Source organism: Varanus komodoensis, unplaced genomic scaffold (assembly GCF_004798865.1).
Source record: "Varanus komodoensis strain SLA01 unplaced genomic scaffold, ASM479886v1 scaffold55, whole genome shotgun sequence".
Lineage (NCBI taxonomy): Eukaryota > Metazoa > Chordata > Lepidosauria > Squamata > Varanidae > Varanus > Varanus komodoensis.
This window is the reverse complement of record NW_025336157.1, coordinates 3,479,315-3,615,611: the sequence shown is the minus strand read 5'-3', so window position 1 is coordinate 3,615,611 and position 136,297 is coordinate 3,479,315. Positions and strand designations below refer to the sequence as shown.

Sequence of the window (136,297 nt, the reverse complement as noted above, 5' to 3'; positions counted from 1 at the left end):
TGGCTTTTCTAACGCAGTCGCTTGACAGCTGTGCAGCCTCGCGTGGAAAAACCCTGCACAAGGATCAGCAGGTCACTATTCCAGCAGCGCTATATAGCACCGCTCTTGCGTCGCCTTCCAGAGGTTGGGCTTCAGCCCAAATGGCCAAAAGCAACTCGCCTAGAAGGAAAGCTTAGAACGCCTGGGACTGTTCAGGTTGAACGAGAGGCCAGCTGGGGGGCGGGGGGGTGCCCACACGGTCTGGACAAAGTGAGGAAGGAAATGTCGCTTCCCGCAGCATGTAGTTAGACCATGGAGTTGACTTCCGTGAGATGCATGGGAGCGACCAAATGAGAAACACAGAAACAGAGCGAGCCAGAAGAGTCTCCTGGGCCATCTAGTCTGACCCCTGGCTCTAGCTGGCTCCGCTCACAATTCGGATGTCTTTAGATTTGTGGAGGAGAAGTTGCCCGTGGCCACTGGTCCCAGTGGCTCTATCCTGGCTCGCCAATCAGAGGCGCTCTGCCTACATGCAGAAGTTGCTGGGGAAGATGGGTGGGAGGCGCTGCTGCGGTTGGCCTGTGCATGAACAGGATGCTGGGAGCAGATGGAGCTCGGTCCGACCCAGAGAGCGCTTCTGTTCACATCATGACCGGTTGTGGGAGCCATATCCCAATCGCCACAGCACACATAACATGGCCCGGGTGACCCCTCCAGGGAAGCAATTTGTTCTTGGACGGATTCTTTGTTCGTGCAGAAAAATCCGAAGGGAAAACAGTCGGCCGATGGGACAATCCCACGTCCCAGACCCACCTTCAGCTCCATGCTGGTTTCTCCAACCTGCTCCTCTGTTGCTCTCCAGGCTTCAGGTGCCCCCTTCAGGTGCCCCCTTCTCCCGTCACCTTGCTCTGGTTTGCTGTCGCTGGTGTCCTGGTGGTGCCACCACGCCGTCTTGCATGAGCTGGCACCTTCAAGGTGAACCGGGCGACGGTTCCCATCAGCCCCAGCCAGTGGTAGTCCAGGTCAGAGCGTACCTGCTCTCCAGCTGTGGTGTTATCGATCTGATTGATCTAATGCTGTTGATAAATTGGCATTTTCTAGGATCGTATCAGCCCATAACAAAGGCGGTCCCCAGCCCCATGGGTTGGCAATCTTGAGGTCTGGTGGCATGAACTAGCGGCAAGAGGGCAGGGAAGAGGAGGATGGGGGTAACGAGGGGTGAACAAAACGGGTGGCTCGTTCCACCAGCCTCACCCAGGGAACCGTTCGGCTCCCTGGAAGGGCGTCTCGTTAAGAAATTTGGCGAGGACAGGACATCCGTTGCCATGGCAACTGCTCTGCCTTCCTCTGCAGGGAAAAACGAGTTTCATTCTTCACCTTGCGCACAGACAGAAACGGAGAGAAACCCAAGTGGCAAGGTCGGCATTCACGCCGCCGGCTACTTCCACGGCTGCCGCGGCGTTGAAAAGGCGGCTTTTAAGTCCCGCGAGGGGGTGCCAAGGGCCTCCAGGTGGACTGTGGCTGCCCCTGCAGGAAGGGCACGGCCTGCTTCGATCTGGCGGGGGGGCACTGAGGGCCGAGGGGGGCTGTCCCAGAGCCCCCGGCTCAGCCTGAGGCCGCACCCTTGCTTCTGCACCTCGCAGGGTCCGCCTGGCCGGCATGAAGATCTTGCGCCCTCCCGTCTCCGTCGGCCACTACAAGATGGTGCGTCACAAGGGCGACAAGGGCAACGAGGAGAACCCACACAGGTACGCGTCTGCCGGTGCCGTCGGAGGGACGCCCCATCGTCCGGGGAAGGATGGGGGGCGCCGAACACCGGCCCCTGGCTTCCGAAACTCGCAGCCGTCCGTGCTGAAAGGGATCTGAGAGTCGGGGGCTCAGGCCAGGCCTCCCCAGCTCGGTGCCCTCCAGAAGTGTTGGCGGAGCAGGGAATGCTGGGAGAAATTACCCAGCATGCCAAAGAGCCCGAGGTTAGGGGAGGCCGTGGGGGTAGAAAGATGGGCTGTCGTGCCCTGCGATGGCTGCTTTGCAGCACCGGATCTCCTTTTGCAGGTTCGACCTGCTGATTCGGACTCACCGGGCCTGGACGCAGGACGGCATGAACTCCCTCGAGTACACGCTCCTCTCCAAGGAACTGCTGCCCCTTTACACGAACATCACGGTGGACATCGGCACCAACCCGCGAGCCACCAAGGGCAGGAAGGGCTCCCTGCCCAGCCTCGGAGGGAGGAATTACCCCAGCGGCAGCAACCACGACTTCCGCCAGGAGATGCTGCGCAAGACGTCCTTCGCCAAGCTCTCCCGGGCGATGGGCTGGGGCGAAGTGCCGTTCGCGACGATCCAGGCGCTGCTGGACTCCGCACAGAAGGAGCAGCCGGCCCGGAGGCCCGGCACAAGCCCTGCGGCCCGGAAGGAGAGGGACGGCTCCCTCGTCCCGGCCGGCAACGGCACCGGACACACGCTCCGGGTCGCCCCCAGCCCGGAGATGCCCAGGCGGGCAGCAGAGGATGCTGGGAGAGAGAAGCGGCCACCCCGAGCTGGGTGGGGAAGGGAAGGCACTGCCAGCACCGTGGTGGGGAGGACGGCCCCCACCCTGGCGCCCCAGGAGCAGGCGAGCAATCACACACGGTCGGAGGTGGAGGACTAACGAGGACGGCTGCGAGCTGCGGGCCCCAGCACCCGAAGCGAGCGCCAGGCCCCCGTGTCTGCACGCTGCTGCGCTGTCGCCGTGGCCCAGAATCCTTTGGGACTGCCACGTGGGCAGCCCGGGCGATCGGCCTGTGGTGGTGGGGGGGGGGGGCGGGTAGGGAAAGGGGGAATACACGTTCCCCTCGTCAGGAAAACGCTCACTCCTTGTCTCCTTGGCCACCGTCGGGCACAAGGGCATCCCTCATGAGCGCTGGGGTCGCGTGGCGCCGCCGAGCCCTCGTGGGGCCGGGCACGAGCTCCTCGGCGGGATCGCGTTGCCGTGAAGCTCGGGTGTTGCGGGGCAGGAACCCAAGCCGGGCAAAGGCCAAGCGATGTGAATGAATGCTGCCAGTGGGGGCTGCCCCCTCCCACAGCAAAGGCAGGCTCCACACGGGCAACGGGATGCGATCCCTGCGCTTCCGGAGCACTCCTGGCCTCGGGGCAGGAGTGGGGGTCCCAAAGCGGCCCGTGTGGCCTGGTGCCAGGAAGGGAGGAAGCACGGCCCGCCGCCTCCCGCCCCCTGCGAAGCTACCTGCTCGGGCCTTTCTCGACAGTGGAGCACGATGTACTTCTGGCGTCCGGCTCCCCAGCACCCCCTTCTTGCAAGCCACCTGGTCGAAGCGGAGCGTCTTCGCTGGGAGAAAAGGGGGGCAGGCATCGTCCCGAGCCTACACGATCAAAGCACGCCGCAGTGCCCGTGCCGGCGTCTCACACCGCAAATTCGCCCAGAGCGGGGGCCCGGGATGGCCTGTGCCCCCCTCCGGGGCGCTTCCGACCAGACGCCCGACACCCCTCTCTCTCCGGGGGCTGAGCAAAGGGCCTCCGCCACGGACCCAGCCACGCTGAGCGAAGCGGGCCCCCGAGGCCGCTCGCCCCGCTCTGCAGCAATAACCTCCGGCAACCGTCACCCTCCACTTCCGTCTCATCTCATCCCCACCACCAAAGGGAGGCGCGTCGTGCTCTTGCCACCGAGCCGGCCTCGCCGGACAGCTCCGAGGGGTGTGGGGGGCTGGCCGTGGCACCTTCTTTAGCTGCCGAGCGACAAGTTTTTGTAAAAGCTCTCCCGTGCGCCCTCCAGAACCATCCAGGGCCAGGAATCCAGGTGTTGGAAACACCGTGCGTACACTTTAGCCCCCTCCCATTCATGGCCCCCCTTCACCCCACGCTCCTCTTCTCCCAGGGCTGGTCCCAGCCTGCAGTCGACCCCTGCACCCCAAGCCCTTCCTTCCCCCACATCCCTCGGTCCCTTTCCATGTGCGTCTCACAATCTCTAGTTATTTCCAGTGGTGTGTAGTGAGTTATTTATTCTATTTATGGAGTTCTCTCTCGCCGTAGATGCGTTGCCTTCTCCACCCAAACAACTCCCCTTCCCGACTGTTTTTGATATACCATTTTTAAAAAAATAATAATAAAAAAGATGATCCATGGATTAAAGAATGAGCGGTCCCTTTTTGGCTTTTGCTGCTTGTCTAGCAGGGCGGAGAGAAAATCGTCCCACTTGGCTTTTATTTCAGGAAAGGTGAATAGTAAAAAAAAAAAAAAAACCCAACTAGTGTCAAAAAGTAAATAGTAAAAAAAATCGTGTCAAAAAAACTTGGGACCCCTCCCTGAGAAGCCCTGGAGGGCTGATGTTCAGGCTTTGGTATCTCAGCTCCAAGTTCATAGGATTTGGGAGCTGGGACCCCAAAGCGCCCTGCTGCTGGTTGTGCATCATTCTAGGATGCCGAAAAGCCGCTCGTGAGGTTTGCTCGCTGGCGGAAAGACCCTTCAAGTGGAAATACGCTGCCATTTGCCCTTCTATCACTGAAATGTCTCCCCAGGACTCCTCCACAAGGGAATTCAGTCCTTCGACTGCAACCGGCACTAAAAGACCCTTGCAGTAAAATGAGGGATGGAGAAAGTTCCTTGTTAGTCTTGCAAAGGTGTAGCTTGGCACCGCTCTTTCCCACCCCTCGCACGACGGAGGGAGGGGAAAGCCGCCCTTCGTGGAGTGACGCCTGGCTCAGCAGGACAAGCCACGGTTTCTCGAGTTCGGACGACACGGGAAACGGTGGCTTTGCTCTCCAGGTCAGAGATGGAAGCTTTGAAACCTCTCCCACGTGCTGTGGGGAGGGAGGGCCTGCGGGGGGCCGAGGCTTGCCCCTGCTCACCCCTCTGCCTAAGTTCAAAAGCCCCCCCGTGGGCTCCCAGTCCCTCCCCTGACAGTCCTGGGAGAAGAAAGGGACGTGGGGCAAGAGAGGGAGAAGAAAGGTGGATAGTGAGGCGGAGGGAGGGAGAGAGAGAGACGAGGGACAGAGGAAGATCCCACCCTTGCTGTGTAGCTCTTGGCAGATGATCCCTGAAAAACGTGGCCGCTGAGAAACGTTCCCCATTCCACCCCCCACACACACCGCGGCTGGTTTTATACCCAATTCAAGCCCAAGCCCTCAACCCGCACGCCCTGCTTTGCTGAGGAACAGCACCAGCTGGTCCAAAAGTCCTCCCAGCACCCCCAGCAACGGGGCTGGGCTGCCTTTATTTATCCCAGTATACCAGGGGAGCGGCCTGCAGACCTTAATGGGGAGAGCGAGCAGAAGCGGGGCTCCTCCAACCCAGATCTCCCCCGGGGGGGTTTCTGGGGAGCTGCCACTGATGGAAGGACAGAGGCCCCTCGTGCCAGGCTAGCCCCCCTTGGCAGCCCGGGGGGCAAGTGCCAAGCCTTCGGGGGCGTCCCAAGGGGAGCTGAGGCCTTCTTTCGGGACGGGGCGCCGTCGATCCGCTCCACCCATCACACTGTCACTCTAAGCACGGGCCAGAAAAGCGGGCCCTGCGGTTCCGGGCTGGTTCAAGGCAGCCGGGCTTCTCCGGAACGCGATCGGTCCTGGCCTCGTTGCTCTGGGAAGTCATCACGTGCCCCACTGGGGTGCCGGCGCTGGTGGGGTGCGCACCGAGCCCCCGGGGCCGGAGGAGAGGAGTGCTTTGGTGCACAGACCCCAAGGGGCAGAGGAGAGAGGCCCTCTCAGGAGACGCGGCCGAGGAGCTTGGTCACGGCTACCTGGCTGCTGGAGATGCAGTCGTTGACGGAGACGCCCCTGTAGGACGCCCCGACCAGGCTCAGGGGCAGCTGCTCTCGCTCCAGGAATGCCTCTGCGTTCTCTGGGGGGGGAGAGAGGAGGTCAGGGGGCCGCTAACAACGAAAGACCGCCAAGGCGACACACTGCAGCAAAGGCCGGCTCGTCTTCCCAAATACGAGCCTTCCCAACCTGGATCTGTCTCTTACAGCCGTTGATTGTGGCCAAAACACTCTGCACATGCACTGGCACTTTGCATCCCCTCCTGGCGGACTGAAGGGGGGCAGGCAGGACCCGAAGGGACTTACCCACGTGTTTCCAGTGGCCGAGGGTATACTGCGGGATGCAAGCCTGCGGACACAGAAAGGAACAACAGATCAGCCGCTCTCGAAGTCTTCCAATTTGCTCGCCGTGTGTGTGAAAACCCAGAATTAAAAGCCAAGCAGCAAAGGGTGGGGCTCTCTGTGGACTATCTGTAGGCACACGAGTTTCGTGACGCGCCTCTAAGCCCAGCCCTAAGTCTAAAACTAAAGCTAGGTGGGCCGTCCCTATGTTTATTTATTTAAAACATGTTTATGCCGCCCCCATCGCAACAAAGCCTCGGGGCGGCTCACAAACAAAACCGAAGTTATACAATAAAAATATTAAAACTCAGTGCATCTCGGCTTAAAATGTTTAAAATCCTACACAATGAATTAACACTTAAAATAAGTTTTAAATAAAAAGGTCTTGGCCTGGTGCCGAAAAACAAATGACGGCGGCGCCAGGCGGACCTCTCTGGGGAGCGCATTCCATAGCCTGGGCGCCACCACAGAGAAGGCCCTCCTCCGGGTGCTCACCCTCACCTTAGTGCCTTCTGGGTGTTTTGCACTACAAATCGCAGCATTCCTGGGTCATGGGCCATCCTGGCTGGGGCTGATGGGAGTGGAAGTCCAAAAAAGGGACCCAGCAGGCATGTTCCATGTTTTTTAAGCCATCAAATATTTTAAAATTACAGTTCTATTATATTTGGGATCAGTATGGTCTGGGTCTTGGGGTTTCATGCCACCCTCTTCAGGCTTCTTTTATCTTCAGATTTGGGGTCCTTCCACAAGGCTTGGGGCTACCCTGATATCTCCCCAGCTGTGCATGGCAGGTGCAATTCTGGCTGTCTAATCAGCACAGGGAGAATTGGGTTTGCAATTAGTTTATAGGATACAAGTTGGAAAGGGAGGATTGAAACTGCACACATACAGCCAACCCAACCTGCAAAAATCCAAATAAAAGAGGTATTTTTTAAGGTAGACAGTAGAAGCGTATTGGCGCAGCCACCAAGAAATTCCTATTATTTCGTGCCATGGTCTTCCTGTCTGTATAATGAGCACAGCGGCAGCCCACTTTGGCACAGATGCTGAGAAGGCAGCATAAAAGCACCTGGGAATCCAAAGCTATCCAGAGCTCTGGCCGCTTTTGTTTCGTTTATTTTTATACCACTCAACAGCCGAGGCTCTCTGGGTGGTCAGCACAGGTTACAATTCAACAAAAGTTTACAAGACATGAGCCCAAAATTGAAAGAACAAAACCATAATAGCAACAGCAATTGCAACTGAATCGGAGTAGAAGCATAGCAGCGGTACAGAATAAAATAGGATATTAAAACCAAGTTTAAAGTTCCACTATTAAAATACTGGGAAAATAAAAAGCACTTCGCCTTGCATGGAAAAGCATCTTTCAATGCTTTTCTGTGCAAGGCTGGGAACCCTTTCTGAGGAGCCTGGGAACCCTTTCTGAGGAGCTCTTTCCAAAACATGCTCCTTGCAAAGAAGTGAACTTCTCCTCTACACTTTGGGACCCCCCCAAGAACCTTCAGGCTGCTCTTGCCAGGGCAGAACGGGCTGTTGCGGCTGCTCCCCACCTCCCCCCCCCTTTCTTGGATGGAAATCTGTCTGACTAGGAAGGCCTAAACCACAGGAGTCCATTTCTCTCTTTCCATCCCACGGCTCACAAATACATACCTTCTGCACCTTGACGATGGTGTGAGAGGGCTGGGCCACGATCCCCAGGTGCTCCCGGACAGCGGTCTGGGCTCGGCTCAGCAAGGCTGCATGGGAGACTTCGTCTGGATCCCCGAAACCTGGCGTGAACCATGCACCCCCTAGCATCACCTGCAACATAGGAAGGAGGCGGTATTCCCAAGAGAAAAGGGTAGCGAGAGACAGGATGCCACACGCTCGGAGCAGGGGACGGACGCTCCCCAGTCCAGCCCCTTTTCCTTCACTGGGTCATTTTTCAGTGTACATTTTGCCTGTTTTTAATCCGTTAATGTGTCTCTTGGTAAGATCTTACGGCATTATATTCTCATATAACCCCAGTCCTCTACCAGCTCCATTGGCTTCCCATCAAAGTCCGGGTCCAATTCAAGGTGCTGCTTATTACCTATAAAGCCCTAAACGGCTTGGGACCAGGATACCTAAAGGAAGGCCTTTTTCCCTACATGCCCTCCCATCCCCTGAGATCGGCAACAGAGGCCCTCCTCCGGGAATCTTCTGTGAAAGACATTAGGAGACAGAGTACCCGGAGGAGGGCCTTCTTTGTGGTGGCGCCCCGTCTGTGGAATGCGCTCCCCAGAGAGGTCTGCCTGGCGCCGTCATTATATGTTTTTCAGTGCCAGGTCAAGACCTTTTTATTTAATCAATATTTTAATATGTATCAATAGTAACTGGATTTTATTGTTTGTATTTTATTAACTACAGCCAGCGTGGAATAGTCAATTCATTTATTTTATTTTGATTTATGTTGCAAGCCATCCAGAGACGCTAGTAATGGACAGCATACAAATTTTATAAATAAATGAATAAATGAATAAATGAATGAATGAATTGTATTGTATCATAGGCTTGAGTTGTTTTATATACTGTTGTAAACCTCCAGCTTTGAGGCAGTACAGAAGTGAAATTAATAGTAATGATCATATTCTCAACTGACCATTCACACCCTCTTTGTGGCTGAGCCCACACCACGGTCTGAAAATTCAAAGTGCATTCATGGAGTCAGCATTAAACCCTCTTCGGGACACAGAATTACAGTGCAGGACAAAGAAATCGACTGTCCCAGCATCCGCTGCATTCTTACCGTCAGGCGAGTGGCCATCCTGTTGCGTCCGTTCTGTTCAGGAAAGGCGACCGAGTCGTAAACGATACCAAGGAGCGAACGGTCTTCAAAAGAAGGCACCAAGTGCCCAAATCCCTGGAGCCAAGGAAAATCAGAGTTTGGAGGTATTTTACTTCTCTTTTGCTGTATTCTAAAGATTCTGAGAACTATAGAAAACCCAATGAGAACAAAACTTTTAATTTTAAAAAATTTAAAAATTCTTTAAATTCTATGGCAACATTTACTGGCAAGGTTTAGTGCCCAGATCCCCAAACAAGCCCATCTTAACGGGCTCCAGATTCCTCCGTAGAGCTAAATATATTGTCCAAACACGAGTATCTTGGCTTTCGGACTGGGGAAAGCATGTATATTTAATGGCACACCTGTTTCTTAATTGAAATATGTTTCTTGTTGAAAGTGTGCATTTTTCCGCAACTGAAAAATGTGCATTTGCAGCGAGGGTGAAAATGCAGCCCGGGTGGTGGCTGTGGGGAGTGAAATACTTGCAAGAGCATTTATCAAGGAAAACAAAAGATGTTTGCATGAAACGATCGCCTTGACTCCAGAGAGACACTCTCTTCATTGCACTCTCTCTCTCCTGGCAGCTCTGTTTGGAGAGCATCTTCTTACCGTGACGGGAAGCGTCACATTTTCGTATTGCAGGTTCACCACCCCGACAGAAACCGCCGTGATGGCCTGCAGCTCCCGGGCCAGCGGTTCGGCCCAGCTGGGAAGCGCCGCGGCGAGAACTGCGAGCAGAGCAGAGAAGATGCCGGTGAGGCTGGGAGTTTTGGGTCCTGCGAGATAGTGCTTTTTCTTGGTGCTTCTCTCAGTTTCATACGTAACGACCCCAGCGGGGAACCGTGCGACGGCCTTCTGTGCAGAGCCTCCATCACCACAGCTGTTGGAACTTGAAGTCGTTTCCAAGTTATGGGGACCCTAGGAACGAACCTCCCCCCAAAACTTCCTCTCCCTGACAGCTTGCCCAGCTCCTATCACCCACGCCCTTTTCCAAGCACTCCACTCCGTTCCTTTCCCCGTTTGCCCAGTTTCCTTCCCCCAATCCACAGCTCCTGCCAGGCCTGGGTTCAGTCCTCATTTGGCTATTTGGCGCTGTATTCCTTGAGGCTTCTTTCAGCTAAAGATTTTGGGTCGTTCCCCAAAACCTGGGCTCTGCCCGAGCTGACTGAAATCTTCCCTGTTGCATGCAGAAGGTGCAGGTTTAGCTTCTTAAAGCCACCCTAGTTTGCAGGACTGGATTACGTGAATTTTTCGGGGCCCAGCAGAAGAAATAATTTGTTTTTCTTTTTGCTGTCGTCTGTCCTCAAGGTATTCCTAACCCATTTCATGTGCTAAATCCCCCAACCCCAAGTTTTGGAATGAGACCACAAAATTAAGAGATATAACCCTGAGCAGGTAAGATGGAACATGGAAAGATGCTTGTCTCAGAAGCGGACAAGGGGGTCGCATTTCCTAGTGGTGTGAGCACTCCCTTGGCCCAACTGGTTACGCCCTTCTTGATACCCCAAAGGGGAGAGGTTGTCTGCCTCCTACCTTTGGCTGGCAGAGCGCTGATGATATGATCTGCCTTCACACTGCCATCTGCTAGCACTATCTAAAGAGAGAAAAGTACAATCAGGGTTAGCTTTGCTTCTCTCGGGCTCGAGCACGGGGGGGGCACGACCTCAGGGCTGGGGGGGTCAGATGCGGCCCTTCTGAGGTCCCGATCCAGGAGCAGCACTTTTGGGGCTGTTTGTCTTCCCTTCATCCCAAAGGCTTCCTGACTAAAGGCCTTTCGTAGGTTCTTTGGCAGTAAAAATAAGGGAGTTGCAGAACCCATAATACAAAAAAGCAATGCCAGAATACGGGCTGTGAGGGAAACGCGGCTTAATGCCAAGCAGGCGATTCCAAACAGAAGACCCTCCTCTGCCCAGATTGGAAAGAGCAAACCAGGCCAGCCAGTCCTACAACTTAGCAGCCACCCACTGAAGGGCATGACATTTGTCAACCACTTTGCCTGACGCCGTATCCTTGAATTCAGGATGCCAAGGCCTGCTCCTCCCCACACGAGCTAAATAACGGAAGTGCCTACAGAATTCGGAAGTGACTCCCAGCAACTACCTGGCTTATCTCCAGACCATCAGCCTTGGTATGTCATCTGCTGATTCTAGTCTCTCCTCTTCCCCCAGGTCAGAAGCTGTATCTACAACCTCCTTACGAATCCCTTGCCTCGGATCACCAACAGTTTTTTGGTGCATTCCCTCTGCTCCGGTCTAAAAGGCGGAAATGCCACCTCCTCACTAGGGTGTACGCATTAGTACTGAACTTCTGGCTGTGCTATACTATGTCGGAGCTCTTACATGGGTGAATGCTCTTCTCTACAAAAGATTCCCCGCACTTAGAAAGGCAGCACATCCCCAGCCCAACCACCCTGACTAGCTAGATGTCTATTTGCAAGGTTGGCATTGTTGTGAGTGCTTTGAGGAGACACGATGCAGAACTTGCCCAGGTGGATACAAAACCTATCATCCTCGGCCATGCATGGCTGGAACTGGAAATGGCACAGCTCAGAGGCTGCCCATTGCTTGGGATAAAGGACATTGCGAAGGCTCTGTCAGACGGAACATTTACCTCCCACAAACTCAAAGCTCCACCTTGCACACAGAATCCGCCTTCCTTTCTGCTTTTCCATAGCACAGCGACAAACGACTTGCGCCCCCGAGATAGTCTGGCCTACAACTCCCGTCAGCCCCTGCCAGCACAGCCCACACCGAAGGATGGTGGGAGGCGTAGGCCAAAACACCTGGCGGCCCACAGGTCGCCCCCCTCAGCCGCCCTTCTCAGAGGCCTGCCTTGCTCACCTCCCAGGAGCCGGAAGCCGTTCTCTGCAGCCGCCTCACGGGGGAGTTGAGGCGGATCTCCACTCCGCGCCGCTTCAGGAAGTCCGCCAAGGCTTCGGGGAGGGACTGCATGCCATCGCGCAGGGACCACTGGCTCCACCGCTCCTGCCGGGCCCGGCGGACCAGCGGAGAACTCACAGGGTCACTCTTCCCTACCAGAAAAGACAGGTTGGAAGCCAACAGGAGAAGCACAACATGAGCGGGGACAGACTAGATGGCCCGGGAGACCCCTTCAGCCTCGCTCAGTTTCTGTGTTTCCTCTTTTTCCTAGCCGTGGGCATTTGAGGCACAGCAGCCCTGCCAGCAAATGGCAGCAGGCAGAAATCCAACAGGTGCCACCTCCTTGCCTCTCTACCATGTGCTTTTAACATGATCTTGGATCCCATTTTTCTTATTTTTGTATGCTCCTTTGGGAGTTACTTTCCTCTTGGGAATAAAAGAGGAGAGGCTAAAAGAAGCGTGGATTTTGCCCAATTTGGATCACTCACCGAGGCAGCAAAATTCAGCTCTCCTCTGTGTACCATTTGGATGTGGTGGGAGGAAGATGGGACAGAGTGTCCTAATTATGCTTACTGGCAAGGGAGAAAACGAACTAGTCCTCAGTAAGGAGGGGTTGTCAGCTCTTTCTGGGTCGTGCCACTTCAGACTTAAGATAGGGAAAACTATGATGGAAAAGTCCTACACACACACACACACACATACATTTGTGTGTTGAAATCCAGCACAAGAAGGGACCCTGATATGCCAGATTTTTATGTGCAGGGGTTTTTTTTGAGACCATTATAGTAAGTCATGTGTAACAACATGTGCCCATTATCACAGGTCATATTTAGAGCAGATCCACTAAGACCTAAGCCGGGCCTTTCTACCTTAAGCTCCATCCATTTCAATGGGTCCGGTCTAAGCTTGGCCAAGCCTGGATCCAACTCACTATTTTAAACACCTGAGGAGGGGTTCAAATGCCAACACTGTTCTAGAAAGTTCCAAAATTTGATTAGCTTTCTGTAAAGTCACGTTCCCTCCCTTCCCCTAAGGTCTGTTGGGGGTCAGTTTTCCCTATCTCTACATTTCCACCAACAAGAAACTCCCTAAAAGAATCTCAAATGAATTTAAATTCCACTACCTAAAAGAACAAAGAACAAGTTTCTAGTCCTCAAGGTTACCTTTGGAAGGGCACAGATGATTTTAATTGTTGGGAGTGTGCTCTTGCAGAAGACCATCCAAGATCCGTCTAATATGAGCACCCTGAGGTGGAAGGGGCCAGGGACTGAGGAGGAAGGCCCTGCAAAAGATCTGGCCCCCATCCTTTCCTGCCACTTTACCCCCTCGTCTCCCTTCCGGGCCTCACCTCCACCCAAGACCATGCCCAAGATGACTGAACGGTGCGTCCGCTCAGCCTGGAACAGCGCTGGGAAGCAGGAGCGGATGCTCAGTGCCCGGCAGTCTCCGGCAAACACCCCCCGGCACAGGCTGTCGACGGCAACGTCGGCCAGCTGCGGGGAAGAAAAACAAGCCAGTCAGGACGGCAACAGGGAGATCCAGCCCAGGACGCTCGGGATAACAAAATGGGAGCTCCATTTGTGTCCAGGGATGGAAACTCGGCTTCTTGGGGACGTTTTATTCTGGGAATGGCTTGTCCTGATGGTTGGGTTGGGGTGGGGTGAGAGATCAGGGAGGGCCCTCCCTTCTCTCAGGCTGTGTGCGGAGCTGATAAGGGGCAGGCAACAGCCCGGCCGGTGGTCCCACCCTCCCTTCCCCCCCCCCAGAGAATATACACTCCCTGCTTTTGGGCTGAGCCCTTCTCCAGCCTCACCCGCCCCATTACGACCTGCCACCTTTCCCACGCTCTTGACAACCACCCTGCGTGGGGGAATGAAGCTGCCAAAACTGGGCATGGCGGGCATGTGTGAGCGGAGCCGGCTGGAATCGGGGGTCAGACTAGATGGCTCAGGAGGCCCCTGCTGACTCACTCTGTTTCTATGTTTCTGAGCTTGCCAGGACAATAACATCCAGCCAAATTGCTGCCTCTTGGACTGCTCTTAAAGGCAGGGGGCCGGGGCTGGGAAAAAAGCTCGGATCTTGGGGCAGAAGAAGTCAACACCTTTGAAAGGGCCTCTTCTTCTCATCTGCCCTCTCCCGCCTTGGGAAAATGGGGAGTATTTGTTCCACCGATATCCTTCCTTTTCTCAAAAAGCTCCCCACTGCAGTGTACATGGTCTGCCACCTCTTTCTATCCTGACAACAACCCTGCAAGGTAGGCTAGGCTGAGCGTCGATGATTGGCCCAGAGTCCCCCAGTGAGCTCCATGACTGGATAGGAACTAGAACCTGGACCTTCTAAGCCCTACTCTAACGCTCTAACCACTATACCATGCTGCCTCTCCCTGATGGAAGGAAGGGAGCCTGTGGGGTACCCCAAAAGCACCAACAAGACAGAACATTCCTTGTGAGATTAAACAGGCTAGACATGCACATGGTGGGCATGTCATGAGCGGAGCCGGCTGGAGTTGGGGATCAGACTAGATGGCCCAGGAGACCCCTTCTAACTTGCTCTAGAAACACAGAAACAGAGCAAGTTAGAAGGGGTCTCCTGGGCCAACATGACCCAACACTTTATTTTTGGACGCCTGTTGAAGACATCAGTTCATTGCGGGACTTTCCTGGACAGTTCAACCCACAGGGTGGGTAGGCCTTCCCAAAGCTGAACTGCAAGACCGTCAGTCCCCAGAGACTGATGATCAGGGATGATGGGAGTTATAATCCTCCAAGTCCTTCTGGAAGGCACCAAGTTCTAGATCCTGTGTACTGGTTATTAATATTTTTTTACGGGGATTGTAGAACACCGGATGGCTAGGAATGGGAGGCCACGGGAGTTACGAAGGAGCTTTCCCCGCAGTCTCGCAACCCCTCTGGCTTGCTTGTGCAACTCCTGCTCAGATTCCCAACCAGTCCACACCCTGCTGACACATTCCTCCCACCCTCATTGCCCACGCCTTTTTCTGTGCTCTTAAGAGTCACCTGCTGTGTACAAAGGTAAAAATGTTCCTGGCAGAGACCAAAAATGTTTCAGTACTGCATGATTTCAGCATGGCCAGGCAATGGAACGACAACATGCAGGGCCGGGAACGTGGCCAGGCTGTCCCGCAAGGCGGGAGAAGAGGATGCATCTGCCTTTTGGCAAGGGGATGCCACGATCTGCCACGTACGGAGCACGTACCTCTTGGCCAAAGCGGCGGCTCACGAAGGCGTGGATGGTCTCGTCCGCCCCAGAGCCCCGTGGGGCTGTGAGTTCTTTCAGCCCGCTCCAGAGCAGAGGACGGGTGAACGGAGACACCGTCCGGAGGATGCTGCTGGAAACCCAACAGAAAGGGAGGCACAGAAGTCCGAAGAGCCCTGCTGGATGGGCCACCATCTTGTTCCCACAGGGCCAGCCAGTTGCCCAGGGCGAATCCCCCAGCGGGACAGGAATGGGTCCCCCCAGCCACCTCCCCTGCACCGGCCTCTGTTTCCAGTATTGGCACCCAGGACAGAAGCATCTTTTCCTAGTGCTAATTAAGAATGGCGGCTGAACTCTCCATGCACCAGGATTTCTGGAAAATCAACCTACCCGATACCTGAAGGGAGTTTGTGTAGCATCCCACCAACATAGAGGTAGCGATTCTTGGAGGCCGGATGGTCACCCGGTACGGGAAGGATGCTGCCTTCCAGCCCAAGGTCAGATATCTAGAGAGGAATTGTGTACTCTCAACCTGCTTCTCCTTACCTTCAAAGCCTGCCTTTCCCCCCCTCACAAGGAATCACAGCCCTTTCCCTATTTCCCATCATTATGAATATTGTCTATTGCTTCATCCAGTGCACGTTCAGGTAACGGGGAAGATCCCTCCCTGCCCCGAGTCATAACCCGTGATTCCCACCTTCGGCACATCCGCTCTTCCCCCTTCCCAACGTACCATAAGAAGCGTGTTCCTTCCCACGGCCCCGGCAGGCCGGATCCCTCTGGGCCCATGTTCAAAAGTTGCCCCATTCTCTGTGCGTGTGGAACGGATCCAGCCGCCCAGGTGGTTGCCACCTTCTAAAAGGATTACCTGGATGGAGGAAGGAGGTCGGGGAGAGAGAGATGGACAAAGGTGGCGACCCAATGAAATCCATTTGGCCCTGTTTTTAACATGATTGCGAGCTGGTTCATCACATTACCTCCATTCCCAGTTTTCCACTAAGCTTGCTGTTTGAGCGCTGGAGCTCCGACAGGCAGGAAGAAAGTGCCCAGGGCATGAGAAGGGACACACTGGTTTTTTGCATGGGGATGCTTCTAGGTTGACAGACACCGAAGGGAGTAACAGAACACCGGGGTGGGAGGAGAACAGAACTGAATATCCCGAGAAGGAATAATCCGGACGGCAATATTTTGTTGTAGTTGCTTGTTTCATTTAGACCAGGTGTGGCTTTTTAAAAAAGGATTTCTCAGACAGTCATGTTATCCCAAAGTCACACCAGTTACAATTTGGAAACCTGCACAGGTTTCAAGGGGCTTGGGCTGGTTCAGGTGGGGACGGCCTGGGCTGTTTAACGTTGCTTTGATAAGAAACTTTGCTTTTGAGAGACGGGTGTTCAAAATCTCACAATGGTTTGGGTCATCACTGCCTGCACACGGACACACACCAAATACGGCCAGGGTAGAGGGAAAGTGCACTCGGTTTTGGTCTGCCTTTGCAAGCGGCCCACGGACAGGCCGGCTCTCACCTTGGGCACCTGTGAGCTCCGGGCCAGGTAGAAGCAGGCTGCCAGGCCGCTCACCCCTCCGCCGAGGACAGCCACCGCCCGCTGCATCGGAAACCTGGATAGCAGAAGAGGGAGAAAGTGAGCCTGCCCTTCCTCGATGTTGCACTCCAAAAGATAAGGAAAATAAAAGATGCCCCCCCATAGCACTCGGTGGAGGGAGTGCCCAGCAAGGGCTTAGCAACTGCCACGGGGGGCGGGGGGCATCCAGCCTGCAGGGCTTCCAAGGGGGCCATGCCTCCTTCCTCTCATCCCACCCCTCTCCCCACATTATTTGGGGCTTTCCTGATTTGGGGTAGGCTTTCCCCCATTCGAAAAGGCAGGAATGCTTCCCCGAAGGCTGAGTTCCCCCAGTTGTAACAGCAGCGTGACCCTGGCAACTCTATTTAACAACGCTTCCCCTGCTCATACCCCACGGGGCATTTGCCCTTTTCACGCGGCGTGGGCAACCCCAGGATGGCCTTCCCGGCCAGGCCCTGCCGGCTCCGGCTCCGGCCCCGTCCGCACGGGGAAGGCGATCCCGCCTCCGCTCAACGGAGCCCGCGCTGCCTCGTCCACAAGCCCACGAACACCCCCATGTCCCACCGCGCGGCACATGCTCCCTCCAGCTGTGCCAGGGCTGACTCCTCCGACACCAGACCTCTCCCACCTGCTTTGCCCGCATTCACACGAACACGCGTCAGCGCGAAGGGCCCCCGAGCCTCGCTCGGATATCCCGCATCGACGCCCCCTCTGCCACCACAGCTGCGTCAAGGCTCCGCCCCCTCCACTCGGGATTGGCTGAGAGAGACCGCGACGTCGAGTTCAAAGGGCTGGGCTAGTCCCCTCCAATCGAGCGCCGCGTAGGTGGGGGCGGGGCCAAAAGTACGGGGGAGGCGGAGCGAGTGGAACGTTGGGTATACACATGGCTTTGGCAACTCTAGTGGGCGGAGCTTTGCACTGGCTCCGCCCAGCGGAGCGCTTTGTGTTCAATTTTTAGTCTTTATCGGCTTCGGAATTAAAAGTTAAAAGTTTCGAAACAAATCAAAGCGAGCCCTGCTTTTAAAGAGCTACCCTTCCGGACAAAACTTCTCCGCCTTTAACGGGCTCATGGCAGGCAGCAGTTCGACAGGTTAAGGAGCTTCACCCAACTCGACCGCATTGCTGCGAGTCGCAGCTGCGTTTTGGGAAATACGACAAGCTGCTGTTGCTGGAAGAAAATAGAGCTGCGACCGTGTGGTGGCTAAGAAACGCTGCCGAGATCTGGAAGTTCCAGTTCAGATCTCAAGAGCTTCTGCAATATGGGGGTGGGGGGAATCATCCCCCCGCAATCCATACAGGGGTTGTAAGGAGGTAACACACGTGAAGCACTTCAAACCTGGAGCAGCACTGTACGAACGCTGCGCGTCGACACGTGCACCTCTCCTTTCCCGTCTCCCTAATGAAACCCGAAGGCTGCTTTCCTTCAGGAGTCTCCCAACAAGCATGGGATACACACTGCAGGGATAGTCTCTCTTGATGAGCACGCCCAGGGGTTTGAGCCATCAGAAAAGAAATCCAGAGAGAGACACAAACACACCCCATCCCTGGCGCCTCTTCATCCCAAGCGAGCAGGGACACTAATTGGACCCTGGGGAGATGAACAGGGCAACCAGCATCCACCCGTTTCTCAACACGGAGCTGCCTGGGAGAAGAGCAGACTCCATTCTGCGGTGGAAAAGCCCTAAAGGTGTTGATGCCAACCAGGACAGGGCTGTCTTAACACATGGGAGGAGGGCCTTCTCTGCGGTGGCGCCCCATTTATGGAATGCGCTCCCCAGAGAGGTCCGCCTGGCGCCGTCGTCGTTTTCCAGCGCCAGGCCAAGAGCTTTTTATTTAAACGTTATTTTAATGAACTGTTTATTTATTGGTTTTATTTATTGCTGGATGTGTCCGGTTTTTATATTTTTGTATTGTTATTTATTTCTTGGAAGCCGCCCCGAGGCTTATGCGAATGGGGCGGCATACAAGAACCCCAAATAAATAAATAAATGGGCACTTGCCCGTGGGCCCCTTACTAACCTGTGTATGTTAACCCTTGGAAAATTGGAAAACTTCCAAAATTAACAGTAGTTGTAGTTGTTGTAGAGGCCTCAGTACACTGCTTTGCCTGGGCGCATCATGCCATTAAGACGGCCCTGAACTAGGACTGGGAACAGAAATTATACTGTCTGGGACTCTAGGGGATGATGGATGTTGCTTTGACGCCCCCTGCTGGACAACAGGCTGAGGTGCAGCTGGTCGCAAAGGCTGCCTTCAAAAGCTTGGGGTGTGGGGGCAGATTAAAATCCCGGTGCTGCAGGGGCTTGTGGAAAGGGCAGAAAGCGGGGATGAGGGAAACTGGCTTCAGAACAGGTCCCCGAACTTTTTAATTATTTTAAAAAGCCACCGCAAGCGGGAAACGGCTCCATATCGCACTGGCAGCAGCTGAGGGATCCTTGATGCTAAGTTGCTGGCTGCGGGGTCTTTAGCCATGGGGGGATTGGTCCTCCGGGTTCAAGATGACACACGCCACCGTGGAGAATACAAACTCCACAGCAGGCCACCAATTTTCATTGTGGGCCGCTTAAGAAACGCGACCCATTCTGGGCACCCACATCACAACCAGACACTGGCTGTATTGTGGGTGATCTGATTGTCTGAACAGTCTGGTTTTTTTGTGGCATGGCTACTTACCTCAGCTCTTTGCTGCTGCTTTTCGAACAATGCTTCTTAAACGTGCTTTCTTGCTGCTTTTCCTGCTTTGGTTTTTAATGTGCTTATCGCTATGAACGTTTCAGCTGTAGGGAGACCCTTAAAATGAAAGATATGTATATTCACAGAAACATTTCTGTACATATGTACATGCGTGCATGCTCCCTCCCACACATAATTCATATACGGATGAATCACGGTAGTGGCCTCAAGGATACCCGTCCCCGGGGAACATGTGGCTGAAGGCCCCTGGCCTTAGCTCAAAGGGCTTGCTTGGCTACTCTGGCAACAATTAGATCAGTGCCTTCCAAAAAGCCGCTGGTTGTGCTCCTGAGGAATTGGCCTCCCATCACACCAGTCCCCCAGATCATCAATGCCAACATTGTGAGTTTTGGCCCTCCGGCTGTTTGGCTTACAACCCCCATCAGCCCCGCCAGAAGAGCCAGCGACGGGAGCTATAGGCCAACACACCTGCAGGAGCTCACCGAAATGTATACTTACAGAGCTTTGATTCTTAGACCATAAATAACTGCTCTCCCAGCCAGCTGAGAACAGGCACGGGCTTGGATGCTGCCAGTATTTGTCTCAAAGCGAGTGCCTGCTTTTTTAAAAGACGGACAAATTGTTCAAAAAGACCTCCCTGTGAGGCATCACACCAGGCCCTGCTCCTCCAGTAAGTGGCAAGACAAAACCATTTTTTAGTAAATTTATTCACAAAAAAAGTTTCAGCCTCTTCATTTTTCTCTTGTCATCTATGTACAAAGCCATCGTTATGTACAAAGTCACATGGTCATTAAAATCAGTAGTGGTGAGCAGACATTAATTCCCTTGAGGGCTAGGAGGATGGAAGGACGGGCGGACGGACGGACGGACGAGGGAGGCCCCGCTGCTTTTCCCTGCATGTACATCACTGCTCATGTACGCCCTCCCCACCACTCAGGCCTCGTCCCGCAACCCCAAACCTCCCCATGGGGTCTCTCCCTATCCTGCTTTAAGACCTGGTAAAATTTTTAAAAAAGAAAAACACAGAGCAAAAATAAAAAGAAAGAAAAAACGGGTGTGTATGTAGCAGGCGGATGACCCGGATCACTCTCAGAAACAAACCCTACACAGTGTCCTTTGTTTTATCGGACTTTTTTTTTGTTTTGTTTTGCCGTCTTTTCCTCCGTTTTATTTTAAAAGACCCAAGCACCAGTCTGAGGTAAGAGAGCAGCAGGCCAAAGCGCTGGATCCAATACTCTCACTGTTTCTTCCAGTGCACGTCGTCCGACTCGTAGAAAAGGACGTAGCCCTCGCTTGACGGGACCTGGTTCTCGCTGATGGGAGAGACCCTGTCGGAGGGGGGGAGGGAGGAAGGAAGGACGGACGCGTCAGAAGGACTTGCTCATTCACCTCCGGCACAAGGCCAGTCCTTTCCTGTATACAAAGATCTGCCACATCGAGCGAAGGTCAGGCTGGGGGGGAAGCACCTGCTTTGCACTACTCCTCCTCCAAGCCTGCAGGCCTTTTCCTTCCATGCTGGGGACGCCCGTCCCCGCTCTTCTGTAGGAAAAGCCCAGCGCGCATCCCGACACATCCACGGAGAAAGCATCGATGCGAGCATGGACAGAACCCGCACCTCCAGAGCCAAAAGGTGGCGTCACAAAAGCGATTCGAAAACGCCAGGCAGCAGCCGTCCGAACTCAAGGGCTGCTGAGCGCAGGGAAGGGCAAAATGCCCGCCTGTATGCCCGACGAGCAGAGTCGTGGCAGGGCCTTCCCGTGCAGTCAGAGCCTGCGAGAGAACAGGCCTCGGCTCTCCCGCTTACACCAAGGGCCTCAGGCCTCCCAGCAGCCACGACAGGGGAAAGGCAGCCGTGGCGTACGCTGGTCGTAAGCCACGAAGGGCCGTGCTGGTTTTGAACTGAGCCTAAAAGCCACCTAAGGATGCCGGCTCCACCAAGCAGAGACAGGCCTCTCCAACCAGCTGCCCCCAGCCAGTCAGGCTTGCCAGTGGAGGTGGAGAGTTGCAGGCCAAAATATCTGGAGGGCGGTGGGATATTGCAGGCTGGCACCTTTCAGGAGTATGGAGTCTGGGTGAGCAAGGTGACGTAGGAAGGTGCAGACAGCCAGTTCCAGGCGGGGGGTCAAGAGAGTGAGCCAGAAATAGAGCGCTTGTCCTGTTCCCCCACCTTCTCACTGGGAGCAGGACCGCATACAGAAAAAAGCAAACGGCTCCACTCCTGTGCCTCCCGCCCCCAGTTCCCTTCCCTGCCAGCTCCATCCTCCTTTGCGTTTACTTATAGATTGTATGCTGTCTGGGGCAGAGACCTGTGCTCTTGCACTCTGTGAAGCACCATACCTTTAGATACTATCGCATCACAGTGACAGTAGGGACAATAATACTGTTTGTGTGCAGAAGGAAGCAGAAGACACGGAGCGTGGAATTGCTCTGAGAAAGTTCCTTCCTAAGACACCCAAGCGTTGTTCCCCATCCCTCCGAGTAAGTTTTGCCCTCTTACGGTTGCAAAGATACGCTCACTGAGATCTTACAGAAGGGATTGTAATGGACAGAGACGATTTCTGGGGGCCCAAAGTAGGGGAATGGGCCTCTGTGAAGGAAAGGGACAGAATGGGATCAGGCAGCGTTTCAGAGAAAGCGAGACTTTGGCTTTTGTTTATGTGAGAGTCGCGGAACTTCACTGCCGTTGCCACGGAGCTGGGATTATCTAGGCAATTTAAGTCAGATGCATTTTTAGCACCACCAGCTCTGAGTATGGATAAGCCAACACCTTTGTGGTTTATTATGAGCCTGGATGAAGGGTATTTGTAGCACGTAGGGCTGTTTTCAACACTCCAACCCCTGCCAAGGAGGCCAAGAACTAGAAATAGGCACCTTAAGCCACTTAGCCAGTGCGCTGACCTTCCAGGGCTCTGGGCAAACAATATTAGCCTCCTCACACAGTAGAGACTCTACGACTGAGGAAAAGAGGTCAGAGCGGAAAAGCTTCCGCATTCCAACCCGGATGCAGCTTCGGTTCTATAATAAGAATGGCCCGTGTGTGCAGCACAACCAGCAAAGGACCGCAGAGCGACCAGATGCAGGATTCAGGTTTCCAGACCACCTTGGCCTAATTTACAACCTAAGATGAAGCTTCTAGTTCATACGATTTTGGAAAAGGTATGGGGGAAAGTGTGCGTGGCATCGCCAAAGTATCCAAGGTAGTTTCCTGCCCATGCCTGCTGAGTCACTGAATGAGGCAAGATTAAAGAATTAATTCAGATTGTCCTCAGGACCAATCTCAAAGTACCTTGTGAACTGGGACAGGCACTGGGCTGACCGCTTGTCCAAAACACACACACACACACACACACCCTCTTCTTTGTACCCATGTGACTTGAAGCTTTGCTGGAGTTGTGAGCAACCAACAAATTGTGTGGAGTGTGGAATTCAGGGTTTACACTAAGTTAATTCAGTTTCGGTCCCACTGAGATGAATACAAGTTTGTTCTGACTTTGGGGGAGGCTGAGGCTACAACGGCTTAAAGTTTGTTGATCCAGGAAATGTGTAAACTTCATTTTGGAGTTGTTGGTCCTGCACAGCGGCCCTGAAACTCCAGGCACTGGAGCAGCTCAGCACATCAGGACTTGTGCACACACCTCCAAGCTCATCTTCTCCATCTCGGGGACCTTTGAAAGAAACCTGAAAATTCCCAGGACATGGAAGTTTGTACCCAGAACCAGGGATCCACCTTTTTGTAGAACCATGGAATACACAGTCCAGCAAGCCGGGTTCAAGTTGCCTGGGCCTGTTTCTGCAACTTTGATGGGTTCCCCTGGCGTTTTAACATCACTGATATTGTCTTTGATCTCTTAGCTGGCTCCCTACAACCTTTGCTGCTGAGGCTGCTAAGCATAGCGTTACAGCCATGATTCCAATGCTATTTTAAGGCTGTTTTTGTCAGTTGCCCTGAGCTTTTTCAAAGTGGAAGTCAAAACGTCTTTTACAAGAAGGAAAGATGGAGGAGGGAAGGTCAGAGCAGGCTCTGCTTACCTGGAATCATTGTAAACCCGCCATCCGGACTGATCTTTGCAGAAGGCTGTATAATGGCCGTAATGGACACTGCCGGAATGATTACAGAGGGCGTAAAGGTTGTACACAGGTGTGCCTGTGAAAAAGTGGGAGAACGGGACATTTGAGAACTGAAATAATGTATTCCTCCCCACCCCCGCTCCCAGTTTTGAAAATGGCGAGTCGACAACATAAGGCTCGGAGCTTCCACAGTGCAAGACTGAGAGAGACCCCCGAAACAGAAGGGAAAAGCCATCAGCAAGACTTAACATAGCTGCAGTTTGCAGCCATGGTAAGAGCGGCTGGCAGACAGGTAACATGGGCGCTGCCCGGAAGCACCGGCTGCCCAATGCCGGAACGGAACTCACCGGCCTTTTCACTGGCAAACTCCTTCAGGTTAAGTTGTTGGAGGGGGAAATCCACGAACACGGAGCATTTCTTAATGGAGTAGCGGGTTGTGGAGAACCGATTCAGGTCTTGGGGAGGGTGAGTTAAGGAAAGGCTAGCTGGAGTCGCCAAATCACTCCAAGGGACAGAGGGGAAAATCACGGTCAAGGCGGAAGCCTAGCAGTTTGCCTCTTATTCTGTGGTTTGGCAAGCCTGCGTCAAAGCAAGCCAAGCAGCGATTCAGCTGAGAGGCACGCTTACTTCTCCTGAAACAGCTGCCTATTTGCCTCCATGCTTCTTAAAAATACAGAGCTGGGGGGACAGGGCAGGGTCTGTGTTGGGCTGCGTGCTCAAAAGATCGGTTCTGTTCTTCCAAGATTAGATTCCTCTTCGCCCCTGAACTCAGCAGGAATGGAAAGGAGTGGGCTGCCATCTGGCCTCGGGGGCCGGTGAATCGATCCTTGTCAATACGTGACCAGACGCTGCTGCTGTGATAGGCCGCCCAGCCAAAATGCCCCGGGGGTTGGGTTTGCAGCAAAAGAAAGGGGGGGGGGGGAACCAGTGGAAGCTATCCCAGAAAACAATGCATGTTTCCATCACTTTTTCACAAAGGGGGAAATTTTATTTATTTATTTATTTAGGAGACTTCTATGCCGTCCCATTCGCCAACGCCTCGGGGCGGCTCACATCCATAAATAAACTTCCATAAAATAAATTAACAGTATAAATTAAGCCGCCCTGGAGTGTTCCACAAAATAAAGCCCTGAGAACTCAGCCCATGTTATGATATCAGCTGAGAGCTGTTTCACATGGGACTTGTGTGGGTTATTAGCCCTCCACAGTCTCCCACGGGGCCCGTCCCGAGCGGCTCCGGCCTCGAGCAGCTCCAATATGCTCCCTTTTTTTGCTCCAAATGGGGGACTGGGAAGGATACGTAGCACGAGGATGCGGGGAAAGCGTTGGATAGTCAGCTTCTTGGTGCTTCGGGTCCTCTGCCGGCATTTGTCGCACACCTGCTCCGACAGACGCACACACACAGCGAGAGAGAGAGAGAACAAAGAGGAGGTCGGCTCGCTGTAAGAGACTGTTCTGGAGAAACTGCAGCTGAGAGTTGGCTCTCTCTCTCTCCCCTGCGCTTTGCAAGCTCTAGTTTGTGTCCCCGCGTGCCACCCGCCTCTCACGTCTGCTGTCCCCGTTTTCGGCAGCCGGACTGGCGGACGGAAATGGAGACTGGCTTCGGAGCCCCTTGGGGTTTGAGCCCAGGTTAGACTTGGTGGACTGCTCGGCTCTCCCTGGTTCGCCTCGGCCTGCACCATCTGGCCCAGACTCACCGGTGCGTTCTCAGAATCCAGCTCCTCCTCCTTGGCGAAGAGGCTGAAGCAGTCGAGCAGAGAGACCTTCCCGCCGGTGAAGCCTTTCTGTGGAAGCAGAGCAAGGACCTGCTCGAAGAAATGTGCCACCCTGTTCTGTCCCCGTCACGCTGGTCCTCCAGGGGCCTTACGAAAGGTAGCTTGCCAGTCTGGCTTGTCTCGCTCACGCCTGTGCCCCACTTCCCCCCGGCCTGCAAGACGCTCAAGGCGACGTTCCGTTCCTTCCCCGCTCCATTTGCTCTCACGACCACCCTGTGAGGTGGGTCAGGCTGAGAAAGAGGGACTCGCCCAAGGCTGCCCACTGAGCTTTTGGGCCTGGGTGAGGATTTGAACCCAGGGTTTGCCAGGCCTAGCCTATGTGGCCTTCCCCCACGTGGCACCCTCTGCCTTTGCTGGACCAAAAGTCCCAGGATGGCTCAGGAAGATGGGAGCTGCGGTCCAACACATCTGAAGGGCACAACAGGGGGAAGGCCGCTTTGAGAACAGAACAGCTGCCGGGCGAGTGCGCCCCAGAGGTTATAGACCTCAACTCCCATCAGCCCCAGCCAGCACGACCTGTCCCCAGGAATGCTCGGTGCGGCACTGCGAAAGAGCAGGAGCACCCCAGGTTGGGGAAGCCTGGGCTAGAAGGGCCGACGGTGTGGCTTCCCCGGAGCAGCTTCGTAAAAAGCCTCTCAGCTCCCCCACCAAGCTTGCCAAGACACTGTTTAAACCCACCTTTGGGATAGGCAGGGATAAGTCACAGAAGACTTCAAAAGTGGTCGACCGATAGCCACACGCTTGACACTTGAGGCAGCTCTTCAGCTGGCCGACGAAGAGGTCTGGCAGAGGGAAAGAGCCAGAGGACGTGTGAGAGGCCAGCGACGGGCCGCGAGTGGGCAAACCGGGCCAGTTCTGGCGACGGAGTTCGGCTTTTGCGTCTGGGACTTCTGCAAACGGCGGCAAGCTGGACTCAAGGAACTGGGCTTTCTTTTAATGAACAGGCCAGGATCCAGCCAAGGTTTCAGATTCAGGCTGGTTTAAGCTAATGTTCATCAGCACAGACCACGGTTCCCAAAGTCTGAATGTAACACAGAACCACGGTTTGCCCTTAAGAGAAAAGGGAAACTCCTTTTGCGTACCAAGGTAAAAGAAGCTGTGTCTGAATTAAACCGTGTCCAAACAAGGCCAAAGTACACCAAAGGTTTTCTAGTCTCTTTCACTGATTTTCACACGGCCTGCAAAGGCCTGCCTTGCACCCCATACCAAATGGGGGTCTCACAAGAACGGAAAGGGAGCTCACCCACTATTTTGCTGTCTTCTCTTTCCAGGTAGCGCTTCCACATTTGGTTGGCTTGTTCATCATCACTGGAGAAAGAAATCCAAATAAAGAACTGTAGGAGATGCTGGATTTTATTTGCCTGGGCTCCAGGATCATTGCAGATGGGGACTGCAGCCGAGAAATTAAAAGGCGCTTGCTCCTGGGGAGGAGAGCTATGGGAAATCTAGGCAGCATACTAAAAAGCAGAGACATCACCCTGCCAAGAAAAGTGCGTATAGTCAAGGCTGTGGTTTTCCCAGTTGCAATGTGTGGCTGTGAAAGCTGGACCATAAGGAAGGCTGAGCGCCAAAGGATTGAGGCCTTTGAACTGTGGTGCTGGAGGAGACGCCTGCGAGTCCCTTGGACCGCAAGGCGATCCAACCGGTCAGTCCTAGAGGAGATCAACCCTGGCTGCTCTTTAGAAGGCCAGATGCTGAAGATGAAACTCAAATACTTTGGCCATCTAATGAGAAGGAGAGACTCCCTGGAGAAGAGCCTGATGCTGGGAACAATAGATGGCAAAAGAAGAAGGGGACGGCAGAGGATGAGGGGGCTGGATGGGGTCACTGAAGCAGCTGGTGTGAGCTTGGGTGGACTCTGGGGATGCTGGAGGACGGAAGAGCCTGGAGGAAGGTTGTCCATGGGGTTGCGACGAGTCGGGCACGACTTTGCAACTAACTAAAAACAAAACTGGGAGGACAGCCAGGAGGAAGAAGAGGGGCTTGCCAGAAGAACCGCGTACATTGTCAGGAGCGCTTCAAGGAATAATAGAAGGCAAATGGGCCCGTCCTGAGCAGCTCAGAAGAGGGAGAAAAGGAAGGGAACCAACGGCGTGTTCGACGCCATGCTGAGGCAGGGCTACCTGTGCAGCCGAGTGACAAGGTTGAGAACTGCGGCATCTTGCCCCAGAAGCATCCTCACTGGTGCTGGTCTGGAGCTCAGCCCTTCTAGCCTGCCATGCAAGAGAAGGCAGCACCAAGCTCCCCTGTAGGGCTGTTGTTCAGATGAGCCACTGAATGGCCGTGAGGGGCTTTGGACACCTGGGCGTTGGGTAAATGTTTGATCTCATCAGCTGGTGCCCACAGGCGCGACCATGTCTGACAGCTCCTCAGCTTTGCGAGCGAGGAAATGTGTCCACCCAAGCTCTGGGCTGAGAAAGGGAGAGGAGAGCCCATCCGTGAGCCAAGAAGCAGGCTCCGTCGCTCGGAAGGGGCTACCGGCCCAAGGCAGGTGAGCATCTTGGGAATAAGAGCCGGGCTTGTGTCGAGTCACGAGTGGTGTGAGGGAAGGGGCCACAATGCAGTGACTCGGAGCTGCAGGAGAGCTCGGCGGAAATCAGCAGCAAAGGAAGCAGGCGGTGTTCACTTTCTGTGGGAGCTGTTCACGAATGCAAACTGACCCAAGCTGTGCGTGGATTTCAGACTCGCCAACGCCCCGCCCCTTCCCAGTAACCAAACCCCCCAAAACCAGACCCTTGTGGGGCTCCTGATGGCTCAGAGGAAGCCCCCAGAGCGGCTTCCTCCTTGGAGTCGGCCCTTCCCCTTCAGTGGCCCTCGGGCTTGCCACACCTACTCCAGGCTGGCCACTGGGCGGGCCAGAAGGCAGGACGAGATGGGCCTTTGGGAAGGTTTTTTTTTTTATTCTAATGTATATATTTTAATTTTTATTTATGGGGATCTAATTTATTGTTGTAAGCCGCCCCGAGGCTTCGGCGAATGGGGCGGCATAAAAATGTTTTAATTAATAAATAAATAAATAATAAGGTTCCGCTGGCCACGTCAGAAGTACAAAGGACTGACTTTGCAGCTCCTTCGGCCTGTGCAGGCGCTGCTCACCTCAAAGCGTCAGCGTCTTCCAGTACCGAGGGCCGCTTGGCGTCAGAGAGGATGCTGGGAGTCCTGCGCCCTTTGCGATTGATCTCCACGTGCAACCGATCCATGAGAAACTTCAAAAACTCCTGAGCGTCCTGTTGGCTGCCAGGGAAAGAGAGAAAAGGCGTCAGCTGCCTTATATTCTCAAGACATTGACGGGAGAAAAAACAGCAGAAGAAAAAAACCTATTTCCTTTCATCTGGAGGATCCCAGAAACATTCACGGCTACAGATGCAGCTTCTGACGACTTTTAAGAGCAAAAGCAAGCTGTGGATCACAAGATGGAGAGGTACAATATCCCCCACAAAACACCACTGACTTTCCCCTCATTTCTCCTCTCGGATCTTTGAACAGAAACCCCCACGTCACTGCCAAACAACTGCCTTGCAATGAATAGGCGCTATTTATACCAAACCAACAGTATATGCGACCCTTTACAGTTACAGAAGCGCCTTAGACAGGTCTCTGCTTGCAAGGAGCTTACAATCCAACACAACTGAAGCTCCACTCGATTTAGCCCCAAGGGAGCTCTTCTTGGGTACTCAGGTTTTGACTCCGCTTGAGGGGAAAAGGGGAATTTGGTCACGGGTATTTTGTGACCGCAGGGACGAGCGGGGTGCCGAGGAGCAAAGCACGGACAGAGGAGGAGCGAGGGGCCAACAGAAGCCTGGCTCACCTGTATCCCGTAAACGATGGCACGTATTTCTGAAAGACAGCTTTGAAGCGGCTGGGATTGGCGGCCTCCGTGGAATCGGGGTGCCACAACGTGGCGATGACGTCTGCGAAGGCTGGTGGGGGTCGCCAGAGATCGGGAAGGGGGGAACACAAGAGCAGCTCCGGTTAGGTTTCCGCCTGCGCCACTGCACCGGCGGCTCGCGGGCGAAAGGGCTCGGCCGCCTTTGCCCTCCTTGTTGCAAGGAGAGGCCCCAGCCGCTGCGCCCTGTGCGGGGCTGAAGGAGAAGCCCCGAAGCTGGGCGAGCGCGACAGAGAGGGCACGGCAGAGCATGGCTCCTGAGCCGAAGGCCTGCCCGGCTGCAGGGAGCCCCTGACGGGCCTGGGTGACCGCAGCAGGGCGGAGAGTGGCAGGATCCGGACCACCCTGCTGGTTTCATGTATTAGTTCATTCTTTCCATCCTGCAAGGCCCGCACAGCCCTCTTTCCCACCTCTCCTGGCAACAGCAACCCTGTGGGGTAGGCCAGAGAGAGTCAGGGAATGACCCAAGGTAAGCCAGGGAGCTTCGCAGGGGGCCTGGAACCCAGCCCTCCCGAGTCCCCAGTCTGGTGCTCTAACCACTACACCACATACCAGGGCTCTCCACAATTCAGCAGGCTGCATAATATTCTGCAACATTTAAAGGGGCACTGTGAGAGTGCTGGGAACGCCCCCCCCCCCCCGCAATAGGTATCCCAGAGAATGGCTGCAGTGGGAATTCTCTCCCAGGAAACCTGCTCCCGCCTTTCAGGCTACGGGGTGACGGACATGCAGCTGGCACATCCTGTTATGATGAAGCCAGCTCAGCCGCTTGTAAGGCCCAGGGTACATGTTTCTGTTGGCATTATGTATGTTGGCGTTTATTATTCTTATGTATCGCTTTGTCTATCGTTTCAATTCTTGTAAGCCATCCTGGGACAATTTTCGTATAGGAAACGGGCAGAAATATTTTCAATGAATGCACGAATGAATGAACGGTGTGTGTGGAAAGTCTTGTGCACCCTGGCAGTGTTGGCCCAAGGGTGGCCCAAGGGGCCCTTGCACAAGCCCACTCACGACGGGCCCGGACGGTTTGCTCCACTGAACTCAAGCGCTTCCGAAGGGCACGGAAGGAGTCTGTGAGCTTCAGGCTGGCAACGCACACCTGTCACAGGTAGGAGAGGGCGAGGCCAAGCGCAGGAACTAGGTGCCTCAATCAGCAGCCAAGGCCAAGGGGCTTATGTAAGTGTGGCCACCCAGGCTGGGATTAAGGCCTGCTGGAGACCAATTTAGATCGCTGCAATGGCCCAGGTGACAATCTGGTTATGTAACCCCTCAGGCAGAGAAACTAAGGCATGGCCAGGAAAGATTCCCTCCCCCAATCCACACACACACACACACACACACACACACACACACACCCCGCCAGCACCCCGCTCACCTTCAGTCAGCTCCTGCTGTGTCCGGAGCGTGCCGGGCTGCTCCTGCCGGAATTCCCGACGGAGGCAGTAATCCCGCAGGGGCTTGGTGCTGCTCAGACACTGCAGCACAGCGTTCATGAAACACTGGCGGAGAACAAAGGCAAGCAGAGCAGGGCGTCACGGTGGCCCGCGGGAGCCCGTTCCCCCCCGCAAGCCCGCCAGGGAGCGCCTCCAGGGACCGCCGGCCAGCGTGGCTCGGGGGGTGCATGCAGGAGATCCATGCGATGCCGATGTGAGCGCCTGGCCAGCTCCCCAGCAAAATTCCTCTCCTGGCAGGGAATGAGCTGCGCTGGAAGGAGGAAGGGAGCTGGGGGCAGCTGCCGAGAGACCACGACCGAGCAACGGCAGGGCTGATCCTCGTGCTAGGCCGGCGGGTCCCCCAGGGGCTGGGCACCCACAAGAAATCCGGTTGCACCGGGGCTGCATGTGGTGGGTGGGGCACACGGGCAAGGAGAGGACCTGGTGGGGCACATTGCTGGGATCTTGCCGCCTTCCCAACACCCTGGGGCAGGGCTGAGCAGCTTCCCCAGGAGCCAAAACCACCCCTAAATCCGCCACCCCGGCAGGGGGGAAATGTGGTGCTTTTGCCAATAGGCAGGGCATGGATGTCTCCCCTGCAGATGCCCACGAGCGGGACCCCCTCCCAGGCATGTCCTCCAGGAACTGATACAGAGAGGCCTTGGATCCAGAAGGAACTCTTTCTCCACCGTGACAAGTATCTATCGATAGCCTTATTCTCCAGCAGGGCCAGCTAATCTCAGAACAGTTGGCACCCCAGAGTTTGGAACCCGGCCTGCAGCCACACTGCGAGGCGCGGGGGGCAGCGGGGCCAGGGAAAGGAGCTAAGCTCCGGCTCCTGGGCAGCCTGGGGCAGTGAGACGACGACTGCTAGATCTTCCAGGGCATGTTGCATTGTGTGCCTGCTTCCTGCGCTTGGCACGGGGCGATTGAAGGAAAGCCCTCCAGCTCCGCCTGGCCTGATGCAACCAAGCAGCCAACGCCTTCCGGCACTCTAAGGGAGGCGGGAGTGTCTCTTCCCAGTGCGGATTGGTTTCTCTGCACTGAATGAGAGAAACTGACTGGCCAAAAAGCCGGGAAGGCAATCACTCCCGGCAACTCCAGCTTGCCCAGCCAAAGGAAGGAGGATGGGGGTTGAAGGCCAAAACATGTGGCAGACCCCAAGCCGTCTACCCCCGCCGTAACACAAACGCACCGCTGTTTTGCTGCCAAAATGTGAGGGGTCCAGAAGCCCTCTTTTGCTGGCCGGACACTGAATTTCGGCAGCATCGCCGGCAGGGCCGTGGCTGCATGTGCGGGATTCCTGGAAAGGTGGGCGATTGGCCCCTGGACCTCCAGAGGTTGCCCACCCTTGCTCGAGAGGCCCTGCTTCTGTTGCCCTTTCTGGAAGGCTGGCTGAGCCGGGAAACAAAACCGCCTCCTGCAAGAGGATCTTTCCGGCCCAGCCTGCTTTCAGACGCCTCGTGAAAAGGAGATGAAAACGGTGCCCTACGGGGACACTTGAGGAAGCTTTGTGAAAATTCCTGTGCCGGGAAAAGGCCTCTCTACCTGGGGCAGGGAGGGAAGTGCGGTGCTGGCTTCTTACCGTGTTGCCAAGGTTACGGAGTCCAATGTGCCCAGAGCCCAGCAGGAGCGTGTGATGCGTCTGAAAGAGAAAGAGGGAGGAGCGGGTGACTTGCTGGTGGCGACGGCGTGTGGCTCTGGAGGGTAACGGCGTGCGCTCGTCTCGTGGCTCCACATGTGGGCCGCATTTCCACACTGAAGCACAACACACCGGCTGCACAGCCCCCTTTCCCGCCCTGCGCTCTGTCCCCGAGGCAGGCACATCTCGCCAGCCCAGCACTTGCCCGGCACCTTTTCTGGCCCGGTGGGCATTCAGACATTCTGAAATACATGCACCTCTGCTCCAGGTGTGGAAGTGGCCCAACTCGCTACTCCGCTATCTCTCTATCTAGTGACACCCTCAAGGTTTTTACCGCTCAGGCTCCCCCTTCTTCAGATCAGTTCATCAGGCTAGCTTGAGCAATTAAAGCCTTAGGGTTTTCAGAGGCGCTGATTATATGCCAATCATGCAGATATTATATTTTCTCAGCCAGTGAGCCATGTTCAGGAAACAGAGGCTGCAATTCCCAAAAGTATTTCTTCCCCTGGGATATTTTCAGTGGCAGCCTTTCTTTTAGTCCTGGGGTAGGCCATGCGCAGCCCCTCCGGATGTAGACGGAGTCAAATGCCAATGACCGGGAATGATGGGAATGGCTGTCCAAAGGCATCCGGCTCCCTGCCCCTGCATCACTTGGGAAAGAAGAGGTGGAGGAGATCAGAGGAGGCCAGCTGCCAAAGGGGACGGTGCTCCTGCAGAACGGAAGAGGGGCGTTCGGTCCTTGCAGCTGCTCCCACAAGCCCAGCTGCCCGGGGAAAGCTCTCTTTGGTGCGGGTAACAAGGGACTCCGCTCCCCTCCTTTGCAGCCAGGCATTCTGGAAAGCAGCAGTGAAAGTACGAAAATGAGCCAGGAGAAGTGGCCCCCCGTCGCCGGCCGGGGCAAGAGTGGACAGTGGCCCCCAGAGCACTGAAGAGCACTGCTTGTGGCAGATGGTTTTCGGGCAGTTTGTGGCCCAGAGGGAAGGAGGGCACCCTAGAAGCTGTGGGGAGCAGCTGTGGAAACCCACTTTAGCACTACGCACAGGTGAGCTCAGGAGGCAGACAGTGGCCATGGGGCACAGCTATGGGGAGAAGCCGGGGGTGCGAAAGGAAGAGCTGCGGGAAGAGCCGATTGCTGATGGTCGGGCCGGGCCGGGCCCATGTGCCGCCACCTACCACGGAATTGAAGCAGCTTCCCAGCAGCCGCATGGAGGGGCATCCAAACGGACCCTCCCCGCCAACAGCCCACCCCCACCGGGCAAGAAGCAGGGCTCTCGGGCAGGGCGGGGACCACGCGGCGCTCCGGCCGGTTACCTCGCTGGTCATCAGCAGCAGCCCCATCACCGCCGTGTGCACCACCGACTCGGAGATGTCCGCCACGCGGCCCTGGAGCTCACGCCTGGTGGCCAGCGTGCGGTGCAGCTTCTGGGGCAGCTCCACGAGGGTGGCCCCCTGCAGCCCCGGCATGGCTCCCCGTCTGTCCGGGCCGGGAGGGAAGGAGGGAGAGCAACAGCCAGGCGAGGCACGCGGTGCAGCGCCAAACGGGAAAGGGCCTCCAGGCCCTCCCGGCTCACTCTATAAGCCATCAGCTCAGTGGCTGATCCGATTTCCCCCGGCTATTCTTGGCTCTCCTCGGAGCTCATCTCTGTGGGATTAATTAGCAGGGAGAGCCACTTTGGGGAGCAGGGGCTGTTTCGGGAGCCATGGTGCCAGAAGGAAGGCGAGAAACAAAAATAAACCAACACAAACACGGCGCGCAGGGCGCCTGGGTTACCACCGTCTCGGGGGAGCGCTCGCCTCCCTGAAGCAAGGAAGGGCTGGCGAGTGCCCCCCCCCACTGCTCCCAGGCACTGCCTGCCACACCACGATGGTGCACCCCAAGAGTGTGCACGCGACCCCTGCACCCCAAGAGCGAGACAGACTGACACGAAGCGTTGGCCAGAGGTGGGGTGGAGGGAGCGTGTGCCACGTCTGGGGAGGGGTCCTGCCCTGGCCCCTCCGCCCCCCGCCCAGGAAGTCCCCCCCCCACTCCCGGGGGACCCGGCTGCTGACTCGGCACGTGCTGCTCCACGCACCCGTTTCTATGGCAACGCCGTTTTGGCTAGGCCAGCCACCAAAGCTGCCTTCCCCCTGGCTTCCGCCTCCCCACTCCCGATCCGCCTTGTGCTTCTGAGCGTCGGAGGAGCGCGCGCAGCCAGCTCAGCCCCACGGCCGGCACAAGGCTGCTGGCACAGCCGGGCCGCCACGGCTTCTGGGGGCCGGCCTTCCCCGCAAGCACCTCTGCTTAGCCTCCCCGGGCGGGCGCAATACATCAGGGCACAGGCCACGAACTCTCGGCAGGGTGGGCACGGTTGGGATAGAGGGGCTGTCATGGGCACGCTCACAAAATGGCTGCCCCCGGGGCTTGCCCATTCCCCAAAGGGCTGCCCATGTGGAACGTTCGTTTCCCAGAAGACCAGCAAGACTAAAAGAAAAGCAGCTCCACTGAGAAAGGCGGCAGAAGGGCAGCGAGAGGCACAAGACGCTGGGAGGACCCATTTTGCTTCTCGTGCTGCATTTAAGCCCAGCTTTTCTTCCTCCTGCACAGAAATCGAGGCAGCTTCCGAGGTTCTCATCCTCTGCATTTCCTCCTCACAACCACCACCCTGCCAGGCAGGTTAGGCTGAGAGTCTGTGACCGGGCCAAAGCCATCCGGTGAAACGAGAACCTGCCCACTTTTTGCCTGAGACTTCTTTTCAAAGACCACAGGAAATCTGCACAAGCTAAAATTTGTGTGCCTCTCGAAGTCAGGAATCTTTCTTGGGGCCAGCCCGATTTGCCCCACAAGAACCTACTTTTCTCCTACAAGAAGCTCCCAAATACCCACCGCATAATCATAAACAAGCACAGGTAATAAGTCACTCTTGTCAGGGCTGATTCATTTCTAAAATAAATCAGATTTTGTATGCTTAATGATGGTGGGATGAAGACAGGCAGGGGGAAGAGACTAAAAAAACCAAAGGCCCATTTTCAGAACTCCCTGTGAGCTAAAAAAAGAACTGAAAACAATAATCAAATGTGTCTATTTGATGTGCACAAATCTTGTAAGCTTAGCAGAAAACCGCAGTGCTGAACTAGATGAAATACGGCAAGCTAATGGAAAAGCAGTGAGAGAACAAAACTGACAAGGTTATTTGCCAAGGGAATATGCTGCACCTGGTTAGATAACAGACTTGCAAAGACCATAAAATACTAAACCAGAGCAAAGGCACACAAAGGCTCAGACCCCATCAGTGGAAAGCACCTATTGAGCACATGCGCAGACCTTGGCTCCCGATGAGCACAGCCAAAAAGGCCCTCAGCTCCAGATCTGGACTGGAAACTCTGCACAAGTCCACTGGACTGAAGGGAAGGGGGTTTCCCAGCCTCAGACCACTTCACTTTCCCTGCCCGGTTGTGCTTTCCGGGAGCAGACACGGTGCACCGAGCAGGAGGCTCAAGCAAGGAACGCGACCGGTACGGGCCACCCTCCCACACGGACGCGGCTGCACGCGCTCCGGACGAAAGCCTCGAGGTGGCCTTCAAGGAGGAACGAGATGCCTGGGCAGCTCCTGGTGCAGGTGTGTGTCAGGCACGTGGTTTTTCAAAAGCACCTGCACGGCAGGCTGCTCGACAAGAAAGACCCCCCCACACCCCGTGCTGACTGCAGGAATGTTCTCTCTGCACAAGACCAAGGCTGGAGAGGTGCGGCTCCTGAGGACAGCTCCCAGGAGAAGCTGGGACCCGGTCAGGACGACGATCTGCTTGTCCCACTGGGCCACAGCCTGGCCCCCGGTCGAGCGGCCCCACGGGGAGCGCAGGCCGAAATGCCCCGAGGCTTTCCCTTGCACTGCGTTTAGAGCTGAGCTTGCCCGACAGGCGACGTTCCACGCTGTCTATTACAGGGGGCAAAACCTGCCGTCTGGGGGTGACACCTGAGACTCCACCGCCAGCCACAAAATGTGTGCTCCTTGCCCGTGTCCCCACGGCCTATATGGATGAACCTGGCACAGCCAAGGAGGCTCAGACCAGAACTCCATCTAGGCCAGCCAGTGGCCAACCAGCTGCCCAGGGCATCACACGCAGGACGGGCCGGGAGGGCAGCAGCCCAGGTTCCCAGCCTGGTGCAAACAGCCAGACTGCCTCTGGCGCTGGAGGGGACTGGCAGGAGGGGCCCCCTCCCCTCCAGGAATGTATCTCTGGAACTCTCCGCTTGTGTGCTCGTGTGGATGTGCACACACCTGGCCCCGGGCCAGCATCACGTGCAAGCCTGAGAGCTGAGGGGGCGGACTCCTGATCTCAAGGGAGCCCAAAGACACGTGCCGAGTGTCACCAGTACCCTTGCTGTGGTCCACCGAGAAAGAGCCGGTGCCCAGGAGCCGGGCAGCCAACAGAAAGCTGGAGAGGCAACCCCTCTTGCTTGGGCAAAAAGCAGGCTGGCACAGGCCCCACCGGAGACACGCTGAAACTACGACCCCCTCCCACACAAGCGGCTTCAGACGGGCTCCACAGCAGACAGGGGAGTCACCCCACACTGGAGGGGCTGCTGCGGGGAACTCCCCGCAGGCTTGCCCCAAGGCATGCTGGGAACGGGCGTGCCGGAAGGGTCTGTGGCCATCACCAGGCCCGCTTCCACCACCGGAGCCCCGAGGAGTCTGTTACACGCGCATGTGCGGATTGGGATCCAAGCCAGTTGGACGAAGGTGAAGCGGCTGCGCAGAGCGTTCGCCAACACGCTCTGCCACCACTTCCTAGGGACTGAACAACGTAAGCAGGGCCCTGCTGGAAGAGGCCAAGAGTGCCCGCTGCCACCTCCCGCTCAGTCGTAGCCAGGACTGCCAGTGGCAAGGGATGATGGGAGTTGCTGGCAGAGAAAACCTGGACAGTGGTAAGTTGCCCCCCATGCCGCAGAGAAGCCCTCTCCTGTCGCCTGTCCCAATTCGCTGTGGGGGGCAAAGGAGCTCGGATCGCGGGGAGGACCGGCAGACTGCCCCAACCAAGCCCCTTCTCTGTGCTCTCTGGGACATGGAAGCCCGTGCCTTGCCCAGCACAGAGAAGGGCGGAAGGGTGGGGCAGGGCCCTCGCTGGGCCCCGCCAGGCCCTCTGGCGCTGCAGGAACCCAAATACGGCTCTGCGCCCCTGCTCTAAGGGGCCACTCGGGTCGCCGGGGCCGCGCCGCCCCTTACGGTGCTCGCCTTCTCCTCCAGCCTGCTCGGCACGGGGGTCTTGCTGGGGGGCGGGCTCGTCGATCCCAGGATGTCGGGGGAGCAGGCATACTCCATGGCCTGGGGGTCCGAGGCCCGAGTCCTCAGGCAGGCCTCCGTGCGGACGGACAGCAGCGTGGTGGGGGGCCTCCCGTCCAGCCCCGCGGCCACGTTGACCCTCCGGAGGGAGGAGCTCCTCTTCAGGGCCAGGGCGCCCAGGCCCAGCTTGTGGCCGCACGAGGGGCTGCGGTCCTGCAGGGCCAGCCGGCTCAGCACGGCGCCCAGCTGCTCCTCCCCGCGGCTGCTGGCCTGGCTCAGGTCGCCGATGCTGATCGATTTGGAGCGGAGCAGGTTGCTGCGCAGGCACCCCGAGTCCGGCCCACCCAGCAGGGCCCCGGCCGGCATGGTGAAGGAGGCGCTGCCGGAGATGGTGATGGACGGGGCGCAGCCGGGCACCTTGAGCGCGTGGTCTGCCTTGACCGGGCCCCGGCGGGAGGCCGAGGCCCGCATGTCGCTGCGCTTGGAGGCCCGGCCTCGGTCCAGCTCCAGCTTCTTGCACCGGTCATCCAGCGGGCTCGGCCGGGGGGGCAGAGGCCGGAGCTTGGAGGTGGCAGAGAATCCGTTCGCTGTGGCGGAGGAGGAGGAGGAGGAGGAGGAACAGCTGCGGTGCTCTTGGCTTGGGGCCCGGTGTCCGTTCAGGAGCTTGCTGGTGGCTTTTGGCTGAGAGGTGATGACTCCCTGCTCTCGTGCCCGGCTCATGCGGTGCTCGGAAGCTTGGGGCATTGTGGAGAGAAGGGAGAAGAACGCCCTGAGAGAAAGGCACAAGGTTACGCAGGTTAGAGACGTTAGCCTCGGAGTGCCTCTTGCACAGCTCCGAGGCACGCAAGTTTCTAGTCCCTGAACAGCAGGCACGCAAGTTTCTAGTCCCTGAACAGCTGGTGCGGAAGAGAGCTCAGCAGATCTGCCAAGCTGCACGAGGCACCCTCCCTCACCGGTACGTACCTCTCATACGCCGAGAGACACTTGCCCCCCGGTCGGCCCCCGGCTCACACCTCACAGAGGTGGCTGACCACGAGAGGGCCCCCGTCGGCTGTTGCCCTGCAAAACAAAAAGACTGAGGAGGAGCTGGGAGGGGCTCTTGCCGTCACCCAGACACACTCTCACTTTCCCCGGGCCCAGAGAGAGCCTGGGGTGCTTCACCAAAGGAATGGGCGGCGCCTTCCCGTGCTTCCATACCTCCGTCCAACAACAGGTAAGTTTATGCTCCCCATCGGCTCCCAGGGACAGATCCGGAAGCAGACAGATCTTTAAACCCTTAAGGGGATCTAACAGATGAGCACCTCCCATGATGGGGATCGGCCTCTGCGGAACAGGCTGAGACTATGGGAATGGCACAAAACCAGGCAGGAACGGGGCTGCTGCCCAAATACCTGCACCACACCCATCGCCCATGACACATTTCAGCAGAGCTGCCGCCGCCGCTGCAGCTCCAAGCTGCAAGGGGTTCGGAACGCCCGTCCTTCGTTACCATTCGCACAGCGCTGGCGGCGTACACAGTGTCTTGGAAGTTGCCTCACTTTAAGCAACAGGTGGCCACAGGTGAGGGGAAACTGCATGCAGGTGGGTGAGTGGCCTCCTCTGAAGGAGATGGCGAAGCACCCACCACACCCAGCATGGACATGTCACGGGCTACTGCAGAAAGGTTGGAGGACTGCACCCCGATCCTTAATAATACCATATATATTTGAATCTTGCTTTGTAAGCAAACTCCTACTGGGACACCCGCCTATGAAGTATTTGTGATATGGAAGTCAACAGGGGAAAACTCTGCTTTCTTCCTGTTAGAAGGACTGCCAAGACTCCAAGGCAATGCATGAGAAGATCCTTCCAAGTGACACATCCAAAAACTGCTGTTTTACGCAAACTCTAAGAAGCAAATTCCAAAGGCCCTGTGAAGCAGAACTATGGTCAATGCAGAGACTACAGAAACTTAAAGAATGCAAGAAGCTCGTGCTGGGCTCAGCCCTGGCTAGCCTAACGCTCCAGTTCTAGCAATGGGCAGTCCCTTCTTTTCAAAGCAGAAGGCCACAAAGAACAGCCTCTGTTTCCCCACAGTGTCCAGCTGCTACAGATAGACTGCCACGGTATGTGCAGGTTCTATTTTTAGAGGTCACGGATGTCAACTGTTGGCAGATTTTTCTTCCACAAATGAAATATGAAGAGGTCTCCAGCGACAGTGGTCAGTGGGCACACAGATGCAGCACAAGATACCGAAGAGTTACAGCCACTTAGAAAATTCACTGCCATAGCATATAGTGAGGGGGAATCACATGAAGACTGACAGAACTGAAAGCAAATGGGTAAGAGAACTCACAGGGAATTGAGCAGGTGTTCCATCTGCCACACTTCAATTTCGCATGTAAATAAGGCTGCATATAGGATAGACACAGTAACAATAGATCCCACAGGGATATCTTGTTTTCCATATTGTCCATAATTAAAGAGCCAGTGGACTAAAGAGGCAGGAAAGGGTGGTTAGGTGGTTCATGTGAAGGTATTAATAAAATTAATACTGAGATTCCACTGCATAGAAGCAAGTTTTCTTCTTTTCTTGTATTCCCCACTGAGCCCTGTTTTTCATTTTCCTGTTGTTGAAGTATGTGACAACCCTTCTTTACGTCCGCCTCCATCGCTCCCATCCATTTGTTTCCCTGTACCTACTTTAGATTGTAGGCTCCTTGGGACAGGGACCTGTCAGACTTGTTCTTTATAAAAGTAACATGTACACACATCAAATGAGGATGACTAAATCATTTCAGGATGCTGCCAACAAAGCCAAAACCCATTCCAAGGAAAGTAAAAGCCTGCAACTTAAGAGAAACCGTGCAAATATCAATACAACACATTTTTAGTTCTCCCGGCTTCTCCCACTTTCCCTAATCCGGGGCCAGACAACAAGCAGCCCTCCAGATGTTTTGACCCACAACTTCCATCAGCCCTAGCCAGCACAGCCCCTGGTGAAAGATCATGGGAACTGTAGTCCGAACATTCTGCAAATGACAACCTTGCCTCGGATGTTAATATCAATGCTTCATTAAATCATGGAGATACCCAGACCACAAATCTAGTCCTCACAGATCCATCTGATCCAAGAAATAGGGACAGTCACATACTTAGCAGTTCCTACTCCCCTCATATGCCATTTTCAACCCCTCTGACGAATGCAAAGATGGGGGCCTCGCTCCTACGTCCAGCTCCCACGACGAGGGCCCGTTTACTCCATCGGGGGAGGTCTCCCCCCGTTGCCAAGAGCCCACCCCACCGCAAGCCCCACACAGTACAGCCCGGCCTCATCTGTCGCCCTCCAGCCCCTTCCCTTACTGGACAGAAAATCACATCGGAAGCCCCCCAGCCCTCATCCCACCCCCCAAACGGAAAGAACAGGGAGAGGGCATCCCCCCCTCAGGCTGAGACTCACCCACATATTATTATGCACTGAGCTTACATAACAATGTACGGCAGCAGCCCCTTCCCTCAGCCCCCTCCCCTCGTGTCATACACAGATCGATGTTTGGGGGTCGCCAGGGAAGCAGGAGGGGCCCCCACAGCCTGCCAATACGCCCCCCATCCCATTAGGCACCAAGAAATAAAAAGACATTCAATTAAAAAATGGACCTCTACCGCCTTTTCTCCCGCTCCTCCACTGGAATCCCCATCTTTCTAAGCGGCCGTTGCTGCCTACCCCGGACCAACAACCAGGACGCTCCCCGTCCCGGCCCCGCAAAGGAGTTCAGGTGTGCGGGCCTCACCTCCTGCACGACGCCATGGCAACAACTCCTGCAGCAGCGGCCGCCATCTTTGTTCCTCCCCCTCCCTCCGCGGGCTGCCCGGACAAGGCCAGCTTCGCGCCGCCTCACCGCGCACGCGCCGACGCCCTTTCCGGGCCTGGCGCGCCCGGCGCGTGCGCGTATCAGCTTTCTCCCGCTGTTCTGAACGTCACGGGTCGCGCTCTCCTCCGGTCGCCATGGAAGCAGAAAAAAGCGTCCCGGAGAATTTAAAGGCGCAGGAGCATTTTAAAAAAAAAAATGAGGCTGGCTGGCTGGCTGGCAGTGCAACTTAATAGCAGATCTGCAGAGCTCGTGCAACGGCACCGATCCGCGAGGGAGCACGCGTGGCATCGCTGCGCAGCAACTCGATCCTGGGCATGCTTGCCCTAGAGTCATTCTCTCAGCTCTTACCTGCGGAGGGTCAGCGCAGCGGTGTAGCCACCGCGAATTTCAGCCTGAGCTTTGGAGGAGCTGTCCGTGGTGCTGAAATGGCTGGGCGCTGCACGGTGCGAAGCTCCTTAAAAGATCAGGCTCCAGCTCGAGCTTCTGTAACGAGGCACGAACTTTGGGACCATCAATCTCAACTAATAGGGTGCCAAATTTGCAGCAGCCATAGGGGGCTTCCTCATCCGTCAGGCCCAAAGCAAAGCTCCACCAGAAGATCACACATCTCTGCTTCCCTGAAAGAACAGCAGCAATGGGGAAATGAACCAGACCCCATGCCTCAGGCAGGGGGCAGCTTCCCCCACCAGCAAATACTCTTTTAAGAACCTCGAAACTTTGCAGGAGACCTTCACGGACCCCATGCAGCCTCTTGAGGCAGGAATATGATGTGAATATTGAGCTGAGTGGCTTGACTTGGTGCAAAGCAGCACCTTCCGTTCCTACAATGGCTGGCTTAATTCACAACCCTGCACAGGGCTGGAGACATGCCTAGATTGCACCCCCCGCCCCCCGCAAAATTTAAACCATGACTGACTCCCCAGGAAAGATAGACATCCTCCATAAAACATTTACCAAAACAAAGACACACACTGACCAAGCAACCTGTTCCTTGAGTCATATTATCCAGAGGCATATAAAAATTAAACAGGCCTACCTAAACCTGCTTCATGTGGGGTTGTTATCACACATTAAGCCCAGCACAATCGTGCGAGGTAGGCGAGTTGGAGGCGAGACCCCTAAGATCACCCAATGGGCTTAGTGGCTGAAGCGTGATCCTTTGTTGGCACCTCCAGACGAGACCGAGCGGCAGTTTTGCTGTTCTTCCTCTGGTCCTGCTATGGCAGAGTTCCGCTGCTGCTGCTGCCCTCCTCCATGGAGGAAGAAGCCGGCCTCTGCAGGAGGTAAACTGACCCCCGATATCAGCTTGCAGAAATCCAGCTTTCTTAGTGCTCGCTCGCTTGGCATCAGCTTACCGGGAAGAGAACTGGGCCAGGTCTGCAGCCCCGCTGGAACCCTTACAGTTCAAGGATGTTGACGCAGTTCAGCCTCCAGCTGTGGTCAGACACAAGCACCCATCATCCCTGGTACACACAGCCAATAGGCAAGAAAGGCAGAAGCCCCCCCAAAATACGGAGGGCTGCAGGCCTCCCTAACCTCTGTATCAGGTGAGGGAGACTGAGCTAGAAATCAGAATTTAGGGGGTTAGATCTCACCTAATTTGAACATCGGACTAATGGGCTTAAGTACCGCTCTGAAGGCTTTTTGCTCATGGAATCTGGCCCGCTATTGTTTCCTCAGAACTGAATTCAAGAGGTTTTCCTGTGCTGCCCCACTCCCTTATACATCTTCCTCAGTCCTGGTCTCAGGCCTTCTCATACAATCGACCGTGCCGAGGGTTACAAAGAACAGGGACTTCTTGGGAGTGGCCTCCTACTTGGGGAACCCTCTTCCCCAAGAGGCCTGTGAGCAATCTTCACTCATGGCCTTTGAAGGCGTCCCTAAAGCTTTTATTACTGTTCATAGTTTGTACTGATTTGATCTCTTCCCCACCCCCTCCAAATATAACTTTATTGGATGCTTTTCCTTATTATGCGGGGATAAACAGCATTACCACTAGCTGCTCAGGAACAGCAGGCTAGAAATAAGGAATTAACGCCGAACAGAATGCCTGGCTGCTAACAGCTCGCACATGATGCCAAACTGAACCAAAAGGGGTAGAACGATCAGAAGGTTTAACTGTACTTGCATCCATAGAAAGAAATGAATTAATTAAAAAAAAAAAACTCCTGCTGGATCAGATCACCTTGATGCCTTTGCCATGGAGCAGTACACTGCCTCTAAACAGGAAGGTTCTGCTCCAAAAAAACCCCCAAAGACAAAATGTTTAGAGAAAGAAAAGTTCCACGACTCCCAGGATCCCTCCAGCTAGATTCTGTGACCTGCAAAACTTGTTATCCTGTCTACATGTGCACAGGAAAATATCCAAAGAGTTCTTTTGGATCACACCAGAGAGTTCAGCGTAGGAGTTCCCCAGGGTAGTCGGTTCGATGCCTCCGGAAAGACAAGGAACCCGTCTGCCTGTGCCTTCGCTGAAAAGGACTTTCCAGCATTAAAGAACCTGGCTTGGCAGGTCTTCTTGGGTTCCCCCTGGCCCAATGCGACAATCCTGAGGCCGACTAATCAGCACTAGGGGAAAAATCGTCGTGGGACTGGAGTGTGGGCAGAAGAAAACCAAATTAAGGAACGCGGTGCCACCGAGTTGCTGCCCCACGAAGAAATTCACTTACGTATTAGAAAACGAGGATGTGTATCAATGCTTATATTAAAGAAAAGTCGCAGTGATGTGAAGAGGGTCAGAACTCCTTCCCAGGAAAAGGAAGAGAAAAACAAATCCTGCTGGAAAAGAAATCTCAAGCAGCAAAACCCCAGACTGTGCCCGATTCGTAACAATGGGAAATTCTGAGAGATTTTTCTGTGAAAATTTCGCCTGTTTCCCAGCCCACCTGCACCTGTTTTTGCTGTTTCAGCAGCCTGACCTCTTGTAGCCACAGGCTTATATACCAACTCTCTTTCTGTGGGGTTTGTTTTATTCTACGGATGTATTGTAAGCCGTCCCAAGGCATAGGGGATGGGGGAGAAAAGCTTTTAATAAATAAAATAAACAGTCGCTATAAAATACTTTGCAATGGTTAAAACAACAGGGGGTCCCAAACTCTTGACACTCTACTGAAAGCAACCTGCAAGGAGATTGCAAAGAAGCGCCAACTGCCTTTGCTCAGGTCCCCTTGAAAGGAGCATTTTGCAAGGAAGCCACCTCAGGAAAAAGATGTGTGGAAGGGCAGTTTCTTCTTTTTATTGGAAAGCCGCTTTTCCCGACAGGTTGGAAACCTGCAGTCCCACAGGTGCAGACATGCAAGACACATTCCTGGCTGACGTCTAGGGCTGCCGGCATCAGCAGGCAAAGCCAGGAGGTCGGCCCGAGGCCCAGCCTCCACACGCAGTCACACCTGCCTCATTTCTCCTTGTGCTCGATCAGGCCCTTCGAAATCAGATCCGGGATCTCCACGGCCAACCAAGGTCCCAGCTGGAAGACAAAGAACGGCAGGCAGTCACCGGCGCTGCTGCCAACCCCCTCCTCCGAGTCCCAGTGCAGCAACTGGAAGTTGGGACTCATCGTTGGTCAGACGGTCCCTTATCTGTAGCCCTTGCGCCTCTCTCAGTCCCAGAGAAAAGGAAGCAGGAACCTGGAGTCCATCAACAACATCCGGGGGCCAAAATGGGCCTGGCCCAACGCCCACCAAAACCTGATTAGAGTGTCTTTTCGTGTGGGCATTTTACTGCAAGGCAATTTTGGCTGGCAAGTCATGGATGCATGCGTACACAACCCTAAAAGAAGAACCAGAGTGGCCTAGTGGTTGGAGCGTTGGATGGGGCAGAGAACTGGGCCTTACTTGGCCATGAAGCTCCCTGGGCAATCTTGGGACCGGCCTCTTTAGCTAGCCTACCTCACAGAGCTGTCCTGAAGCTAAACCCAGAGGGGGGTGTGAAGGCACAAAGGGGATCCAACCCTGTTGAAGCTAAGCAGATCTGAGGCTGGCCTGAGCTTGGAGGGGAGACCCCTTGGGAAGCACAGTAGCCACCCTGACTTCCACCAAGGGAGAAAGGTGGGGGATGAAAATAATAAAGAATAAACACAGAGGGGAAAGTGGCAGAAGCCATCTTGGGCTGCATCCAACCTCCTTCCCCACCACAGGCAGCTCCAAAGCACGCCAATGACTTACCCCCAAGGCCATGAGGTGAGCCAGCCCAAATTTGGGCACATTCCTGGCCCAGAGGGGCTTGAAGTGGTCCGTCAGACAGATTTTACCACCTCTGCAAGGAGAAAAAGAGTGAGAGAGCGAGAGATCCAGGCTTGAAAAGAGGACGTTAGCATAGATATGGAAAATTGAGTTCAGCATACAAGGAAACTAAGTCAGAGGTGCAGGATCTCAGGCTCGGGGGCCGCAGGGGGCCCTGCCCCCTCCATTGATGGATTACTTGGTAGCTTCCTGGCTTCGGGACAGTTCCCCCCATTCTAAAAGGCTGGGTTGACTCTCCCAGGACTCTGCTCCTGCTACGGCTGCTTTGGGGCCCCACCTACCCCTCAAATCTGGCCCACAGGACCCCCCCTCCAACGTGAGGGGGGGCTGAAACAGACTGTCCACCCCAGGTTAAATTTGAGAGGAGGACAAGAGCCGACCTGTACATTTTCGCCGTTTTTCCGTCGAGTTCTGGAATGGCAATTTCCGGCGCCGTGGATGGATATGTAACTGGAATCTGCAGTAGAAGGAAGATGGGAAACAAGAGCATAAAATCTACAAAGAAGAAACGTGGGAACCACGGACGTGGTGGGTGAGACCCTGGATCAGGGCCAGCTGCCCAAGGAAACCCGCAAGGAGGCCATGAGTGCAACCCTCCCACCCATGTTCCCCAGCTAGCCTGGAATTGGTCTTGATACCGTACGACTGGCTTAATTTCTGCAACTGGTAGAACTGAGCTATCCAGGGCGCAGAATTTCGATTCGGCTTAGCGCAGGCGGTAAACCTTGTCTTGCTTCTGGCTCTGCTCAAAGGCAGGTTCCACACAGGGCAGAACCAAGAGAGGATGAAAAGGGGTGGCGGGAAGCCCCAGAGGAACATGGGGCAGAGACTCACATCAAACTCAACCGCAAACTCGTACTTTAGGAGACTGTGGATGTACCAGCACTTCCCAAACCACCTGGCCAGAGAAATACGAAAGGAGAGATAAGAAAAAGTTAGGCATATTTAAGAAAGGGAAATAAACCCTTATTTATTTCTTTAAAATATCTGTACCCCGTCCTATACGCAAAGCATCTCAGGACAGCTTATAGAAATCAAAACAAACAATCCATGATCAAAAACAACAATTGTGTTATTGTGTTTCTCTTCCTCCTATTTATATGGTCATATTTATAACGTATTTCATTTTTACTACATTTTATGGTTTTGTTTCTTATTGTTATTCATTGTTATCTGTATTTTAAATATATTTATATTGTACATCGTGAGCCACTGAGAACCTTTGGCAATGGGATGGCATACAAATGTGATAAATACATAAATAAAATAAACTATCGGCCTCATAATGCTTCACATTTGTAGAGCGTTCCCAGAAATTCACATGATTATCTGCACTCTTTGACAACAACCCTGCAAGGTAAGCTGGTGTCCTGTCACCTCTATCAAGGGCTCTAACCTGAAAGGACAATTAAAGCAGGTGTTCCTTCAGGTATCCAGGTCCCAAGCCGTTCAGGGCTTTATAGGTGTTACCCAGCACCCCATGAGCTGTTGACCCCGTGAGCTTTAAGCCCCCCAGATCTGGTGCTTCCACCCTCACCTGGTTCCTTCCTTGTTGGATTCGAGCCTGAACCAATCGTTATCAGCATTCTTGTTGTTCTCCACATACTGCGGGGAAGAGAAAGACCCATAATTGCCAAGGTAAAGTCTGGGCCAATATTTCCCTACAGTTTTTATTTCAAATCCAACAGTAACTACTTCAAGGTGATTCCCACAATCAAAGAACAAAGTCTTCCCTGGGATGGAATGACTTTGGAATGCCTTTCCGGATGTCAAACCGTTTGAATGGTAACAATTAAACGGTAAAGCTAATGCCATTATCTTTTAAATGTAATCGGATTGCTGTGTTTTTGTTTGCTCTGGTGTTTGCTGCTGTTGCAAGGAATCCAAAATGGCTTACCGGTTATCATCCGCCTCTCTATTTTTATCAACACAACAACCTTGTGAGGTAGGCTAGACAGAAGGTTAGTGACTGGCCCAACCTTGAGGGCTGAGAGGGGATTCTAGCCTGCATCTCCTGAATTCCCTCTGCGCCCAAGCACTGCATCACACTGCTTCTCCTGTGGATTAAGTTTATCTGCTATTTTTACTGCTGTGCACCCTACCTTCAGATTCCTCGTGGGCAGAAGGATGGATTGGAACATGTGAAATGAGTAAATATTACCCCACAACAAAGAAGTGAAGAAACAACTTCCAGTTGACAAAAAAGGAAAGAAACAGACAGAGGGATGGATAAGTGAATTCCAACGAAACCTCAAGTCTGGGCAATATTTACCCAGAAATAAGCCCCACTAAGCATAATGGGATTTCATAGAATCATAGAATAGTAGAGTTGGAAGGGGCCATGAAGGCCATCAAGTCCAACCCCCTGCTGGTGCAGGACACCACGTTACACCATCCCACTCAGGTGGCTGTCCAGTTTCGCCTTGAATGTCTCTAGTGTGGGAGAGCCCACCACCTCTCCAGGCAACTGTTTTATTGCTCTCACTGGAAGCTTTTCCTGATGTCCAGCCTGAATCTGGGTTGCAGCAGCTTGATTATTCCGTCTGGCATCAGCAAGAAGAGATCTTGACCTTTCTCTTTGTGGCAGCCTTAGAGGTACTTATAGAAGGATATCACGTCCCCCCTCAGTCTTTTCTTCTCAAGGCTGAACGTGCCCGGTTCTCTCAGTCTCTCCTCACAGGGCAGTGTCTCCGAACCCCGGATCCTTTTTGTTGCCCTTCTCTGGACACTTCCTAATTTTTCTGCATCTTTCTTAAATCTTGGTGCCCAGAACTGGACACATTAGCCCAGGTGAGGTCTGACTAGTGAGGAGCATTCCATCCCTGGAGGGTACCTTGAGCTGGTCTCACAGTGACCTACCAACCGTCTGTGCTTAGTCAGGAAGCATCTGTGTCTCTTCTCACATCATCGTACCATAAAACTGCGGTCAGCAGAATGCAAAGCTCCAGATTTCTGGCCTCGGACTTTCAAAATGCCTGGCCATGTTGGCTGGATCCCCCGGGAGTCAGCATCGCCACCATTCTGAATGGCTGCCCTGAGAGATTGAAAAGTGGCTAGACAGAGCGCGTAACCGGCTGACCTGGGGTGCCGTGGTTAGGGCAGCTGGCCGGGTGCCCTCTAGATGCTGGCTGGGGCTGAGAAGTGTCGGAGCCATGAGACTTCAAGAAAGAATGGTTTGGGGAAGGCAGGCCTAAACCACCCATAAGAAAGTTGACACCATCAGTACTGCTGGATGCAGATTTGGAGGGTTTTCACAGCCAAGGGCCTCCTCACCGTTTGCAGAATGCAAACCGAATTAACTAATACAGGGATTAATCCTGTGCAGGTTTAGCCAAAAGGAAGACTGCTCTAGCCGGCCCATAGATATGAAAATGCAGCTTTCTGTCAATGTGGAGCATCTGACAGGAGTTTCCGCCTAGGAAAGCTCACTTCACAATTCGCTGCACAATTAAGACCAAACATGAGTGCACAGAAATCGTTTCAAATTCTCCAGAACTCTCCATTAGGTTTAAATAATAAAAATAAGAATCCACAAGCGCAGTCTTTCGTGAACTTCAAGCCCATGATGCAACCAAATAAGTAAACTAGAGAAACAAGGGATTCCTCAGACAGCCACAGTCTAAGTTAGGCAGAAACAACCTGACGCTCTTTCAGATACGTCGATCAACAACGCACAGCATATCCAATGCTCAGCGATAATGGGAGTTGTAGTCCAAAGCATCTGGAAGAGCACCAGCGCGCATATCAGACACAGCCAGCGTGTACAACAAGCAGGAGCAACGGGCGTTGGTGCAAAGCATCTGGAAAAGCATTCCATCAGCCGCAGCCAACATGGCCAGACGGCAGGGATAATAGGAGCTGTAGTCCGCGCGACACCTGGAAAGCACCAGGCTGCCGAACCCCCGTCAAGATTCTAGGAACAGAAGGCCGGGAAGAGCAAGAAGCCTGCCTCAAATTGGCCCTCCGGAGCCACCGTAGGCAGGCAAAGCCAATGGGAAAGCGACCCCTCGGGAGCTCGGGCTCCGCTTCCCGGAGGGGACGCGGCACAGACCTTAATGAGCGCCTGGTATTCCTCCTTCAGCCGCTGGATCCACAGCTCCTGGTCCCGCGGGCCCGCGTTGGTCTTCAGGAGCGGCAGCTCCGCCACTACCCGGCGGGTTGCCTCGTCCGCCATCTTTGTTGAGGGGGGAAAGAGGCGGCACCCGGAAGTGCCTTTCCCGTGTGGGAACCACGTGGGATGCAGGCGCCATCATTGTGAAGGGCGCGGGTGGCCGACAGGAAATGGGGGAAGCGGATGCCGCCATGATTGTTGAAGGCGGGAAGTTAGGCTTGGGCGGAGGAGAAATGGAAGGGATGCAGCGCCGCCCTGGTGGTCGGTGGCGGAAGCGCGCCTTCGCGTAACTTGCTTTATGACGGGGCTGGCTTGCTTGTTTTAAGCGCTACTGTTTCGTTTTTATTTCATTTCAGTCTTGCCCAACAGCTCAAGGCTCACCGCCATGCGTAATCCTGCAGATGCTCTGAGTTACAGGATTTTTTCTGTCGAAACACGAACAGAGCTACCTGCAAATGGAAAAAATGAATGGGAATCCCCTGCTAAGAATCCTTCCGGAGGTGTTCCTTGCCATCCTAAGCTTATAGAAGCCCTTGTATTAAAAAAATCAGATTTATCCCCTGCCCCATGAATCTGAGCCATATTTGTAGTGTATGCAAAATATTGTATTTCCTGGATCTAAGCCTCTGTGTATTTAAGCATGGTTCGCACCTGAGTTCTTCTCGCCATTAATTTTACCCCAGTGTCAGGACAAAATGGATGCTGTCGGAGCTGTGCCCATGTGCCTGCAAAGGCAGCCCATGCCGTCCTTCCTAGCTGCCTCCGTTCTTTCCCAGCTGTGATGATGTGGCACTTGGGCACACTTGGGCTGGGGGCGTTCTCAGCCTCACTGAGCTGGAGGTCCGCATTGGACCCCTCTGCTGGCTGCTTGGCTGCAGCACCTGGCAAGAGAGGCAGGAAGGGTTGCACCCTTGGTTGCGTAGCCAGAAGCGCGGCTTCTAGATCGAGAGAGCTGTTACTGCCACTCTGTACGACTCTGGTGCTCCCGCAACTGGAGTCTTGTGCTCAGTTCTGGACCCCTCATTACAGGAAGGATATAGCCAGGTTCAAGTCAGTGTAGCGCAGGGCCACAAGGTTGGTGACTGGTTTGCAGGGGATGGGGCATGAGGCGAGACTGAGGGAACTGGGTCTCTTCAGCCTGGAGAAGAGGAGACTCAGAGGGGATCTGTTGGCGACATGCAGGTATGTGAGGGGGTGTCACACGGAGGTGGGGAGAGACCTCTTCTCCCCTGCAGAGGAAGGCAGGACGCGCCCCAACGAAGCAAAGCTCAGGGAACCAAGGTTCAGTTTGTTTGTTTGTTTGTTTGTTTGTTTATTTATTTAGGGAACGTCTATGCTGCCCCATTCGCCGAAGCCTCGGGTCAGCTCACAATCAGTTTGGATGCCAGGAAGCACTTCCTGACAGTCAGGACCCTGTGGGTGTGGAATGGGCTTCCACGGGAGGTGGGTGAGGCCCCACCGGTGAGGGTGTTCAAGGACAGGCTGGACATGCGCATGGTGGGCATGTGGTGAGTGGAGCCGGCTGGAGCCGGGGGTCAGACTAGATGGCCCCGGAGGCCCCTTCTGACTCGCTCTGTTTCTGTTTCTATGAAGACTTGTGTCAATGTGTGTCTTTTGAAGACTCGAGTGTATCAGCAGGGCAACCCTTTCATCTCTTGCGGCAGATGCACGGAAGGCTCCACACTCCAAGTCTTAAATGCGTCCTGTGTCTGGACCGAGGGACAGGAGTGCCTAGCTTTAGGGCCAAAGGCTGGGGCCCAGTCTGGCATCTGCAGACGTTTCCAGCTTCAGCTTCCTAGCCTTATTGTCCCCGACATGCTTCCACCCCCCCCCCCCCCCCCCCCCCCCCCCCCGCATAGGCCCAGTTTTGATCTTGGAGGAGCAAGAGGGCAGCTGAGCTTAGAGGACCTCCGTGCTTGGTCTCTGAAAAGCGAGGGCCACCCGGACAACACTGGAAGGCCCAAATCAACATTCTGTGATCATTAAAACAAAAACCACAACCCCAAACTCACCACAAGGATGGTGTGTACGTGTATCAGATATCTCGGAACATTGGAAAGTTGACTTTTTCATTGAGTTCAACGAAAAGGGGGAAATCCTTTTTTTCCAAAATGCATCAGGTAGAATTAACCGTTTCCTTGGGCACCCGGGAATTTTCTCTCCTTTGTGTGCACAAATGCCTTCCCCCTTTGATGGTTTGTGTGTGTGTGTGTGTGTGTGTGTAAGACTGGCGTGGAAAATTAGGGTCTCCAACTTGCCTTTTCTCAAGCCCTGTCTGTCTGTGTTGCGAGTGCGTTTTTACATCCCTGGAGAGCATACTCAGAAAAGCAGTTCTCACCATCCCACCCCACTGCCCTGCCATAAGCACATCAAAAGATGCCTCAGGTGGGGAAGACCAGATGACCCCTCTCCCTTAGTGCGTAACCGTCAGAGTGTAACCTCTGTGTTTTATAGGCTTGCTAAAGTGCCTTCCTAACCCAGAAAGTTCACCCATGTAACCTTTTTGTTTGTTTACTCAGGGTAACTTCCGTTCAGAAGGCCTGTCAAAGGCATCTAATTAGAGTGAAATGTACCTTTTCTTTATGGTGCTGTGACGTGTATCCAATCACTTTCCTATCCATATCAAGTATGGATATCCATATCAATCCATATCAAATATCCAGTCACCTTCCAGTGTATTGTATTCACTCCCCCTTTTGTGTATTCTATATAACCCTGAGGAAATGAACATGGGGTGTTCCTACTTAGGCACCCATGGATCCATGCATTCGATTGTAAATAATGCATTTGCCCTGACAAGAAACTGATTCCGAGCCTCTGAATTGTGGGTCGGTGTGACAACAGTCTTACATGCTGGTACATACAGATTGGCGTCTACTCTGCATTGAGCAGTCCTCATCATTTCATGAATAAAGGAGGGAAACCACTGTTCCCAAAACATATCCCCTCCTCCCCCTTCTTCGGGAGCCCTCCTTGAAGGAGATTCGGCAGAAGAGTACCCGGAGCAGGGCCTTCTCTGTGGTGGCTCCCGACTCTGGAATACACTCCCCAGAGAGCTTCGCCTGGCACCAACGTTATATTCTTTTTGGCTCCAGGCAAAAACCTTTCCATTATTTTATATTATTTATTCATGTGCATGTTTCATTGGTTTTGCTTGCGATTTTATTGTGAATTATTGGATGCCGTGCTATTTTTCTCCATGCTTGTTGTAAACCGTCCCAAGATGTTAGTCATAGGACAGTCTATAAAAGCTTTAAATAAATAAGTAAAAAACTTAGGGCAGTTCCTGGACCCCCTTCACCCACCGGGAGCTCGCATTATGACGTCACTATTTACCTGCGTGGACACTCCGTTGAGGGGCTTAGTTTGGCCCAGGTATAAGCTGTTGGAACAGCTGATTAGGAAGAATTGGGGGCAGCCAGTGCCCGGTTCCCATTTCGGTCCCTGCCTAAAGGCCCTCTCTTAAGCGTGGATGACAGAAGTGCCTGGGAGATCTCCGGATTTCACCTCGCCACAGCATTGCTGGTACCCTGATCAACACAAAACCCCGGACACGCACTTAGAGGGCTGTTTGCCTTTATTGAGACCACAGCAAACTCGGACCAAGGCTCCTGTTTTATGCAAGGGACCATTTCCCTCATTCTGGTCTCCATGGAAGTGGCCCAGGACTAGTCTGTTGAGGTGCCCTTGTACATATTGTTCCATCTTTCCAATAGCTGTAATGCTTGTCCTGAGACCTGTTCAGTCATAGAGGACAAACCCTCGTGAAAGCTCTGCAGGTGTTCTCTGGAATTAAAATAGAAAAGAAGGCCTCTTTGCACCCTCATTTCATGTCCTCCGGCAGCCAACGGGAAGCTCCCCAGAAACCCAGAAGCAAGCACCTTTCTCTTATGCCCTCCCTGCCATGGCTGCTATTCCAAGGTGGGCTGCATCTGAGCATGGAGGCTTGAGTCATCCTTCCTAAGAGAAGGACGCCCTGTGGGATCAGGCTGCAGTGCCTCCAGCCCTGTGCCGGGTTTCTAATGCCGCAGAGCAAGCCAGCAGCAGAGGCCGGTAACCAGGCAGAAGGCTCTCGCCTCTGTACTTGGGGGATCCTGGGAAACCCAAAAGAGAAAGAAGCGGAAGGAGAAGAAGGGGGAGGGGGAAGGAGGAGGGGGGAGGGAAATAAAGGGAGGAGGAGGAGGAGAAGAGGAGAAGGTCCCACCCTGGCCTCCAGGCATGTCGCCTCTCCCCAGTCTGGCCGTGCTCCTTGCTCTCGGGCTGCCTGTGCCGCTGGCCTTTCCTTCCCCCCCACTGCTGCTCCCCAGCAGACTTGGCCCCCTGCGAGAGAGCCCCCTGCCCCAGTGCTGAGGAAGCCCCCCACTTCGCCCCTCTGGCTGCAGCAACACCAGTCAGAAGGAGGGTGTTGGGGAGAGCCTGAACCCTCTCGGGACTCTCCAGAAGCCCCCACTGACACCGACTCCAGCTCTGCGAGGTAGACCCCGCCGTCACGCCATCCTGTAACGAGGCAAACCCATGTCCCCCTTGGGGGGGCAGAGTGTCTGGCGGGGCCCCGGCCCCATCCCTCGGGGAGCAGAGAGCATCGCTTACCGTGCCTGGGCCGTGAGTTCGTTGACGTTACTCTTGGCAAAAAATTCTTTCAGAAGCTGAAGTACGGATTCCCCTAAGCTCTCCGGTGTCAAGGATTCAGACGGGGTTGGCTCTTCCACCTGCTGTTTCATAACAGCCCCTGCAAAGATACGGGAGACTCGCAAGCTGTGGCCTTCCGGCAGCAAAGGAGCCGTTTTAATCTGCTTTCGGGAATCACCTGCAGTCTTCCAGGTGGTTTGCCATTAAAGCCCCGGGAGCAAACCATTCCCTGTTGGCTATGCCGGCGGCAGCGGATGGCGTTTTGTGCCCAGATATTTGAGGAATCCAAAGCTGGCACCAGAAGGACAACCTTCCTGAAATCCTCCTGCCCCTGCATTAAGAATTTTGTTCGGGGCCCCCCCGGGTGCTCCTGACATCTGAGGTCAGGTGGGTGGCAACTGGCGAGAAGGGCCTTCTTGGCTGTGGCACCACAATTGTGAAACAGGGACGCTTTTCTTGCCAGTCGGAGAACGTTCCTTTTCTCCCACTGGGCCGTTTTAGAAAGGCTTCTGATATAACCTTGCTGTCGAACCTCTGGACCGATCTTGGTTTCCTTGGGAGTCCCTTTGGGGTTCTGAAAGGCTCTTCTAAGGCTGAGTTACTGACAGAATTTTAACCTTGCTTCATTGCCAACCCGGGATTTGTCTGGCGGACCATCAAACAAACCATGGCTTGTCTCCTCAATTCCTGGCTAGTTTGTTTCCTGCTTCTTTCACCTGCTTCCTCTTGGTATCCCAAATGACATGGACAGGGGGTTTTCTTTCTTTCCTTCCTTCCTTCCTTCCTTCCTTCCTTCCTTCCTTCCCCCATTCTCCCACGTGGCTTCTCTAGCTGGGCAAAACAACCCACAGCTCTGGGTTCCTATGTGACAACAACCCAGGGTTTAAGCAACCCAGTAAAAAAACTCTTCCTGGGTTCTTTGTGGTCGGGAAATCCTGGGCTGGGTTTGGATGATAGATGAGAGTTTCCTGGGGCTCAGTGGGGGTCCCCACTCTTCAGCCCTCCCTCCTGCTGCCTGTACCTCATGGGAGCACTGAGGGGGCGGTAAAGACAGCTTTTCGGATGAGGCACGAAGTCATGGTGGGTTCCTAAACCCAGGGACAAGCCACGGTTTCCTGGGTAGCTTTGTATGTCCCCCTGGGGGCACAGCAAGGGGAATCCAGGGGGATTTCTAGGTTCCTGGCTGTCTCCAGCCGCCAAAATCCACCATCCATACCCTGGGAAATTACGAATAGTGAAACCGAGCTGCGGGCAGGCTGCACGCCGAGTTGAAATTCAGTTTGTCCATTGCGAAAACTCACCCCTGTGTTTCCTCTGAAACAAAAGCTGCTCTAGTTAGTGGGTTTAGCATGGGCAGGATTCCCTCCATAAGGGGCATTTCGGGAAGGGGGTTGGAAGGCTGAGCAACCTTGGCCTCCGTTAATTGCCAGTGTCAAAGGCCAGAGTGGTGACGCCAGGCGCATTGATTTTTCTGCAAAAATGATTAGCCATGTTTATGGAACAGGAACCGATTGATCCGTACGTTTACTTTCGGGGTCACTGTCCAGGCCTGGGGGGAATGAACCTCTCCATGGCCAATTTTTCCTCTGGTTCCCAGCTGATCCCGGGACCTGCGAAAGCTGCTCAAAACACAAGTAGCGCTCCACATTATTCCCATTTTTAAAGGAATTATTATCCACTGTGTAGCAGGTGCTTTCTCAAGTTAGATCTGCTAAGTAGCCCAACACACACACACACACACACACACACACACAGAGAGAGAGAGAGAGAGAGAGAGAGAGAGAGAGAGAGAGAGAGAGAGATCCCATTCAGAACGGGTTTTTGCAAGTCTCTGTGCTTGACCTGTCAACTTTTACCCAAGGCTCCAGGTCTTAGCACAGAATCTTCTCGAGAGATTCCCCCGCTAAATTCAGCGGCACTCATTTCCCTAGTACGTGTGTTTAGGATCCTGCATCTTAGTGACAGCCTTCAAAGTACCTTCGAGGAAGCAAACGCTGACCAACAAAACGGCCAGGATAAGCACCTTCATCATTGCAGGGTCTGAGCGCTCGTTCAGCTTCTGGAGAAAAGACAGAACAGAGCAGGGGCTTAAACCAGGAGGAAAGAAAGCAGACTTCCCGTCTTTCAGGACACTGCACAGTGGTCTCAGATCGGAGCAGGAGCGATGTGGAAGATTGGCAGGGTGTTCTTTTTCCCCCTCCACCCCCCCGCCCCGATTCTCTTTTTCTGGGGCGGGGGGGTGGCTGTGCAACCCGTCCTTTGGACTTCGATCACGCAATGGCTCTTCAAACACAGGGGAACATGATGCAACATTTGTGAAGAAGAAGACAGGACAAGATTTCCTGCCGAATTTCCGCACAAATTTCGGATGCCGACTCACTGGTCTGCAATGGGCCGTTTCAAAGGATGAAAAGCAGGAGGGATTTTGTTCCCAGCCCTGTCCGTCCTCCCCGCACGGTCCCGCCGGTGTGTTCCCGGCCAGTCCGTGAGAAGAACACCTTGATCTTGCCCAGCAGCCCATGGGGGGCAGCGCTGAGGTTGGCATTGCCCAGGGGTCGAGAGTCTCTTAAGGACCAATTTACTCCTTGGACTTCTAAAAAAATATTTACTGCTGACTGCTTCCCCCCCCCCCACCTGTTAGTCAATCTAACATGTTGGAGGTTAATGTCCAGCGATAAGATTAGGACAAAGCAGTGTCCTTCACGACAGTGTCCGTCCCTCTGCAGCTCTGCCCTCTGTAATTCACCATGAGGACTAGAAACTGTGCTAACGCTTCCTTTTTGGATGTACAAACATGTTTTTGCTCCTGAAAATCCCTAAGACAGGGAGTTAAACCAAGCTGAGCATTATCACTGGAAGTAAGATGTGTGTCGATCGTTTTCATGAGGTGGTGGGAGGCTGAAAACGGGGTGGTGGCGGAAGGGTTGAGAAGGGAATGGGAGATTCTGAACGGGGCAGGGGGTGCCATGTAGTAACGATTTGCTGTCAGTTCCATGTATATTAAAATAGAAATACTAATATTAATCAGCAACAGCATCGTCAGGGATCAATGCTCTCTTTCCAAACAAAGACAGCACTTTCCTTTCGTCTTTCCTACTTCGGCTTTTGCTAAGGCTTCGCCACTTCCCTGGTCAGCCTTGGCAACGGGCCGAAATCCAACTGGTGCAGTATGCCAGTCGCAGCACCACGTACATTGCACGCTGGTCTTTGTCTCAGCTCAGGAGGTACTCGAGTCTCAGCTCTCGGATGGGCAAATAAGACAAAGGGAAAGGGTGCCCCCCCCCCCAACAGGGCTCAATTCCACCCACACTTCGGGGGTTTCCGGAGCGGAGGGCGACATTTCTGGACAGATGCAAATCCGCTTCTACAAACTCAACCCCGCAACGCAGCGGTGGGGGAAGCTATACCAGTTGCATTTCTGCTGCAAGAGCATTTCTGTCCAGCTAAAAGAGAGGCAAACTGTTGCCTTCAGAAAGAAAGGTCGCTCCTTACCTGAGGAATCCGTTCGATGGAGCCGGACTGGGTGATGAAATGTGTCCCAGGCGGAGCCGAAGGCTCTTTTATACCCTCTTCAGTGCCTGGTCCTTTGATTGGCGCTTTGGGCTCCGCATCCGTCACTTTCCGCATCGCATTCGCCCTCCAGATTGTATAATCGTTAATGGAGACAATTCCTAAGTAAACAGCTCCGGCAAAAGGGTCAAACTTCTCTTCCAAGAACTGATAACGCAGAGCACCCAGCTGGCCTTGGACACCGCTGGAACTCTGACTGGGGCCAGACCACGCGGGAACCCGGGCTGAGCGCGGGTTGCCGGACTGCGGCTGTCGTCTGAACCCAGCCACAGTGACAAACCGCGATTCACAGCCCGCAGTCCGTCACCCAGTCCTCTCCTTGGGCTTTTTCTGCCCGTGTGATATTGCGTGCTTTGTTGCGTTAGGCAAATAACATTCTTTCTCCTCATTTCTGAAAACGTTTCCTAAACGGGTAGCACATGGATAGAGGCCCTTGTATTTTGCCTTTAGAAGCATTTCGTATCTTCTCTGACAAACAGAGCTTGCCCCAGGATGATGTACTGAGCATCTGGGCTGCAGAAGCAAACTCCATTTCATGATGATTAATTTCAGTTCTCTCCTGCCCAATCGTCAAAACACTCTGTTGTCTCCCCAGAATCACACAATAGACTAAAACAGCGGAAGCAAGTTTTAAAAAAGAAATTCCAAATACTCCGGGGACCGAAGTAGCAACCCATCCTGGGCTTTCTATTTTGCTTTAACATGTTAGGAAAAGAGAAGCAGTAGTAAAATAAGAATTACTCTTTTGGGGTGGGAGGGGAAGAAAATGGAAGTTGCGTGTTATGTAATCGACTTAACCCACCTGGCCATCAGAGGAGACCCCCGATTTATAATGCTGCCAACTCCAGCCTCCAAAATAAGCTCTCTGAACCCTGGGCATGCATTTATTCACTGTAAACTAACTTGCAGCATGATGGAGTAATGAATTTGTGGAAATGGAACATGGGGTGCTTTGTTTTGGGATGGTGCGGAGGAAACCCGTTGTGGAAAACACGCCAGAATTGGACCTCCGTTCCCTGCTTTCGTTGGTGTCTTTGCCACGGCCGAATCTACGAAGCTTTGTTCTGTCTGCTTTGCTTCTCCCCATATCGGGCCGGCACCAAGGGTCGACATGATCGGGTCCTTGCTGGGGGTCCCCTCTCTGGCAGGGGCCACTGCAAAGAAGACCCTGGAATAGCACCTTCTCTGTTGTAACCTGTGGGTGGCCCAGGGGGAGGCCAAGCGAAGGGCACGGCCTGGCAGGAAGCCGGTGGCCACCACGACACGGTTGTGGTGACCGCGGTGGGGAGAGGGTGGATTCCCACACGGGGGTCCAGGGAGCGTGTCTTGCCCAAGGCCCTCTCAAGCCTGCAGTGCACCCACCTTGAGGTACCCTAGTGGGTAAGTTGGAAAGGGCTGGGAGAGGCCTCAGAGGTGGAGACGAGGCGGACGGGCCAAGCTGCTTGCTTTTGCGGTCGGGAGACGGCACAAGGGGTGTTTCCACCCCAAGGGCTGCATCCGACTCCAGAGATGCTCCCCAGGGGATGTGCCTCAGTGGAGGACGGAGAGGGGGGCAAGTGCTGAAGGCAGCGAGGGCCGGCCCCAAAACACCAGCCTCTTCCGGCACAAGGCTTGGAACTCAGGCTTTGGAGAGTTGTTTCCGCCTTCGAGAATGGAGGAAATCACACAGGAACTTGGACGTTGTCCCAGGGCGGGCAGCCAGGAAATGGGATGGGGGCAGATGGGGGAATCTCATCTTTGCTTCTCCCCAAATCAAACCACACCGAGAGAGGCGGATGCATGGCCCGGCTTTGCCTTTATTGAAACTGGAAAGAGCATCAGGAGGTGCGTGGAACAAGAAGGGACTGACACTTTCCTTCAGTTTGTTTCCTGCGGAGGCACCTCAGATGCCTGGGGCGCAGCCCTGTCCTGCACGGCGCTGACAACATACGCTAGGAAAGAAAAACTTTTGGAAAGCGTATCCTTCGCTGTTTTAGCAAGGTCTTTCACCCCCTGTTCCAACTCTTCAACCTGTTTCCTGCCATGAAAAAAGACACAGACCGTTTGCTCGTCAGAACAGAAAAAGAAGCCGTTCAGCAGACCCCAAGCAAACATTCTTTTCACAGTGGTGGCTACTCTAAGGTAGACTGCGTCTGAACAGAGAGGCTTGGGTCCCAACTCTCAACATAACAAAGTCCAGAGGGATCAAACCCAATGTCCCTCCTAGCTCTGTGACCAGTTTCCACCCGCAGTCCACCACGGGCAGGAGATGAAAGCTCTTGTCACCTGCCTGCTTGTTTAAGCCCAGAAACCGAGACTTACTTAAAAGAATATTGCCAGGGAATGTGGAGAGGTGTCTTTAAAATTAAGTAAATCAATAACATCCCATTCTGCATTTGGAAAAATAGCCAGTCCCCAGTATGATCCCAGTCCAGGCGTCTTGGGCTACACCCTCCATCATTCTGAGCCAAGCTGGCTGGGGTGATAGGGTTTGTAGTCCAAACCATCTGGGGGATGCTGGGTGCTGGAATTCTGAGGCGTGGTTAGAGTCGCTGTCGAGGAACTGCCGTTGATGAGTTGGGGGCAAAAGGGTTACCAAGGTGGGGTAATGAATTTCTCCTAGGCCCTCAGTAACACACCGTGCGTTTCCTGCGTCTCCTCCCATCCCTTCCTCCATATAGTGGGGAAAGGGCCACTGGAAAAGTCCTGCCCAGTTTTGTTAGCCCATGGGGAAGCTGGCCTTTGGAAAGGCCGTCTTGGGCACCACCACAAAATGGCTGCCATGGAAGCGCGGCAAAGGGCCAGTCCTGCCCCAGCCCCTGGGGATGCGGCAGCGGGGAGGCGTCAGGCCCCCAACGCAGGAAACGACACCTCTGAGCCTGCCTTTTCCAGCCCCAGGAGAGCCCCACGTTATAGCAAACCCAGTAATAAACACGGGCGATTTCCCCTTTGGGGTGAGGAATAAGGCGCTTTGGCTTCAGTGCCACATGGTCCCTTTTTGGGGAAGGCGCTTTGAACCGGGCACAAGATTCCAAGTGTCGACGCACCAGAGATTTGCATTTGGCAGGCCTGTTCTCGATTCCTTTCCGATTAAGCCCAGCCTGGCCGTTGCCTTTCCCACAGCGGCCGCTTCCCAAGTGCAGCACAAGTTTCTCTGATCTGCACAGCCCCTTCCTGGGCACCAGCAGATCAGGTGGACGCGAGAAAGACGGACCATCCCCATGGAGGGGGAGAAAGGAGACAGACCCACAATGCTCCGGGGATTCGCGGTGAACCCCCCAACCAGGCTGGCCCCTTGGCAGGGGCCCAATCCTGCTGACCCCGGCACCCTTCCTGGGTCTCCGCAAAGCGGATGGGTCAAACCACATCCATTTGGGCATTTTGGAGATGTGTTTCCTTGTGTGGTCACGGCAGGTACGAAAGCAGCCCGGAAGTCACCTTGCCATGATTCAAAAGGCTTCCCTTACTTGATTTCAATTGCAATCCTGGTGTTGTTATCATATTCCATAAATATCTCAAGCAGCTCATGCACGATCTCCTGAACCAGCTTTCCTGTTTCATCGTCCCCGCCTCCTCTCTGTTGCTGGCTGTGTGCTTCTACCTGTGTTTTGGCTTCTCCTTCATCCCGCTTCACAACAGCACCTGGAAGGGGGTAGGGAAACATGAGCCATTTGCAATATTTGGACGATCCTGCCCTAAATTCTCCGGCAAGTTTATGATTTGAAACAGGGAGGAGAGACACCCACCGACGAGGCCTTTTCTGCTGTGACACCCCATTGCAAACCGAGAAATTTCCCTTATTTTTTTTCCTGGCCCAGCAAAGAGAGTTTAATTCTGCAGACCCTTCTGTGTGCGTTGTACTAATGGAACAGTCTAGAAATGCCTAAATATATACAATCAATAAAGAAAATGTTCCAGGCCTTCTCAATGCTCGCATTGGCTGTTTTAAATATAAGAAAGGTGTTGGACCTCAGGCCATTTTTAAAGGAATTATTGTGCCATCTTGTGGCAGGGAGTTCCACAAGTATGGGTGTCTGGGGAGGCAGTATGACCAACTGATCCAAATTTTGCCACAGGCTCCCAGTTCTGTCTGGCGGCAGAAATAAGGGGCCAGCACTTGAAGTACCTTTCAAACAGCAGACTGCAACCAACAAAATCGCCAGGACAAACACCTTCATTTTGACACGATCTGGGTGTTCTTACAGCTTCTGGAGAAAAAAGAGAATGAAGCAAGGAGGGAAACAGCAGACCATTCTTTGTCATATAGCAAGATTCTTCTGCTGCGTTACTGCCTGCAAGTTACCATGAGGACTAGAAACTCTGTGATCCCTTTCTGTTTGATTGACAGAAAACACCGACTCTTGAGTGCCCGGGACAGAGAGGGCTGGAGAATGCAGGCAATGAATGTCTCTCAGCCCAAGGGCCCGATTCCTTTGCAGAGAAGTTGGGGGGTGCCAAACGCAAAAGGGGCAGACCCCAAATACCAGCGTATTGTAGGGAGGTGGTCAGCCTTTTAGATCATGGAGGAACACACAAGGATTGGGGTCAGGAAAAAGGGGAGCGGACTCCAGGGGAAGGACCAAGGGCCACATCAGGCCTGCGGTTATCCCCCCACCCCAGTTTTATTCGCTGAAATCTGACATCTGATGCTGTCCTTTTATTTTATTATATTACCATCCTGGATCTTAGTGCAGGACGGTATAGAAAAGCTTCAAATAAATGTAAGAATAACAGAAAATGAGGGACAAGAAAGGGTTTCTCTCTCCAGCCCAACACAACACGGGGACAATGGGCATTGCAATCCTAGCTGTGTCTACTCGGAGGGGAGCCCCAAAAGTTCAGCAGGGCTCACTCCTCGGAAACTCTGAAACGGGTGACATTACGGGTGCCCTCTTCTGCGCGGTTAGGCACCGAGATAAGCCCTACAGCTCCCAGCATTCCCCAGGCGCCACAGGGAACGCTGGGAATCCTGGGGCTTTCTCCCGGCTAACTGGGCATAGGTTTCTGCCACTGGTTTCCTTCGGGCACAGGCATGACGCCGCCTGCACACAAGGCAGGGGCCGTCGGCAGAGCCTCGCGAGGCGCCCTTTCCGCAGCCCGGCACTCGACTTGCACTTTGGCATCCGTGGCCCTTTGCCACGGATCACACACCTGGCACGCAAAGTCAGACGAGACAAAATGTCCCCAAACATTTCCACAGAGGGGCTTCTCCGGCAGGCGGGTTCTGGATGCAGGGCGGAGGCGGTATTTCGAGACAGACGTGAGCCCCATCACAATCCCAAACTCACCTCTTTAATGCAGCAACGGGGAGACTGCACCAGTCGGATTTCTGCCCGCCCCATGAAAAGCTGAAAGGGGTTTTCGCAGGGGGAACTGCCAAATGGGACAAGGCCATGCTTTCCCATTTTCCTTCTGAATTAAAATAATAATTTGTTTCCTTCTTACCTGTGGAGTAGTCACAATAGAACTATAGTAAGGGCAGAGAGTAAAGGATTTATATCCTACACTGGAAGTCCAGCCTCTTTTAGCTGATCTGAACTTTGTTCTGATTAACATTTATGTCCCACTTTACATTTGCCAACTCTCCCCGGAGCTGTGTACTTTTTGTATAGTTAATCACAAAAACAACTTCTGCGTAAACAGGTTTGGGGTCACAATGTGCACAGCTCAGGGATGAGGTGTAATAGGGACAGGAGGGGCATGGCAGGGCAATTCGACGTGGCCCAAAGGAATCCTGCACTCCGTGGGGAAGCCTCCTCTCAAAACGACACAAAAGGCATTGTGGGAGATGTAGGAAAAGGCAGGGAAGGGCATTTTGTGTGTGGGGGGGTCTGAACTGGAATCGGGTCAGGGTGCCCCCATTTTTTGGGCTTTGGGGAGAGAGGATTTGGGGTGATTTGGGGTGTGGGACTTCTTTTGGAGAACCATTTCTGGCTGCGTGCAAAAGCTGGGAAATAGTGCTTGGCTGTGGCACATGGATACCAAAGGCTGTGACACATGGATAGAGAGACACTTTTCTGTCATTCCTCCCCTGGCAGAACCAGGGAATTCTGAAGCTGGTCCTTGGCAATCCAGCGGCCCCCTCCCTTCGAGGAAACCACCTCCGAGCATCTCAGTCACGGAACTCCTTGCCCACAAGCGGGCTCCAACTGAAATGGTTAAAAAATGTATTTTGAATTATATTTATTTATATCAACACTATGGCAGCGGTTACAAACCTATGGCAAAAGGCTGGTTAAAACGGTCCAGTGTTTTAAAAGCTTGGAAAAATGACACGCTCTTTTCCTAGCCCTCCAAAAAAGCATACGGAGAGCCCCTCTGCTTTCTAAGTGGGGTGTCACGGCCAAAACAGCTTTCTTACTAGTCCACCCGTCCCCAGATGTTAGGTGCATGCAGTGCATGGCCAAGAAAAACAACTTAATTTTAACTTTTTTAAAGTTTGTCCTTTGGCTCTTTAAGGAAAGCTTTAAACACCCAACCGGCCCCGATAAGCGGATGAATTTTTCCTTCCTATCCATAGATCTCCATGGTTGGAAACATCCAGGTACATAAGTGTTTCTGCTGTAATTCCCAGACTGGAACCACGCAAAAACCAGTGTCTAACCAAGCCTTCATCCTATGAGGAAGACCCTCGGCCATTTAATTAGCTGGCTCTGCAGAAATGGGAAGGGGATGTCATTTCGCCTGTCAGCGTCATCAGCTACCCCAGCCGGGCAACCGAGCTGATGCAAAAAACCCCAGAGCAGACACTAGGGGTTTTTCAAGTTGGCCACCCCAGCCCTGGAGATGCAACGGCTGCCTTTCAACGTCCCCAGAGGTCCACAGGGTTTATTAGCGAGCGAGGTGAAGGACACCGACCGCTTTGTCCTAATCTTATCGCTGGACATTAACCTCCAACATGTTAGATTGACTAACAGGTGGTGGTGGGGGGAGCAGTCAGCAGTAAATATTTTTTAGACGTCCAAAGAGTAAATTGGTCCTCAAGAGACTCTCGACCCCTGGGCACTGGGTCCAATATGCCCCCGGCCTCTCAGAGGAACATATCTCTCTATATGGATTAATATTTATTTCTGAGGAATATATTCAGGGGTTGGGCCTGGTCCCCTTCTTGGCCCCTTCCAGTCCTGCTATTCCACAATTCTATAGGAAGCAGTGGGCAGGGCCTTTTCGGTGGCAGCTCCCCCGTTGTGGCCGGCTCTCCACAGTGAGGTCCAGCCACTGCGAGGTTCAGTCTTTCCTCTTCTCCCAGGCATCCAGTGGGGCATTTCCAGGTTCATTTCTTTCAAGTTTGCTTGCTAATTAGTGCCGGTCTAGTTGTCGATCTTTCAGAAGGGTTCAAGATATTTTAAATGTTTAACGGGCTGCTGGCAGGAGGTGGGGAAAGTTTGGCCAAAGGGTGGGACAGAAATGAAACGAATGACAGAAATGAAACGAATGTAAGGCCTTCACTGCTCCCCCTTCTTAGCGGTCAGTGCCAGGAGCAAGAGAAGACGCTGCCACCTGCCGGAAGATGGGATCCCCGTGAGACGCTTTCTAACATCTCGTCTTCCACAAATGTTGGAGCACGGCTGCCAGCGACCCCGGGCAGGGGTGCCAGGAGGTGCACTGGGGAACCTGGCCCAAGACCCAGTGCACAGTCTAACCCCGCAAGCTGCACCGTTGCGTCCGGATGCCAAGCACCGCGGGCCGAGGTTTGGCGTAACAAGAAAGGGCTCCGCGCGGAGCGTTGCCGGCCCCAGAAGCTCCTCCTCCGAAGTCTGGATGGAACTGGTTCAAGTCATGGCTGAGCTCAAAGGCGGCGGGCCTGATCCGCACAAACGCTTGCAACAGGCTAATGGCCCAGTGAAACACGGAACGGGCGACCCGGTCCAACACAGGCCTGCAGGAGGGACAGTGGCAGCTGCACACACAGAACCCCAGTGCAGCCCCCCATGGGCTGCTGGGCAAGATCAAGGTGTTCTTCTCACGGACTGGCCAGGAACACACCGGCGGGACCGTGCGGGGAGGACGGACAGGGCCGGGAACAAAATCCCTCCTGCTTTTCATTTTTATTATTATTATTATTATTATTATTATTATTATTATTATTATTATTATTATAACATTTCTATGCCTTTGAAACGGCCCATTGCAGACCAGTGAGTCGGCATCCGAAATTTGTGCGGAAATTTGGCAGGAAATTTATTATCTATTAAAAAAAAATCTTGTCCTGTCTTCTTCACAAATGTCACACCATGTTCCCCTGTGTTTGAAGAGCCATTGCGTGATTGAAGTTCAAGGATGCGTTGCATAGCCAACCCGTCCCAGAAAAACACCGAATCAGAGGGGGGAGGGGGGAAAAGAACACCCTGCCCATCTTCCACATCACTCCTGCTCCGATCTGGAAATCCACATTCTGGGAGGAGGGAAAAATTACCGGTTCCAGCAAAGAAATATCGAAGCAGAATGGGGTTCCTCCTTAAACAGAGGCTTCAGGAGTAGTGTTTTAATATGGAATTTAAACCTTTTTATTTAAACAGTATTTTAAACTTTAACAGTTTTTAAGTTTAGTCGCTCTGTTTGTTTTATTGTTTTGCTCTGTTTTATTATTGGAATTCTAGTTTTAATTGTCCTTTTAAATATTGTAAGCCATCCTGAGATCTTGTATAATAGGACGGCATACAAAAGCTTTTAATAAACAAATAAATTAGACGAGTCAGTCCCCCAAAATGGCAGGTCATGAGTGGAGCCGGCTGGAGCCAGAGGTCAGACTAGATGGCCCAGGAGACCCCTTCCGACTTGCTCTGTTTCTGTGTTTCTATGTTTCTAAAAACAAAACTCCTTGTCTGGATTAAACATTGGTTTCAATTTAGCAATTCTGTTTCCTGCATCTGAAGAAGCAAACAATGTCTGTGAAAGGGCATATTCAAATAAATTTATTTATTCAAATAAAGTTCTTAGACTTTAAGATGCTTTGAGGTTCTTTATTAACGGGACCCAAGCTTTATGGCAGAATTTTATGCATATTCAGGCAGAAAATAGCCCTGCAGCTCTCAGTTTGCCCCAGCCATCTGTTCTGGGAGTTGTAAGGCGTTTTTTCCTGTGTAAATATATATAGGATTGCATCATTGTTTCAGTCCCAGTCTTTGAATGTTTACTCAGAAGTCAGTCCCATTGCATTAAATGGAGTTTATTCCCTATCAAGGATCATGAGAATCACAGATTAGTAGAGCTGGAAGGGGCCAGAAGGCCATCGGGGCCAACTCCCTGCTGTTGTGGGACATTAACTACACAGTCCCAGTTAGATGACTCCCAGGACTCTGTGGAACCCATTCATTCCCAGGGTTGCCCTAAATTGGAGATGACTTATTGGTACCAATGAATTCTGCAGGGTCATGGACTGATGGAATGCACCTTACCAAGGAGCCATACACAGAGAAGACTTACAGAGGCAACATATTTAGGATGGGATGGTCAATGGGAAACATCTTTCTTTCACAAATTGAATAGGCTGGACACAGCTTGTCCACACAGGAATGTCTCTTGTGCTCCCACGGTCCCCTGCCTCCAAAATCTGGCTGCAATGGTGTCACCATTTAATACTGTGCAGTCCGATCCAACACTTTTAGATGAAGCCAAGCCTCAGGTTTGCAGTCTTATTCTCACTTACCTGCTTAGGGTAAACCCCAACCCATACATGTTCACTGGAAAAGTCACCACGCTGCGCGCAAGGAAACTTACTCCCAAGCAAACCTACAGAAGATTGCATGCTTCTTTGGGAGGGAGCTCCTATTGAGGCTGTGGGCTTAGCTCTTTTCCAGATTGTCTAGGCTGGCATGTACTTTTGAGCTGAGCGCATTGATTGCTTTAGCTTTCAAATCAGTATTTCCCCCCTGTCCCTTTCAAAGGATTTTATCAGTCTGGGATTTAGTGAAGAGGCTGGTTTGTGAATCGCATTTCAGACACCTTTGGGGACATGGACTGTCCCTCTCAGTTAAGGAGACACTCCTGTACTCTTGGACTCACTTTTCCAGGGTGTTTTTGGCACTGCTGGGAAGCCACAACACTCTCCTTGGTCTTGCCATCGATCCCTGCGGAGAAGTGGCAAAACCTAAGAACAACACTGGAATTGCACAAATGTGAATTCCTGTGGGCGTCTGGCTGCCCCCCGTAGGGCTTCCTAGCCCCAAGGAAGCCTCCCAAGCAAGACAGGAATGCAACAACACTCCCCCAGCCGTGTTCCCCAGTAACTGTCTACACAAGCACACTGCCTCTGCTGGTAGTGTACAACCATCAGGACTAGCAGCCTGGAATAGCTTTCGCCTCCATGAATGGGCTCACCGCGCCTTTGAAGCCGTCCAAATTGCCTCCCTGCATCTTGCAGAAGTGAATCACAGTTTAACTGCACCAGGTGAACTTCAGAAATCCCGTGTGCTTTTAATTAATGCTATCGTGGGCGAAACAAAATTTGATTCCAAATTTGCGATCATGGTTTACCTTGGGCATAATTAGACATTAGAAAGGGTCCAGAGGAGGGCAACAAAGATGGCCCAGGGTTTGGAGACACTGCCCTGTGAGGAGAAACTGAGGGAACTGAGCATGTTCAGCCTTGAGAGGAAAAGACTGAGGGAGGACATGAGATCCCTCTAGAAGTCCCTCAAAGACTGTCACAAAGGGGAAGGTCAGGATCTCTTCTTGCTGATGCCAGAGCAGAATAACCAACTCAAGTTGCAACAACTGAGGTTCAGGCTGGGCATCAGGAAGAGCTTCCTCACTGCCAGAGCAACACGGCAGTGGGACCAGCTGCCTGGAGAGGTGGGGGGCGCTCCCACACTGGAGGCATCCTAGATGGCCGAGTGGGATGCTGCGAATTGGTGTCCAGCAACAGCAGGGGGTTGGACTTGATGGCCTTCATGGTCCCTTCCAACCCTACTATTCTATGATACTATGAATGCCGGGCATGTTTAGTTGGCGAAGAAGCCCTAGACCTCCCAGCACCGTTGGCTGGGAGTTCCAGGGTTCATCTGAGCATGTGCAAAGCATGGGGAGCAGCCCTGCAACCTGCTCCCTTCAGGGCGGGACGGACAGGCACGCGGGTTTCAAGTGCGGCCAGGCGAATTCGCAGCTTGGGTCACGTTGCGACGCTTTGGAACGTTGAGAGGCGGGGGCAACATTTTGGCCCAATCACAGGGAGAGAAAAAGCGACCGCGTGACGTGGCTTCGGAATGCGGAAGTGTGCGCAACATGGCTATCCAATCAGGAGCCTGGCTGACTTCCGCTCCGACGCCTGGCTGGGACAGGGGACCGTCGGGAGGGGCTCTGCCCGCTTTAAAGATGGCCCCCGGAGGAACAGACCGGGTGGTGGGCAGGAAACACTCTTCCTAAAAAGAGGGCGGGGGAGGGGCAAAATGGCTGCCCCCATCAAGATCACCGAGTGGGGGGTTATTGGGGTCTGGGCTTGCAGCTAACGCGCCTTCTCCCGCCCCCGCTGCGCCTTACCTGCCTTGCCAGGACATTGTCGGGTGCTTGGTGCCGGGGGGGGGGTCTGCCTTCTGGAGCCGCCTTTCTATGCACGCCCCAGATCTTGCCTTCACCCCGCCTGGCACATCCAGGATGCTCCATTGACGGTCTCCTCGCTCGGCTCTCCCGGAGCGCGCAAAACCGCCCCGCTTGGCTGGGGGATCATGTCCAGACAGGGCTGCCCGCTGCACCCCCGTGGCCTCCACCTGCTGATCCTAAGCTGCTGCTTTGTGTGACCGGGATCCCACTGCGCCTTCACCCCCTCCGAACTTAAAAGAGCGAGAGCCGGGAGAGCGGGCACGGCTGCCCTGAGGGTTTTTCAAAAGCCGCATGGGTCAGCATTTGGGCTGAGCGTGTGGGGGGTTAGAAGGGGCCATGGGGAATGTGGTGTCCCCTGTGCCTGGCCTGCGAAGAGGGCTTCGTCGCGAGGAGCCCATCAGCAACCCGGGCAGCTTTGATGAACTCCACCGAAAGTGCAAAGGTAAGCCTTCCCTCCTTGTCGCTAAAGCACGGAGGAGCCCCAGTACCCCTGCGGGCCAGGTTTAATCAGGTGTAGATGGGGAGGGTGGAGTCCTACAGCTCCCAGGATTCCCCATCTAGCAGGCTGGGGAATTCTGGGAGTTGTAGGACTTCTTTTCCTCCCAGGTATCCATACACAGAACTGTGCCCTGAACCATTAGACTGTATCATGATTGCAATACTTGGAATCAAAGTTCCATTAGCCCAAGATGGATTTGATTAAAAGTTTAATGAAAACCTTAGCAGATTTAATTAAAATCTTTAACGCCTGAAGCACTTCCTCAGCACAGAATTTCACTTGGCTAGGAACTGTGGGATTTTTTTCTGTGTTAGTGTGAGTGCGTGCAAGACTGTGCTCCAGGGTGTGTCATGACGGGGAAACCTGGATTTTGGCAGTTCTTTGGCCTGAACCAGCCTTAATAATGAAGAAAAACCTCACAAACTATATCTGGTAGCTTGCACGCTACTTCTGGCAGTTGTTCCTGAGCGAGGCCAAATCTAAATGTTGCTTCTGCTGGTTTCTTGTTCTGCTTTAGAAGTCTTCCCTCAACAAATGGAAGGAGTCAAGCTAGTCATTAATAAATCCCTCAGCAGCCATTTTCAGGTGGGTATCTTAGCTGAGTAGTTGGACACTTGCTTTGCATGAAGAAGATCATTCCTAGTTCTCAGGTAGCAACTGATGTGGAAAGACCCCTTACCTGACATAGGTGAGGGACCACTGCTGGCCAGGAAAGGCGATTCTGGACCAGGTGGACAGACAGCAGAAGGCAGCCTTCTAAGCTCTGTCTGAGCCACCTTATATCCTGCCTTTCCATCAGTCTTGCTCCAGAGGTGGGCCGGTGTTGCTGACTTGATAGCCTGGCATGTTCCTTGCATGCGTGTTTCAGCATCTTCTGTAGTCCCAGCTCAGCTGGTAAATTTCTAAATTCATTGCAGAGGCATCAGATGTGGGCATGAGGGCTCTCCAGTCTTCAAGGCCTCCATGCCAAATTCGCACGTGGTTCAGCATGGGCAAAACCAAGCCTTGAAGCAGGAGTTGGTGGTTTTGCGAACTCCTTCACCCTGGCAGATCCCAGAGCTCCCAAAACTGTATGTGGGCACCTGCTCTTCCCATCTGTGGGGTCATTGCTGCCATTTCTCAAAAGGGACACAGTGTTTTCTCCTGCCACACCCTGGGGGGGGGGGCGGGCATCTTTTTTCAAGTCTTCTGCTTCAACCACTTGACCCCGCCATGGGCCGGTCTGCTTCCAGGTCACGCACACCATTCACATGAGCACAATTGGCCAGTCAAGCTACCACTTCAACGCAACCTTTGTGGGGGACCAGCAACTGAGCCCTACGGAGGTGAGGAAAGAGTCTTTTTTCTTTAGGACAGGGTGGAAAACGAGAATTAGGGAGGGCGGTAGGACCCTTGACTTTAATTCTCAAGGGAGATGCATGTCATTTTGGGGTCTCTCTTCCCTTGCTGTCTGAACATTCAGCTCAAAGAGGGATCCCAGCCTTAACCATCCAGGACTAACGACCTCCCTAACAAAGACTGGTCATCTTCTTAATACAGATTTTTTTAAAATAAAGGAAAATATGCTGATTCCCCCCCCCCTCATCTGCCCCTCCTACTGGGTGGTGCAAAGGGGCAGCCGGAAAAACCCAAGTGCCTGGTTCTTTCTGTCTGCCTTCCTCCCTGTAGGCCTTCCCGACGCTCATTGGCGATATCAGCAATGCCGGAAGCCTCAATGCTCAGGTGCTTCATTTACTGGCGGAGCGGATACGAACAAAGGCCATATTCCAGGTAATGCTCGCTCTCCCTCCCTCCAGGGCCACCTTGACAGCATTTTGGGCCCCGGGCAAAGCGGTGCGCTGGCGCCCCCATGACAAGCTCAGTGCCGGTGTGTATCAGGAACGATACAAAGCAGAAAAGAACTTAAATTAGCAATGAGTGAAGAGACCGTACGCCTTTGATCAGTATGTATCATATATGATACAAGCTGCATTGAAGGGTTAACATACACAGGTTAGTATGGGGCCCACGGGCAAGTGCCCATCAGGCCCATGGGCTAAGACGGCCCTGTCTCCCTCCCTCCCTCCCTCCCTCCAGATGGTTGCCCTGCGCTGGATTTGAACTGCAGCCCCCATTATCCCCGCTGGGTGGGGATGATAGGAGTTGCAGCCTGACAACTTGTGGCCCCTGAAATTCCCGCCACAGAATCATGCTTCACAGGGCTCTTCCCCACCTGTGCGGTTGGTCAGTCCGTCCATCCGTCTCCCGGTCGTTGGTTGTGGGGTGGTGTGGGAACGAACGAACAAACCTGCCATGGTTCAGCCAGAGCACAAGGAGGAGGCCATTGAACATAGCCCTGGCCTTTGCTGTGGAGATCAAGCCCTGTCTGGGTCGCACCGCTTCAAACTGGAAGTCTTACGATGGGCCTGTTTTTGAACGAATTCCCCGCACCTTGAAAGTTAGGGCATCACTGACCTGGCATGCTAGCTTTCTACATGAAGGGCGTTTTGCTGTTCGTGGAGATGCCGTCGCTTGTGCCTTTTCTTTCCCCCGGGACCCAGGTGCCGGTTTGCCACCGCTCTGACAATTAGGCCTCGGTCCTGTTTCAAAGAGTCCCTTCACTCCTCGCCCCGTTTTGTCTACCTTTTCTTTCAGACGCAGCAGTCCAAATTTGTGACTTGGCAGTTCGATACTGAATACCGGGGGGAGGACTACACGGCCACGCTGACGCTGGGCAACCCTGACCTGATCAGCGAATCGAGTGAGTGAGTGCCAGGCCGGGTTGACACCCCTCTGCAGCTATCGGGGGCGGGGGGTGCAATCTGCCCCCTCCGTTTTCTTTCTCTTGGCTCTGCACTTTGCGTTGGCACTCCTTAGCTGCTTACGTGGCTGTGTGCGTGTGTGTGGGGGGGGGGAAGCAGAGGCGAACCCCAAATCATAAACAGCAACCCAGGTTTATTTCCTGGTGATCATTCCCCCTTCCTGATCGTTAATCTCCTGTAGGAGCTGGGAAATTTGGCCCAGTGACTCGCGTTCTGCTGTTGCTTTGGCATGGGGAAGCGCCTTGCGGGGCCTTCCCCAGTGTCTCGCCCCACAGGAGGGTGAGCAACCTGTAGAACCCAGCATGTGGAAGCCACAGCTCCCATCATCCTTCATCGTGTGCTGGCTAGGGCTGATGAGCGCTGGGGTCCCAACATCTGGAGAGCCCAGGAGGGGATCACTGCTGCTCCAGCCACTGAAAAACCGCCCGTCTCTGCATCGCTTCCCTCTCTACCGGCGGGGAACACGCGTGGTCGTCTCGAGTCCGTGGGTGTGAGCGTGGCGTCCGTTTCTGCCCGCATCTCTTCTTGCAAGGGCGGGGAGAGGCAGGGGCCGCACCCTGTGCCTCAGACCGCGATGGCCTTTCCCTCTTCGCAGTCATCCTGGTGGCGCACTTCCTGCAGAGCGTGACCTCGCGCCTGGTCCTCGGCGGGGAGATGGTCTACCATCGGCGGCCGGGGGAAGAGGGAGCCTTCATCACCCTGGCCGGGAAGTACACAGGTGGGTCCTTTTTGCTGGAGATAATTGGGACTCGGAGGGTAAACATCCTGGCGAGTTGTTTCATCGCATCCCATCCATACTGTGGCACTGGGCGGTTTGCATTATAGCGCCCATCCCTCTTGCCACGAGCCATGCCGTCCAGGGATGATAGGAGTTGTAGTACAAAGGCCTCTGGGCCGAGCATCGTGTTGTCGGCTTCCCTGATCTGTGTCGTTTTCCAAGTGTATCTTCCTGTTACTTCTTTCCCGGCATCGAGCGAGACTAGGAAGAGCCAATTCAAATTTAGGGAGGCCTGTGGGGAAAATGGTTCAGCCCTCTTGGGACTGTACCATTTCAGAATGTGGGGGCCAGGAGGAGTTACACGGATGAGTCCTCCCTTTGACAAAGTGGGTGGCAAGGGTCGCGATGGCTGCCTTCGTCTGTTCCCGGCCCCTTTCGGAAATCAGCAGGGGACTAATTCTCAAAAAATCCTTCCCACACTTGCAGTTATCCATCAGGAGCAGATTTGGGATAGAACCAGTGGAAAATGTGTTCCCAGAACTTCACCACCACAAGTTGCGGTAGTGGCTTGGCTGGTCCGAAGGGAATTCCGTATTAAACCTTGCAAGGACGTGTCTCGTCACTGTGCTTTTCCTTCCCTCTTCATCTTTTCTCCCTCTGTGCGGTGGGAAGAAATCTGCCCCAAACCTCTCCCAGTTTTCTTGGGTCGCAGGTTCCAGATAATCCAGGGACAGTGTGGGAGGGAGACGAAACTGATTGTGGCTAACTGTCTAGCAGGTGCTTCTTTGATCTAAGAAATCACACGGCCTTTCAGGAGATGATGCCCATGGCATATCACAAAGGTGTCTCTGTGCCTCTCCTCCGGCCCCTCTCAGTGCGCTTTTCTCCCCATCTGCCACAGCTCTCAAATGGGTAGCCACGCTCAACCTTGGATACGGCGGTGCTCACGCCAGCTACTATCATCGGGCCAACGACCAGGTAATTTGAACGGGCGTGTTATCTCCTTTCCTCCTCGCTCCTTCTCTGCCCCTAGTTATTTTGGCCCGCTGGCTCCTCTGATTCCACCTCTGCTTTTTTCCCCACCAGATCCAGGTTGGGGTGGAATTTGAGGCCAACACACGGCTGCAAGACACGAATTTTGCCTTCGGCTATCAGCTGACACTGCCGCAGGCCAATGTGGTTTTCAGAGGTGGGTCTGAGTCAGGATGGTTTAGCGCTCAAAGCAGAGTTCAACAACAACGGTTCTCTCTCTTGTTCCTCTTCAACAGATCCTGCCTCTTAGGGCCTGTTTTATACCTGACTTGAAGCCAGGATTTGTTTGGCTCCTGTTTGGAACCATGGTTTGAAGCTGGTTTATGAATCCTGGCTTGTTCTAACCGAGGTTAAACCTGAATCCAGAATCCTGGCTTACCCAACCAGGTTTGCCCAGCCCTCTCGCCAGTCCACAGAGGTGGAAGAGCAGCTAAAAATGACAAACCGCTCTCACTTGTTTTCCCCCACAAATACCACGTTTTTTTTCTTCCTGGCAATTATCCTCCTCCAAATTCCAACCCACATTGGAAAATACCCATTTCACAGAAGGAAACTCAGAGCTGCTTGGGGAAACCCATGGAGGTAAAAAAAACACTCATATTGAAATGGGCTCCTAGCAACACTTTCCTCAGGAGTATGTAACACACACCAAGACTGGGTTCAGACAACACATAAGCCATGGTCCTTTAGAAGCCAGGTTTGTTGTGGTGTCAGAACCCAGCAATATGGTTTGTTGATCATGGACAAGCCACTCTGTCTAGGTTTAGACAACCATGGTTTTTAAAATGACAGGGCTTGTTACCTTGCCTGAATCCAGCCACAGATAATCCCTGCTTACAACACAGCCGCAAAATACGCACCCACAGCGAATAAAATGGAAAAAATTAGGGAGATACTGTTAGATGGAAGAAGATGCAGAGGGAAAGAAAACTGGGAATAGGCCAAATAAGCAAGAACTCTGCTTGTCGGGAAAATTAACTTGGGTTCGGCAGGTAAAACTAATCTGGGACTGTGCAAAGCAGCCAACCTCGAGGGTTCTTTTGTCGGTGATGGTGCGCTCCATTTTGTTCCAAGTGCTTAACTTGCTCCATGGATGTGCCTTCCCACCTACACACACAGTCCAGTGGTCGGAAGATCTTCCGAGACGGGGAATGAGCTTCTGGGACCAGCTCCGAGGCCCCAAGGGACTCTGCATGAGACTGAAAGACCGAGCCCTCCTTCGGAAGAGAAACAACCCGATTGCGGCTCCTTGTTGGTGGGGAAGGAGCTTGTAGGATATTTTTTAAATGTTGTGGGGGACCTTTGCTGCTTCAGCTGCCCGCTTTCTTTCCTTTTTCCTTCCTTGTAGGATTTCTGGATAGTAACTGGTGTGTAGGGGCTGTCCTGGAGAAGAAGCTGCCTCCGCTGCCGGTCACCCTGGCCCTGGGCGCGTTCCTCAACCACTGGAAGCACCGGTTCCACTGTGGCTTCAGCATCATCGTGGGTTGAACCCCCCGGGGCCGGTCTCCCCTCGCAAGAGGGCCGTTGGATTTCACTGGGTGAACCTGGCGTGGGAAGAGGGGCCCATCCGCATATGCGCCGGTGTGTGGTGTTTGGGCGCAGCGGCGCGTTCCTGAACGGGCACATGCATGCGGCGGGGATGACGGAGGTGATTCTGAGATCTGGCGCGGCATTCCTCTGAGAGCACCCACGCTGCCTCCGGCCTCGAAGAGGGCTGGCCGGTTTGTTTTTTTGACACGCAATGCTGCAAGATGGCTCTTTCCTCTCCCGGCCCGGCCCGGCCCGGCGCTCTGTGTGACTCCCGCTGGGTTTGGAGGGCATTCCCGCCGGGACTGGACGCTGTCTCCGAGCTCTGAATTTCGCAGGGTCCACAATGCAGTGGGACACGGTTGCTGTGCCTGCTGGGTCTGTGATGAGGGCAAAAGTTGTAGCTTCTGTGTAATGGCGACTTGGAATCCAATAAAAATCATGCCTGGGGTTTCCCCATCTTGAGAAGGAAAGTCCGTGTCGCTCTTATTTGGGCTGGGTGGGAGCAAAGCTCCGTTCAGAAAAGCACCCCCCCCCCCACCCCCCGGGCTGCTGGATGTGTAGAAACATGGCCTTTCGATGTTCTGGGTCCATCTGTCCATCAGCCCTAGCCAGCACAGTGGGGGAATATGGGAGTTGGAGTGTGAAAGGTCTGGTTGGGCTCCAGCTTTGCCTGAAACAGTCCTGCCCATTCGGACTTCTAGTATTTAGAAAAATGCAGCTTTTTAAAGGCGTACCCCCCACTAATTGGACATCAGATTAAAAAATATTTTAAGTGGATGCTTCTGAAAGCTGCCAGTGGCCGCGTGGAAGCAGAAATGCCTTTTCTTGGTCATGTCAGCAGCAACCGCTGTTTGCCAGGAAATTCTCCCAGTTTTTTGTTTGTTTAAAGAAATACAATACTAGAAGCTTTGGATCTAGTGGTCCCTGAAGTGCAAGAGAAGTTAAAGGGCTGGGCAGGTGTGTTCAGCAAAGCTGAGGCTTCAGGCAGCATCCGACACCCTCAGCTGGCCGGGATCATCTTTGCAGGGGGCTGGCTGGACCGATCGGCGGCTGTAGGATCAGCTCCGTGGGCTCTGAGCAGGCGGAGGAGAAAAACTGTTCCTGCCCCGGGGGAACAAGACGGGTGGACGGGGCCGGTTCCAGGTTCTGGCGGCCTGTGACCAGCCCTCCGTGGGCCCCTCCGGCAGCCCCTCTGCCCTTCCTCTGCCAAGACTCCCACTCCGACTTGCGCTCCTCCTCGCGGTGGACAGGCAGGGAGCAAGTCTGCTTCCAAGCATCGCTGGGCCAGGTGTGGATGGAGCACCTGGCAAAGGTGCCAAGGGGGATCGGCCAATCTGGGGCTCCTCTCGCTCGGACGAGAGGCCCACCCTGATGCCGAGCCTGAGCGGAGTGACCCGGCCCTGTTTCTTACCTTCCCCTTCACTCCCACGCCTCGGAAGCATATTCCTTCCGAGGAACGCTTGCAAGTCCCGTCCTCCGGAGCTGAGGAAGGGGCTCGTGGAGCCGCGAAACACCATCGAGACCCTCCTCAATTCAGGCTTTAGCTGATGATTTCCGACAGCAGCGGCGTCATGGAGGTGAGGTTCTGGGTGTCCCGGAAGTGCAGGATCTGACGCGTGTTCTCAGCTTTGAGGGTCTGTAGCTCTGTCAGCAGCAGGACAAGCTTGGCAAAGAGGAACCTGGAGGAAAAGCCACGGCGGGGTCAGCTGTTGCTTCCCACCCACTCTGTCCGCCCTTTCCCCCCGTCTGTGGTTCAAGAGTTACCGTCCCTTTCCACTCCTTCCACTGATCCGTCTTCAAAGGGATGCCCCCTTGGCAAGACGCATGTTCACCCGCCCTGTTCCGCTTGCTTTTAGGAATACACAGATCTGTGAATGCACTACATTTTCTGGTTGCTGGAACGAGGGATTCCAGTGGGCCTTTTAAAAGGCGGATGAAAAAGGAAAGCAGCGAAAACATCGACTCGACGGAGTCAAAAGCTTACGAGGCACTGAAGTGAAAAGCCAACTTAAAAGCTTTGGTGCCCTCGAGGTGGGACTTCTGGGCAGAAGTCCAGGGCCGCGTTCTGCAGTTTGAGTGGGAAGATCTGCCCCCACTGCAAAAATTTCCAATTGGCCAAATTGTAAACGAGTGCATGCAACTTATCTATAGAGCTGGGAGGAAAGGCTGGAAGACCAGTGTTTAAAATCACCAAATTGCAGCGCTGCTTAAATGTCCTGCAATCCTGGAGGAAAGCCAGAAGGTGCGACCCTCTTGCCCCCACTGGAAGGAGGTACCAGAAAGAAAAGATGAGCTGAGCATGAACAGGCCACGGAGCCATCTAATCCTGCGTTCTGTTGCTGCAGCCACTCAACCAGTTCCCCACAGCAACCCACAAACGGAAGAGGAGAGCCCCGCCACCCTCATGCCCAAGTTCCCCAGCAGCTGGGGAACATAAGCCGCCTGCCTCTGGTGCTGGAGGTAGCACGGAGCCTTGAGGACTAGTGGCATGCAGAGCCTTCTCCCTGAAATTGGCCCCTCCCCTTTTACAGCCACCCAAGTGGGTGGCCTTCGCTACGGCTGGGCATATGAATTCCTTGGCCGGCCCCAAATTTCCAAGCATTCGGCTTTGTGGGCTGTGACCTCTCTGAGCTCCAGTATTGTGAGAGGGACAGAAGCGTCTCCGCCTCTCCACTTTCTCTGCCCGCGGCTCTCTCAGCCAAACGGCCCCAGTCACTGCAGCCCCGAAGAACTGGGGTCCGGAATGCCTCACGGGTTGATCCTGAAGCTTTCCCCTGCCTTTCCCCGCTCACCTGCCTTCGGACGGAGGGTGCTGCTGGTCGATGTGGCGCTTCAAAGTGAGGGCGATTTTGTCCTGGGCGCGGTCGATCTCCTCTCGCCGCAGGATGTTCGGGTGCTCTGCAAAGTGTCAGGCTTGGGCATGAGAGACCAGGCAGAGGAGAGACAGGGTTGTGAGGCTGGGACCCCCTTGCCCCCCAAGCCTGGGGCAGCCCCTGTGATGGATCCCAAACTTCCTGCTTTCCCCCAACCACTAAGGTACTAAGGTCCATATTTATTCATTAGGACATTGCCATCCTCCTCCTCCCCATATTACCTCCACAACAACCTTGTGAGGTAGGCCAGGTGGAGATTCAGTGACTGGCCCCAGAGTCACCCGATGAGTCTCCCAGCCAAATGCGGGGCTTGAATCCAGGTTTCTCAGGTCCCAGCCCAACATTTGAACCACTCAACAGATTGGATCTCCCTAGAATGTTCTTTTCAGGCGCGGCTCATGCAGTAAGAGCCTTAAGCCACAATTTGAAGGCCGTCCTGGGATGTTTTCTAAAGGACGGGATCTAAATATTGTAATTAAATTAAAATTAAAATTAAATTTGCTGGTATAGGAGGAATTTTGCTCCCTCCGCTTCTGCCTTCAGCCCTGCATCAAATGCGGACCCAGAAGCTGCTTCAAAATGAATTTGGCCTTCAGACCAAAGAATTCTCTGCACCTTGTTTTACAGACTAGCCTTCTTATGGTATAAACTTTCATGAATCAACTCTCCATCTTTTCCTGATTTGTATGTGCATCTGGGTTTGGAGAGAAACAAGACAGTTTGGGAGGCGATAAGCCACTTAATGCAGCTCATGTGAAATTATGGGGTTTCTTTTTTCCCCTCTTTTCCCCCTCCCTTTCTAAAATCCACCAAGGCAGTTTGCAAAACTTTCAGACTGTAACACCCCTAAGCAAACAAGCGACACTAAAGAATTGTAAAGATAAAAACAAACATGAAAAGCCAGAATAAGCACGCTTCGTGTGTTGTCATTTTCAAAAGAAGATAGTACCCAAGTTCAGACAAGCTCAGGAAAACATTGAAAGCCTTTGGGAAAAGATGCGAAACTCTTTTAATGATGACAGATTTCTCCAAATCAGAAAGAGACCAAAGTACTTGACAATGTGAATTGTGCCCTTCTTGGCATGAATGGTAATTTTTTGAGATCTCTGGTGTTTAGGGTATGGGGTGAGGTGTTTTTCCAAGATCTTTTTGAGAGTTTTGGGGTGGGTGTGTTTTGGAAAAGACTTGCATGTAAGGAGAAGAGTGAAATCCATATATTGAGGTACAAGTGTTCTTTAGACCTTAAGGTTTTTTTTATTTTTTGCGAGAGGATGGTACTTTTGCACGTAAGGAATGGCCTAGAATCTGGAGCTATGGGGTACCATTTTATTAATTAATTTATTTATTTAAAATATTTTTACCCTGTCCTACACGGAAATCATCCCAGGACGGCTTACAATACTGAGAACAATAAATAAACAACATATATAATAACAAACAAAAATCAAAACGTGACTATAAAGATAATAAAACCAAGTTAAAATTCCTCCATCCTTAAAATGATGGGTAAATAAAAAGGTTTTTACCTGGAGCCGAAAAGAATATAAAGTCGGCGCCAGGCGAACCTCTCTGGGGAGCGCGTTCCACAGTCGGGGAGCCACCGCAGAGCAGGCCCTGCTCTGGGTATTTACCCTCTTTACCTCCCTCAGGGAGGGTTCCCGGAGCAGGGTCTCCCCTACAGATCTTAGCGGGCAGGAGGGCATCTAGGGAAGGAGATGTCCCTTCAGGTATCCTGAAACATGGGGTGGCTTACCTGGGTAGAAGAGCACCAAAGCCTGTAGCAGGATGTATTCAGTCTCATGCAAGCACAGCCTCTTCAGACTGATGTGGAACTTCAGAAGTGACTCCAGATAAACCTGCTGGAACCCCGCTGAAAGATCAAGGGTCGAACGGATGAGGATTGCGTGGCCGGGGGGCCGCTGCTAAGGCAGAGTAATTTCCCTGGGGATTTAAAGTCCTGCTCCGCTTCGAGGCCCCTTGGCCATGGTAAATGCCTCCCCGTGGCCACACGAGGGTGCATTCACACTGTATAAGCCGCCATGGATATTTTGCGGTCCAGCTTATTCCGGAAGGTGGCAAGAGGCAGGCCTCTAGGGGCAGACCTGCAAAGAAGCCTTGTGGGGTCCCCCATACCCACCTTTAATTTATTATATTCCTACTCCACCTCTTGGCCTCACAAGGAGCCCAAGGGGACGTCAAGGACTCTCCTCTTCCATCCTGCATGCGCACAACAACCCTGTGAGGTAGGCTAGGCGGAGAGTCCCTGACTGACCCAGAGTCGCCCTGTGAGCTTCGGGGCTGAGTGGGGTCTAGAACCCGGGTCTTCTGAGCCACGCAGCTGGGGCCAAACCTTCTGGCCGGCGTCTAGGGCCCCGCAGCCCAGCCTAGCCCTCCCCCCTCCAGAGGGCAGGGTCGGTGGGGCCAAAACCAAGCAGGCCCTGTGCTGCAGGTGTATCCACAGGTGTACCACATCTCTGCGTTACTTGGACCCTTGCATTCATCCTGGAAAGGGGCAATAAGATTGTAACTTAAAGGGAGCCCCCATAAAAGCAGAGTGCGGAGTCAAGGATGATTTGGCTGCACCCCTGCAGCCGTCCAGGGTTCGTGTCTTGGCGGAGAGATGCCGAAGTTCTCACGACTCACCCAAGGCGCCATCCTTGATGGTGTAGCAGTGGGGACCGCATGCCCAGGACATGGTCTCCTCGTCGAAGAAGGTGTTGAACTGGATCAGGCTCACATCGAGGGCGGACCCCTTCAGAAGCGAGATCTGGTCATCGATTGGCAAACATCTGGTGAATATGTGCAGGAGAGGAAAGATTATAACTCGCCGGCACCTGCTCAAAGCTTTGCGACAGATCTCTTGCAGTGTGGAGCTTGCAGGACCAGATCTAATTTTTATTTATTTTATTTATTAGGATATTTTTATCCCGTCCATTCTGGTCCATCTCTGGATGGCTTGCAAGATAAAACACCTAATAAATACATCCATCAACAACAAAAGAACACATGACTGAGGATACCCATAAAATTGCAATTAAAATATTTAAACTTTAAAATAGCGGGTAAATAAAAAGGTCTTGACCTGGCGCTGGAAAGCATATAACGTCGGTGCCAGGCGAACCTCTCTGGGAGCGCATTCCAGAGCTGGGGTGCCAATGCAGAGAAGGCCCTGCTCCGAGTGTTCTCTCTCCTAACCACCTTCAAGGAGGGTTCCCAGAGGAAGGCCTCTGCTGCAGATCTTAAGGGGCAGGGGGGCATGTAGGGAAAAAGGCGTTCCTTCAGGAATCCTGGCCTGTTGGGACCAGCTGCTGCTCAGCAGGAATTTGCTAGGCTTGGGAGCCACGGGATCTTGGAGCGGGATGCATTTCCCAGGCCCCGGGTGTTTACTGCTGGCAATGGGGGTGTTTTTCCCACTGAGCTTAATTGCTGTGCGGGGGTCACATTGAAGGGGCTGCAACCGAGGAGAGAGGGGCTAAAGCTCCCGTTTCCAGCATGTGAGGGTTTGCCCGGCCTGCTTTGATCTGAGTCCAAGCTGGATTGTGCCAAAGAGACTTCTGTTTTTCTGCTTGTCTGGCATTTCTTGCAGCGAGGAAACCTAGCCAAGAATCATACAGAAGACAGGGGAAGTCTATCTGATGAACCCTGCACCCAGTCCCTTGGGGTCCCGCACTCCTGTAATATAGAAGGTGGGTCACTGAAGGCAGTGGGAGCCCAAATTTCGGCCTGGGGTGGCCAAACCATTGGACACGGGCCAAAAGCAGCTCACAGGCCACCAACCTGAAAGACGGGATAGCTTTGGCAAACTGGATCACTTGTTGAATCATGTAGGTGCTGAGGTCGGCAAAGAGCGGCAACATGGAGAAGACATCCGGTAGCACCTCCTCCATGGGCTCCTGGGGACTCGAGGGGCACGACGGAAGACACGGGTCAGGTGCGGGACTCCACGGTCTCGGGCTGTGGATGGACAGGCGCACCGGCGTCTGAAGAAAAAGGCAGGTTAAGAGGGGCTCACCGTGGCCACAAGCCTCTGTTTCTCTGGGCCATGCTTGGGACAGCCTGAGCGGTCTTTTCATCTTTGCTAAGTGCCTAGTCCTCATGAAGACATTTTAAAAGCAGGCCAGCCTTTCACTTGGGACTCTGTGAGGAAAAAGGCTCATTGACAGAAGTTGTTCAGCAGAGTCCCTTCCATTCTCTCTCTCGCCTCCCATTTTTGATTTATTTTGCAGTAAAGATCTGCAAAGAAACCTTTGGGAAAAGCCTCGGAAAGCTCTCAGGATGCAAATTCAGGAGTGACGTTCAGACTGTTTAGAAGGTGAGGAAAGTGGAACTAAAGGCAGGAGGCCACCAAACCATCCGTGATGAAGGAAGAGAGAGCAGCATGGGACATGTTTTCCTCATTTGAAGTGTGCCAAGACATTTTGCCGGCTTTGCCACAAGGACACAAGGACTCGCGTCTACTGTGACTTGTGGCCACGCAGATTTTCTGCCACAACTGTTGTTTCCTTCACGATATTTCCATACAAAGGCAGATGCATGAGGAAGCTTGTTTGTTTCAGACAAGAATTTACCAATATTTACACATTTCTTCCTCTATGGGACAGAAAAATTTGGTTTTATTTTTCAAAGAAATGTGGGAGGGAGCAAAATGGATCGATTTGTCTCTTTCCAGCCAGTGGCACTGTGAGTAATAAACCTACAAGTACAGACCCACAGAAGTGCAGTTCTTTGGCTTACTATTCAGAGGTGTTTCGAAGCCCTTCTGTTTGAACCCAAGGCACGGTCTGGAAATACAAGACTCGGACTCCGGCACCTGGCCAGAACCAAGCCCAGCCTAAACCACAGGTAGGTTTGCTAGGAAGACGCCAACACCTGTGTCTGTGGCACACCTGGTAGTTGACGAACTGCGAGAAGCTGGAGTCGAAGTTTTTCTTGTGCGCTTCGGTGAGGACCCCGATCAGCTGCTCCTGCTCGGCCGTGAGGCCTTTTTCCGTGGCCAGCTCCGCCGTGGGACGCAGCTGCTGGTGCTTCTGTTGCCGCAGGGCCCGGCGCTCCCGCAAGGCGGCCTCCGACATGATCACTGGGGCAGAAGGAAGACGCCGCGCTCAGGATGGAGGACGCCACACCTCGGGTCTCCCTGATCCAAGCCCAGGCTCCAGCGGGGACACCCGGCGGCCGGGCCTCACCAAACCTGCCTCCCAAATCTGGGTTTGGCGGAGTCGGTTGGCCCCTAAGAATTAATTTCGGGCTGGATCGAGACTAATGGGATCTAGTCCAGTCTGGAATTTGTGGGGCTAAAGCCAGGGCTAATGTTTCCGATTGATTTCAATGGGCCCTGAGTTCAGTTTAGTTTGTATCCACCCCTCTATTTCCGTCTACTCTTTTAACCTCCCTGTTGGTTGTGTCAGCATCCCTGGACCGTTCTCCATGCACCCTCGGCTTATCCTTTGTCACAGCAACCCTGTGGTGTAGGTTAGGCTGAGAATTGATAGCTGGACTGCTGTTGCCCAGTGCCAGCCTCATAGGAGAGGAGGAGTTGAACCCGGGTCTCTCTGCTTCAATTCCCCTAACTCAGCCTTTCCCTTCCCTAGTCCCTTCCAGATGTTTGGGGGTCCTGGCTCCCAGCTGCCCCTGCCAACATGGTCAGGGATGCTGGAAACGTCCATCCAAAACATCTGGAGGGTGCCTAGTTGGGAGCAGTCAAATTGAAAATAAGTTTCTAGTCCTCATGATGCTTGGAGCCCTGTGGCGGGTATGGCACAACCCTGCTTCCTCTTTTTTTCTTTCCCCCTTGCCTGGTGCCAGCTGAACTAAGACAGCTCTCCCCTCTCTGCATACAGAGCCTGTGCACAGAAGCGAGTGCCTTCACACAACCAGGGAGGGAATCAGGTGCACGTCCGAGCTGCTTGCATCCATGCACCACAAAGCTGGAATACAGTTTGTTCTTTCCTTCCTTCCTTCCTTCCTTCCTTCCTTCCTTCCTTCCTTCCTTCCTTCCCAATAAAAATATTAAACCAAAGAGCAGCCAGGAATGGCTTCAAAGCTCTTTCTTTCTCCCTGCTGCCCCGAACAGCGGGATAAATCCTGCACACAAACTTGCCCCCAGCCTCATATCCTGACTTCCACAGCCCAGCTCGCCCGGCTTGCTCTGGGAAGCAAAACCTCGAGTGTTTTCTTCTGCAGCCGGAGGAGGAGATGAATCTATTCTTGCGCTCTGGCTCTTTCCAGCTTTCCCCGCTTCGAAGAGAGCCGACCCTGTGGGCCGGCCGGTGCAGAGGAAAGCTAGGCGGGGCGGCTGCGTCCACCCAAATTTCCCAGCCTGCGCTTCCCTGGGGAGATGATGCAGTTTTCCTGACAGCCGCCCGCCTCCTTCCCCGCCCTGCAGCTGCGGCCCCGCTGCCTCCCGCCTTCGCAGGGACGGCTTTGTGGAAGCCAAGCAGCTGGGAGCTCTTCCACCCTGCGGAGGGCGGCTTTCGCCCAAAGCCCCTCCAGCCAGCCAGGCTCCTCCACATCTTGGATGTCAGAAGCGCGGGGCGATTTTGGACCGGCGAAAAGCCAGGCGAGATCGGAGCAAGGGGGTCTCTGGCCCAGCATCCCCGGTGGCCCCCAGATCCTGCCGGGAAGCAGGGAATGCGCACGCACGACTCCCCGGTTGTGGCCCCATCCCTGGTTTCCAGGGGAATTTTTGGGAACCTCCGCTCTGCGCCAAATCGGCCCCACAACCGCAGCAGCAGCAGCAGGGGTGCGGAGCCCCGTTCGGCCCGAGGGCCGCATGCCAGTGGTGGGCGGGGCTAAGGGCCAAAGGGGCGGGGCTGGAAGGGCAAACAGACTGCATTTTAGGCTCAAGCGCTTCCCACCCCTAGCAGTGCCTTGGGGGAAACATTTCCATCTTTCTAGGATGGAGTGTGGGAAGAGAGCAAGGACTCGGTGGCCGGGGAACGGAGGATCCGGCCTGCAGGAAAGGCGGCTTTGGCCCCCAGCTCTGAGATCCTGCAACCCGGGACTAGAGCGTCACGGGAATCTCCTGGAATCCACCTCTCCCGGAATATGGCCCCATGCAGCTGAATTAGGGCATCTCTTCCACTGCTAAACCACTCCAGACTTTTGGGGTGCCGTGTGTCATGGTGATGAGCCTGTTGGACTGGGGACCTGGGATATGCAGGGTCCGGTTCCCACTTGGCTGCGGAGCTCACTGGGTGACTTTGGGCCAGTCACTGCCTCTCTGCCTGGCCTACCTCGTAGGGTTGTTGTGAGGGGGAAACCGGAGTGGAGGAGAATGGGGCGAGCTACCTGGCTCCTCGCAAGGGGGATATAAATACAACTGGAATCTCTCCCTGCTCAGATCTGCCCCCCTCCCCCCGAGAAGGACCAGACAGCCTTCCTATCTGGTCCAGGGTTCGGTTACCCGCCGGGATCAGCCAAATGCCCCGGGAAGGCCAGGTCTGCCTTTGCCCAGCGCCGGCTTCGTGCCCACAAACCGGCTCCAGCGCTGGGCCCAAAACAAGCCGAAAAGAGCCGGCCCACTTACTGTCCTTCCTCATGCCAGAGGACAGGCACTTCTCGTAGCGGCAGGCCTGGCACTGGCGCCGCTTGGCTTTGGTGATGCTGCAGTTTCGGGAGAACGGGCAGGTGAACTGGATGTCCTTGATGACCGTCCGCCTGCGGGAGCAACGGGGAACCGGAGACGGCCGTGAGCACCGGGGAGACGCAGAGCCCGACATTCCTGTCCCGGTGAGCACCGCCTGAAGCGAGAAGCCGCCGCTCGTCCCGAGCCAGCCCCTTCCCCGATGTCTGAACAGCACGGGGGGCCCCAGGCAAAGCAGTGCCCTGGGGCCCCTACGACAACGGCTGTTCGTTTTGGCCGTTTTCCCATTTTCCAAGGGTTAACATACACAGATTAGTATGGGGCCCACAGGCAAGTGCCCGTCAGGCCCCTGCGTGAAGACGGCCCTGACCGGGGTCCTGCAGGGGGCAGGGCGGTGGACCTGATAGCCCTCTTGGCCCTTTGCACCTCTACTATTTTCTGAAACAAACACAGAAATACAGATCGCTCCACATGAGTCCCTACGTGCCGGCCCGCCCCTTGAGATCTGAGGCAGAGGCCTGTCCCCCGGAGCCCTCCTTGAAGGAGATCAGGAGGGTAGCTACCCAGAGCAGGGCCTGTTCAGTGGTGGCGCCCCGGCTGCAGAACACGCTCCCCGGGGAGGTTCGCCTGGCGCCAACGCTTCTTTCCTTTCGGCACCAGGTGAAACCCTTTTTACTTTCCCACTATTTTAGCTCCTAATGGTCTTAACTGTGGTTGTATATTTAGTATGGGATGCTGTGCTACTTTTATTTTTTCTTATTTTACTGTTGTTTTTGTGAACCATCCCGAGACATCGGTGATGGGACGGTATGCAAAAGTTTTAATTAGATAATAACATAAATAATTTACCTTTCCCTTCCCTATCCCCCCTTTCCTTGAGTGTTATAAGCCTGCAGGAAAGGCCTGTCTTATGTTAGGATTGATTGCAAGATGTTCCCCCAAGCCTTTAAAAATGGGGGTGGGTGGAAGAGCAGCGTAAAAATATTGTTAAAAAATAAATTGAAAGGTGATCGATACGGTTGGTGTGCGTTTCATAAGACTCTTGTGTTCTGTGCATGAAACAGAATTAAATGATAACATCCTGGCAGCGGGTGTGTGTGGTGGGGGGAGATAAACATTACGATTATCAAAATATAATAAGAATGATAATAAAAACTTGGTCAGGATTAAAATGGTTGTTCCAAAATTTTAGGGCTTTTATGTTCCTTTCAGCGTGTTGTTCTATTGTTTTGAATTGTGATTCACCACTTTTATGGCTCTTTAGGAACCAAGCCTGGGTATCAATTTTGATACATACATTAAATAAATAAAATAAACATGGAAACACTAATCATGAGCATCCCCGCTGAGTTATACACCTTGGGTGAAGGTTCCATCTAGAAAATTCAAAGATTTTCTACTTGTAGGGCGGTGTGAGTGTATTTTTTTCCACAGGGTAGCGTTCAAAATATTTTTCTTCCCATCCTGAAAATAGCTGCCCCTAGAAATTGTACAATCCATGCTTTTACCTTGAGGCTTATTCCGCTCCAGCTGTGTAAGAAATCAGCATCTGGAAAGGCCGTACAGCGGCTGACAGTGCCCCAAGGAAGATTTTAATGGAAACAGGCTGGGACTGCTAAAAAATATCTCGGTGTTTTCCCTCTTTTATTTCTGTGCTTCTGTACACAAAGGACTTCTTCACATGAGACATTACTTGTGTGCTTGTGCTTTCTCCCTGATGGTAGTTTGTGGGTGCTTTCATGACCGCATCACCCAAGTGGATCTTTCTGGGGCTTTGCAACCTTTTCCGTGCCGTTTTTAGAGATGAAAATGTGCTTTTTGGGGCAAAGCCCACTAAAAGAAACGCCTGAATTTTATACCTTTCCGCTGTCCTGCAGCGCCAACTTGTGGTTTTGTACTGGAATGTATAGGAAAGCAGGAAAAGGAGACTGAGAAGTTGCGGGGAAACCGCGTGTAAAAGAGCTGATCTTAAAATTGTAAGGAATCCAGAAGCCTTGGTAAAGTGGCAGGTTAAAATCCCGACATACTCGGAGACTTCAGCGTCCACCAGTGTTATGCTGGAATATCCATGGAGTAGTGGTCATTTTTCAAATACGGATACATATAATATCTAGGAATTTTAGTTGTATTTAATTACTCACAGTCACATTTTGAGTTTGAGTTTGGGTTTGGGGTTTGAGGTTTGGGTGTTTGAGTTTGTTCTTACTGGTAATATGTTTTTGTTGGTTTCATGCACATTCCTAATTGTTAACTGTTGTTTTATTCATCGATTGTTTTGGTTCTTCTAAGCCGTCCTGAGACATTTTGCATATAGGACGGGATAGAAATACTTACAATAAATAAATTTTAAATGAATAAATAATGATATTCCGCAAAGCCCACGGGCTTCCATATCAACCAACCAGTACTAGGAGCCTTCCTCTCCATCAGGAGATGGGTCCGATTTCCCATTCAAAACCAAGCCACACCCAAATATTTAGCTTTTTAGCAAGGGTAGCTCACAATCATATATATCGGTTTGCACTAAGGAAAACCCAGAGCATGGATTGTTGTTCAGTCATGGCTTCTTGCTGAATCCTGGGTTGTTGTGTGTGAACTCAGCACTGTGGTTTAGGTTTTTAACCACGAACAAGCCAGGAAGTACCCATGGTTTGTTGTTGGGTTGCGAACTCTGGGCGGTTTGTGCTTAACCCCCATTTTTAAAAGGCCCAAACTTCAGCTCTCCTTGCAGAGAAGTCACGCCAGGCCCCTGTTATTCGGGTGACTTTCTCCAGAAGGAGGGGAGGAAGAGGCGCCTCATGGGAAGGTCTCGGGTGGGAACATACCGAAAGAAGCCCTTGCAGCCTTCGCATGTCATGACATGGAAGTGGTAGCCCGTGGCACGGTCCCCACACACGGCACAGGTTTTCTCCTCACTCTCCGGATCCGTGTCGCTGCGACTCGAGGCCAGGATGCAGGGGCTGCTGTCACCGTCCGAGGGACACTGCATGCTTCCCACGCTCAGCACTTCTGGAGGAGCAAAAGGTGTCTGTGTGGGGTGGAGATATGCGCAAGCAGGCAGGCCCTGCCGTTTGCTTGTGACTGGGAAATCGAAAGCACACCCTTCCTCCTTGCTCCACGAGGGGTGGTGGGTCCGTGGAGCAGAGCATGCTTTGGTGGTGGCCCCCTTCAGTACCATCTGTTACTGAAGAGCCCTTTTGCTCCCTCTCGCCTCTGGCCCTGCCCACCACTTTGACCGCGGCTCCCAGAGCGAATCGGCCCTCAGTATGAAAAAGTCCCAGCATCCCTTGGAAGGGTGGGTGTCTTCAAATAAAGACAGTCTTGTCTAAAGGAGGGCACATGGCCGGCCTGAGCCAGAGGGAAATAGAACAATACTAACTACAACTATTATCATCTTAAGTCATGCGGCCTCCAAGAATAACAACGGAAACCATTGCTCTGTCTCAGTTTTGGTCCTCGCAGCTGCAGACCCTGTTCTGCACTTTTCCCCTGGAGCAACCCTGGGAAGGTTGGTGGGTTTACTTCTCTTCTGTAAGGCAAAAGCTGCCCAAGGATGGCTCAGGGAAAGAGGCTGGGGGAAAGGCCCTCTTCCTACTGCTGCTTCTTGGTCATTGCTGTGGTGTTAATTCTGGCTTTGTCGGTCTTGTTTTCATGGTGGAGGAACCTTCTCAAGGTGGATTTGGGCACCGCTGAACGGCCCGGCTGCTACTCTCTGAACGCAGGGACTTGTGGAGCGCTCCTCACGGTCTCCAAAGTATTTAGACTTGTTATTAATTCCTGGCATCAAAAGGGGAGATCCAACACTAGTTTTACCAGAAAAACGGCCTTTTGACACTCCTGCATTTTGTCTAAACTTGGGCTGGATTGCACCATAAAGGTCTTCCATCTCCTCATGAGGAGGAGAGGTTGAGGCATTGCTGGATCCCCCGGGAGATGTGTGTGCCTCGCTCGTCGCCTGCTTGTCCCTCAGAACGGCCCCTCCAAAAGGTGGTCCTGCATCTTCGGCGCCACAGAAAAGCAGCCCTCCTAGGTGGGTAGGTGAAGCCCTAACCCAGTCCTGGGGAACCTTTTAGAGACCGAGTGCCCAGACTGCAACCCAAAACCCACTTCTTTATCGCAAAGTGCCAACACTGCAATAAAAACGGAGGTTTTAGTTTTGAAACAACTCACGGCCAGTCCGAGCAAATACATATATATCCTTGGCAGCGCATGGACCATCCATGTGAAAGCTTGGACGAGTCACGGCTAATGAGTCGCGGCTCGTGACCTCATCGCCTGGCACCCCTGCCCCTTTCCGAGCGTGCGCATGGCCCCTGTGTGCGCTGCTATCCGATGCTCGGCTGCTGGGGCGCTGCTGGGGCGGCTTGGCTCCGTGCCGACAGAGAGGGCTCTGCGTGCCGGAGGTTCGCCGCCACTGCCCTAGCCTGACCTGGGCGTGTTTTTTTCCTGTTGGTGATAGGACTCTGTGTCCTTATCCCTTGATAAAGGTTGTGTTCTGCAATAACTGGACAACACAACAACAACGGTTGTTGACTGACTGCCACATGTAATAAATCATACCCTTCTTTCATTCATATGTTCTGGCAAGGTCCAGCTGCGGTGGAGGCTCTGATACGGAGAAACTGTCTGTTAAAATACTCGTTGATACTTTTCAAATGTACATGCATTTTTCAGGTATTGACTTGTTTCTTGGGAGATAACACTTGGTCAATGTAAATGGGTTTTTCAGGGCCCTTGAATAGCTAAAAGGTCGAGACTGCAATGCTGGAAAGATAAAAGCTCAGCTCCTGTGAGATAATGGACTGAAGGCTGAACAATGCTTTCAGTATTTGGGCAGGTGGTACGTGGACGCCAGGGTGGGATGGATGGATAGAAGGATGTTGCTCCATATTTCCTGATGCTCATGTATAATCACTGCCTCTAGATATATGTTGCTATCTGGCTATTTACAGAGCAACATTTTTTAATTTCAGGGTTTTCCTCCCCTTGTTCCTCTGATTTTTGAGTTGGTTTGTTTCAGTTTGTTTCATTACAGTGAAACAAACTGAAACACCAAACTGACTCACCATTAAAAAATGAAGGAAAAAAAAAGACAATTTCCAGCATCCCCAAACATCAGACACACTGTCTTGGGCTGGCAGAGGGTGTAGACTGAACCTTCTGGAAAGCACCAGCTTGCTTACTCTTGAGTAAGTGCAGGAAGGAATGCAGAATACATCTTAAAGGTTTTAAATCTGCATACTTATTATTGTATTATTAGTGTTAGTATTACTACATTCCTATTATTTATATCATTATTTCTTAGTATAATAAATTCACATTATCATGAGTTTTCCTGCCATTCTTTGCCACTTGGATATTTGATTAGATGCAGTGATAGATAAATGGATAAAAATATGAGACAAAACTCACCTATTAAATGGGGACCTAGAACACATGAAAAAATCAGTCTAGCTAGCCTGGTTTTCTTATCCAGGGAAACCCCTCAGGGAAGCGCGAAAACACGCTGGAAGAATGGAGGCAGCTTCCAGCCACGTCCCCGGATCCTTCTTGAAGCATCTCAGCCTTGCCACTGACCTGCACAATGCTTGTTTTCTCCTCTTCCACCTCCTGCACTCTGTGCCTGCAAACGGAAAGGACGAGCGTTATGTAACCTGGGAGAAAGGAATAGGCAGGCAAAGGTCAGGAGAAAAATGTGACTCTCTCCCCAAAGTCTGGCTTGTAGGAAAAGGAAGCTGAGCAAAGAAAACCCCAAGAAAGACAAAACTGGGGGCTGTTTGGCTCCGTCTCCCCCAGTTCTCTCGGGACGGTGCTTTTGCGGCTTTTGGTACACCTGTGAACCTAACTACCTAAGGACAGGAGAATGAGCGGCTGCAGTCTTGCCAGTTTTGGTCCTGCTCGGCCTCTCCTGATCTCTGACTCCTTCGCTTTCTCTTCTGCACCCCCAAATTTTTGCCCTCCACCTGCTAAGTGGCTGCGTCTCCGCACGTTTCTGTTGCCCTACCTGGTTGTCACCTCTTGGCCAGTTTGGAAGTTGCACGTGTGGATGGAGCATGGAAGGATTCAAAAAAGCAGCCAAAAGCTGGGGTGAGCGGTGGGGTTCCCGCCGGGGTCCTGGGACAACGTGATCCCTTTCCCAGTGGCGTTCAAGACACCAGGAAAATGTTTGGCTTGATTTCGTTGGATGAGCGTGGCTGAAATCTGTACTTTGCCCTCGAGAGCGAGAAGGAGGGAACCTGCGCAGCCTGTGTGTGTGTTTGTGTGTGTGTGTGTGTGAGAGAGAGAGAACGCCCAGCCCAGCAGAAGAGAGGGCAAAAGTAAAATTGAAGTTGCAAGAGGAGGAGAGAGGCGCTTCGGAGCCAATGTGATGAGAAAAGGGGAGACAATCCTTGTTGGGTTACTGCCAAATTATCCGGCAGAGTTTCTGTGCCCAAGATCAGCCGGATCTCCTCTTTTACGAAGGATGCTTCTCGATTTGATACAGTTCTCCTGGCCACGGCCTGCTGCACTGTACCGAAATTTGTTGCATTTTTGTTTGAATTATATTAAATATTTCTACGTTTGTGTCTCTCTGCCTGCATTGCCTTAAGGCCATTCAAGGCATGCCGTCTTTGGCCCTCTTTTTGGGCCATTCAGAAATGACCAGCTCATTCCCTGTGGCAGGTGCCCCCATCTTTTTTTTTCTTTCAGTTGGAGGGGACAATTTGGAATGGCCAGAGAGTGTCACGGGCGCTCTCACAAAATGGCTGCCACAGAGAGTATTTTGTGTATTCGCTAAATCGTTTCTATGGGACAGCCTAGTTGCAAAAAACACGGATTTTCCAAAAGCTGAGACAAAAAAACACACACACTGCTTTTCCTGCTGACGTCTCCCCTTTCTCGGCAAAAAAGCTGTACCTGCTGAAATTCTACCCGTTTCACAGCTGTTCATAGCTCTGGATCCCTGTCTAAAGGGAATGGCAGCCAGAAACAGGCATCAGAAGTGACCCGTAAAGCCAAAATAGCCAGAAATGGCATTTAGGTGGAATTATTTGCGTGTGTGTCATGCATGGCATTTGAAAAAGAATAAAACTTGCCTTTCTTCGGAAGTGTGTCTCATACATGGTCCTCACAAGCCGTGTATATTTTAGGTTTATTCATAATAACAGGTCTGCCTTGCATTTTTCCGTCAAAGAAGAGAGATTCAAATCTGTGCTGTCATAAAAATGCAATTAATGTAACACATTAAGAGTTTTTCAGAAGCCACTGAAAAACCCAAACCCAACAATATAAAAACTTAACATTCCTATAACAACCCTGTGAAATACTGGGGAACTTATAACAAGCTTTCAGCGCTTTGCAGCTTATATCTTAGGGTCCTGTTACCAGAAATGGGCTTTGAGGGTTCTTGTCACCAGCACGCAGGCCTGGAACTCGGAGCTGAATGAACATAACTCCTCTGGGCATGTACAAAGTGTTTTTGCAGTGATTGCAACCAGCTTTCATATCAGTCTGAGATTAAGGGAGGACACTGTTGTGGCTGAAGGTGTAAATTCCAGCCTGGCATAAGCAACAACACAGCAGGCAGAAATTCAGTGGGTGAAGCTTCCCCCCCCTTCCTGCTGTACTGATGGGTTCAAATGGAAAGGTCTGTCTCAGTTTTCACTCCTACACAGGTTTGCCCATTTACTACCAACTTTATTTTTATTTATCAGATATGTTGCTTAGCTACCTTTCAAAACGACAGTCTTCCCAAGGCAGTTTGTGACAGCAAAAATCATACTTGGATTTTCCAAAATAGGAGGGCAGTGTGGTGTAGTGGTTAAAAGCAGAGGACGGGGACTCAGGTGACCTGGGATCTAGTCCCCGCCCAGTCATGGGGCCAACTGGGTGACTCTGGGCCAGTCTCAGACTTTCAGCCCAGCCTACCTCACAGGGTTGTTGTTGCAGGGAAAAGATTGAGAGCAGGAGGGGAGAATAATGAAAGCCACTTTGACTGCCTCAGAAAAGTGGGATATAAAATAAGTAAATAAATAAATAACAGAGGAAGGCAGCCGTACCTCTTACAGATGGGAATCCTATAGGGCAGGGGCCAGCACCAAGAAGTCCTTATCTTCAACATTTCCAATTGTAATGGTGAACCTCTAATAGTGTTGTTGTTGTTGTTGTTAGTCGTGAAGTCGTGTCCGACCCATCGCGCCCCCATGGACAACATTCCTCCAGGCCTTCCTGTCCTCCACCATCCCCGGAGTCCACCTAAGCTCACACCCACTGCTTCAGTGACTCCATCCAGCCCCCTCATCCTCTGCCGCCCCCTTCTTCTTTTGCCATCTGTTGTTTCCAGCATCAGGCTCTTCTCCAGGGAGTCCCTCCTCCTCGTTAGGTGGCCAAAGTATTTGAGCTTCATCTTCAGCATCTGGCCTTCTAAAGAGCAGTCAGGGTTGATCTCCTCCAGGACTGACCGGTTGGATCACCTTGCGGTCCAAGGGACTCGCAGGCGTCTTCTCCAGCACAATTCAAAGGCCTCAATTCTTCGGAGCTCAGCCTTCCTTCTGGTCCAGCTTTCACAGCCACACATTGCAACTGGGAAAACCATAGCCTTGACTATACGCACTTTTGTCGGCAGGGTGATGTCTCTGCTTTTTAGTATGCTGCCTAGATTTCCCATAGCTTTCCTCCCCAGGAGCAAGCGCCTTTTAATTTCTCAGCTGCAGTCCCCATCTGCGGTGATCTTGGAGCCCAGGAAAATAAAATCTGTCACTACCTCCATTTCTTCCCATCTATTTGCCAGGAAGTGAGAGGACCGGATGCCATGATCTTCGTTTTCTTAATCCCCGTGCAAAGTAGGTTCCTGGGGCTGTTGGGGACATTTTCCCCATTGCCCTTTTGGAGGTGCCATGCGTGATGCCCTCGTAGCAGGCGGCACTCCCAGCCGATTAAAAAAACCCACCTGTGAAATTCCCATTAAAGCGCATTGGAGCGGGCCTAATTTGCTAGATGGCTCCCCAGAGGAGAGAAGGAAAGAAACAGAAAGTCGGAGGCCGTTTCCTGTTCCCGGCGTCTGATTAATACCTCCGGTCCCCAGGCAGTGAGGACCAATTTCCCGCTAATGAAATGCTGGAAGCCTCGATTAAACTGCGCTGAGCTAGGCTGGGCTGATGTGCCCCCCCCCACCCCGACTTCCCCTGTCGCCAGCAGCATCCTTCAGGTGAAGATGATAATTATATCCGGACAGGCTGTCTTCATTTGCCATGACAGCACAGCCACATCCTCCGCTAAGGGAGGTGAAAAATTCATCCAGTCCTCGTGGCAGCCCGTCATGTTCTCCCCCGGGGACTTCAGCCCTTGGAGCTGAAGTTCTGAACAGCAGAGAGCCTCTGCCTTGCCTTGTAGGCAGTCCTGAAGGCAGTACATGGCCCCGGGTCCAAGCCAGGGGAGGCAGCTTGCTATTTAAAGCAGGGTTTGCCCAGAATCATGAGGACTAGGATCCTGGTTTTCAGGGGATGGGGTATAGTTCACTTCAGTTTATATCCTGCCTTTTTCCTACAAAGGGCTCAAGGCACTTACGTCTCCTCCTCCATCTTATCCCCACAACAACAACCCTGTGGGGTAGGTTGGGCTGAGAGTCTGTGACTGGCCCAGAGTCACCCAGTTGGCTCCATGGCTGAGCGGGGACTAGAACCCAGATCCTCTGAGTCCCAGTCCCATGCTCTTAACAGCAGGTGAGAAGGCACACAGATTTCCTCCCAGGCAATTCCAGGTATGGCTGGGAATATTCCTGCTGAAATTCTGGAGCAATTCCACCAATCCGGGTACATAATATACGGCTGGTGGATCAAAGTTCTCGATAATTAAACTGCAGCTTTTCAGGTTAATTCGTTCGTGGGATGCTCCAGGCAGGGCTAGGTCAGGATTCTGCTGCCAGTTGCTGTTGACAATCCTGCATGAGGTAGAGGAAGACTCTAACCTGATACAGAGCAGATCTTATACTCCTCGTTAAAACAGCTGTTACTGCAAGCCATGAGGACTAGAATGTTATCTTCTTTTTAAAAGAAAGGGCCGAGGAACAAGATGCAGGTAGCAGCACCCATTTAAGACACTGGGTGTCTTAAAGCTTTGCTCTGGACTTGCTATTTGGCTATCTTCAGCTTTGTTCCTGTCCTACCAATCATAACTTTGTTTGAGGATCTTTATTATTTATTTTATTAATATTTGCATTTGCATTTATAGACCACCCTAATAGCCCAGAGGGCTCTCTGGGTGGTTTACAAACATTAAAACCCACCTATCCTAAACAAATAAATAAAATGGCTATACCACGACAGTATAAAATAACATAGTTAAAATGAATTAAACAGATAGATATACCATTAAAATTAATTAATTTTAAAATATTGGTTAAGTAACAAGATCTTGACCTGGCACCGAAAAGCATCTAATGACGGCTCCTGGCGGACCTCTCTGGGGAGGCCTTAAAGTGGCATAAAACCCCATACCATTAAGATAATTTGAGTAGACTTACCTCGCTCCTTGAGGGAAAAGACAAACCCAGGCAGAAGAGATTGAACTGTGCAGTCTCCATCCGGCCCTCTGATTTGCTTTCGCACCACTGCCTTTTAAAAATAAGTTGCACAGAAGCGTCACCACTTTCCAGAAGTTGCTGCCTTCCCTTTGATTTGTTTTCCATGGTGCCCAAGGAGAATTTATTCTGTGCTTTGCTCCCAGTTGGAGGACCTGCAGAGAGAGAGAGAAAGGGCTATTTTAGCCCGGCACAAGGCAGAGCAGTTTGAGTCCATTCTTGGGTTTTGCATCTTGGCCACAAACCTGCTTCAGACGAGGGGAGATGTTTGGTGCTTGCCAGATCTGGGTGCGAGCTGAACCAGAGCCGGGAGGGAACTATCGGGAGCAGTAAAACCAGATCATCTGGGATACAAGTGACTTTTCCCAGCGTTCAGGAGGGGCAGCCAGGCTGTACTGGACTTGAGGAGCTGTCCATGGCACCATATTTATTTTGTGGACAACCTCAGCCCCCCCGACAGCTCCTTTCAAGTCCAAGTGGCAGCCTGGGAAGCGTCAACCTCCAATTCTGTATTTGATATAAATTTAAGTTTATAGACATGTATATATGATCAACTTCAAGCTTCCAAGCGGAGAGCCAGCTTGATATTGGGGTTAGAGACTCAGATTCGAGTCCCCACTCAGCCATGAGACTCGTCGGGCGAGTCTGGGCCAACCGTAGACACTCCATCTGACCTACCTTACAGGGCTGTTGTTGTGAAGAGAAAACGGAGAGGAGAAGAGCTTTATAAAAAGTTAGGGAATGAATGCAATGAGCACAAACATTTCAAGGTGAGGTGCCTCAGGTCCGGAGGGGCAAATCCAACCCTCTGTGGACTAAATTTGGCCTGCCGGGGTTCCCAGAGAGGGACACAAAGAGACACTCCAAAGCTCACAATCTGGAAACAATCTTCTTCTTAAAACAGAGGCATTTCGAAGCAATGAGTGTAAAATCACGGAAGTGCAGTCCATCTACGCAGTCATTCCTGCTTGGGGCACCACAGCACCCTTCTGCAGGCTGTGGGCACCGTACCCAGTTTATTTATTTATTTAAAACTTTTGTATGCTGTCCCTTAAGCAAGGCATCTCGGGAGGGCTCACAATCGATCAATAAAAACCAGATACATTAAAAACAGTCAATAAAATCGAATAATTAAAAACAATCTGAGCGATAAATGACACATAACCGATAAAACATGACTGTTGCATTAAATACTAGTTTTTAAAATACCGGTTAAGTAAAAAGGTTTTGACCTGGGGCCGAAAGGAGTATAAGCTCGGTGCCAGGCGAACCTCTCTGGGGAGCGCATTCCACAATCTGGGCGCCACCACAGAGAAGGCCCTGTTCTGAGTAGATGAAGTTCAGTTGAGGAAGCGGCTGTGAAACCCCAGGTATTTTTCGCCTACCTTTGATGCTCCCTCCGGAGCAACCTGGCACAGGTGGCTTGTTTAACTGTCAGGAATTCCAGAATTCCTGCTTCAGAAAAAGGACTGCAAGAGTCCCAGCTTGCAGAGGAACAAACTGGCAGGCAAACAGCACCCGGCCAACTGAGGTCCAGGTCGTTCCAGGGAAGGGGGAAATTTTGCATGGAGCCCGCTTGTGCCGGAGTAGGAGACACGCTCCCGGGAGTCCCTCTGGGTACATGCTTGTGCCTCAAGCAGGAGGAAGCAGCGAGAAAAAGGGAGCCATGCTGGGGGGAGCAAAGGAGCAGCAGTTCCAGGCGTGCAGCAGTCTGTCTGTGCATAAGTTGTGTTCTCCGAGTGTGCGAACAGGGCCTGGGTTTATGGGGGTGGGAACACTTCACTGCACGCTCACCAGTGGGAGTATAATTGGAGCCGCTGATGCGCTCGGCGGCTGTGAGTGTGGCTGGGATCGGAGAGGGACGGGAGACTGCACACCGCGCGCTCCCGGGTGCCTTCTGCCTGACGTTGGCGGGGCGGCGGGAGGCGACGTGAAGGAGTGGAGAGCAACCCAAAACCGGGGCAAGAGCTGCGATCGAAACAGGAGCTTCCCCAAGCAAGAGGCACCTGTTGGGCTGGAATTCTGCACACCCTTGAAAGACAAGAAAACGTGAGGGGGTCCGTCGTGCAGAAAGCTGTGCGGCAAAGGGATGCTCTGTTTAATTGACGAGGTCTCTACGGCCTATTTGGTCGGCTGGAGATAAGAGCAGATTTGGAGATAAGAGCAGATTTTGAGGTAAGAGCAGATTTGGAGATAAGAGCAGATTTTTCATGATGGAATTCAGACCACTCCATAATTCATGCACAGTGGAGGCAGTGTAACTACTCCGGGTTTCAGTGTGGGCTTTAAAGGAGGAATCCACGGCATGGAATGCTGCCCCCCGCATCCCAGTCTCCAGAAGAGGTTCAGCACTATGGACAGCACCTTGACCGGTTGGACGACCGCCTGGAGGGGATACACCCCTCCGCTCACACCGCCTCACTGCTCAAGGTGAGCTGTGGGTTGTCTTGACAAGTGGGTTGGTGTAGAGTCTGAACAACCCAGGCCTGTTGACCGTGAACAGCCCAGGAAGGGAAGCCATGGCTTGTGGCTGGGTTGTGGGTTCGGACAATACAATACCTCATTGTTTTAACAACCCGCAGTTCCACATCCAACCGCACATAACCCTTGCATGTGTGTTATCTGGTTGTCTGAACCCAGTCCTAGAATGAGGGGAACCTGCTAAAAGGGGTTCTGGCTGAGGAAATGGGGGTGTAGCCATCCAGGGAGCCCTCAACTCAACCCCAGGAGGGCTGGATTTGGGGGTTTGAGATTGTAGGCGCCGGGGGAAAACATACTAGGGACAGGCCTGTGAGGCCGAGGAGGGAGGGAGGCAGAAAAGGGGCTGGGAAAATATTCAGAAATTGGGGGACCCACATCACGGGGGAACGGGAACAGTACGTGCTGCTCTGTGACCCCCTTAGCTGAGCAAACCCACACAGTCTGGGGCCACACGCAGCGCCTGGCCTCCCTCACTGCCTTCCCAGACAGCAGGGAGAAGGCCGACGGCAGCCAGAGTCCTCTGCCTCCGTCGGCTCCCTGCCTTTCTCCGGGTCGGGCTGTGCCACATTAATTTTTTATCACCTGCTTCTCTGGCTTTCAATTAAACATGAAGGGGGAAGGAGGGAGGGGAAGTCACCAAAAATACAGGCCTTTCATCAGCTCTAAATGGGCCACGGCGGGTGACGGGGGCTTGACGGGGGCGTCCTCCTTTTTCGGGTGCCGCTCTTTCAGACAGGCAGGACAGAGGCTCTTGTGGGGCGCGAAGAAGCGACTTAAAGGCCCGCTCCAACATCATTTCCTCCTCGCTCCATTCAACACACGCATGGAACAACACTTGGCGATTATAAAATCACACTTCGAGCGCTTGGAGGGATCCAGAGCCGTTATCTCTAGGATTCTTTCACAACAACCCTTGGAGGTAGAGCTGGAGTATTATTCTCCAGGTGCCAAGGGACTTGCAGCGATGTTTAAGGCTCCGATCTGACTACAAAAACCAGCCTGCTTTTCCCCCTTCTCCACCCACATACCTGCTTTTTATTATTTACTTATTATATTGTTACCCCACCTTCCCCCCAGGTGGCTTACCTGTGGTTCCCAGGTGGTCTCCCCTCCAAGCTCAGGCCAGCGCCACACTTGTGGCTTCAATGGGGTGGATCCTTTATGCACCTTTAGACCATCCTCTGAGCCTTTTTGGTAATGCCTTGCGCAGTGGACACATCTGGAGATCTCAAAAGCATGCACATGTTTCAATCTTTGAGTTAGTCTAATAAAGGTATTACATGATATGGAGTTTTTCCCCTTACAAGCAGCAGGCAGCTTTAGATTTATTTTTTTTAACCAAGTAGCAATTTAATAATTATTACTATTAAAATACTATCTCCAATGGTTTAAGGCTGGAGTTTAAGGGTACAAATTTTCCTGGGAGGAAGGCCCAGGCAGAAGTGGCTAGGAGTCCTCCGTACAGACTGCAAAGCTGTGCCCTTTGTTCAGTAACACTTTTAGTGGATTTCGCAGGAGAGGAACAAAAGCTTCATATATTGGAGCAAGGCAGAATCACTTTTCTGACATCTCTTGGTTTATGGGATCCTCCTCTTCTTAAACTGTCTCCCTGCTCAACATTCCCCAGTAAAAAGTGATTAGCTTTGAAAGTAATTTATAAACAGGCTTTCCATAAGAATAAAATATTAATCCAGAAGGGAGAAAAGTACATACCAATACCTATTTTTATACACACATAATGAGAAAGAACACTGTCATTTTTTAGCAGCCAGATTCAAGATGAAGTAGATTTAAGATTCAAGCGGTGTACTTGTCACATTAAAGAATATTATTATTCATGGTTACATCTTTATTTCATTCTATTTATACCTCCACTTTCACCCAGATAACTCAAACCGGCATACAACATTCTCGCCAGCCTTGCATCCTCCCAACAGCCCTGCGAGGTAGGTCAGGCTGTGAGATTGTGACTAACCCACCTCATGGGCAAGCGAAGATTTGAATGTGGGATTCTTTACATTCTCATCCAGTAGTCTAAGTCAGCCTTCCTCGAACTGGTGAAGTTGGGTACTACTCTGCCTATCAGCCTCAGCCAGCATGGTTGGGAGGAGGATGGGAGTTTTAGTCCACAAGATCTGGATGATACCAAAACACTGTTTGCCCTGCCATTTAACTCCCCCACACACTTTGTAGAAGACACCCTAACAGGGTTGAATTGGTAAATTGTCTGGCTTATTATTTCATGTGTTCCAGTTGTCATGATTCTGAATAAGGGGCTGAAAGGAAGCTGTCTGGGGTTGAGCTTAATCCACAAGCCATCGAAATGAACTTATTGTTTAAGTTGATTGGGGGCAATTCCTCAGGTAGGGTGTTGTTCTGACCATAGCTGGAATCACTGGGGACCTTTTGCAAGCAAAGGTTTCACTTTAATACTGTGCAACAGTCCTTTCTGTAAAAACAAATCAAGGTTCCAGTCCTCAAGGTCCAAATAAGGGACTGATTTAAATTGGGACCTAAGAAACTGTAGACAGACCCTTGGTTCACCTCATTCACTACTGCCCACACATTGGCCAATGCCAGCCCCCAAGAAAGCAGGTCCTTCCTAGGAATATCTGGAGCTGCCAGGATTTGAACCCGGGTCTGTGTACAGGACCCACAGCAGATTTTCTGTCCCTGAGCTGCATCCCCCACCCAAGGAAGTGGGGGGCCGCAGACTTTAACGCACGAGAGGAACCCGCTCTAAAGGGTGCGGACGGCTTGCCACGCTCGCTGGATTGCAGGAAGGGCAGAGGACGATGGGATTCCAGGAAGGGCATGTCGCTGGGCTACCTGAATCCCAGCATCCCCAGGGTGGCCTTTGCCTGCACTCCCCCCACCCCACGAAACCCTTCTGTTTACTACCACGAAAACCCAGTGTGTTAACCCAGTTTTGCGAATGCAGCAGAAGGCACGGATCCCTCCCATTGGCTGCCTGCACCTGCCACTCAAAGTGCCGGGCACCTCTGAGTCTATGCTATATTTGCCCGAGAGAGAGAGAGAGAGAGAGAGAGAGAGAGAGAGAGAGAGAGAGAGGTGGGAGAACCCGTGTATGAATGAGAGCGTGTCACACTGGACAGACCGGAGCATCTCTGCCGGAGTGATCCCTTGGGTACCACCGGCCCAGGAAGCATCATGAGCAAGGTGAGATGGAAATGCACTGCCTTTGGGGAGATGAGACGATCTAGAGGTGGGTTAGTTTTTTTGGGGGGGGGTCTCTGTCCCCCTTCTCCTCTCCGAAAGATGCCCCGGCATCTTTGGGCAGATCGCATTGCTCGGATGCGCAGAGGTAGGAACTGGGGACTGGGTGAATCGCGAGGCTCTGGACACCGGAGAGCGTGGGCACCAAAAGTGAGACGGACAGGCAGATTGCTGCTGAATGGATCGGAAAGCTCGGGGGGCTGGCGAGAGAGACAGACAGACTGACAGACAGACAGACAGGCAGGCAGGCAGGCAGGGAGGCAGGCTTTGGTGTTGTCGCCGTGTGTAATCCCGCTGTGTGTGTGTCCGGGAGGGAGCTCAGGATGGGTGCGCACAGCTTTCCTTCCCTGTGCAAGGAAAGGGGCTCCCCAGGGAAATTTAACTCTGTGGAAAAGAGGGGTGGAGGAAGGAAGGGAGAGGGGGGCAGAGACCCGGCCAACTTTGTGATTACGTTTGCGAGAGAGCAAGCAGAGAGACCGAGGATCTGACCACGCCAAGGGCTAGCCGGCCGTGGGAGTCACTCAGCACTGCGGAGCAAACATCTGTATGATACACACACATCTGACATACGGAGAGATCGCCTGTGAGTGTGCGATTCGTGGCTCCCCCTCCCAACACACACACACAGTCCTCACCCCAGCTCTTCTTTCGCACAGCCCGTGCTGGTGGACTAGAAAGAAGACTATTTCCATATGAAAAGGAGAATTTTTGGGAGTGTTTCTCTTTGCTTCCTAGGAAAATCTGCAGGAAGGGAAATTCACTCCCTTTTTACAGAACTGTTATCAAAAGTACAGCGAGCTTGTATTGAGACAGGCTCCGAGTGTGTGGGCGAGAGAGAGAGGCAAAATCCCTCTTTTTCGTGCAAAGTGAGGTACAATTGCATGGAGCACACATTTAAGCCGTGTTGGCACACACACAAATATGTGTGCAAGGGAGAGAAACCGGCCCTCCGTTGATCGGTCAGATGCGTCCCTGGGGCATAAACCCAGCCCTCTCCTTCTGTGTGGATGCGTGAGCCGGGTGCTCCTGCGGGGTACATGATCCCTTTCCGGCTTCCTTTTCCAGCCAGCAACAAGGGCAGAAAGGATGGGGTGACAGAGACTGGGACAAATAAACCGTGCGAATGACCGCAGGTATGGATACAATTGCATTTCTGTCCTGCCCCTTTTTTGCTTGGGCAAAATCCTGAGAAAGGCCATGACTGGCCCAAAGTCTGCCAGAGAGGTTCGTGGCTCAATGGGGACTAGACCCAACATCTTCCAAGCTGCACTTTAATTGCTGTACTCCACTGGCTTTCTTATGCTGCAGCTATTTCAACTGAAATTCACCGGCAATAGGAATGAAAGGACTGGCGAAAGCAAAGCATTTCATTTAGGGGCATATAATTATCGTGTGGAGCTTACTTCGGAAAGGTGGGATGGCTTAAGAAAGAAGCCGGCCAAAGGCTCGGGCAATCTAGGAAAGAGAGTCCATCAGCTTGGCCCAAGAGATGCATGGAGCATCCCTTTTCAGTAGCAGTCCACCTTGGAGGACCACTGGCTGGGGGCAAAGCTGTTCTCCTCAAGCGGCCAGATGTCTCATGGGATTGGACCGAGGCTGCATTTTGCTCCAGTCTAAAATCCCAATTCTAATACCAGCCAGCCGATGCCACTGGGAAACCCACAACCAAAAGTTTGGGGTCAGGAGACACACCCCTGTTCCTCACCTGCCCCCCCTCATGTCTCCTTTCGCAAAAACAACTGTGTCTGTCTATGGAGGTTTTGTTTAAGCTATTATTCTCTGGAGTTTTGTCCAGGGTCACGCCGTGGCTCTTCTTGGGTCATTGAGAAGCACTTAGAAGGATTAGAGCTTGGCAGGTTGAATGCAGATCTGCCTAAAACCTACACAAGCGAATCGCGATCCATATTTACAAATACAGGCAGATGACGAAGGTTTTTAGAGGAATTTCACAGAAGGCCAAGCCAATTCATTCCTCGTTCAAAGAACGGCATCCGTCCACTCCTTTGCCGCCTGTCCGTTCCTCGTTGGCCACATGGGGAAGGTATTTGGAGGGAGATGTGGGGTGGACAGAGGGGGGAGGATATTTTTCTCCCCAGCAGATCCCCTTTGAAAATCCCCCTTGAGAATCAGCCCATGCGTGGCAAGCTGCCCAAGACAGAAGCAAGAACAAGTTTGCGCTGGGCCAGAGTTCTGCTGAACTGCTCCTGGCCACCAAAGGTCCCTTTTGGGCTAGCCACACGCCCGTTCGGATCCTGCAAGCTCTCCCGGCAGTCCGCAGCAATCTGGCAGGGCTCATGTAGGACCTGGCAGCGCCCGACTGCCCTGAAGCCTTCAGTGCAGAGGCAAAAGAAGCCGCGATAACTCCCACAAAGAGCCGTCGAGGCCGTCTTTGGCTAAGTGGGGTTGACGGGAGCCATTTAGGCGTGAGCAGGGGAAGGCTGAAGCTCTTAATCATGGTTAATTGCCTCCCAGAGGCTGGCAAGAGCCCTCACTGGTGCCTTGGGCTGGGAAACGGTCCCGCGGCCCTCGCTCCGGATGGACACTGCTGATTAAAACCGGGCTCCCGCCAGCTCCTGCCAGCCTCTTGCCCCCTTCCCCAGTCGGCCTCTTGTCAGCTTGCTCCTGCCACAGGCTTGTTCTCTCTGCCCACAAGGCACCTAACCTACTTGTTGCTCGCCTCTCGCCTGTGGCGAGTCGAGATTGGCTTGTGGCGATTAGGAAAGGAAGGTTTCCTAAGCAAGGAGGAGGGGAGGAGAAGAGCTAGCGGAGGATTTCCAAGGAAAGATGTCTGAGCAATGGCCCTTTCGGGCCCTTGTCACTTTGTGGGTTTAATTGCAGGGCTGTGCCAAAGGCCTGGGAGGAAGTACGGGAGCTGTAATACATCCTGATGGAGCAGGCGAAGGTGAAGTGATGGGATTAGGCTTTGGTAAAGGAGAGAATAGCCTGGCAGAGAAGAGGATCTATTCAAAGGAAAGCCCCCTTCCTGTGCGTGATTCCCCGTGAAAGAGACCTGATCCGTCCATCAAGGCCAGATCGTTTGTAATCCTGTTAATGCAGTCCCTGCTCAACATTTCAGTTCATTTAAATACACTTCTTTCGGCAGATTAGCGCTAGCCCGGATTCCGAAATGTCTTGCTGTAACACGGGCAGCATCGCACAGTGGTTAGTGTGTTTGGTTTCTTTCTGGGAAAGCAGGTGCCATTTGCCGCTGAACTAAGAAAAGCTCATGGGGTGGTCTTTTGCGGTGCATCACTCTCAGACTGTCCTACCTTGCAGGATGGTTGTGGGGCTGCGATGTAGGAAGAAAGATGGGGTACAGAAGACAGGCACAAACACTTGGGGTGTTGTGTGTGTGTATGAGAAAGATTGTCTGCAGACAATGTGTCAAGTCTTGGTCCGATTTCCTCTCCTTTTCCTCGTGGAAGTATAAATTTGGTACCAGTGATGTGGGGCAGAAGTCAAGAACCGCACGCATACTCCAAAGCAAGGAGCATATGAAATATGTAACAGTAGACACCAGGGCATAAATTCACTGGATTGTTTTCCAGATTGATGTGTGGCATGCTGTGTGCAGAGGGAATGCAGGAAGATGCTGGGCAGGATCAAGGGGGGGAAAAGCAACAGATCTTTGTCCAGACTTCTTTGTCCAGACTCATAAATACGAAAACATGCACTTCTGAAATGAATTTCTAGGCACTGCACAGTCGACTCAGTAGAACGGAGCAGAAAAAGGAGATGCTCCTAATCTTTATTGCTGAAAAATCTTGTCTGGTGTGCTCCCCCTTCCCTTCAACGTATTCCACTGGAATGCTATTAGAAATATAGCATTTTAAGGAAATCTTATGGCAATGACAACAACCCTGCAAGGTAGGCCAGTGCTATTATCCCCACGTTACAGCTGGGAGACCTGAGGCAGAGAAGGAAAGGGCTTGCCAAAGCACACAGAACAGAAGAGAGACGAGGTGCAAAGCCGTGCAAAAACATGATGATTCAAAGTGAGAGTTGGAGTAAGGAGGCTGGGGTGGGGGCCAGGAGGAAGAAGAGGGGCTGGTTTGGGTTAGGTGCCTGCAGGATTTGGCACTGAAAAAGAATCCCCCCCCCCCAATCTGGGCTTCCTGCCCGTTGTCCCAGGACAGGGCTGGGCCATGCCAAGGGGGCGCCCTCCAAACTCTCCTGCTGGATTTGGTTTTCCTCTTCCGTGTTGAAAATCCGGTGCATTGGAAACATGGTGCAGGAGGAGAGCTTTGTGAATAGCCTGGACTGACAGAAAGACGAACAAGGGGATCCTGGATCAAATCAAGCCAGAAATGGCGAAACCACGGCTGTCTTATTTGAGGCACCATCTTGAGAAGGGAAAACTCCCAGGAGAAACCCACCAAGCTGGGGAGAGTCGAAGGCAGAAGCTGTGGGCTTGGACTGGGAACAGCTGAATGGAGCCCTCCCGGACAGGATGTTTGGAGGGCTTGGATCCACGGCGTCGCTGGAAAAGACGACCAGTTGGCCCAAAACACACTAACAGCTTCCCTGTGTTCCTGCCATCAAGAAGCACACGGGAGCCACGATGAGGAAGAGGATGGGAGGAGGAAGCAGCCAGTGGCCATGGGAGTGAGAAGGCTGACTCCCTGAGGGAAGTGGCGCCTTGAGAGCATCTTTTCAAGGGATGGCAGCCTTGGCTTGGCGGACTCGCTCCAACTGCCTGGACCGGCTTCCTGAGCATCTCGGGTGAAGGCCAGAAGATGCCCCGTCTTGCTCTCCAGGCATGGCTGCTCTGGCTTTAATCAAGGCCTGGAAGAGTTCGACCTTGAGAAGAAGACATCATGGAGCGTGAAAGCAGGTGGACAGAGCAATTTCTTCACCAAGGACCATGGACATATCCAAAAGCAGATGTCCTCCAGGCGAGTCCATAGCATTATATACCCTGAGCAGGGTCAGGTGACTGCAAAGCCCTGCTCAAGAAGTGAGGTTTGCCAGGAATTAAAAGGGGCAGGTCAGATCTTTGATATCGGCTGGGCAATTCCTTCGGTAGGTTCAAAGGATGAGATTTGGACTAAAATGACGAGTGACCTGTTGAACAGCAGCGCGAGCTGCCTCGAAAGGTGGCAGATTCTCCTTCACTGGAGATTTGGAGGAACACTGTGGGTTTCCCATCAGCAAGGGGATGAACTAGTTGACCTTGGAGGACCCTTCCAATTTTGTGAATGTATGGTGTTTGTGCTCCCGGGGTCATGTCTACATTGGAAATGCTACACACATTTAAAAAACACTTTCGAGCAGTTAAAAGTGAGCTAAAATGGAAGGAGAAAGCGATAATATTCCTCTTAAATATGAGACTAGGGAAGAGACCACCTCGCCCTGGGCAGAGAGTGAAAAACACAGATCCCCTTTTCTGAGAGATGCTTTAGGGTTTCTAGAAATCGGGTGTGTGCTTGTTTCCACACACGGAGTCGGTATAAAACCAGCTCCGAGCCAAAGCGGCCAAGAGCGAGATGGCGCCCGTCACCTCCACCGTCCTGATCAACTTTCTGCAGCGCTGCCTTCTCGTCCAAAAGAAATAAGACCCTGCTTTGATTTCCCGAGGCCCGAAGAAACACACACTTTGGCACTGGGTCACTATTAGCTCAAGAGAGCAACGCTTGAACAGTGTCATAGAAAAAGCTAGATGTGTGATCCCGGAATGCGAAAAGAGAGATTTTCTAGGTGGTGGGAGGTTGGTGTTGTGAAAGTAAGGGTGCCGAATGCCTCTGAAGAAGACTTCTCCAACTGGGTGCCCTCCAGGGGATTTGGAGTACAACTCCCATCATCCCCAAACTCTGGCCTTGCTGATGGGGCTGATGGGAGCTGCAGTCGGGCACATCATGCAGACCGGGGAAGGATTTTCTAGTGGCTTGTCCATGCCAGAGGGAAATGTACCAGGACACTTTTGGGTTTGCCACCAGCCTAGCTGCTCTGAAGCAAGAAAAGCGCTTGGGGGGCAAAGAGCCCTAGGATAATTGTGGGGTGAAGAAGGAGGGAAGGGGGCTCAGGAAGGGGGAGGAGGCGGCGGCAGAGGATTCAGAGGCAGTGGGATTTCTGCAGGAATTTTGAGTCTTGCATTTCGAAACGGCTCCTCCTGCAAGGCACTCACTCTGGCTGCCGTGTGTGGCTTCCGTCTCCTCATTTTATCCTCACAACAGCCCTGCGAAGTAGGCCAGGCTCCAGTTTGCTCAGCAAGAGGTGGCAGAGGCCCTTCTCCGGGGACCCTCCCTGGAGGAGAGTGGGAGGGCGGCTGCCGGAGAAGGGCCTTCTCTGCGGTGGCGCCCCATCTGTGGAATGTGCTCCCCAGAGAGGTCCGCCTGGCGCCGTCGTCGTTTGTTTTTCAGCACCAGGCTAAGATCTTTTTATTCCAACAATATTTTAATAACTTCTAATATCAGCTTATAGGTTTTAATCCGCAGCCAGGCAGGATCTGGATTTTATGTGTATTATTTGTATTGTGTTTGTTTATTTTATGTAAGCCGTCCCGAGGCTATGCGATGGGACGGCATACAAATTCTCTAAATAAATAAAATAAGTAAGTAAGTGGAGATCTGAAACCTGGTCTCTCCCCTCTACGATGCCCAGGACTGACTCTCCCATCACAGCACGGCGGCCTTTGGAAGGCTCTGAAGGAAAAGTCCGAGGGGGGAATTTAGGCACAAAAGCCCTATTTGTCTGTGTCATGGGGAGCCAGGAACAGAGACAGAGACAGAGACAGAGACAGAGACAGAGACAGAGACAGAGACAGAGAGAGAGAGAGAGAGAGAGAGAGAGAGAGAGAGACGGAAAATGGATGGAGCAGGGTGGCGCATCGTGAGCGCTGTAGAACTGAAGAAGGTTCTATTGATTCAGGACAGCCAGCCAAAAGTTTGGCTGCAAGAGCTTGAAGGACTGCAGAATTATACATCCTTGTTTAACCGCTGCCTTCCTAAACTCTGCAGGACGAGGAGGGACCCTGGTAGGAGAGGACCCGGGCAAATTTCCTGCACTGGCCCCGTCCTTGGAGGCGGGCAGTGATATTCCAAGCAGCCCAGAACCTTCTCCGCTCCCGCAAGGCTGCCAGCTTAGCATCGCCCGGGGACACGGCGGAGAAAGGCCTCTCAGACCAGCTGCCCAGTGGCAGATCAGGAAAAATTCAGCATCGGCGGCGTGGGAAGCCCTGCCAGGTTTCAGGACAGGGGCTACAGGCCAAAATGCCCCCCAAGTGAACATGGAAAAGATCGGGAGCTTGAATCCAGAATGTGAGCCTCTGCTCCCCACCTCCTTCTATTCCAGATTAAACAGCAGTCAGGCAATAGCAAAACTGCAAGGCAGACTGTGGGGGAGTGAAACGGGGGCTTCCCAGGGATGTGGTGCCAGCACTTTTTCCACCTGGGTTATGGGGTCCCCGTCCCCCCCAGCCCAGCCCAGCCCGGACCCTCTCTGAGCTGGGCTGCAGCTCTCACGAAAGTCAAAAAAAAATTGATTTTTCCCAAGGAGAAATATCTCGGGGTGATGCAGTGTATTTTAGGGGTGTCTGGCTGTTGTTGTTTTTTTTTTTTTTTGAAAGACCTGATCCTGAAATAGCTAGGAATGTTTCCTTGCGATGGGGCAATGTTGCTGCATGCACCTGGGGACTCTCCGAGAGAGAGAGGTGCTGGGGACCAGCCCGGTAGGCCAAAATTGAACCTGCAGCCCCGGCTTTGAGAGGCATGGTGCATTAATTAATTGTGCATGCTTTAATTGCCATTCACCACCCAGAGAGCTTTGGCTGTGGGCAACACCGAAATAAATCGATGGTGAAGGCGATGCGGGGGGTCTACGAGGAAGGGGGTTTATCCAAGCAGTCCGTCAGGTGCAAGCATTTGGAGATTGAAACGACAGAGCGGAGGCAGGGGAAGCGTGGACCCCAGACCCATCCTGGGACACAGGGCAGGGGGTCCTGATCTGGGGGGGGGAGACCTTTTTCTAGCCCAAATGGGGTGCCCTGGGCCACAAAGCCCCTGCCGCTCCCCTGGGTGGCAAATGGCTTACTGGCTGCAGAGGTCTCGTTTCTCCTGCCCTGTCTCACTTTGGAGGAACAAATAGCCCGGGAGGGCAGAATATTTGGCTTCTGCAGCCCTGAAGCCCAGCTGAATTCTTCGCTTTTGTGCTCCCGCATCCCAAAGAGACAAGGAGAGAAAGCAGTTTAGTCCCTGGGGTTTCCCTCCCATCTCTCCCCCTCCCTATTCAGCTTCTTCCTCAGGAGATTTCTGAGAGCATATGCTGCTTCTTTGCTCCTTCTCGTCTGCTTCATGCGCAATCAAGTTCATTATGGGATGTCCTGCAGTTGCCTCGGCAACAGCAAATGCAGACGGGAGGCCCGGAGCCTCAAGGAGCCAGCGCTGAGGCGGAAAATGTCTTCCAAGAGAAAGTGTGTGTTGGGGGGGGGGGGTCTTGCCACATGGGGGTCCCACGTCCTGTGCTGTGGGGCAGGAAAGATGCTCTGGCCCACAAAGCCGGACTCGGGTCCCTGGAATGAACTGGCCTGACCAAGGGTCTTTCTAGCCGGGGGTGCTTTGCACCGCTGGCTGAGAGGGGAAAGCTGGCTTTGGACTTCTTCGTAATAATAACAATGCAGATCGACAGGCCTTCATACTGATATTGCAAATTTGCATGGCGTGGGGCTTTCAGCCCCCCTCAGCCTTCCATGATTGAAGGTGTTGAAGAAGGACCGGCGCCAGGGTCGGGCATGATTGGGCATCCGTCAGAGGCTCACGTCCCACCGGGGGACCACCGACAGGTGCTCCTAGAAATTCTCCTCACCTTTTGCATTCCGGCCTGCGTGTCCCCCTTCTTCTTGCCCTGGCCGGGCCACAGAAGGCGAGGAGGTGGGGCAGGAGATGTCCTGGTGGCCCCCCCGCAAGCGAGTGGGTGGGAGCCAGGATGGGAAAGAGAATGTGGAACAACCCACTGGGTGGGGGGGGGACACTAAGGGCATCTTGCCCAAGCTCCCCCCCAGACCCAGGTCTGGTTGGCGGATGCCTTGCTTGCGTGACTCCCTCGATCAGAGACTAGCCGTCCCCCCGAAGGGCATTGCCCGCTGGGCCTCTGGCAAATGCGCATCTTTCCATCAGACGTGTGCTCATCTCACACACGTGCAAAGCCCCTGCGGGGCGCCTGGCAGCGGGCCGGCCTGCCGGTTCAGCGCACCGTGAGACGGGCCCCGTTTTGAGCTGTTTCTCACAAGGTGAAGGTTTAGCCTCAGCCTTCCCAGGGTGTCTTTAACCACAGCTGCCTCAGACCTTCCGTCTGTGGAAGGAGGTGGGCCACTGTGGAAGCGCATGGGGTGCAGAAGAGAACATCTTTGTGCCAAAGGAACATCTCCTCCTTACATGCCCCCAGCCCCTAAGATCTGCAGGGGAGGCCCTGCTCCGGAAGCCCTTCCAGAAGGAGGTCAGGAGACGGAGCACTCGGAGCAGGGCCTTCTCTGCGGTGGCTCCCCGACTGGGGAACACGCTCCCCAGAGAGGTCCACCTGGCGCCGACATTATATGCTCTCTGGCACCAGGTCAAGACCTTTTTATGTACCCGGTATTTTAAAGTTTAAAAGATTTTAATTATGTTTTACTTCAGTCATGGGTCAGTCTTATTATTGTGTGAGGTATTGTATGATATTTTATACTGTTGTACTTATTGAATTTTGTTTGTAAGCTATTCAGAGACGCATAGTGATTGGACGGGTTAGAAAGATCCCAAACGAAACGAAACGAACCGAACCGAAACAAGACAAGACAAGACAAGTGCAGGGCCATTTTGCCATGTTGGCATTCCAGTATCTGAAGTCCTTTAACCTTCCTCAGTCCCCCTTTGAATTTCCTTTTTACCAGGTCCCTGATCTGAGAAGCGTGTTCTCTTCTCAAGGCAGTTGGATCTTTCTGGCAAATACATATCGGATTTGATAGTGCCGTGGTCACATATTCCCAGTTGATCAAGCAATGCTTCCATCTTGTATTAGGTCCCACCATTTTGGAATAAGCCCAGGGATCATTTTTAGAACACCCCTACAAGAAATTTAGTCTCTTCGTTGTGACTGGAACATGCCTTTCTCTAGTTGGTGTGGGAGCAATGAAATCGCTCCTTATTGCAGCATTTCCTTGTTTGGAAGCCTCCCTCCAAATGGGAGATTATAGGGTGCCAAACCCAAATGGGAGATTCTAAATAGGAATGCAAGGAAAGGGGACCCGGAAAGGGGACTCGGCTGAACTGTGATGAACCCGATTGGTGCTAGGTCCTGGACAGAGAAAAAGGAGGTTTTAATTCACACACGGTATAGTCAGCTTATGGAACTCACTGCCACAAGGTACGATAAAAGCAGCAAGCCCACCTTAAAATAAGACTGTCTCCCAGGTAAAAGAGCACCTGGGCTTCTCTACATTTATTGGGTGCCATTTGTGGTAATTTGCGGGTGCTACTTGAAATCCTCCTACTTCAGGAGTTTTTCCCATGATCTCCAAGCACTTTTCAGGCAAGCAAAGAGGGGTATTAACTTTCTTAAGCGGAAGAAACTGGGATGAGAGAATGTGCTGCGTGTTTTGCCTTTTTTAATACAACATCCCCATCTAGTGGTGGTGTGAAAGAACATGCAGAAAGGCTGGAAAAAGGAGAATTTATGTCAGGGAGTGAATTGAATGCCATAAAGACTTGGGGAGCAGAAGCTGCAGTAAAGCGGCTAAAAGCTTATGTGAGAAGTTCCTAGCTGATGAATCCTTTGGAGTTTTAGCTGACAGATGGGTTCATTATATCTGCATAAATTTGCATAACAGGAGAAACAATTGTTAAAAGCATGTTTTGGGGTGGTTAGATGGAAGGCAGTTTGCATCCTCTTGTGGATGTTTCTCCTGTCTTTTTCTTCCCCATTCCTTTTCCCTTTTGGAACATGACTTTCTCGACAGCAGATAGTTTATTTTTCTGATAATACGCAAGCTGCCCTGGGAAACTTTTAGAGGGAGAACTGGCACGGAAATACTTCAAACAATACATACCTAACCTACAGAAGACCTTACCTATCACGTTTCTCATTTTTCCCAATCCTAGGATCCGGTTCTTCCTGAACTCTGAAAATACCTCCAATCTTGCATTCACTGTGTTCCAAACTTTGAGCATGACCTTTTGAAACCTCGCGTGAAAATTCATCCCCCTTTCTCCTACTACATGTATTTTTGATGCTGGTGCTGAACTTAAAATAGCAAAAATACGCAGTGTCTCTATACTATTCTTCCAAGAAACTGTGTGTATTCTCTCCCTCCCTCCCATCCCTTGGCACCTTTTTTATCCTCACAACAACCTTGTGAGGTAGGCTTGACTGAGCAAGAGTGGCTGGCCGAAGATCACAAAATTAGCTGGATGGCTGAGTGGGGGGGGGGGATTTGAACTCAGGACTCCCCAGTCCTCACCTAATACCCCGACCCGTCCATTAACCGGGTTAATAACAACAACCGAGCAAGCCATAGCGACAGCATGTCAAGAGCAACTTAAGTAGAAGGAGTTCAAGCGAGGAGACCTACCTATTAATATATGGTCGCTCGTGGGTGAAGAGTATTTTGCTTTTCTGTCACCAAGTTCTCTGCTCTTTGCATCCCTCGTTTCTACTCCTCCTCCACTCTCTGTTTGCCCGTCCTTGATGGACGGAGATGGCTGATGTTATCACAGCAGGAGATGAAGTTTCTGCAGCTGTTGGGAGACAAAAAGAGGGAAACAGCTGTTTCTGCGTGCAACAGGCGGTGCGGCATCCAGGACCCGGCTTGGGGGGCGGGGGGTGGAGAAAAAGCAGCCCTGATGCAATGAAAGCAAAACTGAACCTAGGAGCCATTTCTGGAAAGAAGCGGGGATGCAAAGCAGAGTGGCTGGAAAACGAAAGGAGACCCTCTGCTCCGAAAGAGGAGTGATTCTCTTCGACGTCAGGATCTGCTTTTCCGCCATGTGCTGCAAGGAACGTTTTTGGTTGTGCCGGAGTTGAGGAAATGAGGAATGGCACAGGGGCTCGTGTGCGCTCGAGGCCTGCCAGGACTTCCAGTGACCAGTTAAAGTGGCTCATGGCTGCACTTTCCGAACACTTTCCCCCCACAATTGCACAATTTTTCCACACAAGGCTGTTCATTCGCTGTGCACCTGCCATACCTGCTTTGGGTTTCAACGCAAAAGAGCAGCGCAGAGCGGCGCAGGAAGAGCATTTTGTTCCTTGCTATTCCAAGACATACCTCTAGGTGGCAGTGAGGTGTAAGCGAGGTGGCACAAACGGGCGAGAGGAAACGGCGCTCGCTTCCCCTTTCACCATTAAGTGCCGCACTTCGCCTGCTCTTAAAAAACTCAAAATAAAACCTCGCTAGAAGTGTTTTGCTTTGTTTTTTAAAGGCCCTGCCCTGTGATGCTCCATTCCGGTCTCCCTCCTCCTTCCCTACCCCAGTTTTCTTTGCTCCTTCACAACTCAATGCACATTGTTTTCGTTGGATTGCCTTGTTAGACTTCTACAAATTTGGGGTCTTTCCGAGGCCGCTGGTTCTGCACTCCTGTGCATGAGTGGTGTCTTTTTGGCCACATAAGCAATGGCATTTACCGCCTGAACATCAGAGAGGCTGGGTCCACATGGCACGGCAAACTGACCCATGTGGCTGGTTACCACGTTTCCTCATCTTTTTACCATGATCTATCAACAGATGATCAGGCAATTTCGAGGCCATTGTGGTTTCTATCCCTTCCCCACAGTATTCCCACTGTTGGCACACAGGCGGAAATGCCGACAAAGGGCCCCGAGCCATGACGAAGCAGTCCCTGAGGAATGGCAAGCTTGCCGTCAATGCCGTGTGCAGAAAGGCCGTGATTCCAGCAAGCCCCAGCTGCCTTGCAGTGCATAACACTGCATCGTTCAGGGACGTTGTGGGAAAGAGGTAATTTAGGTCCCAATGTGCGAAGAGCCGCTTCAGGCCTGGGCAAAGCTCGGCCTCCATGCCCCGAAACCACGCATGGGGTCGGTTTTGGGGTCGCTCTGCCCTTCCGGAACTGTACTTGCAGCGGGAGAGGAAACGGACTCCTCGGCAGAGCGGGTGCGACTCTGGCCGGCATGGTGGCTCCCCCCGGAGGGGACCGGGCTGCCCCCGCTCCTTGTGCCCTGCGCCGAGGTGGCCTGGCCAGCGCAGATGGAGGAAACCCGATCCCCAGCCCATGTACATAACGAGATTTGGGAGGCTCGGCTGAGCGAAAGCGAGACCGGCTAAGCGGATTAGATACTGCGGCGCTGCGGAGCTGGCCTGGTTCGCCGTGTGCTTTCTGCGGATGGGCAGCGGAGGCTGGTGGCTCGGAAGCCCGAGGGGCTCCTTATCCCTTACAGCTTTTATCTGCGACGTTTTAAGGGTGAGCCAGACTCAGCCCTCGAGAAGGGGCTATGGGGTTGGCTGATTTCCCCCTAAATCTTCTTCCCTCCCTTCCCCTCCCTTTTCCCCCCTCTGTCAGTGTTGCAGCAATAAGAGTGCATGCTCTGGAGACCCATCTTCCACAGCCAGGTACCCCCCCCCCGGGTTAACACCCCTCAGATCCTGCAGCTAGCGCAGGGAAGTGTAGTCCAACACAGCTGCGGGCCAGGAGAATGGCTGTTACAAAGCCCCATCTGAATGGATGGTCCTTAATAATAACCTTGTGGACTCGCAGCTTGGTTGCACATTTGCAAGGCTTAGCCACGCCGTGCTTGACGCCTTAATCTTTATTGCAAGGCAGTCTACCCTGCCTTTCTTCCTCCTGCGGCTCACAAGGTTCTTCTCTCCTCCATTTATCCTCACCACAACCCTGCGAGGCAGGTCAGGGTGAAGGTCCACGGCTGGCCCAAGGCGCCCAAGCTGGCTTCGTGGCCGAGTGGGTGCTTGACCCTGGATCTCTCGAGCCCCAGTTCAGCACTCTAACCAGCAGGCTGCACTCGGGGGCTTTGCAAATCCAGGCACGGCCCTTTCTCCCACCCCCCGGCCTCCACCGCCCCCCTTGCCAACTCTCCCGCCTCCTCCGGGCTGCGGCTGGCTCCTGCTTGGCATCGCCCACCCTGCGCCTCCTCGGCTCTGCTGAGGTTGGCATGCAGGGGCTTAGCTGCTGCGCTGGAGCATCCTCGGCTGCCGGGGCATAATTAAAACCGGACGCTGCAATGCTGAGAACTCTGTGCATGCACGCCACCTCCATCCCGGCCTGGACCTGCCACGGATCTTGTGCTGCCTTCCCAAGCCCCCTCTGCACCCCCCGCTGGGGCGCATCCTCCACCGCAGCGCTGCCTCGCATCATCCCCACATGCCCGATAACACAGATTACCGTCCTCTAATCCCCTCCTGCCCCCCCCCGCCCCAGCCTTCCCCGGGGTGCTCCTCTTCTCCCCAGTACGTAGAGGCCGACCTGGTTGCCTGCGATCCCAGCCGCCGGAAGGGCCTTGCTAGGTCCCCCTGGCCCAGCTTTCTGCTTCCAAGAGAGGACAGCCCGGCGCTTTTCCTCCTCTCTTTCTAAGCCTTCCGTGTTGCTAAAGCCTCACGCTCGCAAGCACCGCGTGAAGGTCACATCTCTTGCCAAGCGTTTATCCTCAGCATCTGTTCTCTTTGGGGACCAGCCGTCCCTGATCGTGGAAAGCCCACTGAGCTACGAAGGCGGACCGCTGTGAGTAGGGCCGTCCGTTGCGCATGTCCCTAATCGTTCCCCCTCTGTTTCCAAACTGGATCTTTTTTGGGTCGTGAAGCTGGAGCCAAAATTTCCCCAAACATGCACGAGATCCAGGGTAACGCCAAAATATCCTGAGGGAGGGGGAAGGGTGCGTGCGTGCGTGCGTGTGTGTGTGTGTGTGTGTGTGTGTGTGAACAGCCCCGTGTATCCCATAAGAACACAAAACGTTGGATACTGGGGAGAAAAAGATGGCAAGCAGGTGAGAGAGAGATTGGAAGAGAGGAGGAGACACAGAGATACAGGGAAAAGTGTGGACAGAACCGTCTCGTTGTCCGGAGTGGACACTTTCCGTCTCACACTGAGCTGTGATTTGAACGGGACAGAAGTGAAACTCCGTGAAGAGATCATATGAACTGAATGCAGCTGGGACAAAAGATTTCCCCGTACAGAGGTGGATGAACTCAAAGTGTGGCGTAGTGGTTAAGAGCGTGGAACTGGGACTCAGAGGATCTGGGTTCGAGTCCCCGCTCGGCCATGGAGCCCACTGGGTGACTTTGGGCCAGTCACAGACTCTCAGCCCAACCTGCCTCACAGGGTTGTTGTTGTGGGGATAAGATGGAGGAGGAGAATGGTGTAAGCTGCCTTGAGCCCTTTGTAGGAAAAAGGCAGGATATAAATCCATAAATAAAAAAAAAAATAAAAAACAGAGAGGGACCCCCCCACCCCAATAAAACCAGTCCAGTGTAAACGGAGCGACTTCTGCAGCGATGCGAAGCTGATGGATGGGAGTGGGGCAGGAAGAGGACCTGGAGAAACAACAGGGGATGGGATAAGCCCCTGGAATACTGACTGGAGTACCCCATACAGCAGCGTGTCACTGCAGAAATGCATTTTTATTGGTTTTTTTTAAGCCCTCTTAAATTAGCGCTGATCCCTGCAGCATCTGGGGATGAATCCTGTCTCTTAATTCATGCATTGCTGCATGGAGAAGTACTCCCTTTTTAAAAGAGATAAGTGTGGAATCAAACTTGTTTGGCTGGTGTGTGTTGGTGGAGGAAGGATTTGGAGTCGGAGGAAACAATTAAGTGTCCCCTGTTTACTTTTAGCAAAAGATGGGATGGCTGCCAACCTGGACGGCTTTAAAAGGGGATTAAATAAATTCCGGGAGGGGGAGGTTGATGGCCATGGATTACCTCTAGGATGAGAGGCAGTTTGGCTGTGGGTGCCAGTTGCTGGGGAACATGGGTGGGAGAGTGCATGCATGGTTTTCTTCTAGGGCTTTCCACTGGGGTGGCCACTGGAAGTGCACAATGCTGGGCTATTCCGTTTCTCTCCGTTGTCCACTATCAAAGAGGCTTTTCTCAATAAAAGAGGCCACCGTAAGGAAAGGCTGAAGAAGCTGAGAAGAGACGACCAAGAAGCAAGAGGATGGCCATGCTCAGATATTGCAAGGTGGCCATCGACAGAGCCAACTTGAGAGCAGGTGGAACGAATTTGTCTCCTGCTGCTTGAGCTACCGGGCTCAGACTACAAAGCAGGGGGTTTCAACTAACGGAGAGGATGAGCTAGTGGGATAGATTGCCTGGGAAAGTGGTGGATTCCCTTTCATTCTGAGCAGAGGCTACATGCTGTCCTGTCTGAGATGCTTTAAAAATGGGTTTTCTGCATTGGGAAAGGGTCGGACTAGATGACCTTTGAGGACCCCTTCTATGTTTGTAAGTGCTATGCCATTTGGGCCTGAGATGGGGAGAGATTTCCTTCACTCCCCAACATTGCTAATTCTGTAATCCTCATGTCCCCCATGTATTCCCCTAAACTAGGGCATAACTAAGTCCCAGATAGCCTATAGGTTTTCCGAGCAGGGAAGGCATTCTTGCCCGATCCCTTAATAGTTTGAGTTGCCCTTTTCTGTAGCTCCTTGAAAAAGACCATTCCAGGTGATGCTTGCTATTAAAACATGGGGGGAACTGTACAGCTCAGAAAACAGAAAGAGAAAGAGATCAATGTCTCTTCAGGCAGAGGATGGTACAACCTGTATAAATACACCCTGTTGAAAGTTTCTCTCCGACTCTTTGGATGCCCCCTTTCTGGAAGGCTTCTCCCCACAAGGAAACACAAAAACAAGGCCGCCTGCCTTGTCAGAGCTCGGAGGCAGATGAGGACGCACGTCCAAAGACGGCTTGTTCTAATCTTGCCCTTTTCTCTCTCCCACTCTTTCCCTCGCTGCAGCTCAGTTCCAATGAGTCACCGTCCCCCAGTGAGATCCCTGGCCGGGAGGAGAAAGGTGAGTGGGGACATCTGGCTCTCTCTCTCGTTCTCTCTCTCTCTCTCTCTCTCTCTCTCTCTCTCGCTCACTTGCTCTCTCTCAGCTGCCAACTCCTCTGCCTATCCAAGTGGCATCATCCCACAGGGAAAAAGTTCTTTGCAGAAATACTTACGGAGAGCCAGTGCAACAGAGCGGCGAACTTGTCCACCTGGGGACTCCGGAGAGGCTGGTTGCAAGTCCCCACCTGGCCGCGGTGCAGAGCTCCCTCGGTGCCTTGGGCCAGTCACGGACTCTCAGCCTGACCCACCTCACAGGGCTGTCGTGAAGATAAAAGGGGGGAGGGGAGAATTGTGTGAGTCGCCTTGGGTTCACTGTGGGAAGGAGGCGGGGTATAAATATAATCGATGAATATGTGCGCCTCTGGAACCCAAAAGTCCACATCCTCTCCCGCTAAGCACTGAGTATTTGGTGGATTCCTGGCTTGGGGGAACTTTTTCCCCCTTCCAAAATAGTCGGAATTCCTAAATACTGCCAGTAAGAGCTTCTGGCTAAAATACACCCGGCCTCACCCACCTCCGGAATGCAGGTCTTTGGAAATGGAATTTGGCTCTTGATTGATGGGGTTCTGTGCCCCAGTTTTAACGGCACCCAGAATTTGACTCCCGGGGTGAGGCTTTTGCTGGGCTCCGGGGAAAGATCAAGCTGGCCCGTTCCATGCCAGGAGCCTGTTTGTGCTGCACTCCTTGGGGGCGACCCACAACTCCTCCGGACCGATTTGGAGGGCAGTGCCCTGGGGGGGGGGATCAGGATGCTTCTCCCCACCTGGACGCTGCCAGGAGAGAGCCAGTATCGCCCCTGGGCCCCTGGAACAGCCGCTGCGCTAATGAGGGAGATGCCGGCAGACGAGGTCCGGCCGGGGCACTCAATGCTACGTGGGGAAATCGCTGTAATGAGGGAGCGCTCGGAAAGGGCAGGGGGTGACTGACAACATGGAAAACCGGCCTGGCGGGAGGGAAGCAGGGAGCATGGCGAACGGACGTGGCGCATCTGCCGGCTCGGCCCCTCTGGTGCTTCGCATGCCAGCGCCCGCTGCTCGCACGATCAAAGACGGCGCCGATCACCCCGGCTTGGCTTCTCCGCTCCTCCATCGCTCGGGGGCTTGCCGTCATTTGGGTGGGTGGCACCGTGTGGGTCGCTGGAGGGGTGCCAGGCATCTCTGCACCCCTTGGCTGCTTTCAGGTCCGATTTATCTCCTGCAATCAGCCTGCCTCGAATGGGTCCACCTGAGACGGCCTCATGCGTCGCTTTGCTCATGAAGTCCACCGCTCCCCTCCTCTTTCCCTCACACGTTTTCAAACAGCTTCCAAGTGCCTGATGCTTGGAGCATCAGCAACAAAGCACTTCTCCAGACCTGATTTTGAAGAGGCATAGAAACAGAGCGAGTCAGAAGGGGTCTCCCGGGCCATCTAGTCTGACCCCCGCTCCAGCTGGCTCCGCTCATGGCATGCATCAAGCTGGATGCATGGTGAGGTTTCTCTTTGGCCATTTGCTCCCACCACTCTTTGGAGGGGGGTTGTTTGGGGGGGGGCTGGTGTTGCTGCAGAGCCCTGGAACTTGGCCCCTGAGCACAGGCCCAGAGGCACGACAGCCCGTCCCATGCGCAAAATCTTATGCTCTGTGCAGACTGCCTCAGCTTCCCTCGCAAACCGGCCCACATTTCTCCTGCTTCGCCCATCTTGTCTTCTTTCCACAAAAAGCCTGAAAGGAGGAAGAGACAGAATAGATGCGAAGATGTCCCCCCTCCCTGGCCAGACACCACACACAGATCGGCAGGGGCGTTCTGGCCAGGTGTGACCAGGATACGGGTGGGGAAGCGATCAGGACCATGGATGCTCGACATTAGAGGCAGTTTCGTGTTTCCGGTTGCTAGGTTACGCAGTCCTCCGTCTGCCTCCATCACTAGTCTCTGAAGCCAATGACCCTCGTCTGGGACAAATGATGGGTTTTCCTGCAACATTTTGTACTCTGCAACAAACATCCAGATGAAAACACACAGATGTCCTTTTTCAGTCTTGCCATGGTGTGCATTTCCAAGATGCTCCTTCCGTCCGTCTGTCTGTCCGTCTGTCCGTCCGTCCTTCCTTCCTCTCTCTGTCTGTCTGTCTGTCTGTCTCTCTCTTGCAACAAATCTGGTTCCTGCCCAAATATGCTTGGTCCTTGGTCTCCTAAGACCACCCCTTTTTGTACCTTTAAAAAACGGTGAACTCCACTGCAAAATTTGCAGACGGGCACCTTGCAAAGGATGGCCGAGTTTTGTTTTTCTCCTTGGTTGGATGTGCAAAATGAGGTGTGTTCGTATTTGAAGAGGAACTGGATTCTTCCTCTCCCATCATGAATGGGAGGGAAGGGACCCCTGACAAAAACCTGATCCTCACCCCCCCCACACCACAGCCTGTCACAGTTCACCTGCCTCTTGTTCTCAACAAGGTAACACAGGTGATGAAAGAGGAAGCAAACACGGTCGATTCCTGGTCTTCGTGCTGGTTCAGCTGGCAAGGGAAGCCACAAGGGGTACGGGGCTGGGGAATAAGGGGGTGCGACTTGTGGAAAGCCATTTCTTCCTGTGTTTTAACAGCCGCACTGCCTGGTTCCCCACACAGACAAAGCCGCGAGCGCCAAGAAGGTGGATGCAGAAGAAGAGGAGATCGACATCGACCTGAACGCGCCCGAGACGGAGAAGGCAGCGCTTGCCATTCAGGGCAAATTCCGACGCTTCCAGAAACGGAAAAAGGACCCCAGCTCCTGAGCACGCCCATGCCCAAGCCGCTCTCCACTCCGCTCTCCTTTCTCCGCTCTCCGTTTTCCTTGCCGCCTGCCCCGAAACACTCCACCTGGCGCACTCTGTTCTCCCCCTTCCAGCCCTTCGGTGGGGCCGGGGGGGGTTTCTTTTGCTTTGTTTTCTGCACGTTAATCTACCCAAAGCAGGGGTGAGTGAGGGTTGGACTCTCCTTGGGATAACCCAGGGGCTCGCTCACGGCTCCCCGTGGCTCCCCAGGCACCCACCTTGGGGGTGTCCCACGGTCCCAAAACCACGATACAGGCAGCGTAGCATTTTCTGTCGCAGAAAGCCATGGTGGGAGTACAGAAGTAGCAAGAAAACCGCTCCTAGACTTGCATGCGGATTTTCGGGGATCTGTCTCGGCACCCAGATATAGCTTCATGATTCATTGCATTCTTCCAAGGCGTCCCCCTTCTCTTCCTCCCCGCCACCCCAGAAACAGCAGGGTGAAAACTTATTCCTCCACAAATATATGGCAGCAATTTCCCTTTAAAATGGAAAACGTCACACTAATCTAGGAGAACCTTTGCGGGGGTAGAAAGAACCTGCCTGTGAGTCTTGCACAGTGAATGCCATGCTAGGGATTTCAACCTTCATTTGTTTGTTCGTAGCAAATGCCACCTTTGAGAGAAGATGGGCGAGTTTTGTTCAATACTTACATCTGTTCAATACTTACAAAGTCCCAACATGCAGACTGAAAGTTGGAGTTTTTAAACAGGCCAAATTTGTCAGGTTTCAAACGTATTCTGCATATACCTCTCTCACACTTACAGGTGTCTTGCTCTGGTGGTCAGCGTGAATGTTGTGGCAGGTCCTGGGACGCCTGGAATAATAACAAATTTATTAAGTCACAAGGTTTTATAGGGTAACAGCAGTATAAGTGGAAGCAACTGACAGTCACCTTTGCCCTGTGAAATACAGATCTCAATCAACTCAGTCTAAATGAGAACCCTAATTCCATCTTTGCAACCATCCATCTGTGTTTTGAATCCCCATTCCAACCATATGACCAAGGAACAGGAAAAAATCTAGTCTTGCCACCTCAGTTGTGGGCAAGCATGTTAAAAGATAAATAATTTGCACTAAACATGCACAAATACCCATGAACTTGCCATACGAGCGGTCTTGCTCGGCATTAAGTTCATCGGGGAGACTTGCTCCCTCCGAGAGCATATTTTTGGGATTAACATACACTTTGCAAGAGGTCAGCTGCAACCAAGAATGTACTTGCCGTACAAGCTCCCTGCCATTAAATCTGCAGGCGCCACTTGGTTTGCCACAATGCTGACACCTGATCTCTTGCAAAGTCTACCTAATTTTCCAGATCGGGCTCTTACGACAGGTCTGGCCAGGCAAAGTCTGTGCTTGCCAACCTGGCATATACACTTTTCAGTCCGAGTGAGCTTCGCCGAAGGATTAAGTTCACTGCTAGCAATCCCAGTTAATGCCAGGGGTTCCGACGCAAAAGCCAAGGGGAGAGTGAATGGGATCCAAGAACTGGTCCAAACAAGGAACGGCAGGATTAAACCGGTCGATCGCTCACGTCTTGACGTGCATCTATCCACCCAGTGGGGGGAAACTGGGGAGGAGAAAGCTCTTTAACGGTTGCTCATTGCGCCTTTTGTCCAGCTCCCAAGCCCATCCTACTGCGCGACCCCCACACCTTGGCTCTGCCTATCCCGCCGGCAGGAGAGGGCTGTACCACATCACACCCACCTGCCCCGGAACTTGTGCTGAAGGCGAGTACGCAGCACCGCGCTGGGCCCCCGCTGGCTGCACCCCTCCCCACCCCGGCTGCGGCGTAGTTTCACGGCCCGTCCGCCAAGGGCCAAGGCGTCACCCACCGCAGGGGCATTGGCAAAGCCCCTCTGAGGACTGACTCTTTTAGCATGTGAATAAAATCATCAGGGGAAAAGAACCAGGCTGCCTTGAATTTCCTTCTCTGTTTCTCTCAAACTGGAGGTGGGTTATGGAGAGTGCAAGGGGAGAATTAATTAATAGGTAGGTAGGTAGATGATGGATGGATGGATAAATAGATAGAGATACATAGATAGATGAAAGATTAAAAGATAGCTGATAAATAGATACATAGATAGATGATAGATTATAGATACGTAGATAGATGATAGATGCAAAGATGGATGAATAGATAGATAATAGATACTAGATAGATAGATAGATAGATAGATAGATAGATAGATAGATAGATAGATAGATGTGCACCCCTGAGCTTATTTAAATATTCTAACATTTCAAATATCATAAAATTTAAAATAAATATTAATGTTTAATTTTTAAAAATATTTCTGGCCACTTTGGGCCTGCAGTTTGCAAGGAGAGGAGAGAAAAATGCTCAAAACCTTCCGTCCCTATCAGTCGGAGGTCTTTGCCTATAGGCTGATTTTTTTCTACACCCCAAGAGAATCTCAGCACTCCAAGTCAAGGGGATTTTCTCTTAACAACTGAGTGGGATTCGAGCAAATTTTGTTCCGTATTTATTGATGTATTTTAATACCAACATATTTGCTACAGAATGCAGTGTGCTGTTATCATCCAAAGGTACAGAAGTTCACAAAGACAGTTAATGCTCCAGAAAATCAGGCTCCACGGAGGGAGGTAAAGCTGTTTTTAATGGCACAACTTCCATCTGAGTCAAAAAGTGCCATTTTCTTGTTATATAACTCTATGCCAGAGCCATTTTCTTGTACCTGGTGAATATGTATTTATTCATTTCACTCACATTCCCGTTTTGCCTGGAAGGTCCGGTGAATACTTCCATAATTTAAATACACAATGATAAAGCAATTTCCCTTGGTCCCCGCCAGGACTCCGTCTTGCACCAAACACATGCTCTGCAAAGCTCCGATAGATATTTCCACACGGAATGAAGACATCCAAATATTGCTGGAAACATTCGGCACGATGCCAACAGCAATCAAGAGACTTTTCCTGCAGAGCGACCTGAACCGTGGAAAGTGGAAGCAGATGGGTACCCCCTGCATCGAGTACTTAGAATTAAATAATTGCTTGCGAAGATGGAGTTTGCATTAAAAAGAACCCTAACGTGGTTTTGTTCCTTAAATCTTGACAACAAAGAGACTCCATCAACAGGTGGCATTTGTGTCGCTTGGCGTGTTCCAGGACGCGAGTCAAAAACTGGCGAAACCGAGGCTTAGCATCCTGTGACATTATGAACACTCAAGAAAAGGAGGGCAAGTTTCCAACTGTGCCCATGTTCTTTCCGGAATGTTATTTCGGGGTATCAGCCTCAGTAAGTCTTTCTGTGGACTTTTTTCCTCTCTTGGGGAAGCCACATTAAAAATATTCCAAGTGCCAGTTGCTGGCATCATCGTTTTTTGGAGATTCCTTCTCCAGAACTTCGGGTGCCCAATATGGGCACCCCTAACTTACTAATTTAGGTTTTAATATCTTGTTCATTAGGCAGGGGCTCTCGGAACAGCTTCCTAATGGTGCTTTTCTCCAGTGGCTGAAGTTTGACAGCCTCAGTTTAATAATTTCTGCTTCCAGGGAAAGCTCTGGCTTCATTTGAATGAGGACCCACTTATCTGTCCTTCTCTCAGATTTGCAAAACTCTCCATTCTGAACACACCAACTTTCCCCCTTTTCCTTTCCAGCTTTCACACCCTCTACTTAAGTGACTGGGAAGATAGTTGTATGGTCTCCCGCGAAAAGTCCTCAGATTTGACTATCATTGCTACCCTGCCAAGCTGCAGTCTTCTAATTTCTTGACTGCACCTTGAACCGATGCTTGAGCCAAGATAGGAAAATTCTTTCCCAATTTCACTTTCATCATTGGTGACATTGAATTTTTATTTTTCATGGCCCAGCCGTTGTGAGTTTGACTGAAATTCAGCAAGTGACGTTCTTGCATGGAGGTGGAGACAAGGGAGAGACACACCACTGGCTTCTTTTCTGTTGTTCGCCTGCAATGGAAAGCGCGGGAGCCGGGCTGGTAAACACAACAGAAGTTGGCAACCCTTAGCTGGAATGGTTTCAGCCCTGAGAAAGAGTATTTCTGAGTGTTCCCTACTTTGGGACTCCTTTACTCCTTTCCGGCTGGTTGCTCCCTAAATGAAACTTGCCAGCAAAGTCTTTAGACGTGCTAATAGGACACTCCTGGGGTTTGAGCCGCAATCTACTTGTGCTAACTTACTTGAACTAATTGGACAAGTCCTCTGTGAGGAATTGTGAGTTAGATTTCCAAAAGGAGAGTTCTGTGCAGATTCCAACGCTACTTTTTTCCAGTGCAGTACAAAATTTGAACCTTCGATTTGAGATTTAAATGCTGCATCCTCCTTTTTTAGACCCTCTTCTTTAACTGTCAGTCTTTCATAGGTCTCTTTCCCCTTTCCATCTTTGGCATCTGTTATACATCATTCCCAAACCTTTGCATCAACAGTTAAACATGCATTTAATGCCCAATTTTTTAGGAGTAGCACTCATAGACAGAGCATTGGTATTGGCCAGTCGGGAGAACATAGTCAAGTCAGTCAAAGTATCGGCTCGTTGGGGGCAACAGATTTTCAGACCGGATAGCCACGATTCTCCAGCAAGAGGCTAAATTTTGCCTGATATCCAAAAGTGGCCAAGCCTTGCTTTAAACATATTTGAGCGGCTTTTTTTACAACAGAACAGAAAAGAGACTGGATAGAAATGTCAGTCTTTTTATTAAGATTTTTTTAATGGTGTCATTTTTGGTTGCTGCTGCAGTTTTTGAGAATGTACACAACGCTGAGAAAGCCCCCTCCCACCAACCCTGCGAAGAAAAAGGAAATATATCACCATACATAACATTTTAAAAAATTCTGTTTAGTCTTCTAGGAGTTTTTGCAGACGTTACAGGCTACACGGAAAGGGAGCGTGCATGGCTTGCTATGTACATTTCTGTAGCGTCGTGTGTTGATGCGGTGAGCTTCCCCACCCAGTAGCGGGAAGGGAGTTTCTGTAAGCTCATGGGAAGAGTGGAAGTGTACAGCGGAAAGTACAGGACTGTGTCCAAATTGAGGTGAAAGATGGGATAAAACCCTCAGTAGTACGGTGCTTTCTGTTGGACTCGTGGACCGGTCACCCTCCGGAAAATTTGTACTTGGAGGCTGTCAGGCTGACAGAATTGTTGTCATGGAGGAATTAATCTGGGAAGGGAAGAGGGCAGGCCACCAGACGTGTGGGTCGAGAGAAATGGGAAGGCAAAATAAGGGCTGTTAGCCTTGTGACGTCATGTGGAGATCGGTCACAGGGAAGAGAGAAAGACACGCTAGCCAGAAATAGATCAATAGTTAATCAAGTACTAATAACACTTTTGGAAGGGCTTTCTGCAAGGATGGCTTAATTCACCTCGACGGAATCCAAGGTGTGGTTAGAGGGCGATACTGAGACGTTTGTGTGATTTTGGAACAGATGTGTAGGCACCCGCCAGTGGATATCTTCTGATCAAGGTTTTGAAAGCTTTCCTCCAGAATTCCTCCGATGCTTTTTGCCCAGTTTCCTTCACAGCTGGCCCAGGATTTCGATTTTGGCAAAATTTGGGGCTGGCCTGGAGATGGGTGACACCCCTCCCTAAGAAATTTTGTGGGCAGCCCGCGACAGTTTTCTTACTGCCTGCAAAATTCCTCAGATGTTTCACCCGGTTTGGGACATCCAAATTTGCCTAAAGGAAATTCTGTGCTGAATAAATGGTACAGTATTTTCCCCAGGAATGGGACAAGAAGAGTTTGCCCAAGTGTGAAAGCAGGCAAGGACGAAGTACTGGCAAAACAGGATAGCCATTTCAAAAAACAAATCGAAACAACAAAAAACATCCATTTTCACCCATATCCCTTTTGTTCCCCCACTGAGCTTAGAGTACCCATAAATCAGGACTGAGTTCCTAAGAGAAGTAAGCAATCGACGGTGGAACGCCATGATCTCTGAATTAAACCATCCTTCTGAATCTCAAAGACATGCATACATATATTTGGTCCTTGGATTAAAAAGAAAAAGAAAAATTACACCTGTGCTCGGCTCACCGAGCAGAAGAGGGTTATCTCACAGATGTCTGAGCAGTAGAAGGTACCACTTTTTCTTGGGGTGTGTCTCTTTTGTGCCAATGCTGAAGACACTGGGGTTTTTGAGGGAGATACTTTGGGGATGGGACACTAGGTTAGCTAGTCCTCATGGTCTTGTACCAGGCCTAGTGGCTGATGGGAATTTGGGACCCTGGTGTCTCAGGTTGAAGAAGGTCCTTCTGAAATGGAAAATCGATGCTCCATGGGGAAAGGGAGAGGTAAAACAACCTGTCTGTTTTGTGTTTGCGTGGACTGGAAGTCCAGCTTTCACACAGAGGCTGTGGCCATGGGGGGGGGGGTTACTTGGGGACTTCTCACTCCCTCACAGGAAGAGCTCTGGAGAGTGGGGACACGAGGCTGTGGGGTTCACTCTACCAAAACTGGGATATCATGGTGTCCCCAGACTTTTAAGTGGTCCGTTTCTGGACTCAATGGAGGAAAATACTCCTAACCTGGAGAAAGGACATCGGTTGAATAGTAAGCGGTGATCACCCAACCTCAGCTCTCCTTGTTCTTCCATGGACGCACCAAATGTTTTGCTAAAATTTCCGTCAAAGAGGGCCAGAGACTGAGCCGATTTCCGGACGCCAAAATTCCCATCAGCCCTCCACCAGTCGGGCTAAGGAAAGAGTGTGCGTAGTACGAAGCCAAGAGGGCTGGCGGAGGGGAACGCATCCCGGGCCCCCAGAGAGAGGCTAGGATCATTCCCCCCGCCACACGCTTCAGATTACTTTTCCGAATCACTTTTGATGATGCTCTTGAGCGCGTTTTTGAGACTGTTCTTGCTGGGAGACTTGACAGCGGGCTTGAGGCCCTCCGCCTCGAGCTGGTCCCTCTTCAGTTCCATCTCGATGGTCATGATGACCTTCTTATCGCCCGCTTTCTTCTGGGTACCTTCTCTGCTGGCTAACCGCTATTTCTTATCTTTGCGGGACTCCCCCAGGCCTCCCTTGGATTTCTTCTCACTCACCGACTTGGTGAAGCGGCTGTGATCCAGCATGGCGTACAGGACGGGAGGCTGGAAGGGCGGGAAGGGGAAGCCAAGAGAAGGTGATGTGTGGGGAGGAGAGACAGGGAGAGAGTCTCCACAAGAAGTCGTGGAGAGAGGCCCTCGTATCTGAATCTTTACGCATCTTTAGCCATGGAAATAGTCCTGAAGCAGCCCCGGTCTCACGCGGTAGCCGGGATGCAGAGCGCTCGTGGTCCTCCGGAAGTTTGGGCCTACAAACCCTGCGACTGGCTAGCAAACCCGATGGCAGGGGAGCCGCAATAGAGCCAAGAGGCCCGTCTCCGCCTGGATGAACAATCAGAGCCCCCAGTCCTATGGGATCGTGCCTGAGGACCCACATGTCTGTTCCTGGGAGGAAGCGTGGCTTGTCGCTGCCAGACAAGACTTGTCTCCTTCCATCCGCCTCTAAAGCCCACTCCAGGCTGTGGGGGATGATGGGAGGGGTGGTATCCTAGATTTCCAAGCTCTGGCGTGCCACGCCCTTCCTTCTGCCCGCTCCCCTTTCCCCTTCCGACTGGTCCCGGCTCCCTCCAGCATTTGGGGGAATCTTGCTCTGAAGCCCCGTTTGCCCTCCAGCTTAGACTCATCTCCTCTTCCTTCCCACACTTACCTGACGGCCTCTTTTCGAAGAATCTTTGCCCAGCCTCAGCTTGCCTTTCTCCATGGCGCTGAAATGAAATTGAGACAGGTCAGTTCCCGTGTGCTCGACTTAAGTGCTCGAAAGGGTTTGGACGGCGGGGACCTTGCCGGGAAAGCAAAACCTGAGGCTGGCGGGGTGAGCATTCTACACCGAAGGCTCGAGTCCCCATGAATGCAACATTAAGGACGGCAGAGGAGTTGGGGGAGAATCTAAGGGTCACTAAACAATCCTCCCCGCTCTTAAAATGTAGCGGGACGCATGGGACTGGATCCAGACCAGGTGATAACCCACCTTCCAGGGTTGAACAAACGTGGGTTGTTGTGCTGTGGGAACTGAGGGGCTCTAACAAGCCATGGTTTGTAAAACAGGCGGAACCCGGGGTTTGTTGTCGGGTTGTGAGCTGTGCAATGCTCACCGTGGTTCGCTATTGAGGCTGGGGTCAGACAACAAGCATGGCTTGTCAGCAACCCCCACTCGACCCAGCGTGGGTTATTGCATTGCCCGAACCCACCGTTACCTGAGTCTCCGCTGCAGCGTGGCTTGCCTCCTGAGCCAGCAATACCGGATGAGATAAGCTATCACCAAGACAACCAGGACCACAAGGAGGACTCCCCCAATGACGGCCCCCAACACCACGCCATACCGAGTAGGGACTGTGGAGGAGGAGGAAGAAGAGAGAAAAGGAGGCATGCGCTTAGACTGGAGGAAGCAGCAGAGACAAACTCCGCACTTCCGGGGTTCCCTCTAAGCTTCCCCTTCGGCTCCACCCAGAACAGAAAGTCAGTCCTGAAAGTGCCTTGATGAAGAAAAGGGCACCTCGGATGACCGAGGAGGTGCAGCTACTCCCCTGGGATAAAAAAATCACAACATCTGGGATTGTTCAGCTCGGAAAAGAGGCAAGGAAGGGCAGGCGTGAGCGAGGGGTGCAAATTGATGCGTGGGGCGGGGAAAAGGGCCAGGAGACATCTCTTCCCTGCTCTCTGCACCCTAAACGGCAATGGGATCCCCCCATGAAGCGGATGGGAGCAGATTCAGGGTGGAAGGAGGCATTTCCTCCTACCATGCAGTGTTAAAATGATGGACTTCGCTTCCGCGAGGCGGAGGAGTGGCCACCAAATTGGAGGGTTCTAAAAGGGGATGGACAGGACCGATTCCTGGAGCAGAAAGGTCACCCATGGCCTTTACTCCTGAGGCCTACATGCTCCCTCCAGGATCAGAGGCTGCCGGCTAACCAGCGTTGCTGGGGAACATGGGTAAGAGGGTCCCGTGGCACTCCTTGTGGGATCCTATCAGTCTGGAGATGGTGTGAACAGGATATTGAATTAAATGGACCCTTGTCGGATGATCATCTAAACTGAATTCATCCCTCGGGCCAAATAGATTCAACACCCTGCTTTGTTTGCAGAGCTGTGTCCGCCTTCCAGCATGTAAGCATTTTTTTTTCTTATTTAAAGCTTTTCTAATGACCGTCCCAACACAGACATCTCGGGATGGTTTACAGCAGATCAATACAATAAAATAAAAGCAGAAATAAGAATAACAGTTGCCCAGCATCCGATGTTAAAATATACACCCTCTAAATAAAACAGGTCAACAATTAAAATACTGGGAGAATAAAAAGGGGCATTTATCCATATAGATGATCTTGGGCAACATGGATTTGAATTGTTTTCGCACGCCGTACACGCAACAGGCTTGGCTGCCCAGGGTATCCTGGATCCGTGCCTTTCCCTGCCCCCTGAGCTGACCATAACATGCCGAAACCCGTGTTCTGTTCACCACATTTGGGTGCGACTGGGGAAGAGGAGCAGAAAAGACACGGTGCTCAGGGCACCGGTGCCCGTGACAATATTTCAGCCAGACAGGAAAGATTACCATTTTCAAAGACATAGAGCATAACTTGGGACGACTTTCCCACAATGTCAGGGGGATTCTTAACATCGCAGGTAAAAGTGCCGTTATCGGTGTATTCCAGGTCGTGGACGATGATGGAGCCGTCTTTCCAACGAGGGTTCCCGATGAATTCGATTCGATCCTTGAAGACACCAACGTTGTCTATGTAAGCCTGGCCTTTAGCATAGTGAAATATCTGGAACATAATGAAAGTATATATCAGCAGTGGAGGGAGATGAAGGCAAGTGGGGTGAGGTTAAAGGGCGAAGGGATAGGGTAAAATATTTGGGCAGACAGAGTGAGAAACAGAATGGAGCAGATGGAGGGAGAGGGTGCTTTGCTTGCAAAAAAAAAAGGCTGAACCACCCCCTTGTTTTTGGTAATCGCTCAGCTAAGTGTTGGGGTTTGGCAAGAATTCATGTGTTCCTGGAGGTGGAATGTGTTTTCCAGAGTCCTGGGTCTAACTCATAGCACCCAGAGTGCCTGTTTGTGGGCAACATCGTCCTTGGATTCATGGCAATATAGAAAGCAATTTTCAAGAGCAATGGCAGCTCGGAAGGGAGAGATTTCAGAGTCTCCTTCCCTCGAGGCTTCAACCCACCCTCTGGGGGGAACAATCTCTCCCTGCATGACAATTATGCTCACAACCATCGGCCCTTTTTAAAACTTTGCCTTAGGATAACCGGGGTCATTGGGCAACTGAGCCGAGGGGTGTATGTCCTTTGAGATGATTTGGATGAGAATTTGAGAGGCTGGCTGTGCCTTCTGTGAAATTTAAATACAACCTAGTAATGACTTCCAAATAGCCATTCTTTCATTACAATTTCAGTGTGTCCAATTGCTGAAACTCCCAGCAGGGTTTGCAATGATTTTAACCAGTTCCAAAGATATGGTACAGTATAAAGCACAGTATCAAAATTTTAAGAGTGAAAACTACAGTGTTAACTAGAAGTAAATGGATATAGAATTTCTATATGTTTAGCACATGCTGCTTTGGGTCCCACAGTCCAGAGCCTTGCTCAAATCTTTTCAGTGTCTAGCAAAAACCCCTGGGCTTCTCTTGGGGGTCTATGTGGAAAAGCTGTGGGACTCATGCAGTTTTAGGGCAGACTGCTTGGGGGAAAACGCTGGTCGCTAGGGAGCAAGGTCTCCTAACCCCTCTCTAAGTTGCATCCAGTGGAAGAAAACTTGTCTCGGGTCAGAGGAGGGCAGGCTGAAATCCGTGCCTTACCGAAATGGCGTCTCGGCTACTCTCGGGCTGAAAGTGCCAGGTGACAGAAATGTCATCGGAGATCCATTCGTTCGACCAAAAGGTACAGGAAAGGGTCACCTTGGAGCCCACTGTGCCGTGGACTTCACTGGCCGTGTAAACGTTAATAGCCAAGGATGGAGATAGCACTGCGAAGAGAAGAAATCAAGAAGGGCAATTTCTCCCAGGTGCTCCAGACTCAGGACACCGACAAGGCCAAGCGGGCATCCAGCCGGATACACACACCCAAATACAGAGACTAGGGATATGGAGCGCAAGAAATTATGTTCAGCTACTGCATATTCTGCCTGCAATAACCATTAATGATGTATTATTACCATGAATAATTTGTCTCCAATCTGATTCTCTAACTGATTTTTTAAGGCCATTTGCACGTTTCTTAAAATCTCAACATGGGTACCTTTTTAAAGATTAAGGAACATTTCTAAGACTGGTTTCCCAAGGGGCTGATCAAGACAGATTGCAAATTAGTTTAACAACCAGGGAAGGGTCTATGGCAGGCTGAGCTGGCCCTGAAGCTAAGTTACAGGGTCTTTTTGATGGAGGCCATTGGGACCCCTTTGGAAGAACAGGATTTCGGCATAATAAATGTCTTTTTTCCCTAAAAGGAGACAAACTATAAAACTTCATTTTAAAAGCTAGCCATTTCCACCATCAGCTGACGCACAGACTGATATGTAAGATCCCTGATAAGTAAAAATGATCACTCATTCTTTCAGCATAAACAATTCAATATTAAGCATTTTGCTTTCCTTTGCCTCTTATACCAACATAGAGATTCCAGGAACAATTTAAGAAGAGGCCTGCTGAATTGCTGCAATGGCCCGGTCCGTCCCAGTATCCTGTTTCCAACAGTGATCAGCCACAGGAGTATGAGTGCTAACACAATTTAAACAGAACGTGGAAAGGGCATTGTTGGTCCCATATTAAAAGCCAAGCAGGAGGAGATTTTTGCTGCTTGCCAGGATGCTAGCAGGGATGGGCATGGTCTCTTTGGGAGGGAATTCCAGAGGCTGGGTGCTACCACAGGGAAGGCCCTGTCCCTCCCCTGTCCCAGCCAAGCCTTTGTTAGTGATGGGGCACAGGGCAGGGCCTCCGAAGAAAATCACCGTCTAAGGGCAGGCTCATACGGGAGAAGCAGGCCTTGCAGGAAAAAGCTTGGGGGACACTGGGACTGGAGCAAGACCCTGAGGACCATTCAGTGTCAGGACTCCGAACACCATCCTTTCATGCCAGTGTCATTTTGGCACTACGCAGCACTCTCACCTGCAAGGAGCAGGATGGGAGATGCGGCACAGAGAGGAATAGCTGGCAGGGAGGGGAAGGTTCGGTAGAAACGGCCAGGGCAGTCCTCCTACTCCGTCTAATGGCAGAGCTGGCCCTGAAAACCTGGCTTCTGCTGTTCAAGCCTTGATTTATTGATGTATGTATCATGTTTTTATCCTGGACTTCGGCCAAAGAGCTTAAAATCACATTATGAGAGCCTGGTTGCAATAGGAAAGCCACAGCATGAAAGGAAAGGGCATGAGGGAGGAGGAAACATGCAGGTGCAGATTCGGCGAATGGGGCAGCATAGAAATTTTCTAAATAAATAAACAAATTCTTAGCTTTAAAGTGCTCATAACAGTTCTTTCAAGACCCTGCAGATGCGCCTTCTCTCACAGATGTACGAGGCTAAGTCGGTGCCCTCCCTGGCATGTTTTTCCATGGGGGCAGGGGATGCACCTGATTGTGGCCTCAGTTAAAGCTTAAATGAGGATGGTGTGGCCTGAAGCACATCTGTGCCCAGTGGGACTTCAGACCTTGCCCCCCAGAGATTGGAGCCGCTGGGCTACGACTGGGAGATGCGGCCCTGAGACCCACGCAGCATTCCTACTTGGGCCTGGGCCCCGTGGCATGAGGTGGAGGCACAGAAAACTCCTTTGTTAGAGAGAAAAGTTCGTCCGGGCTCCGGGTCCTGAGAGACTTTTGTTCGGCGCGTCCACCCCCTCATCCATCCATCCGCCACGGAGGCGGGCCAGAGCCACCAACGCGGCCGAAGGAGCCGAGGACTTTGCTGAGCTACCCAGAAGCCCGTCTGGGGCGACATTTCGAATCACAGCGGCTCATTGTCCCCCACACAATCCAGCCCTTTTGGTCCGCCCTCGGGCAAATTCCGACACAGAGGGCCGTTTCTTCAAGCTCCCGCCTGCTCTTTTCCCAAGGCATCACCATAAAACTGGCCAGTCGGATGCGCCACTCCAGACTGGATGCCCCCTGGTGCTTCTCATAATGGGAAACAGCCCCCTGGGTTTTTCTTAAATTAGACCAGGCTTTACTTGGTCTGGACCTGACGTAGGAGGTTGGCTGTCTTCTGCCAGGCTGCCTTCTTAAAATGCCAGAGTGACCCGGAGACAAAAGTTCCACCTGCTTGCTTGGTGCAGCGTAAAGAAAACCATTCCTGTGTCTTGAACCCACTGCCAATCTGGCGATCCCATCTCCGAGTATACACGGGCATCCTTACCGAAAATGATACTGGAAGCAACTGCCTTTGACATTTCTGAGTGAAATTCGCTGGACGCGGCTCACAGACCCTGTCTCTTTACCGATACCGAATCCAAGTTGTGCAGAAAAATGATGATAAATTCAGCAAAAGGTCGCAACTGGGTGATCATAATTTTTGACTGTCCGCCAAGCCACAGTCCTTCGTTAACCCGTCTCCTTTACAAACGCGCAGTGAATCTAATCGTAGGTCCAAGTCAGATAAACCCCTAATTTTTTAGGCCTATGCAGAAATTATGTACATTGCATAATGTATCTTGAGTGGCGCTCTCCAGATTTTGAGCCAGTGAGAACTGCAGTGGGAACACTCTCTGAAAAATCTGGGGTGTTTGTACATCTTCCCCTGGGAAGCTTCCTGCCACCCACACAGATATCTTTCCTCTGGCAGGTGAAGATGGTTTCATGCTTCCAGGTTTTAAGTTCCTGGCCATTTTTGTGCTTTCAGTGTTCAGAGAGCATGTGGTAAGTTTGCAGATTTGGGGCACCTTGGGTATCTTTGCACTGTGCCTCCCATCAAGAGATGAAATGAGATGGGTGAGAAAGGTGTTGTACCTTGCTTTTCGTTTCTGTAAGTGGCACCCACTGA

General features: G+C 52.6%; 9 protein-coding genes and 1 long non-coding RNA gene across 22 annotated transcripts in view; 3 read left to right on the top strand and 7 right to left on the bottom strand.

The window, feature by feature from the left end:
- Positions 1-2,752, top strand: part of B4GALT3 (beta-1,4-galactosyltransferase 3) — an 11,019-nt gene extending 8,267 nt beyond the window's left edge. The window contains exons 6-7 of one of the 2 annotated variants that reach the window (XM_044448590.1): positions 1,623-1,727; positions 2,032-2,752. In XM_044448590.1, the coding sequence (XP_044304525.1) occupies positions 1,623-1,727; positions 2,032-2,626 (700 nt within the window). In that variant the 3' untranslated portion in view covers positions 2,627-2,752. The remainder of the gene's footprint in view (positions 1-1,622; positions 1,728-2,031) is intronic. The other variant, XM_044448591.1, reaches the window with a different exon arrangement.
- PPOX (protoporphyrinogen oxidase) overlaps positions 1-17,256 on the bottom strand; it is a 30,962-nt gene extending 13,706 nt beyond the window's left edge. For 3 of the 7 annotated variants that reach the window (XM_044448586.1, XM_044448585.1, XM_044448584.1), the window contains exons 1-14: positions 17,171-17,256; positions 16,486-16,579; positions 15,696-15,830; positions 15,353-15,468; positions 14,963-15,095; positions 13,095-13,239; positions 11,708-11,898; positions 10,401-10,461; positions 9,477-9,595; positions 8,829-8,942; positions 7,712-7,861; positions 6,026-6,068; positions 5,702-5,802; positions 3,200-3,301 (exon numbers count right to left, since the gene is read on the bottom strand). In XM_044448586.1, coding sequence (XP_044304521.1) covers positions 3,200-3,301; positions 5,702-5,802; positions 6,026-6,068; positions 7,712-7,861; positions 8,829-8,942; positions 9,477-9,595; positions 10,401-10,461; positions 11,708-11,898; positions 13,095-13,239; positions 14,963-15,095; positions 15,353-15,468; positions 15,696-15,830; positions 16,486-16,572 — 1,497 coding nt within the window. In that variant the 5' untranslated portion in view covers positions 16,573-16,579; positions 17,171-17,256. Of the gene's footprint in view, positions 1-2,782; positions 3,302-5,701; positions 5,803-6,025; positions 6,069-7,711; positions 7,862-8,828; positions 8,943-9,476; positions 9,596-10,400; positions 10,462-11,707; positions 11,899-13,094; positions 13,240-14,962; positions 15,096-15,352; positions 15,469-15,695; positions 15,831-16,485; positions 16,580-17,170 lie in introns of those variants that run through there. The other 4 variants (XM_044448589.1, XM_044448587.1, XM_044448582.1 and 1 more) reach the window with 3 other exon arrangements.
- A 2,669-nt stretch (positions 17,257-19,925) lies between these two features.
- Positions 19,926-41,142, bottom strand: USP21 (ubiquitin specific peptidase 21). 4 transcript variants are annotated; one of them, XM_044448764.1, is made up of 14 exons: positions 41,072-41,142; positions 38,265-38,360; positions 37,245-38,070; positions 31,987-32,046; positions 30,344-30,467; positions 28,888-28,999; positions 28,176-28,313; positions 26,323-26,387; positions 25,758-25,861; positions 25,002-25,088; positions 24,605-24,683; positions 23,652-23,759; positions 23,266-23,380; positions 19,926-20,564 (listed from the first exon to the last, which is right to left on the bottom strand). In XM_044448764.1, exons 3-14 carry the CDS (start codon positions 38,043-38,045, stop codon positions 20,474-20,476), a joined length of 1,884 nt encoding a protein of 627 aa, XP_044304699.1. In that variant the 5' UTR covers positions 38,046-38,070; positions 38,265-38,360; positions 41,072-41,142; the 3' UTR covers positions 19,926-20,473. The 4 variants fall into 4 exon arrangements, with proteins under 4 accessions (XP_044304699.1, XP_044304698.1, XP_044304700.1 ...); XM_044448763.1 differs by lacking the exon at positions 41,072-41,142 and adding an exon at positions 39,637-39,746; XM_044448765.1 differs by lacking the exon at positions 41,072-41,142 and adding an exon at positions 39,637-39,746 and having other exon boundaries at positions 37,254-38,070.
- Positions 41,143-44,363: 3,221 nt separating this feature from the next.
- Positions 44,364-49,575, bottom strand: UFC1 (ubiquitin-fold modifier conjugating enzyme 1). The gene is made up of 6 exons (XM_044448823.1): positions 49,445-49,575; positions 46,931-46,998; positions 46,228-46,291; positions 45,774-45,850; positions 45,316-45,406; positions 44,364-44,618 (listed from the first exon to the last, which is right to left on the bottom strand). The coding sequence occupies exons 1-6, from the start codon at positions 49,565-49,567 to the stop codon at positions 44,547-44,549; spliced, it is 495 nt and encodes a 164-aa protein (XP_044304758.1). The 5' UTR covers positions 49,568-49,575; the 3' UTR covers positions 44,364-44,546.
- A 4,515-nt stretch (positions 49,576-54,090) lies between these two features.
- On the bottom strand, positions 54,091-57,775 carry LOC123032496 (apolipoprotein A-II-like). The gene is made up of 3 exons (XM_044448392.1): positions 57,626-57,775; positions 56,111-56,192; positions 54,091-54,233 (listed from the first exon to the last, which is right to left on the bottom strand). The coding sequence occupies exons 1-3, from the start codon at positions 57,758-57,760 to the stop codon at positions 54,091-54,093; spliced, it is 360 nt and encodes a 119-aa protein (XP_044304327.1). The 5' UTR covers positions 57,761-57,775.
- A 3,490-nt stretch (positions 57,776-61,265) lies between these two features.
- On the bottom strand, positions 61,266-63,194 carry LOC123032684. The gene is made up of 3 exons (XR_006416517.1): positions 63,128-63,194; positions 61,809-61,890; positions 61,266-61,324 (listed from the first exon to the last, which is right to left on the bottom strand). It is a non-coding gene; the product is annotated as an uncharacterized LOC123032684 (long non-coding RNA).
- A 5,802-nt stretch (positions 63,195-68,996) lies between these two features.
- Positions 68,997-76,270, top strand: TOMM40L (translocase of outer mitochondrial membrane 40 like). 3 transcript variants are annotated; one of them, XM_044448800.1, is made up of 10 exons: positions 69,644-69,662; positions 70,237-70,304; positions 70,637-70,789; positions 70,952-71,044; positions 71,388-71,489; positions 72,354-72,459; positions 73,116-73,238; positions 74,140-74,216; positions 74,325-74,427; positions 75,619-76,270. In XM_044448800.1, the coding sequence occupies exons 4-10, from the start codon at positions 70,970-70,972 to the stop codon at positions 75,756-75,758; spliced, it is 726 nt and encodes a 241-aa protein (XP_044304735.1). In that variant the 5' UTR covers positions 69,644-69,662; positions 70,237-70,304; positions 70,637-70,789; positions 70,952-70,969; the 3' UTR covers positions 75,759-76,270. The 3 variants fall into 3 exon arrangements, with proteins under 3 accessions (XP_044304734.1, XP_044304733.1, XP_044304735.1); XM_044448798.1 differs by lacking the exon at positions 70,637-70,789 and having other exon boundaries at positions 68,998-69,662; XM_044448799.1 differs by lacking the exons at positions 70,237-70,304; positions 70,637-70,789 and having other exon boundaries at positions 68,997-69,662.
- An 810-nt stretch (positions 76,271-77,080) lies between these two features.
- Positions 77,081-95,648, bottom strand: NR1I3 (nuclear receptor subfamily 1 group I member 3). The gene is made up of 10 exons (XM_044448391.1): positions 95,485-95,648; positions 91,833-91,878; positions 89,081-89,283; positions 86,199-86,329; positions 83,560-83,750; positions 82,451-82,653; positions 81,317-81,462; positions 80,427-80,543; positions 78,593-78,698; positions 77,081-77,479 (listed from the first exon to the last, which is right to left on the bottom strand). The coding sequence occupies exons 1-10, from the start codon at positions 95,646-95,648 to the stop codon at positions 77,341-77,343; spliced, it is 1,446 nt and encodes a 481-aa protein (XP_044304326.1). The 3' UTR covers positions 77,081-77,340.
- A 3,475-nt stretch (positions 95,649-99,123) lies between these two features.
- PCP4L1 (Purkinje cell protein 4 like 1) lies at positions 99,124-122,260 on the top strand. Its single transcript, XM_044448390.1, has 3 exons — positions 99,124-99,243; positions 119,418-119,472; positions 122,115-122,260. Exons 1-3 carry the CDS (start codon positions 99,124-99,126, stop codon positions 122,258-122,260), a joined length of 321 nt encoding a protein of 106 aa, XP_044304325.1.
- A 4,722-nt stretch (positions 122,261-126,982) lies between these two features.
- Positions 126,983-136,297, bottom strand: part of MPZ (myelin protein zero) — a 14,600-nt gene continuing 5,285 nt past the window's right edge. The window contains exons 2-6 of the mRNA XM_044448471.1: positions 133,132-133,298; positions 131,883-132,096; positions 130,525-130,660; positions 129,978-130,035; positions 126,983-129,376 (exon numbers count right to left, since the gene is read on the bottom strand). Of these exons, the coding sequence (XP_044304406.1) occupies positions 129,272-129,376; positions 129,978-130,035; positions 130,525-130,660; positions 131,883-132,096; positions 133,132-133,298 (680 nt within the window). The 3' untranslated portion in view covers positions 126,983-129,271. The remainder of the gene's footprint in view (positions 129,377-129,977; positions 130,036-130,524; positions 130,661-131,882; positions 132,097-133,131; positions 133,299-136,297) is intronic.

Excerpts from the sequence above, each read along its gene's own strand:
- USP21 (XM_044448764.1), bottom strand. The coding sequence starts at position 38,045 with ATGCCCCAAGCTTCCGAGCACCGCATGAGCCGGGCACGAGAGCAGGGA. Across the intron at positions 30,468-31,986 it reads TCCGTAACCTTGGCAACACG|TGTTTCATGAACGCTGTGCT; the intron begins GTAAGAAGCCAG and ends GTTCTCCGCCAG. Across the intron at positions 24,684-25,001 it reads TGGATTCTGAGAACGCACCG|GTGTGCGACAAATGCCGGCA; the intron begins GTGAGTCTGGGC and ends CTGTCGGAGCAG.
- UFC1 (XM_044448823.1), bottom strand. The coding sequence starts at position 49,567 with ATGGCGGACGAGGCAACCCGCCGGGTAGTGGCGGAGCTGCCGCTCCTG. Across the intron at positions 46,292-46,930 it reads TCCAACAAGGAAGGAACCAG|GTGGTTTGGGAAGTGCTGGT; the intron begins GTGAGGGTGGAA and ends TTCTCTGGCCAG. Across the intron at positions 44,619-45,315 it reads CTCACCTCATGGCCTTGGGG|CTGGGACCTTGGTTGGCCGT; the intron begins GTAAGTCATTGG and ends TTTGTCTTCCAG.
- LOC123032496 (XM_044448392.1), bottom strand. The coding sequence starts at position 57,760 with ATGCGGAAAGTGACGGATGCGGAGCCCAAAGCGCCAATCAAAGGACCA. Across the intron at positions 56,193-57,625 it reads CCATCGAACGGATTCCTCAG|AAGCTGAACGAGCGCTCAGA; the intron begins GTAAGGAGCGAC and ends TCTTTTCTCCAG. Across the intron at positions 54,234-56,110 it reads CAGCGTTTGCTTCCTCGAAG|GGGCTGTTATGAAACAGCAG; the intron begins GTACTTTGAAGG and ends GTATCTTTGCAG.
- TOMM40L (XM_044448798.1), top strand. The coding sequence starts at position 69,557 with ATGGGGAATGTGGTGTCCCCTGTGCCTGGCCTGCGAAGAGGGCTTCGT. Across the intron at positions 69,663-70,236 it reads ACTCCACCGAAAGTGCAAAG|AAGTCTTCCCTCAACAAATG; the intron begins GTAAGCCTTCCC and ends GTTCTGCTTTAG. Across the intron at positions 74,428-75,618 it reads GGCCAATGTGGTTTTCAGAG|GATTTCTGGATAGTAACTGG; the intron begins GTGGGTCTGAGT and ends CCTTCCTTGTAG.
- NR1I3 (XM_044448391.1), bottom strand. The coding sequence starts at position 95,648 with ATGTACTGCCTTCAGGACTGCCTACAAGGCAAGGCAGAGGCTCTCTGC. Across the intron at positions 83,751-86,198 it reads CTCTGGCATGAGGAAGGACA|TGATCATGTCGGAGGCCGCC; the intron begins GTAAGTGGGCCG and ends CTTCTGCCCCAG. Across the intron at positions 81,463-82,450 it reads AAAGCTATCCCGTCTTTCAG|ATGTTTGCCAATCGATGACC; the intron begins GTTGGTGGCCTG and ends CATATTCACCAG.
- PCP4L1 (XM_044448390.1), top strand. The coding sequence starts at position 99,124 with ATGCTGCCCCCCGCATCCCAGTCTCCAGAAGAGGTTCAGCACTATGGA. Across the intron at positions 99,244-119,417 it reads ACACCGCCTCACTGCTCAAG|CTCAGTTCCAATGAGTCACC; the intron begins GTGAGCTGTGGG and ends CCCTCGCTGCAG. Across the intron at positions 119,473-122,114 it reads CCCTGGCCGGGAGGAGAAAG|ACAAAGCCGCGAGCGCCAAG; the intron begins GTGAGTGGGGAC and ends TTCCCCACACAG.